Raw genomic sequence first — 144,179 nt, 5'->3', positions numbered from 1 at the left:
TCTACTCACAACTTGTTTTCTTTTCTCTCTGTAGGTGACATCATTAGCTGAAAGGCTATGAAAGAAAAGAGGGAAATTATTATGCGCCTACACACTAGATACAAGGTAAACAACTACATCAACCAAATCCACTGTTTAATGAACTCTTTGTGCAGACGCCGCGTAGTTCAGGTTATAAATCTTCACTGGCTACCCCTTTCGATTCTCGCGCGAGGTCTGCGTTTTACCGCGGTCTGGATTGATCTGAAATGCATGCACAGTCTTCTGCACTGTCAAGGATACTCTGAGCTAATGGAAACAATGTGTGTGTCTGGAGAATAGGAGATCCACAATTATAAAACCAAAATCTAAGTGCAGGGTTCAAACTCCTCACCATGTGGTGTGTGTCTTGTTGTTTGGCTTAGGTGTATAGCAACAGCCCATATCCGCACATATCTCTTTCAAATGCAGAATATAGACGTGGATAAAAGGCTTGACGTTCCTTGCTCTTTCATGTCTTTTATGGGAAACGAATGTACCAAAACGCTATGTCCGTATTTACTCACGCCTCCAAACTAAAAAAGAAAGACAGTGCCCTCAGAAAACTTTTTTCATGTTTTGTAATACAACAAAAAATATGTTTAAACCATCATGCTGTCTATATTTAATATATTTCACATTTGACAAACCAAATAAATTATAAAGTCAGTATACATAAATAATCATACACACCAGTTGTGACCTACCCATAATAAATACAAATATTTTTTCACTTTACAGCTTTCTTTCACTTACCCTGTCCTTGGAAACACTTATTTTGGTATTATTTATGTATTAGTATAAATGTTCATTAATATTATCGGGTCGTCATGAAACCTGCAACAGCAGCAAAAAGGTACAGGTTCTCGAATCTCTCATCCCAGATCAATGGCATCTCTGGTGATTTGTTCTACACGGAGGGTCAACATTTAGACTGGTTCACGCGTGTCCTAACAACCCCTCAGGGTTTCTCACTGGACGCTCGGCGACAAGCTCCACCCACACTCCTTGTGTATGCTTAATTTTAGAATGGCCCTGCAACATTTTACGAAGAAGCGTGGTTGTGGAAAAGTGAACGCCTGGTTCAAGCACCGCCTATATTTTTGGTTTGGTTTGAAGAAATTAGGACTAATTTAAATTAGCCTCAGCAAGACTGCTCTTACTGCATGGAGTTGGTTCAGGCTATTTTATAAGTCGCTGACAGACTCACCATGACTTTCCCACATGATCCTCTGAGAAGCTACAGCAGTCCAGACAGGGGACCCTATCACTGTGGAAAAAGAGGTACAGAAGAGATTTACTGTGTGAATGTTATATATTTATGGTTGTATTCAAGAACGGGGGTTGTATGTTAATTCGTACTACCCAAAGTCTAAGTAGCTAATCTATTCCTTATAGCAGGGGCATCAGTCACAACAAAGCCTGTTTCTGTTCATCCTATCTCAAATCCCATCTTTTTATAGAACACCACTAAAGCTCAGTGTTAACTTCAAGACTCCCAAATGAGACCTCATTATGGCTGGGTATCGTCTCGGTAACTCTTCTGATCTAGTTAATAAAACACTGTCCAGACTCTGACTAGCAACAATCGCTTGAAGCAGTAGACCTGTGGATTGGCTGGTTATCAGCCAAACTGTGAGGAATATTTTTTGCTTAGCAACTGACAGAGCTTACTTGTTTCTGTGGTTGCCTCGTGTTGTTCCTTTGCGCAGCGATAGCTGATTGTGGTAGCCGCACTGTTGAGATCAGCACACGCTATCAGTGATCGCTGTGATTCAGTGATCTGGCCGCAGGTTTCATCCCTTTCGATGCTGCAGATTAGGCCCTTATACAACTTTTTCAAAGTTCGTAAGCTTTTGTTGAGTTAAGCGGATTGGAGGTTCTAGAGGGAAGTTTTTCCAGAACCGAAATGCAATAAATAAAGTGAGCATTGTCCTGTCTAGTCCTCATAGATCCAAACTGACTGACAGAAACAGGACCCTTTAGCATAAACTGTAATATAATCCATTGAATGCTGCGTTTTCGTTAGGAAAGATCGTAAGTGTTTTGGGGTACAGGAAGTGAAAAGGCATTTTTATAAGAAGTATTAAAGTCATGTTTCAGTAACCTTGCAATAGAAGTCAAAAAGGGAGAAGGCAGTCTCAGAGGGTTTAAAGAATTGAGAATTGAGCAGGTTGTGTGTGTGTGTAAAGAAAGAGTTATACATATCATTTAGTCCACAAATGAAACTGTTTGTTATGATTTAGCTGTTGGGACTGCTGTTTTAGATACTGTAAATTATCTTAAGTCTTCAGAAAACCTTAAACTAGTCCTACCAGTTTGCAAGCCCTGTTTATAGTACGCTCTTTTATGTTCTGTGGTTAAAGAATAGTGACCCTCCTGAGCTCTTGGTTTATTGTTTAGGATATTAGTCCCCTACGGAGGAAAGTCAGAAATGAATGCTCCCGCTATGTCGAACACAGTTAGCCAAGGCTCTTTCTAATGATTCTGGGGTTAGAGGTCAATCTGAAGCGCTGTTACAGCAAACGGCTTGGGAGGAGGTAAACAATCCCATGTCGCTACTTCTTGGCTATCCAGGAAAAGGATAACAGGCTCAGTGCTTGTCTTAAGTCCTGTGATAGATGTTCACCCATGTGACGGAGCTTTCACTTAGGTTTGAGGACGTGACTTATGCTTTCTTTAAAATGTCCTTCATCTGTCCCTATGCGTAAGTCACAGGTAGATGAATCTCATGAGGTATTTTTTTAGCATTCACTGGACTCTTCCTGGTGTGATAGATGGAGGGGTTCAGGTGGACCTCGTGATCAGAGCATAAGCCTCTTTGATTTCTCATTTGCAGGCAGCTTCCAGCTGTGATGCTCTATGTAACCGCAGAAAGGGCTGCATGACTCATCAGTCTTAACCTCTACAAGGTGCCAATTTCTCCAAATCTACAGTAGAACAGTGCTGAGGGCTGGTTTTCTCAAGGCCGAATATGTAATCAAACGGCTTGAATTTAGGGGTGATATATACTTATTCCCAATTTGCTAAGGTAGTCAATAGAATATTGCTATACAAGTGAACTATATCTCAGGCGTGCTTCTTTTCAGATTCACTGTCATTTATATTATTTAGTTAGTCGACTGGTGTTTTACTCTTACCTTTTCATTTAATTCAGTTGACTTTTTAAGTATATACATTTTTAGTTTCAATACAAACAAAGGCAAGTATTTGAGAACATACACAATTTAATATAACACAAAAGCACTAATCAATTCTTTGACAGCATTAGTTTTAAACCTGTTACTATCCTGATTCTAAGTATATTTAGCTGAATTAATTTATTTATTATTTGGTTATTATGGACAATTGCAGTGCAAATAAACAATACTAATTCTTTCAACACTAAAATCACAATGCAACATAAATTATCTCGTTTTTATTTATGGACGCAAGATACAGAGATATGCTCCAAAACATGTCGATTATGCATAAGATTTTGTTTTGATTTTTACAGCAGCTTTCGCTTATAATATGTCATGTTACAATTACGCAAACCCAGTCCTGTTAGTCTCAGCTGAAACTTGTTTGGTAATTACTCACACTGCCTCAAATGTCAAGCAGTATAAAAAAACTGTTCCTGGGGCCAGATAAGCTTTCTAAAGCCTGTGTCTGTCAAGCTTTGATGAAGTATTGTGACGTTACACTTTCTGGCGCTAGCACTGGATCAACATGAATCCCACAAGTATGAATGGGGGTCAGCCAGATCTCATATGCAGGTAGTAATACTCATACAGTAGAGAAGTCTCCAGTTCAGAGATGATCATGTTATGCATCTAATGCAGAATAGGCATTGGAAACTGAAGAAAGTCACCTCTGACTGCTTATGAAAAGTAAATTCACATCAGAAGAGTTCATATCTGTAAACTACAGTGAACTAGAAGGTTTACTGCAAAGCTTTAGTGACTCACTTGTAATAATAGTTTGTAACTCTCAATGCGCTCTCTGATCTCATTCTCACAGCGTTTGGGAAGTCCATTTCAGAGTCATTTGAAACCTTTCTGCATTGAGTGAATCACCAAGCAGCAAATGTCAAGTATGGAAATTGAAGTAATGTAGTTGTTTTTCAGAAAACAAAAACAATGACTGAGATCGTATATTCTGGTCTGTTTTGTGTGCAGGTAGATCCGTCACTGCAGATAGAACATAGATCCAAACATCGTCACAAGTGGCCCATCCAGGCTTCCAAACCCAACAACCCTGGTGGTAAACTCAAGGGATGAACGTTTCAGATCAGGTACAAACGGAGCCTCTCTGTTAAGCTCTGTAATCACAGAGGACAAGCACCACAGACACAGACTCTTGTGTAAGTGCTGCTTCAGCAGAAATCCACAAAAAGAGTACTTATTCTGAAAATTATTATATTTACACAAAAGTGGTAAAACTGTATCATTTAAGATACAAAACAACAAAAATATAGTTACATTTATCATGAAAATGAACTTGTTTTAACCACTTTATGTAACTTCATAATTACTTAAGCATTTGTTGTATGATAAAACTACAATATATAAATGCATCTACCGAATTTTTTATGCGATTTAAACTATGTTGTATTTGTATTGAAATGTATTTAAATATATTAGTAATGTAAAAGTCATATTATATAATTGTGTAAAGAAGGGCATTTTAAGACACAGTTTGCCTTCTTTAACCATTAATATTATATTGTGTTATATTATAAGTATGCATGTGCAATATCTCAGTACAATAAAGTGATATTTTGAAATGTGTGAATCGCAGTAAATCGATGAATGAATCGCCAACACACACTAACGTTAAGGAAAGCATATGTAAATTTTGAGATAAGATATTATTACTGTGTTATTCCTATCATATAGACATTTGGGATTTGAAAATGCTCATTCTTCTGATGCCCACACTATATATCCTCACAGATCCTTCAGGCAGAGCTGCCACATAGCAGCCTTTGGCAAAAGTATAAAGAGAGAAAGATGCCGTATGCTCTCTCAAGAGATTCGCTCTGTTTTAGTGCAAGTAATCTTCAGCAGCAGCATGCACTCTAGGTAAAACACACACACACACACTTAGATTTTATGGAGCCTTTCACAGCAGAAATGTTTGGAAGCATTTTTTCTTTATATTTTTCATCTCTCCAGCTGATGACAGCAGTTGACAATGTGCGTTTCAGTCCCTGACATGGATCAAGATGTTTTGGATCTTCTGAGCCCTTAGAGAACAAATGTTTAGGCTTTCTGAATAAAAGTCACATTATTGACAAGAGAATAGCCCTGTCCGCCAGTTCAGTAGACCACCTTCCTCCCACACGCCTGCATATGGAGATGTTTAACAAAGTTCCAGCTTCACTGACCTACTGGCTGCAGAGATTTTAGCTCTAGCTCATCACAATAAACGTCAGCTATCACCAAACGGATCGCTTAGAGATTGACAACATCTTGTTTTTTCGCGCCTCATGTGACTGATTTTTCATGTTAACTGATTCCCTTGGAGGAAGACTTCCACACAATGGGACGCTTGTTGACAGTCACGTGTATATTTTCCCAACATTTCATGACAACAGCTTCAGTGATCATTTCTGATTTTAAGAGAAAATACTTAGAGTTCATATTGAAATCCCTGACTCTAATAGCAAACCTTGGTGTTATATTACAATTTTGAGCACAGTTTGAAAAACATTATTTATTAAACTCGATAGGAAACGTGAGATTACTGTTGTAAAACCACAAACCTCCATTGCCTTCTACATTTAATCGTATTGTTGTCTTGAAGAAAAACTGATACGTGAAATCATATTTCAATAATACAACTCTCAAAATTGATTTCAGCTGCATTTTTATTGATAGAAAAAAGAAGTTTACAGATCCTAGGTGCTGCTAGCATGAACAGTGCTCTTCTGCTGTATTATATTCAGATTAGGGCTTTCTTTAATAATCAGGCTTAGTCTATCAAAATTGTAATAGTCGCAAAAAGAAGATTCAGCACGTGCAAACGCTCGTGTCATTCATCGTATCACACAATGTGGCTTATCATCTGGAACTTGTAAGCAGTAAGCCACACTGCCCTTATTCAGATTTACAGGTATTTAAAATACAACTCTATGCTGAGGAAGGCTAGAAGAAAGTAGGATGCAAATAAATATGGTTGCATATATAGAAAAGTAGAGAGATTGATTGGCTATTCTGAAGAGTTTTATGATCAAGCCTTTCCATTCTTATTGGTTATTTAGTGTAATAATTGGGATTGGATCTTGTTATAACAATGAGACTATCTTTGGGCTTATTAGCTGGTTGTTTTATGTCTGGTGATTTCTTTGTATTACCTTGCATCTTATGTTTGAAAACTCTCATCTTCTCTCCTCGTGTTTGTGTAACGTCTTGCCTTTGTCCATCAATTTGGATTACATTATTGTCTCTCCCTGTTAGTTCAGCATTACGAGTCTCTGATTCTGGTGTCCTGATGACCTCTCTGTCCTTCTTCGGTCAGAATGATGAAGTCAGCAAAGGTCAGCGAGATTAAAGGTGGTTCATGGGTGGGGTCAGATCAGCATAACGGCCCATTCAGGTCACCCCCGTGGGAATTGGTCATGGTCCGCTAATTCTTTGTGCCCTGGATGCAGTAATGCACACTCACACATAAAGTGCCTAAGCTGTCTGATTGCCCCAACGGAGATGATCTGATAAATCCATCTGGCCTGTCAGATACCCCCTCTTCCCTACGCCCCATCCTCTCTCCCATTCTTGACACACCACATAAAGAAATAGTTCAACCAAAAATGAAAAAGATAGCATTATTTACATTTTGATTGCAGATTAAGCTATGCAAGTCTTCTGAACAGCTCAGTGAGAACAAATCAAATCAAATTCAAGGCAAGCACTGCCAGAAAATGCTATAAATGCTTGAAATCTTAATCTTCAGTTCTACCCCATTACAAATAGTATTTTCACCTGCCTATAATCAAACATTTCCTCTCGCAATCAGTCATGTAACATGCAAGAACCAGTGGAGTTTGGTATCGCTGACATCAAACCCTCGCAAACCTAGCTTTATTACAGTGTGACTGATTTGATTTAGCTTCATCTGGATCTGACTCGCTTGAAAAAACAGCTGTCTGACCCACTTTCCTGGCCGTTTTTGATGTTGTTGTGTCATCTTATACTGTTGCGCATTCATTATCCTGTTAGCTCCTGGTCTGCTCCGTCCCTGTGAGAGATCATGCGCCGTGTTTGTCCCTCTGGACGAGACCCTCAGACTCTTTTCTGGTGGAGTGACTGATAGAGGAGCTTTAGACGCAATTATTATTTCAGTTTTAAAGGTCAGGTCTTCTAGTAAAGCAGTTGTTAAGAGCACAGTCTTTCTTCGTTCTGTCTTCTTGACGCAACTTACTCATTCCCAGTTCATTTCTGCCTCATCCTTTTCCTCCTAGTCAGTTCTCAATTTCTCTCAAATCACTTCTCTTTCTCCCACGACTCTATTTCATGCCTATTGTCTCTGTCTCTTTCTTTCTATCTTGCTCTTTCTGCATCTGTGTCAAGGTTATCTCTTAAAGTGCCTGGAGGACATGAAGTGAGAATAGAATTACAATAATGAGCCTAGTTTTATATGTTAGGTTCTTCCACGAGCTGCCCATAAATTATTAGACATGCAGACATTGCATTAGCAGTTGTTTTAAGATGTTCATTAAGATGCATTTTTGATCGAAAATAACAATATTGGAAAACTATTTGCCAATTGTGTTTTCTATTTAATATATTTGACTACTCCATCATCAGCCGTTTCAGTTTCAAAATGTAAGTGTCCACTGAAACTAATGCTAAGCTTTCGGGATTTATTCAGGTACAAGACTGTTTTGCATTACTAATAACAGGTATCAGTGCACCCTTGAGTGTGAGTAGACTCTTCCTCTTCACAAGAATGCTGTTTTGAAGAGATACATTAGCTAATGCCTTTCACATTTAATGCATGACTGTTTGTTGCTCAGTGTCTGTCTCCCAATTTACTGGGACACGCCCATAGTACTCAATCCTGTGGGTGATTAATTGCATAATTAATGTTAAACGAATCTGCTACCACCTACGGGCTTCTTGTCAGTCAATCTCTCTCTTTTGTCTTTACGCCATTCATTTGTCCTTTCTTTCTCGATTGAATTTCATGCCAACGTCATGCTTTTTGATGGTGAAAATATTCAAAACTTTGGAAAATAACTTCTGGAGTAAGGTTGTGCGATTTAATGCGATTGGATGTTGTTGTTTTGTATTTTATTTTGTGAACGTTTTAAACATTTATTATGCCTGTATTCACAATATATATAGTATGATAGTATGACACTGAATTATTAAATTTCATAGTGTGTAGCTCATGTTAAGTTTGGCACCTAAGAGTGCGTGACTTGTTGACAATAAGACTTGGCCTGGCGGACACTGAAGTCACAAGTTAAGGTAATTAAATAGTAAATTAAAACTGCTCACATTAGTGGTAATGCAGTCTAATGATTATTACAAGCTATTTTTCTAATAGAGTTCTTTTCTAATTTTTGTTACACTTTTAAATCTCTGCAGAAGATGCTCAGCGTGATGAAATAGTACAGATGGTTTAGCTATATGACATATTTTATTCATTAATTGGTGGGACATCTGTTATTTTGGCATTACGTTTATGATGTATTTATAATAGGGGAAATGATGTAGTCATGTGTGTTACCATAAACTACAGGTCTCATGATGCTTTGTTTCTAACCATGAGCATTGGCGCTTCATATGTATTTTTCCAGCTTAACTTCGGCCGCTTTCATCAAAGTTATATTAGCCTGGACTGAGAACAAACGCTTTTTGCTTTCTTCCATAACAATCATATATTAGACCTCATGAAGTTTACGATGGATGTTTTATTTATTTTATTGCATTTTACGCAACAATAGTTACAAAAAGTATGTTTAAAGCTTTAAAAGACTGAAAAGATTTTACTTATTTGACATCGAGATAGTTAATGTATTCACTTGAGGAGAACTGGCTTCATCCATCCACTACCAGCTGATTAAGAGATGCTGGGCAAGAATTCTGCCTAAAGAGAAAATTTGACATTTTCCTTGACTTTGTAGGTCATTGCATAGTATTTTAATATCATATCTTTATTTCTGGAAGAGGAAGAAAGGCAGATTTTTTAGATGGGTTAGATCAAGGGTTATAACTAGAGCGGGTATGTAATGCATTGATTGTTTGAGGTCTTGCGCCATAAAGTAATCAGCTTCTTGACACGTTATCCAACTCAAGTGAGTCTCCAATGTAAAAGTCTTTTCATATTCTCATATCAGTTATAATGTGAGAGGTTCAGAGATCTGCATAATCTAGATTCAAAACAAACTGTAAAAGATATTAAGAGTTTTACCAGAACAGTATGTCCAAAAATTTTATTTGACTTTGGCTCTAAGTAACATCCTATCAACTACATTCTTGACTTCATTCGATAATTAATCAATGACAAAATGATTCAATGACAAAAGACAAAGGTCCAGGATGGCTTCCATTTCAAATACTTTCTCAAGTTTCAGTAGATCTCTGTTTTATAAATTTGTTTCTCAAATCACTAACGCTAACATTGTGCTGTTTTTTTTAAATGACACAGAGTTGATATTGAAGTAAAACTGTCCCACCTCACCATCAGCCTCTTGTTCTGCCCTCCCAGACACCTCCTCTGCATCGGAAGACGGGCGTTCGCTGCGCCGCAGGGACGGATCGCCTCGCCTCCCACCAGGCACATCCTAGCGTAGAGCACTGGTTCAACAGAGTCATCCAGGGCTCCTCCACCTCATCGTCCGTGCATCCTCCACCTCCTCCCACCCCGGAGGAAGACCCCATCACGCCACAAACACTCACTCTCTGCTTCGGCGGCCACCGCACTGGCCGACCTCATGGCTCTGAAGCACACACAGCTAGGTCAGGCACTCGCCGCCAGCAGCCATCCTCAGAACAGACCTTCAGCCTCTCCGTTTTAGACACACAAAGAGATGTTTAGCAGATTGTTCAGCATAGCTCTTTTCCATACAATGAAAGTGAATAGAGATTGAGCCTCCAAACTCCAAATTATGAAAGATTTAGATCCATATTTAATGGATATTTATTAGAATGCTTTCTAAAGAATTATGTGACTATGAAGACTGGAGAAGTGATGCTTTAAATTCAGCATTGCATCACAACAATAAATCAAATATTAAAATATATTCATCTAGATAACACTTTACATTGACATTAACATTTATTATAATATATTAATTGCATCCAAAATAAATGCTTTTGTGTACATGATATATGTGTGAGTACTGTGCATATTTATCATGTATATATAAATATAAAAAATTAGTTTATATATTGTACATTAAATATGTTTATATAATAATTTTCTAAATATATACTGTCAATGTCTTTATATATACATACATATATATAGAAATATGGCACAGTACACACACATATTATATATATATATATATATATATATATATATATATATATATATATATATATAAACATTTATTTTTTGATGCGATTAATTGCGTATTAATTAACAGTTTTACCGTATATTTTGATCAAATAAATGCAGCCTGGGTGAGCATGATATACTTTAAAAACATAAAAACTCTTGCTGACTCCAAACTTCTAAACACAGTAGTGGACTTGACAGGTAGTTCACACTATCTGTGTGTTGATCCGGCTAGCTAAACTAGCGCTAATAAACCAAAAACTGAGCTCATGCTGGTTCCTTATAGCTGTGTACTGATCTCTGATTCTGATAACCCTGTCTTACTCCTAAGTGCAAAAATCTTCAGCGGGCTTGTGAAGGTTTCTGTTACAGCTCAGTGAGTTAAAAACAAAGTATAGATCTTATGGCTCATCTCTATAGTTGCCCATTTGTGCATGTTTATAGCACAGGGAGCACTTTGTTGCTCTGTGCCGCTGGCCACGGGCGATGATAAAAATCTATGGTTTCTTAATGTCCTGGCTGCATGCTTGCATGTGCACGGGTTGGTTTTTAACTTTTTTTTTTTCACTGTACTGGCATATCTTTAGGTCCTGAAGCCAATCTGTGCAGATAAAGCCATATTGGCCTTGTTAGTTTGACAGGCAAACAAAAGATCTGTGCAGGTTCCAGTTCTGCTGTAAAGAATCATTTTTTGGCAACCTTCGCTGTTAATCGAGTCCTGTTAAAGGAATATCTCACACAGTACTTCACCGTCATATTGTTCCAAGCTCATGATATTTCCTGTAAAGTGAAAAAAAAACGATTTGAAAGTAAATGGAGATCAAGCTGCAAATATGGCAAAAAAGCACCATGAAAGTATCATAAAAGTAGTTCAATGTATATGTTTATATTTTACCTTAACACAGGGCTGTATTTCAAAATGTCAAAATGCCACAAACATGCCAGTTTGTTAATTGTACATTCTGTCACTCTATACAGTGAAACACTGTACATTCACTGGGACATACTGTATAATTTTAAAGCATAAAATACTGATATATTTTTGAAATCATTTCTCTATTTGTATGACATTGTGCAACTTGTATATTAATATCTTCTTCAGATTTAGGAGACTTACCTCGTTTATGAGCTTTGATTTAAGTCGCCTTTTAGCATTTTAAAGTCCAGTGCCAGTATATGTAAAAAAATATTATTTACAAAAATCATTTTTGTTATTTACGTGTATTGCCATTAGTTAAGTTAATTAAATATTAAACCCTTATTAAAAATTAAACTCCTTTTTTAGCATAAATGTAAAGCTTAAATACATTTTTTTACATCAAAGGTTTGACGACAGCAGCTGCCTTCCTTTTTAGGCTTTAAATGTTTTCTGAAATCATCCAGTTTGTTAGGCCTGTTTATAAACTTTTTGAAAAGTTTTAAACAGCCCTCACCGCTGTGTGATTTCAGTGTATGAACTGGAACAGAATAACATTTTTGAACACATTCACTTTACTCAGCTGCTCCGCTTCTTACAGAGTTCTGCTTAGAAACATTTGCATTCCCTTATCTCTCGCTCTCCTCCTTTCTTTTCACCCTGAGCCGGCCCTGGGCGCCACTGTAAATAACCTCAGATTTCACACAGTGTCAGAGCGGCTCTGTGGGTCCACTGTTCTAAAGCAGCCTGCCAGACAAACCCAGCTGTAAGAGGGAAGATTAAATGCAAAACAGCTGTGCGCTGGTTAATAGTGTGGAAATCACTTGTATGTGAAAGACTATAAAGCTTCTTGGGCGTAAGAATGAGACGGACAGTAACCATCACGTGGAAAAGAAAAAGACGCGAACTGTCTGAAATAGATGTTACGTGAATGTAAAGCAACAAACATTTAGCTAATCAGAACATACTTGACGTTTAATTTCCATGTCTGTTTGTTTTTTGCCATTTGTCATTTGAATTTTGGACCAGTGAGATTTTATGGCAGGCCCTTAAATCCTTTTAAGTTATCGTTTGATCATTTTCTCGTGGGTTTGATCTCGGTCCACCATGCATTGTTATACTTTTTGTCCTCCACTCACCTTTTGACCTTTGGCACCTCATGACAGACAACCACAGTGCACCCCCGGATGTGACAGGCCTGTCGGAGCGCTGCGCATGCGGAGCGCCCCCGGCAGGTGGCATCAGTGCGTAGGGCTTCCACGCTGGATACACACACACCAGCGTGATGGAGACCGCCATGGTGAGTCCCCAAAGCTTCAGCCTGCTGGCACCGCGACCTGTCTCACGCCGCTTTCTCCTGTGAGAAAGAGGGAATATCATGTCATCTCTCCACAGATGTGTTTAGCGCTTGAGGCTCGGTTAAAAACACTTTATAAACGTGAAAGTCATTCAGGATCTTTTCGCGTTCGCATCCAGTGAAAAAGAGTGGATGTTTTACCGCTTTTTTCGTAGATATGTTCCTGCTTGTTGAAGCCACATAGCGCCATGTCATCAGCATGCTGGTTTTTTAAGCTCACTAATAAGGAAAAGTCCGTCATCGCCTGCTCACCCGCATGTCACTGTAAATGCAGTCTCCCTATTGTTGATCATTCAAAAATGATTTGCAGTTTCTTTCTTCTGTAGTGTTGTGTAGCAAAACTGATTAGCAGTTCTTGTATGCATTGTGAACATGCCAGGATTAAACACGTGGAAGCACAACGGACCCTTTTTTGAGCGACATTAGGTATATAGATCATGACTCATCAGTTTTCATTTTTTAGGTGTACTGTCCCTTTAAGACATAGAGCGCACATCACAACTATACATCAGGTTCATGATTAACCTGCTTTTCTTTCCTATGGTGCATATGTGTTTAATTATGATCAAACGCAAGAAAACTAAAAGCGACACATTTTTATTTACATTTTTTCGACGGAAAGATGATGTCTGTCATTCTCAATTTGAGTCACCTCAGCCCTGTAGAAGAAGCAGCATGCTGTCATGAACGCGTGTTTTTATTCACCTTTTCTTCTTCAGGCACTGACAGGGAGATGGGGAGGCCACGGATGGTATTTATACACGTTTATTTCAATCTGCCCCTCCTCCTGGTGTCTCTGTGCATCTGTGTCTCAGCTGTGACCTCTGTGTTAAACGCCGCCTGCTTAACTTGTCCACTATGTCATTTTTGGAAATTAATATCATAAGAAAAGTATTTCCTCTTAATGTGTCTCTTTGTCTTTAATGTTGAAGTATTCTTTCAAGGTCTTTTCACAGCAAGTATAATTGGCTTTGTTTTGATACAGCACTATTGTCTAGAAATATCTGGCACTAAGTTTTAGGTGTGTTTTTGTTGATCTTTTGTGAAAAAAGTGCATTTTTGCATACTTAATTACATGTTAATTACAGTTAAATAAAAGATGTTATAGTCTAAATTCATATTAAAAGCGCTTAAGTATATCTAAAGTACACCTGACAAGCATTTATTGTACACTTATACTTAAAAGTAATCATTTATTTAAATATATTCATAATTACACATTTTAATTAAGTTAAAATGTAGTACTTTTTCAAAAATGTATTAATCTTGAATCTAAGATATAATACTACACACACTACAGTAAAAATTACAATCAGTTACTTTACTTGAGCTTTAGTATGTTAAAAATAAGCGCACTTCAAAGCCTGACAGAAGATAAAGCAGAAACGATTTAAATCATAAAACATGCATTACACTTTTTTTTATATCTGATATTATCAGTACAGTACAGTTGTTGTTTATTATATGATTTGGGGCTGAAATAGAACATTCTCTACAGCTAAGTGCACTTCTTTTCACAAGGGAAAGTTAATATTTAAGTAAAAGTGTGAAGAGATAATTAGACAGATGGTCCTTGCTTTTAACAATTAGGTTATGCTATGCTCCATGATTTTATTGTTTTTAATGATGTGCACTTTTACATAAATACATTAGTTAAATGTGAATTTGAATCATTATGATATTGTAATATCGCTTGTACTTTGCATGGTATTGCAAAAAATACTGTAGAGCTGCAACAGTAAAGAAAACATGGTATTATAATATCACCATGTTCATAAGTGGTATATTTTTGTTCATTTTGTTGGCGAATACAGCTTGGCTGCACGTTAGCCACAAAGCGCTAGTGATAGTGCGTGATCATTATGTTTAATAAGGTTAATATGGCTTATGAGGCAGGACAACAGTAGTTATGTTTGTGGTTATCCTCACGCGCGAGGTAATAGGCTTCCTCGGTCCTGCAGTGAATTCTGGGTACTTTGAGCACGTGTGAGATGCAGACAGAGACGAGGGCAGACAGACAGTGTCTCCTGACGATAGGGATGTCAGAGAGCATCTCAGTCATGCATATATACACCCACACAGGCCAAAGTATAGATTCATCATGTGAAGATGATCGTTGTGTCTTGATGTTTGGTTCTGTTCTCTCCTAACTGTCACGCACTTTGAAGCATTTCATGGGTGATTCTACGTTAACTGTTATAAACCAGCTGAGAAATGTTCCTCAGACATTTTGTTTTTGGTAATGTAACATAATTATTACACTATAAATTACAAAGCTATTTTCTTTTTTTTTCATTGTGCATGGGTCATTTTGTGGTGTTTCTGTATGCTAAATTCTAGCATTTTATAAAAAGAACAGTTTATACTGCAATGGAAATTTGCAAAATATGTTCTCCTAAAATACATTATTTTACATTCAATTTTAAGTGTATTATTTTTGTTATTACTTAGTTTGTCTACATTTTAAAATACTTTTTCTTCAGATTATGTAAAATAAATAACTATTTATACGTATTATTCATGGGGAATTGCTCAGACATGTTTGCAACGCTTTGTAGAATGACCCTGGTGCTCTTGTGATATTGTTTAACATGTATTAACTTATTCATTGAATCTTTTGTCCCTGTGTTTCATGTGAATGGAGTTTTAATCTATTTAAACTATAGTAATCCTAAAGCCCTCTGTAAAGCATATAGAGCACGATCAGACGGACTCTTTCAGAAGAAAGCTCATGAATGGTTGATGAGATGGGTGGCTGGGTAGCGTGCTTGTTGCTAGGCAGCATGAGTCCAGCTGCCTCAATCAGAGTCAAGGAGTCTTTGATGCTCTGGGTCAGGTGTTCTCTACTGAGCACGCTCAGTACCATCTTAACCAACCCCATGGGCATACGGCCTTACATTGACTGACAGACTGTTGTGTGAAACTGTCCCCACCATCCTTCACAGTGACCTTTCCCCTGCTTTTTTTTATATCTCATCCTCTCCATCTTTCTCTCTCTCTCTCTCTATGTCCTATCTTCTCCTGACACTATCTCTGTCTAAAGGCTGCTCCAGTCAACAGTCGAGTGTCCTCTAAGATTCAGCAGCTCCTAAACACTTAAAAAGGCCAAAGAGACCCCTTTACGAGTTCTTTGTTGATGATTTTGAGGAACTTTTGGACGGTAGGTTACATCTAGAAATCTAATTCACGTGGTGTTTGCTCAGCTAATGATCTTGCTTGTTCAACATTTAAATAGTTTGGTTAAGTGTTCAATGTAAGCTGGTCCTGCAGCATGTTCTTCTGAAACCTCTACCTCCCAGCTCCACCTGTCTAGGAATGTGTCTCCTTTCACTTTTAGATACAAACTCACTTACCTTGGGGGAATTCACACCACCATTTTGATCAAGTCAGGTGGTGGGCAAAGAAAGTTGGCACTGACATACCTCACTTCGAGTCTTTGTATGTGCTCCATGTACCACAACGCAAACACCGACTGTGACACAATCCATTTATTATGTCGGTATTTTACCTATTCGTAATTTTATTTTCTTTCCAAGAGCTCAAGCATATCCATAGAATGGTGCATCAAGCTAATTGATGAAGAAAAAAAAGGCAAACATATCAGATGTGCCCTTGCAGATTACAAGTGATCGAGGGCCTCGAACGTTTCAGTTCAACCCAGAATGCATCCTTTATCTGCTATAGGGTTTTATAATTATGAAATTGAAATTATGTGGCTAACTGAGGAGAGCTGTACCAATACACTTGGCAGGCAAAAGTTGGCAAAAAAAAAAAAGATTTACTGGCATTAAACTAGGAACCTCAGTCAAATGCTAAATAGTTTAGACTTGAAATTGAGTTCTTTTGTAATGAAATGTCACATCATGGTAGCGAGGACAAACACCAATCACATTTCCTTCAGAGAACATCTCACACTTAATATACTGTATATATATATATATATATATATATATATATATATATATATATATATATATATATATATATATATATATATATACTTTAATCTCACAAAAGGGTTTTACAAAAACATGAAGAGTTAGATTGAATATCTTTATTTGTAACATTTTGCTATTTAGTCAAAAACTGCTTCTGATCCAGGAGACAGGACAATAACATAACAACATATTTGTGAATTGTTTCTACCTGATGTGTGTCATGTCACTGTAAAGGGCTGAAACGGTTCTTTTTTAGCAAAGACAGGTTAGGTTACTGATGTATATAAATCAGCATATGAAAACTATTTCTCAAAGATCATGTGACGGCACTGAAGACTGGAGCAATGACCACTGAAAATTGTCGCAGGAATAAATTCAAACATATATTAAATATATTCATTTTAAGTCATAATAATATTTTTGCAGTTGCAACCTTGGAAAGCAGAGCACACATTTTTCAAAAACATAAACAAAACTAAACAAAAAAAATGGTATGAATGGTATTGCATTAAAAAAAAGTCTTGTTCAAGGTTCTTTATTTGTCACATACGTATTACATACATATTGAGAAAGTGGACCTGTTTACTGAGAGTGTGCAGTTACCTGCTCCTGTTTCTGTGGTAACAGTGACTTCTCTGATTGGTCAATCTCAAGTCAGGATTTTATTCAGCAGTTAAATTGCTGAAATGTTTACAAATTATTGCTCAAGTCAGTTTCTCAGAAAATGAATGGCATGTTTTAACATATACCTTGATTCATATATAATTTGTTTGATTTATATTATTTTAATATTGTGATTATTATTTAATATAGTTGTTATATGCAGTACGGTACAGTGATCCACACATTTGCAGGTTATTAAAGTTATTAAAATGTTTGAGAAACCCTGTGAATCTATCTCTTTTTGTTTAGCTAGCCATTCCTTACATCTCTTGAAAATATGCTGTGAAATATTCTTTTAATATTCTCTTAGCAGCAGCATCTTTACTTTATATTCTTCTTCTCTATCTCTCTCTCTCTCTCTCTCTCTCTCTCTCTCTCTCTCTCTCTCTCTCTCTCTCTCTCTCTCTCTCTCTCTCTCTCTCTCTCTGCTTTTCTTTGTCTTTCTGTTCCAGACACACAAAATCAATCAAATCTATTTTAAGCCGTGTCACATCTCATCCTCGGGATGCATAAGTCACCCTGAGATGCTTAGTGACATTTAAAATAACTCTCACATAAACTCTGCTCCAAAACCCAGCATCTATCATCAAGCCACAGAAATGATATTAAACACTCTATATAGGCAGGAGACTCAACTCATCGTAGTGATTTCAATAAGCCAAAACAATAATGCATTTCATAGGTGGCAAATAATAGATTTTTAATTACACTGACTGAATGTCTTAGTATCTGAAAGTTTGTTTATATATAATCCGCCTAAAATCTGCATAATGTTTATTTGCATAAAGCAAACCGCACGGGTAAGTTAGTAGAATATAATGGTTGGTGAATATAAGCTTTGTTGTATACTGATGCTTTAATATTTCATGCCTGTCTCTGAGATGATTTCTATCATCTGCAGTCCAGCATCCAGATCCAAACCAGCCAAGTCTTAGGAGGGGGTGAGATGAGACCCTGAATGGGGAGCCTCTGGGGGTGGTCACTAACTGGCCTCCGTCATTACTGGCCTCTTACAGCGCTGGGGCACCACGCAACCCAAGAGCCCCTGCCTCACCGCACTGGACAATGCCGAAAACCCGCTCTATACATTAACATACGGTACAGCAGAACCTCCCATTGAATCGAATGCAGCGATAATGTACTGCTTATATCTTCTTCTTATATTATGCATTTTGCTTTTTATTTATGTGTAGTGCTAGTGTACTCATGAACTCTCATTCCTAAGGGAACAGTGTAGGTTTGATTGTGTGTTTTGTAAATATGTTTCCGTGAGGGAAGTTGTGGACGCGGAGTCAGAAACTTGCCTATACGCTGCTGAACAAACTGAGCACCAGGAATGAACCACTGCTGCGGCCTGAGACAGAGTGAGTGTCCTTTCATGCACTTTCACATCCTTTTACACCTTGCATTAACTGTCCATTCTGTCATGCAAGATCCTGCTCCTCGCAGGATCCTGTCTTCTTTCATCACTGATCAAAGACATAGCAGGTTACCATAAAGTCATGTTCAAACAAACTAGTAGACTAAGTAGGCTTAGTAAATGTAAGTAAGTCCCAATTTCAATTCTCATACACTTTTCTAAGCTATTTTGTGATATCAAAAAGAAAAAAAAATCCAATAAGAAACTGTGTTAAAATAACAGAATTAACCAAAACCATTTAGTTTGACCATGTTTAGCTAAATTTTAATACAATTTAAATGACATGACCAACTTAGTTGAAATTGAAACTTAGTTTTATTATTAACTAAAATTATTTAAAACATTGTTTTGTTAAGAGAAATATTAGATTTAAAACCTAGATTAAATCTTACATGACAATTAGAAATGTTTTAGTTTTATTTATATAAATGTGTGTGCGTTTGCACAGAATACAAGTAACACAAAAACAGTAGCAGTGAATAACCTTAAAGGGACAGTTCACCCAAAAATGAACATTCTGTCATCATTTACTCACCCTGAAGTTACAAATCTGTATGATTTTCTTTGTTCTGCCTAACACAAAGGAAGATATTTTAAAGAAAGGAAGCAGGGCTATTTTGGGTCACCATTGACTTCCATGCTAGGGAAAAATTACTATAGGAATCAATGGTGACCCAAAACAGACTTACAGACTTTCTTTTTCTTTTGGGTGAACTATTCCTTTAATGCAAGAGGTTCACATAAATCCTTTGTGTATATCTCCGCAGGTTGCACTTGTGTTTCCCAACAATGATCCTGTGATGTTTATGGTGGCTTTTATGGATGCCTTCTGGCGGAGCTGGTGCCTGTGCCCATAGAGGTGCCACTCACTAGAAAGGTATTAATCAGCATTACACCAGCACACAGACAACAAACACCATCAAAGATTTCAACCACGATAGAGCCCCCTGCAGGAAAACACACTATATGACATCCTCACATCACAGCATTATCCTTGAAAAAAAGCTTTTATTTTTTTTCAAAACTCAAACTACTGTATGGTATGAGCACGAATAGTATACTGCTAATCAAAAGATAAGTACTGTTTTCTAAGCATTGGTATGTGAGCATACGTGAATAACCAGTCACACGGTCCTTGGGATTTTCTCTTCTGTAAATGACCTGAATGTCTTCTATCTAAAGGTATTGTGAGCTGTCATGAGCTGAAGGCATCAAAGCGCATTAGGTTTGATTAATAGAGCTAATGTTCCTGATGGAGACGACTAATCCTTTAAAATGAAGGACAAGATACCACACACGATGCCTTAATGCCGTGCTAGTGATGAAAGGCGGAGGGGGAGTGAGTGGACTGCAGATGGGTGTTGTATTGATGACTGTGTGTGTCTCTCTCATCAGGATGCAGGCAGTCAGCAGGTGGGGTTTCTGTTGGGCAGCTGTGGGGTCACTCTGGCCCTGACCACTGATGCCTGTCAGAAGGGTCTGCCCAAAGCACAGACCGGAGAAGTTGTCACTTTTAAGGGTGGGTGATCCGTACAAGCCAGCCACTTCATCTCTGTTTAATGCTGCTGTTTCTTCTCCTCGGGTATAAAGCGTGTGTATGTTTTTACAGGCTGGCCACGGCTGCTGTGGTTCGTCACTGACGGAAAGCATGTGGTAAAGCCTCCTAAAGACTGGCATCCTCCATTAAGAGACGCTAGCAACGAGATTGCATACATAGAGGTCAGAAACATTCTTTCTTTCTTTCTGCTTGTCTATCTGTCCATCCATCCATCATCTATCTATCTATCTATCTATCTATCTATCTGCCCATCCATTGATCATTTTATCCCTTTCCTTTTACTTTTTATCTAATCTGTCTGTCTCTGTCATCCATCCATCCGTCGGTTTATCTGATCATCTATCCATCCGTCTCTCTAACTGTGTGTCTGTCTTTCTGAACGCAGTATAAGACCAGTAAGGAGGGCAGCACTATGGGCATCACGGTGTCTCACTCTGCTATGCTGGCTCACTGTCATGCTCTCACACAGGCTCATGGATACACAGAGGGTGAGTGTGTGTGTGTGTGTGTGTGTGTGACTTCCACGCAAACACACAGGCTCTTCTGAGACCGGCCACTGCAGGTCTAGAGTGTCCTACTTCCACTCTCTAAATAACCAGACACAGCAGCTCCTGCAGTGAACACACTCTTACCCTCTTCTTCCACCTCTGTATAAACCTTTAAAACTGGTTTGCACATGTAATTGTTATCCAGGGGGAACTAAGATTAAAAAAAGAAGGTTTTAATATAATGGTTTATTTGCTGCTGTCACATACATCACACCATTTATTACTGGATTATACACCACAAAATATTTACTGTGATTTTACTCACTGTAGGTGAAATTATAACAAATGTTTTGGACTTCAAGCGAGATGCTGGTCTGTGGCACGGGGTCCTCACGGTAAGTCAGACACATGTTCGATATGTTCGCATACACTCACACTGATACAGAGTTAGATCCCTTCGCGCTCATCCAGCTGTCTTTTGCTTTCTTAACCTGTGTCCTTGGCAACGGCTGTCATGGTGATGTTCAGAGTGTGATGAACCGAATGCACGTGATCAGCATCCCGTACTCACTGATGAAGGTCAACCTCTCTCCTGGATCCAGAAAGTCCACACCTATAAAGGTGAGCCTGTGTGTCATGATCTTTACCACAGAACTATGACCACTTATGTGTGGATAAATCAAATGAATTAAATAAGATGTAGTTGCTGTTTATTTAAAATTGAAATGTATTTTCTTCAGATTAGGGGCTTTTTATTGGCTCAGTTCCAAGAGTTTATTCCAAACTTCTTTTATTCCACTGATCTCAAACCTCCGAACAGCAGAGTACTCTATACTCCACGTTTCTTCAGATCATATGTATTATGAAGATTCATTCATAATATTGAAAAAGACACTTTTGCACCTACAGGTGGAATGATGTAACTACAGAAAGAGGAGTTTGTGAACTTTTTATACAAAATACATTCTGCTGGATTAAAATTGTTCAAAAATGTTGTGTATTATGCAAACAGAGCATTTTAAGAAAACCTGCAGATTTTGCAGTGACACGTAATTTTAAGTTTAATACTGCTTCTCTGTGCAGACGGTAAGAAACGTTTCACATCATAGCTGTTACTACACTGATTACTTGCTGTATGACTGTCTGCATGTTTCCATGTCCTGTTTTTCAAACAGCGCGTGTAGCAGTGGTGAAATCCAGGGACATGCACTGGTCACTTTTAGCGCAGCGGGATCAGAGAGACATCAGTCTCAGTTCTCTCCGCATGCTCATCGTTGCTGATGGAGCAAACCCATGTGAGTAAACACTTAATTCCAAATCGAATGGAACTCATCCTTGACTCTCACTAGAACATTAAGCATGCTGTGTATATTGAAATGCAGGGTCTATTTCGTCCTGCGATGCCTTCCTCAACGTCTTTCAGGCCCGTGGTCTTCGGCCAGAGGTGATCTGCCCATGTGCAAGTTCTTCCGAGGCCATGACTGTCGCCATCCGCAGGTACACCGGTGACATTACAGCAGCTTACTACTGTGAAACCACCACTGTGCTTGTACATGCAGGACTCCGCTTATTATTTCATATAGCGTCTCAGAAAGGACAATGGCATTTTGCATTTCGCTTTGCATATGGCAGTGTCATTTTCCAGAGCCCAAATGCATGTCGACTGACTGTGTCTGTGTGTGTTCAGGCCTCCAGAGATGGGTGTTCCTCCTCCGGGTAAGGCAGTGCTGTCCATGAGCGGTCTGAGTTATGGGGTGATTCGAGTAGACACAGAGGAGAAGCTCTCCGTGCTCACTGTCCAGGATGTAGGACAGGTCATGCCTGGAGGTGAGACCTGCTTTACTGAAAAACAGCTTTGACTGGATGAAAAGTGTGATTTAAAATGATATGTTTTTATGGCAATCCATGTTTAACATTCTATTATTCCGAATTTTTGATTTCTCTTGTGAACTAATGTACTGTCTCTGTGTGTGTGTGTGTGTGTGTGTGTGTGTGTGTGTGTGTGTGTGTGCGCTGCGCTGTGTGTGTGATCCGGGTGGAGGGCACGCCATACCTGTGTCGAACGGATGAGGTTGGAGAAATCTGTGTGAGCTCCAGCAGTACAGGAATCTCCTACTATGGTCTGCCAGGCATGACCAAGAATGTTTTTGAGGTATACAGAAGGTCCGATGATTTGTATAGATTTAGAGTTGTTCAATTAATATTAGATTTTGGTTTTATTTTGATTAAATGCGCAACCTTAGTTAGTTAGTTAAATATTTCTGTCAAAGATTCACTGAGCCATTCTGTAGGCATTTTGTTATTACACTTTACAGAAATGTCTGAGCTTATGATTCAAGCAGTCGTCTCTAGAAAGGCTTGAGCATTTTCCCTACGACAATATAGATAACGAAAACCACTCACCATTGCAAAGAGCTATAAGCTATATGTTATAATCCTGTTAAAAAGTTAGTGATGCAGCGAAATAAAGACTGTTGTTTTGCTTTCAGACCATTCCCGTGACGTCATCAGGAGCTCCAATCAGTGACAGACCCTATACACGCACATCTCTCCTGGGCTTCATCGGGCCGGTGGGTTCACATGTCTTAAACCATTGCTTTTGAAACAGAACCGTCTTTTAAATCAACACATCTTTTCTGGATTGTTTCTCGTATTACAGGATAATCTGGTGTTTGTGGTGGGAAAGATGGATGGCTTGATGGTGGTGAGCGGCCGGAGACATAACGCAGATGACGTGGTGGCCACAGCGCTGGCCGTGGAGCCCATGAAGTTTGTGTACAGAGGAAGGTAGCTCAAGCGTCATTTACTCTCGACTTGAGATGAGCATGAATCTCTGCTCAGACTGAGGGCTGCATCTCTGTTCTCTGTCAGGATTGCGGTTTTCTCTGTATCGGTGCTGCATGACGAACGCATTGTTGTGGTGGCAGAACAGAGACCAGACGCCTCGGAGGAGGATAGCTTCCAGTGGATGAGTCGTGTGCTGCAGGTCAACACACTCACATTTACACACACTGCATAGACTTCTATTGTCTTTTTAACACAGCTAGTTAAAAACATATTTTAAAAGCTGCAGTCAGTTAGTTTTGCCTCTTTTTCGCTATCTATGTTTATAAAATCTGGAACTGGAATTATATCCCATGCCGTGAATTAAGCTCCGGCAAGGACGAATCTAATGTTTTGAGGTGAATGTGTAGCCTTCAGCCACTGCTGTACTTAATAATCACAGATTCTCGTCTACATCTTGAAATGTGACCCAAATAATAATATATTTTTATTAAGTAAGTGAAAAGTTATCACTATTAGTGAAGCATTACAATCGCATTTCAAACCAGTGATTAAATCCAAAGATCCATTAGCTCATATTACATCAAACCTCAAATTATTATCATTAATATACTTTATTCTCACATTTTAAAGAACATCAGCATTACGTCACTGTGTAAAGTGTGTATTAGCGCATAGATTTCAATTTACGTGACAATCTCATTTCCGATTGACACATCATTCAGTTTTCATGGTTTTGTCTTTGAAATACACATCTTGTGTAATCCAAGCCATCTGTAATCATGAGCACATTTAAAACTGGAATATAATCGAATTTCATTCACATTCATTCATATAATCCTTTCTGGTTAACGCTGCTTTAGACATGAAGCAATGACGCAGTGCCATGCTCGAATTACATGCAAAAACCCATAACCCATAACACTCAAAAACTCTATTATAAAACATTATTGTAAGTTAAGAGTGAGAATCTGGCTAAAGTAAGGCGATAGTTTTGAAAACTCACTGGTTATGTACGTTCTCAAATATTGATTTTGGATCATTTTTAATCAAAAAAAGTTACAGACTGCAGCTTTAAGCCTAAGCCTAACGGAAAACCGTATGCATTTTTGCAATTTAAAAAAACAAGTGAGTGTGAAGTCTTTACTCACACACATACATATTTTTTTACCAGGCTATCGACAGCATCCATCAGGTGGGAGTGTACTGCCTGGCTCTGGTGCCGGCTAACACACTACCCAAAGCTCCTCTGGGCGGCATCCACATCTCAGAGACCAAACAGCGCTTCCTGGAGGGAGCCCTGCACCCCTGCAACGTCCTCATGTGCCCCCATACCTGCGTCACCAACCTTCCCAAACCTAGACAGAAGCAGCCGGGTACAGGTGAGGCCTGTGTGAGTCCTGGGTGGTTGTTTTTCATTTTATCCATACTTTGCACCTCATCACATGACCTGTTGTTTCAGAGGTGGGTCCTGCTTCCATGATTGTTGGAAACCTAGTGGCTGGAAAGAGGATTGCACAGGCCTGTGGGAGAGATGTTTCACAGCTGGAGGACAATGATCAGGTAGAGATCAACGCCATTTCATGAAGTCAGTGAAGATACTTCTGAAAAAAAGAGTATTCATTATGGAAATACTTTGTTTTAAAGAGTGTGCTTAAATGCAAACTTAATGTAATGTTTTCAAACACTTAACTCTGTGTTAATTGGATTTTTATGAATATGTATTATACAAAGATTTTATTAAATGCAATTTGATGAAATTTAGAATGCTTTTTTGACCTGCATAAGTAAAGACTTAAAGGGATTGCTCACCCAAAAATGAAAATGTTGTCATTATTTACTCACCCTCGTGTATTTTCTGTAAGACCTTTTATTAAGAAATCTGAGAGCTCTTTGACCTAGACAGCAAGGATCCTAACACATTTTACAAAGCTACAAGAATACTTTTTGTGTGCAAAGCAACCGAAAATAAGAAATGAGTTTCTCTTTGGTAATCTTGTCAGTTTGTCCATCCTTTGAGTGTGTGTAGGGTCGGCCGATCTGATTCCTTCTGTTAAAGTTACCTTTTTTAATAACAATGGCTGTCCCGGACAGCGGGCGATCTTACATGCTGGTAAAATCTAGATAGTAGTAGGTACTTCTCCAGATATTAATACGGTAGCTAGCATTAGTTAAGCGGTCAGTGGGAGTGCCTCCATCTAAGCTCCGCCCACAGAAACATTACTAAAAGTCTATAGTATTTACTATAAATTGCTATAGTATTTTTTCATAAGAGGATTTTAATTAAATTAATATTATATTATCTGCAAATACAAGTTGCATCTGAATTTTAAAGTAAACTGCAGGTGCGCTTTTAATACAACAAGTGCACTTAATCACAGGGTGTGCTGTTGTCTGAATGTATCTCTCTCCTCTTGTAGTTCCTGTACATGCAGGATGTTCTTCAGTGGAGAGCTCAGGCCACACCAGATCACCCCCTGTTTCTGCTGCTCAACGCCAAGGTACAAGCTCATCATACCCCTTGGCCCAGGAAACCGTGAATACACAGTCTGACTCGGAGCACTATCATCTCACTTGGTGTGTTTTTATTTTTTCAGGGTACCGTGGCCAACACAGCCTCCTGTGTACAGCTGCACAAGCGGGCAGAGCGCGTGGCCGTAGCGCTGATGGAAAGGGGTCGGCTTAACACTGGAGATCACGTAGCACTTGTTTATCCTCCTGGTAAGAGAGAAAGAGACTTATATTACTGCGGTGTAATAAAGGGTTTCAGGTTCTGTGGGCTCAATAGCTCTCTGTCCTCCTGCTTTGCAGGGATTGATCTGATCGCCACTTTCTATGGCTGTCTGTACGCCGGCTGTGTTCCGGTCACCGTCAGGCCTCCACACCCGCAGAACCTAACCACAACCCTGCCAACCGTTAAAATGATTGTTGAGGTAACTTCAGTGCAGCGCGTGCTGTTTATCATGGCCATGCTTCCCAAGACAATAAACAGAAAACTAGCGCCCCCTTGAGACCAGACGTTATTATTGTATTAGAATTTTATAGGTAACATTTCAGCAATAATGTTAATTTTGTTAATTATTAACTATTAACTAACTAACTTTTGCTGTATATTTATGAATGAACATTAACAGATTAATAAATGCTGTAAAAACTGTTACTCGTTATTAGGTTATGAGGGTGATGTTACTCATAAGGGGTTGTTTTATTTTATTTTACTAATTAACAAATTAAGTGTCATTGCAAACAAATAATTCTAAAGCTTTTCTCATTCGAGTAAGCTGTAGTCAAACTTATATCAAAATAGCATATATTTTTGGGACTAATTCTATTAGATAATATATGTAGACTGTATTTTGTGTGTGTGTTTTAAGAATGAATATATTAACTAGTGTTATTTTAGCCAGTAACTGATTGATTAAAAACAATTTTTTTATTCCCTGCTGTAACGTTTCTACCCTGTTTCATATGTTTTCGACAGGTCAGTAAGTCTGTATGTATTCTGACGACTCAAGCAATAATGAAACTACTGAAATCCAAAGAGGCGGCAGCTGCTGTAGATATTAAAACGTGGCCATTGATACTGGACACAGGTAAAGACATCATTTACAGTTTTTTTTTACTACCGTATGATTGCATTGCCTTGTTAAAAGAAACAATAAACCTTGTTAATTCGTTCCATTCAGATGATCTCCCAAGAAAGAGAATCCCCCAGATCTACAAACCTCCCACCCCAGAGATGCTCGCCTACCTGGACTTCAGTGTTTCTACCACAGGAATCCTTGCTGGGGTCAAGGTGCAGTCTAACCTGCCGTGCCGTAGCCAGTGACACGTTCATTTCATGTGGGTTTGACGTTTCTAACGCTGTGTGTTTCTCACAGATGTCCCATGCTGCCACCAGTGCCTTGTGTCGCTCTATCAAGCTGCAGTGTGAGCTGTACCCCTCTCGACAGATCGCCATCTGTCTGGACCCTTACTGTGGCCTGGGCTTTGCCCTCTGGTGTCTCTGCAGGTGAGAGACAGTTCACGCCTCGGATACTCTAATATTATACTATTTACGTGAACGCTCAGTAATGTAAATCGTGCGCGTGTTTGCAGTGTGTACTCCGGCCATCAGTCTATTTTGGTTCCTCCCCTGGAGCTGGAGAGCAATCCGTCTCTGTGGCTTTCTGCTGTCAGTCAGTATAAAGTACGAGTGACGCTTCTGTTCGTGATTCGTGATGGAGATGTGTACCAAAGGCCTGGGCTCCCAGACCGAAGCTCTGCGGGTCAGTAATATACAGTAGTCACGCACCCTTAGTAAACCTAATCAAGGGCATGAGCTGTATTTGATTTGAGTTTAACCTGCCTCTGTGCACCTGTAGTTGAGGAATGTGAATCTGTCGTGGTGTACGGACCTGTATGGTGGTGGCTGAAGAACGTCCCTCGCATCACACTCACACAGTCTTTCTCCAAGATCTTCAAAGATCTGGGGCTCTCCTCGCGGGCCGTCAGCACCACCTTCGGCTGCAGGGTCAATGTGGCCATTTGTCTTCAGGTGAGTTGTAGAACTTAAACGTGTCCTTCTTAAAGACCCGTTCACATTAAGTGCAAAGCGTCCACGATTTTTATCATGACAAGTATAATGCACTATAAATCTCGTATATCGTTTTGTTATTGCAATAGGATTGATATAGCGTTTTCTCCAAGGTTATCGAAATTTAATATCGCACTTGGTTTGAAATATTTTGTTGTATTTTTTGTTGCATCGCTCTTTGTGTGAATGGGCCTTTATCTGCCGTAACTGTTTAAAAATCATTTTCTGTACCCTTATGTTCTGTTCACTGGCCTGGATGCCCGTCTGTAACTGTATGTATATGTATCTGTTTGTGTATTAAATGTACGCCTGTGTTTGTCTGCTGCTCCCTGCCCTCTCGTCAGCCCAACAGGCTGGGCAAGTTGGCTGAGCAGGTACTGTGACCCAGATGGGGACCACAGGGGTGCTAGCAGGGGGCTTCCAGGACGCTTGTAAAGGCTTTGCTTTTCATATGCCTCTGTTTGTGTGTGCGTGTGTGTGAAATGCTCATGTGCATGACATAAAGAATGCTTCGCTTCCAGTCTCTACGTATGTAATAGTTTTCATTATATTGTAATATGTGTGCCAGCACTGTTACACACAGTACCATATATTATTTCATAAGACGAAATGAGATGATCCATATACACTGCTTTTTTAGCTTAGATTTTTTTTGTTTTGTTTCCAGCCAAAAAATCGAGAAATTCTTAAATCGTGATTTTCTCAATATTGTCTTGTTTTCAGAAAAAAACAAGTCAAAATTAAGCGGCTTTTTGCTTAGAACAATCAAAATAATCTACCAGCGGGTTAAGATAATTAATGTTATTTCAAATTGGCAGATTATTGTAAAAACTCTTTCTTTCTGAAAACAAGAAAATATTTTCTATAAAATCTTTGATTTAAAAAAAGAAATCTAGGCTAGAAAAGTGTTTTTGCAGTGTACTAATGTGTACTAATCTCATCTATCTGTCTGTCTGTCTATATATATATCTATCCGTCTATCTAAGTAGTCAAAAAATGGCAAGCGTCTGTTAATGAAAAGCGACTTTAATGTCTATATGCTTGATTTTCATTTATTCTGACAGAATGTATTCATATGCCTGCTCTGCTCTTCACAGCTTTTGTGCTTGGCCATGCACTTACTATATATTCACTCTAGGCTGTGCCCAAGCAACGCTTGTAGCTGTGCATATACAGTAGTGTAAACTCACTTATATACGAGCTGTGTTTGCAATACAGAGGTTACATTCGTGAGCGGGTCATCGTAACTGTTGTATGCCTCATTCCATCCAATAATGCTTTACAATAAACCGCAACGAGAGTAAGATGTTTTACGAGAACTAAGAGAAAAACAGTTTTACAGTGACTAAGTTGATAGTTCACCCCAAAGTTCGGTTCCCATTGACTTTCATTATATGTTTACAGTGGAGGTCAATAGGAAGCAAAACCCAAAACAGTTTACTAACCTTTACACAAAAACATTTCGATTTTGGACCGAACTATCCCTTTAAAGGAAACGTATGACAAATTCTCTGCTACTTCCGTCTGTGGAGGTAAAGCATGTCGTGCTGGGAATGCATTTACTGTTTACGATCTGTCATTTGTTTCACAAGCGGAAACAGAATTGTTTGATACGATGTTTCTGTGTCAGACCGGTCGAACAAACAAAAGATCTGCCTTGATAGCACCGCTGAGCTTATAGTTCAACGTGCAGGTGGCTTGTAGTTGTCACTGCCTATTAAAAGAAATTATAGCAAAACAAATGACGCACTTTGCCTTTAAGAATCCATGTTCAGCGTATTATCCTTTCGAGAAGGTCCTATGTGTCATCACGTATAATATCAGCGCTGGTTCAGGGTAACGGAGTACATGTGTTAGTGCCTGAAGGTGGATCAGCAGAATGAACACAGAATCTGTGGTGGCAGATATATCACGGAGCTCTCTCTTTGTTTGCAGGGCACCGCTGGGCCGGATCCTACCACAGTATATCTAGACATGAGGGCTCTGCGACATGACAGGTGCTATAACAAACCCTTAAGATCGCCAGTCTATATTCTGTTGTTTATCTACCAATATGTATGTAATTTAAGTGTTTTAATTAAAAACGTTCAGTTGTATATGATCTCTTTTTTCGAATCATTCAGGGTTCGATTAGTTGAGAGAGGATCGCCGCACAGTTTGCCACTGATGGAATCTGGGAAGGTGAGATATTTTCTGAATAACAAATACGCTGCAATGTAAAAGTTCGGAGGAATTCAAATTTTTTATGTTTGTGCAACAATGGTCTCTTATTCTAGCCAAAGCTGCATTTATTTGATGTAGCATACAGTTTGCAGTATAAAACACTAATATTGTGAAATATAATTGCATGGAAAATAACTGACATGCAAAGCCAATCATTTTTAGAAATCATTTTAATGCGGTAATTTGTTATATATTTTTACTGGTGCTCAATTATTAAAAATGTAATCCAAGGTTTAAAAGTTTTTCCTGCTACATTCACTTTTTATTATTTTATAAATCTTTGAAATTCAATTCTTTTGTAACATTATGAAGGTCTTTGCTGTCACTTTTGATCAATTTAATACATTCTAAATAAAGTTTTTTTTTGTTTTTTATCTTGAATGGTAGTGTCAAGGTTTAAAAACACATTAAGCAGTTTTTAACACTGATGATAGCAAAGTTTCTGGAGCAGTAAATCTGATTTCTGAAGGATCGTGTAACACAGAAGAATGATGCTGAAAATGTATTTTTGTATCACAAGAATAAATTAATTTTATAAATATATTAAAACAAAAATATTTCACAATATTACTGTTCAATCAAATAAATGAAACCTTGGTGAGCATAAGAGATTTCTTTCAAAAACATAAAAACGTAATTAATCTTAAACTTTATTTTTATTTAATGAAACTAAATATTTATTTGAAATGTATTATATTTCTCAACACACAGATTCTGCCTGGGGTGAAAGTTATAATTGCCAACACGGAGACCAAAGGACCTTTAGGAGATTCTCATCTGGGAGAAGTGAGTGTGAAATGTGAACGCGAGTGTTATTAACCACAGAGAACCACATCTGAGCTCCCAAATAAGTAGTGTTACCTGCAGAGTCTGTTATATTGTATCATGTGTGGTGAGCTGATGGCACTGTATTTAAAAACAGATCTGGGTGAGCAGCCCCCATAATGCCACAGGATACTATACGGTTTATGGTGAAGAGGCGCTGCACGCTGACCACTTCAGCACCAGACTGAGCTTCGGTGACACGCAGACGGTTTGGGCTCGCACTGGATATCTCGGCTTCCTGCGGCGCACAGAACTCACAGATGCCAGCGGAGGTACCGTACGCATGGGATGAAAACCAAACACATTCCAGATATTTCTGAAGTGACTTTCCAGTTTAAATTCATGTTCAGTAAACGTTCAGCACACACCCTGACAAGCTAATAAATTAACTTAGTGTTCGCGCATTGTTTTTGGGATATACTCAGACAAAAATCTGTTGCACTGTCTAATAAATAGTTTCTGCACATTATTCCAGAGCGGCATGATGCCTTGTACGTGGTGGGTTCTCTAGATGAGACTCTGGAGCTGCGAGGAATGCGCTACCATCCCATTGATATTGAAACATCTGTCATAAGGTCCCATAAGAGCATCGCGGAGTGGTAAGCAATGGTTTTTAAAATCATTTCAACCTTTTACTTAAATCTTTACTTAACCACTCATGATTAAACACTGTTAACACAACTTTTTTACTTAATTCCTTGGCGTTAAAGGAAGTTTAATACAAGAAGGAGTTAAAGGTGTTGAGTATAAGATACAATCTGTGGCATGCTGTCAGCTAACTTACTTCCTGAAACACAAGTTGATGTATTTTTGTTATGCGAAAGTTCTAAGACCACTAAATAATTATTGCTGGCAGGTCAAACACACTAATTGATATTCTAATATTCTCTAACATTGTTAAATCTAATATTGGTAACTACACAGACACCATTCCTAAACATACTTTAAAGAAGCAGCCTATACTTGTGCCTATTATTCATATTGTTCTTGGAATATGGTTAAAGTGTACTGCTGAATGTACTGACAAACATTTACGGTAAACTAAAATATACTTTAATGTCATTCGTATTGAAACTTAAATGTCACGTATTTAAATATATTAATTGCACATCCAATTTAGTATATTATTTAATATGTATTAATATGTAATACTGAATAACACACTAGTGTTAAAACTACAGTTAAGTACTTTGTATGCACATCATTTAGTTGCTTGACATTATTACAAAGTGCACTTTTTAAATGTGTACTTTTTCGTGAAACGTACTTTACGTACACTCCTCTTCATTACTATTATAATATCTGCATGTAGTTTTTTAAATAATATTTCAAGATTTGAAGCATGCTACAAGTGCACATTCAATATGATTAAGTGCACGTCTTTATCAAGGAAAGGACAAACAGGAGAAGTCACATTTCTGAGATACTCGACTGCATGAATGCTGTTGATAAAGTTTAATTTAACTGGAAGCATTCCTTTAAGACAGTGGTTCTCAACTGGTTTGGCCTTGGGATATATATATATATATATATATATATATATATATATATATATATATATATATATATATATATATATATATATATATATATATAATATATTTATTCTAAGAATATGACTAATACTGATTAAATACCCTAGCAGTGGTTTAAACATACAATATGACACAAAGTGAAAATAATATGATATATGGGTATAATATATGGGAATAATATGGGTTATGGAAACAACCATTACAATGCAATAATATAAGTATCGCAAATGTCATTTTCTTTGAGAAACACTGCTTTAAGAGTTCCTGAAGACTGTTTTTTCCCCGTATTAATATCTTGCTGTATGAAATGTTTTAATTTCATTACCCTTTAATGGGTAATATTAACAAAATTAGCCATGTTTTGATACTGTTTTTCACACTTACAGGAATAGTTCACTCAAAAATTAAAATTCTGTCATCATTTACTCAACCTGAAGTAGTTCCAAACATGTATGCATTTCTTTGTTCTGAAAAGAATGTATATTTTTAGAAAGTTTGTCACCATTGGCTTCCATAGTAGGAAAAAGAAAATACAATGGAAATCAGTGGTGACCCAAAACAGCCTGGTTACAAACTTTCTTCAAAATACCTTCCTTTGTGTTCAGTCAGAACAAAGAAATCCATACAGATCTGGAACTACTCGAGGAGACTAAATGATTACAGAATTGTCATTTTGGGTGAACTATTCCTTTAAATGCACCTTTCTTCTCCTCACTCTTTTTCTCTCCTCTCTTCAGTGCTGTGTTCACGTGGACAAATCTCCTGGTGGTGGTGGTGGAGCTTGAGGGGTCAGAACAGGAAGCTCTGGATCTTGTTGCTCTGGTGACCAACGTTGTTCTGGAAGAGCACTATCTCATAGTGGGGGTGGTTGTGGTGGTGGACCCTGAGTCATTCCTATCAACTCCAGAGGAGAGAAGCAGCGCATGCACTTGCGAGACGGCTTCCTCGCGGACCAGCTGGACCCTATATATGTGGCCTACAACATGTGAGAATGTGTAACACGGAGAAGAAACCAGATGCCAGGAATATCTGCATATGCAAATTTACAAAGGAAGCGCCAGGGGAAGTTCAGACATGCTTGCCTCTTCCTCCACAGACATGAAGAGTCCTTGATGGAGCTATGCAGTTTATTTTTTATATCAAACTGTCAGAATGCCTTGCAAATAAAACTCTGATTCAGTGGTCAGGGCAAATGACTTGATTTCATCTCCTGTTTTACTTGTGTGACACAAAGTTCATTTTTTATTCAAGCACACTTGTCCTGCACATGACACATGCGTGCTGAATGTTCCCCTGTGTGTGAGGAGGACCGGCCCAAAAGGGGCAATGGAGTGCCTGATGTCAAAACAAGATACAGACTGCAGGACTACGCCTTTGTAATTTCAAGGGCATGTGAAAATGTGTAACGCACTTCATTTCAATGCATTACTACACCTTCATAGAAGCTGTAGCTGTAAAAATGCACAAACCAGTTTTTGTTTGGTTTGTTCTCTTTTCACACCAACGCCGATTTTTGGTAAATGTTTAATCTGGAGACCAAATGGCAATAAGGATGGATGTGAGATGGAGAAATGGAAGTCTTTGCAAGAAAGCAGTCCTGAAGGTGTGCTGTGGATATGCTGCTCCATAAATTCACAAGCTTATGCATTCCCTGCCTTAAATGTTTCCCCCAATTCTTTGTTAAATATTTCATTCATTCATTAGACTGTGCAGGACAGGAATCAGGGTAATAACGGTGAATAGATGAAGAGTCTTATTCAGGTAACCAAGTCCCAATCTGAAAAATATTTCTGCTCAAATTTACATTATTATCAGCATTTCAAGTTTGAACTATTTTTTAGAGTATGGCATCACCGTTCATGGCTAGATTATCTTATATTCCTGCAGATGAATGTATAGGTGACATTTTAGTCTCCTGCATATTACAGATTGAAAAGAAATTAGCCTTTTCCATTAATTCATTAAAAAATGCCAAACAGATGGGATCGCTATTTCAGGAAAAAATGACCACTGCAGGTGAGGGCTTTTATTCTTCTGTTCATTACTGTTGTAAAGTGTGATATGTGCTTGTATTTTTCAGACGCACTGTACACTGCATTGGCCAGCACTGTAAAAACCACTTTTAACAATGCTTGCTCTTTTATTGTGTTTTCATTATGTAAATGACAGGCAGTATGCCTGCTGTAATTATGTACAGAATTTGTGTAATAAGTTATTACTGGGACACCAGAAAACTACAACTACTTTTGGCATGGTTTTGCAGTGGCATGGAGGAAACCAGATGCTGCTCAAATCGAAGCTTAATTTCACAAACAGTAAGGGGAACAACATGAGACACTATTCATGTAATATTTTATATTGCAAGAAGTGGTTTTGCTGCGAGGATTGTAAAGCACATACAGCATCTGTATTGCAGGATGGTCGTGTGACTGTTAGTGTTCTTTTTTTTTGCAGTTCTGTCATTTAGTAAATATTTGGTTGAAACAGCTTTTGACTTATGTTAATATTTCTTAATAAACCCATGCTTTTAAATTATGGACATTGATTTTAATTATAATGTCATTTTTAATGCACATTTTGCAGACAGTTTTACCCAAAGAAACTGACATGGCATTTAAGATAAACATTTTATTTCATTTAGTCTCTGGAAACTGAATTCAATTAAACTGACATTGCTATTGCTAAAGCTATGCTCTACTGTTTGCTACAAGAATGCCTAATGAAATAAACATATAATAGTAAGCAAAAATATAATCAGGATGAAAATGATCAAAACATGGTTACAAATATTTAAAATTTTCCATTAAGCATGTTAACGGTGCTAAATAAATGTAAAAAAAAATATTTGATTGCCAAGATTATAAGATTATAAGCTTTGTTGCAATATCCAATGCTCTCATGGTCATTATTAATAAAAGATTGTTAGGAATGTGAGGAAATTGGTGTTAACAGTTTTAACAGTTCTAAACATACAAAAACAAGAACAAAAATATCCTAATTATTTCCTCTATCGAACAGTATAAAATCTCAATAGATGTATTCTTCTATTTTTTCCAAAAGCTTTGTTGCAATATCCAGTGCCCTTATGGCATTATTAATGCCAAATTGCTTGTTTGGAATGTGAGGAAATTGGTGATAGTTTGGATACTGTGTTTTTTTGCCATCAACACCGAGGTCAGTCAGTAGCCTCACAGTGTTTGGTAAAGAAGCCAGCTGTGAGCTGAGATGGGACACCTGTAGAGCCAGGCTAGTTATTGAGCAGTTGTTGGGTTGTTGTCCACTTCCCCTGTACATCGCTGCTGTCAGTGCTTTTTCCACAGCCTGATGCACTTTAAACAGACACCACTCTGAACTATCTCCTCCAGTGTCATTATGAGCTGCTTTGATGTCACATCGAGCCTGTTCATACCAGCGTTTTGCCTCCTGTTTGTTAGGCCTTGGAGTTTCTCTGTGGTATGACCAAAAGTTATAGTGCCTTCTAGAAAAGTTCTGATAGAACCTCTCACGTCCCCTCCTGTGACTTCGTGCCTCTGTGTTCCACATGTCATAGAAATCTCGATAGTCTCTCCAGTTTGAGGGTGTGCTATGTGCAGATGCAGTTGTTGTAGTTGTAGGTGAAGGTGTTGTTGTAGTTCTTCTCTGCAGTTCCTCAATTTTCTTTTGCAGATACCTGAATGCCTCTGTAGCAAGTGCTTCATTGCCTGGGTTCTTGTCTGGATGCCAGCGGAGGTAGAGACGTTTAAGAGCTTTTTGTTTGTCCTCATCTGACATTTTCCAGATTTCGTTCAAGCTTTGGTCAATTTCTTTTTTAATCTCTTCCAATGTCTCAGGAAAGACTGTTTTGGGTGGAGATGTTGGGCTAGATGTCAAAAGACGTTCTATATCTGTGCAAGTGGATGATTTTGATACAGTTGACTTCTTTTCTCTTTTAAACTGGTAGAGGTCAAGAGAGCTTACTTCAGTGAAGGCATTGCTGTCAACCTGAATTTTATATCTGGCAGGAAATTGTCTGTCTTGTCCCAGTGGATCGTTCACTCGCTCAATAACAATGGCGTAGAAATATTCACCAGAATTGTCCTTGCTGAAGCCAACATACTCTCCACTTTCAAAGTTGTTGAGGAAGTTCATATCAAGACAGTCATGCCATTCTTCAGGTATACAACCTCCAGGTTTTGGTAAGGAACTTTGTCCTTCTGCCTTGTAGCCACTGTTATGAATGCCATATTTTTCTAAGGCTTTCTCCACATCCTTCATGTTGTCACAATGCAGTAGTCGTCCTAGGACTAGAAGGCTTGAGGTAGTTAGACGGTTATTTAGAAGAGCATTGATTTCTCTCGTAAGACACATATTAACTTCATTTACTACTTTGGGTGCCATGTCATCATTGTGTTTCAAGTAGAAACTGCATCCATCTTGCTGTTTTTTCACATAAACATTTGTTTCAGCCTTACTACCCTCAAGTGCCTCAAGGTTCAACAGAAGCTCAGTTTGAAGAGTTTTACAACAGATAATTTCAATCTTAGAAAATATTTCCTCACACTTTTCTGCAGCTTCAGAATGTGAAATCCCACCTTTGCTGTCTCGGATGAGACAGACTAGTCCATGAAGAAATGCAGCCGAAGATAAATGTTTGTCAAACCAGCCACCAAATTCACACCCTTCATAATCACAATATTGCACATTTGATGCCTCCAGGTTTTCAGAAATTACATCTGAAAGAAATTTTGGGCGAACTTGCTCAGGAAGGATCTGCAATAATATCTGATGTTCATAGTGATCATTTCCAAGATGACAGCAGTTTAATTTTTCCAGCAATTTCAGTTTGGTTTCCAAAGGACCTCCAAGTCTTGTAGCCTGAAAGACAGTGTCATTAAAAAACAAAGTGCTGGATTTATATAGTCTTCCATCTGTTGAAGGAAGATAAAGTTGGTTGTTTGGGAAAAAATGGGTTTTGTTCTGTTCCTCTTTCAGCAGGCAAAACAGCTGTTGTACAGCACGTTTCACAGTTTTCTGCTGATTTGCTTGAAGACTGTCTTTGCCAGAACTATCAGAATATATTTCTTGAAGAATAGTGCTATATTGAGCAATAGTGGGCCTTTCCTCTACTCCAATTTTCTTGAAGAAGTCTTCAAATTTCATATAGATTGAAGGAATGTTGTACAAGTAAGGCCTAAACTCTAGAGCATCAGACAGTACAAGTACTGCCTGGCAAGCTTTCACAAGGGTTGTGCCATTTTCCACAAGGATAATGGGGAGGTCTGAGAATAGAGAGGCATCAAAGTCTATTGACTGTAGGTAGGCATATGATTTACAAAATATTTTTTTTCTTGTCTCCAACAATCCGTCTGTGTGGCACTTAGTCATACAGATGTTTTTCAGATTAGCAGCTATTTTTTCAGGGGGTGGTGTCTCCAAGGCTCCAGCATCCTTCATTTTCTTTATTATATGTGGTGAGCAGAGTTCATAGGGTAGGACTGGCATAGATGTCCATATGAGAAAATTGTGATTGTCGTCTATGTCAATCAATGATCCACTGACTTCAACAACCTCCCTCTCTTGTGCGAAGGCTTTGTGATAATCACAAAGTTTTTGATTGATTTGCACTGGGACGATGAATTTAATGTTAGCTACTCTGTTCAGTAAATCAGACTTTTTGTCATTACTTTTTAATAAAACAGTCTTAAACAGGAGTTGTGATCTTTTTTTAAGAACATCTAAAGGAGTATTGTCTTTAATTTCAGATTCAATTTGCTTTGCAAACTGAATGATTTCCTCATCAGACACTTGATGTTTCAATCCAATTTCCTTCAAGAAATGATGAATATATTTACCTTTAAAATTTTCCAAAAATGTTTTAGGCACAAATCTCTCTTTTGGAAGCATTACCTGGTAAAGGTGAACACTGTCATCATAGAAGTACGAAGCCATCTGAAGAGATCCGTGGATGTCTCGAATAAATCTGACCTCTCTCAGTGCAGAGACAATCCTGTTATCCACTGTTCCAAGTTCCACTAACAACCGCATGAAATCAAGAAGTTTGGCCTCTTTCATTGTGTGCACAGAAGGAAGAATAAACTGTACACAGAACTCCAAATCATCTAGAACCTGAATGCTCAGAATTTGTGACAATTCCAAGTTTACCAAACTGTGTTTGAGGAAGATACTGTCACATCCATCGACAAAGAACAAATTTGGAAAGTCTTTCTGATGCTTGGAATTCAGAAGGAATACTCTTCTGTGTAAATCAATCCTTTCCCGTTTTCCAGATATTGACTCAAACAGGGTCAAGGACTTGAGCATCAACACATGTTGACTCTTGTTACTGGAACCTCTGATCCCACACTGTAAGAAGCTCTGAAGTTCTTGACATTCATCTTTAGACAACTCCTCAAACTGTGATTGTGCTACATGGTACACCTGTTCCAAGACAGCACTGCTGTCTCCTATTTGCAGGAGCTCTGGATGTATATGCTTGTAATGCTTGAGATCATTGAAAAAGCTTGTGTCCAAGTTCATGAACCCCAGTTTTATGAGAATGGAAGGAATTTTTTCATCTCGACTCAGAATCACTTTTGATACATTCTTTATTGTCTGTAAGAATTGGGTATTATTTTGACTGAGGCATATTACTGGTAAAATAGGACTATCTTTAAAGTGCTTTTTTATCTCAGTGAAGACATTTTCAGTTTTTCCCTCCTGATCCTCAAAAAATCTCCATAAAGTTTTCAGCCATGTGATTGTGTCTTTCTCTGCTTTGTAGAGCTTCCACCTTTCATCAGGCAATGATTGCCTGAGCAGTTGCTCAAGTTCTGTTTTTAAATATGTTGCTGCCATAGCAATTGTTAAGCTCCTAATAAACATTCCCTTATGTAGAATTTGCATGTGCTTTCCATTGACAGCAATATCAGCAAACATCTCCTGATGTTCTTGGAAAAGACTGCTAAATCTTGAGAACAATTTTGGCATGTAGAGTCAAAGACTCTTAACATCTGATCTTTTGTAAGGAGAAGAGGCAACCCATTCAGAACATGGATATTTTTTTCACTGACATTTGTCAAGCAAAAGTTTAAAAGTATTGAGCATCTTGTTTTGTTTTTGATCAAAGTCTGGTTGATAGGCAAAGGCAAACTACAAGTTGTCTGAGAAGGATCATTCAGTGATCTTTGCTTCAAGAAGTCCATCACCATCAAAGCACTGATTTCTGTCACGTTCACACCAGCTGTCTTAAAATGTTCTTTTATTTCATCCATTTTCAAAGAGCATGGAACTAATTTCATGCCAGTGTCATCCAAAATTTGTAAAAATCCTTCAGGGTACTCGGTTGTAAAATATGGACAATTTTCTAAATGTGGTTCAGACACACTTGACCAGGTAACTGTGTATTTCTGTTGTGAAAGATGTGATGACTCAAGAGGAACAGCGTGTACTATGGGTATGACAGGAAGGTCACGTTTATTAATTGATCTATAGACCTCATGAATCATCTCATGCCAGACTTGGTCTACTTTTGGTGAAATACATGGAAAGTAGTTAAGGCAAGAATTCTCTAGCTGTGCCTTGAGGAATGCAAGAGTTGTAGGTGTTTCATTTTTTATGTTTGAACAGAGATGTACAAGCAGATCAGCATAGAGTGGTGAAATTATGTTTACTTTCAGCGACTGGTTCCACTCAGTCTTCAGACTATCACCATCCTCTTTCCAAAAGTCCCTTCTAGAAGAATCCACTTCAAAATTTGCATTCACATGAACTGGTAAACCAGTTTTTCCAGGTAAGGGCAAAGAACAAAACGCCCTACCAGTAAATGTGCGGGTTAATGGGCTGCTCTGACATGCAGCCAGAGCAGCTTGGGGAACTTTGAAATAATGCTTCTTGTTTTTTCTCTCATGGATTTGATTTGAGAAGCCAAAGTACTCTGCAATGACCCACTGACTTTGTTTTTTTCCAGATGAGATTTGCATGTCATATATGGTTTTGCAGGGTTCTGCTGTTCCTGACATGAGGGATTCTGTAATTTGTCTATGAAAGCTTTCCTTGTTTACTATGCCCTTCTCTGTGTATTTCTTTTCGATAAAGAAAGAACACTGTGTATGTTTTCCATCTTCACTGATCTCCAAAAACTGTATTTTTGTGATGTGTTTCAAGAAGAGAATTAGTTCCTCGGGTTCTTCAGTCAAGGCACAGTAAAGTTCATTCATGTCACGATCTGTGACTGTACATCTAGATATCTCAGATTTTTCTGCCATTTTCTCTGTCCTAAGAGGGAGCCTGAACATGGTTCCAGAATTGAGATCAAACATTTCTGGAAGAAAAGTATTAAAAACATCCTCAAAAGACTTTTTAAGTTCATCCTGAATTAAAAACATGCGGCCTGGGACCTGATTTGTTACACCTTCCATGTATTGTAGATTTGGATCAGAAATGCAGAGCCATTTGTCACCAGTCAGGATAGATGGACAATCTGTGAGATGATACACTGAATTGAAGCCAAGTCCATATTTCCCAGTTCTCCCTAAACGTCCATGTTTTCCTCCTTCTCCTAGCTGCTGAATACCCCGCAAATCAGCATCAGAGAATATTGCGTTGTTGTACACACAAAGGGCTGGACCTTGAACCAGTTCCCATTTCTCTCCAAATATCTTTTTTGTCTCATGTTTTCTTTTGTCCCACACAAACTGAATTTCTGTAGCCTCTGCATCATCAGCATTTTGAATCAGCTCTTTCAGAATATCCTTTTTAGATGGATATGCATCAATTATATTTTTTAACCTGACAGTTAGTTTTTCAGATTGTCCAAATTCTTTAGCATAAAGGGGAAATCCACTGACAAAGTGATTTTTCAGAGTATGATGTCTTGTTGTCATTACACCAAAATGACAGGCCACTGGCCGAGGTATCAGCTCATGGGAGAGCTTGACACCAGCTGAGATAGGCATCCATGGGCTGTCATTAAATCTCAGTTCTTTAGAAAATGTCAACACACCACTTTCATCAGGTATGAGACAGTATGTAATAATTTCTTCTGTGATTTTGTACAGCCCATTCACAAGTATTACAACACAGTTATGGAGGTCTGTAGTGGAAAGAGGGGAAGACCCATATATGGCCTTCATTTCCTCAAGTGCTGCAACAAATTGCTCTTTTGTGAATTGTTTTTTGACACCAATACAGTCCCAGAGCTTCTCAAATTTTGAAAAAATAACTGGAATCACACAGAGATATGGTTTTACCTCAAATGTATCACTCCTGACCACTGCCCTTACATTTACAAAGCGATCCTCAATGAAAATGAATGGGTATAAATTTGCATGACCAATAATTGGATTGGGATCTTTTTGTTCCAATAAGTAAGTATTGAGATATTCATAGCAAGACTGAGCAATGTTGAAAAGAACAGACTTTTCAAATGCATTGCAGTATTGGTGTGCTTTTAACAGCTGCTGAAGAACTGTCTCAACTGGTGGATTTTTCCTTACTCTCAGCTTTTGGAAAACTGGATCATAACTGTGTATTTGTAGGTTAAAATGATCAACTGTGAATTCTGTCATGCTTACTAAATTGCAAAAGCGAGCACTGCAAACTTCAGAGGGTTTTTTAAGAATGATAGGGTTCTTGTTTTGTTGAACTAAAGGAGCTAAGGCAGGAAGAAATGTTATCTGAGACAATTTGTGCCAGAGCAGAGAATTCACATCTTCTGGACAATCTTTCATTGACTCTATGAGACACTGAAGACATTTATAAAATTTTGATTTATCCTGTTGCCAAACACTGGATAACTTCCCTGCTCTTTCTATAATGTCATCTAAAGGGAGGCAATCACTCAGCATTCCCAAATTTGAAAGCCTTTGAATCCTTTTTGGTGAGAGAAAGTCATCTGCAGTTCCTTCAAGAATGCGTCCCTCCTCAAGTTCATATAAACAAGCAACTTTGCCAGAAGGATTCACAAGTCGCTTGATCAATTGAAAGTTCAGAAATTTCTGTGTTGGAATGCAAGGGTAACTTTTTAGCAGGTCATCAACAGCAGGATCATTCAAGTCGATGGCATTCAGAACAAGAGAATGTATGTTGAATTTGTCCACAGAAATCAGGTTCTTAAACACAATGTTGTAAAACTCAGGCCAATTAATTGTCTTCTGTTTGAGCATTTCCTCAAAGCCACAATCATTTAAACTGTCTCTTACCCATTCTGGGAGAGATACAACACAGGAGTATGGAGGTCCCAAGTTTAAGAACACTTTCGTAGCAATGTCTCCAACTGCTTGGCTCTTTTCAATTATAGGATTCAAAAATCTCACCTTCTCTATAGAACACCAATTGTTTCCATTGCTAAAAATATCCAGAGATTGACCATTGCCATTCTCCACAACTATTGAGTAGAAAGACTCAACCAGGGGTAAAAATGATTTGTTTACTTTCCTAGTATTAGGCCAGAATGCATAGAAGCAATAGTTTTGGATGTGTCCATTTTGGGCCATTTTCTTCAGCTCAAGCAGTGTTATGATGTAAGCAGAGGTTACTGCATCTTTAAGTAAAGCTTTGTTCCACTCAGACTTCACTCCTTTTTCCCATAGACCTTTCCTATTTGATGTAACTGCAAAAGTCCCATTTATATGGACTGGAAGACCTGTCTCAATTGAAAGAGGAAGAAAACAAAAAGCCTGACCAAAAAGGTTGTCATCTGGGTACCATGTGTTAGTTTTTGTCTCTCTATGCAAAGGTACGGCTATACCTCCAATTGGAAATGAAAACACATATTCTTGATCATTTCTTTTCTGGAACATTTGCATTGAATCATGCATCCCAAAACATGAGTACAAAAGCCAGTATTGGGTGAAGGATTTCTCTGAGTGCTCTTGAACTATTTTAACAATGTGTGCACTTTTGACATCAATAATGTTGTTATCGTGGTATAATGTTGTAATATCATTATTGCTGGAGGTCCTCTTGATCTCTTGGAGAATTGTGTCATTTGATACAGTAAATGAAGTCATGTCTTCTCTGGATATTTTTAGGGGAGTGTGAATCTGATCATCCTGTGGGGGAGTTGATGCATTTTCAGGGACAATTTGAAGGGACAAATATTTAATTCTCCTCAGAAATATTAGGTGCATTTCTGATTTATCTGTCAAATTGTTTTTAAAACTCCAAATGCGTTCTTCATCATATACCTTTGAACTGATCTCTGACTTTTTTGCCTCCTCTAGAGTGCGAAATGGCAATTTTATCAAGGTGCCATTGTAAGCTTTCTTGATGTTTTGGGCTGAAAGATCACAATCAAAAATGGCTTCATGAGATTTAAACTGTCCAGGAAACCTTTTGTACAGACGTTCCTGGAATGGGTTAAGTTTAATTCCTGGGTTCCCTTTGCTGAGTATGTGTTTTTCCAAATGGGTGACATTTGGATCAAGTATGAGAAGGGTATTTCTACTCAAAATTGAGGGAATATCACTCACATGGTAAACAGAATTAAATCCGAGCCCAAACTTTCCAATCATCTCAACTTTGTTTTGTTTTGATGCTGATCCCAATCTGACAATGTTGTCCCAGTCTTCTTGTGAAAAGAGCTCATTGTTGAAGATCCAAAGGCACGGTCCATTGCAGAGGGCCATTCCATCATCAATGAGGGTTTCGGGGGGGTCCCTGTGTTTTCGGAAGTCAAGAAGGAATTTACATGTGCTTGCTCCAGCATCCTCAGCATTTTGTAGAAGTTCTTTGAAAATGTCACTTTCTTCATCATACTCTTTAAGAATGTTCTTAATTCTCTGAGTAATTGGTTCAGATTGCCCACATTGTTCTATACCAAAGGAGGCTTGCTCTGCTTGTATGAACTGTGGTTTTAAAATGCGAGTACTCAAAAATGGGACTTTCAACCATCTTGCAGTGATGGGTAGAATTTCTTCATGAATGACATAGAATTCTTCATTGTCCTCTTTCAGGTCTTCTAGTCCTTCAGCACTGATGTCACAAAAGACTGTTTTAGACAAGAATTGCAGATTAAAGTTTTGGTTTTCTGCCATGACAGGCACAGGTATGCTGTCTTTTAAATGCTTCTCATTCCTTCGCATCCAGTCAAGAATGGCAATGGACACTTTAAGTTCTGTTGATTCTCCATGAGGAGGACGCCTGCTGTCAATTCTATGTTTTATGTCATGTAGTATATCTTCAATTTCCTCATCAGACAATGTTTTCCTCACACCAAATTGTGTTAGCAGGCTTTCATACTGTAAAAACTCTTCAGGCACTTTCTTTACGTAAGGGCTTAGATCTAGTTCAGGTGGATAGGTTAAAACTATATCTTCTGGACAGACAAACTCACTTTTATTCCAGATCCAGGGAATGCTTTTTGTGTTCAGTATATCTCTGAAATTTCTTAAATTGTCCTGCATGAATTTATAGATACTGTGTACCTCGGCTTTAAATTGAAAATGTAAATTTGGGTTGACCATTGATCTCAGTGCAGAGAGGTTCTCTAAGACTTTTTTAGCAGGAGGGGGGTCATAAAGTCCAAGATAGTTGCAGATAATTCCTGATAGCTCAGAGGTAAGGGGCATTACATATCCAACAATTGCAGAATACTTTGAATCCCTAACTTCAGATGGCTTATAGAAACCTGTAGAAATCTCTCTTCTATTCAAGAACTTTGGATATTCACAGGGCACCCACTGCCTTTTCATCAGCTCTTGTATCTGCACCTTGGTGAATTTTGAAAGAAAATCATTCTCATTCAGTACTTGAACAATGGCATTTGCTTTTTTGAATGCTCTATTTGGTGAGTGAACGCAAAGCATTTCAATATGATTTATGACTTGGAGTATATTTGTTGTTGATATTTCTTTTTGGTTCGTCTTTAAGCCAAGGCATTGCAAACTCTGAAGCATTTCCTGGGTCTTTGTATAAATAGGTGGGGGAAAGAAATCTGTTTCAAAAAGGTCCTGGAATGTCCTGTTTCTTGGATCAAAAACATCTGAGGCCTGTTTGCGTTCTCCCTGTGTTGCCTCGATAAAATTGAGACTTTTTGTTTTTGTGAGCAGCTGTTTACTTTGTGAGAATAGAATGCTACCATTATTCAGTATCCAAGTCATTATAGACTGTTCCTCAGCATTTTGAAAAAAGCCTGTTTTAATGCAGTCAACCAAATAAACAGCCACGTTAGCTGCATCCAAGAGTTCAATTTTTAGAAGAGTCAAAAGTCTGCGATCAGCTTCATTTGCACACTGTACCATGGTGTCAGGCATTGGCAGATCATTTGGAATGGCTGGATTGGTGGTTGAAACAACAGCTTGTCTTGAGTTAACTGCAACATGTTTCCCAGACATCATTCTGAAGATAGGTAACATGGAAAGTAGGTCTTGTTCAGCAGTTGAGAGAGAATCCAAAGAAGAGAGGTAGACTTTTAAATCTTCTCTTTCATGTGATGAAGCAGAGGCAATGCCTTTGATGACCTGGTCTCTGTTTGAGTTTACAAAGACTTGAAGAACATTTCTTGGTGAAGCTGGAAGAACATAACTTTCAATGTAATGATGTCTGAGACACTCATCTCTTTTAATGACTGTACATCCTACCTTTTTTAACACTTTTTGAACATTATCTGACAAGTTGGACCCTGTGCTACTCTGAAAGATCAAAGTTGTTTTACTTTGCAACCTTGCTAACAATACAGAATTGCTTGAACTCTGCAGTGGCTCCAGTGGTATTAAAGGCATGTCAATAAAGCTGCTTAAGTCATTCCATTCAGTGCTTAGAAATTTCCAGAACTCAACCAGCCAGCTCTTTGGTGGATGATGATTTTCTGCTGTTTTCCATGTCACATGACCTTGGATCACTTTCCAGTCCATGGGTAAGTGTTTCTTCATGAGTGCAACAATATGTTGTGCATCCAAATTGATTATGTTGTATATGCCTGAAACACATTCACAAAAAAATAATTTCACTTTATTACTCACATTCCTAAAAGATTTTATATAAAACATTTTTCTTACCCTTTGTTGCTAGTTTCCTTAGTTGCAAAGTGCAAGGATGGCTCAGATCACTGTGTAAAAACCTTTGTTTACAAAATGGCAGCAATGTTCTAAATAAAGAACAAAAAAATAGAATATAACTTATTTTATGGCACAGTAAAAACAAACTAAAGAGTTAAAATAGAAAAGAATTAAACCTTACCTCGGAAACCTCTCATTGTCAATCAAAACAGTGTTCTGCTCTTCATTGTCAAAGGAAGTAAAGGTTCCATCACTGAGAGGCAGAAGCTTAAGTCCTTGTAGCTCTGTGTACTTTTCATCTCTGAGAACAAATTCAAGAATAGTGTATTTGTCATCTTTACTGAGATTTTCAGCCTCACTTTTGTGAAGGACATGTCTAACATAAGATGGAGTCACCCATGTCATGGTATCGCTTTCAGGGAGGATCTCTTGAATAGCTTTAAAAACATGTTCTGGGACTGTGATCAAGTTCTCTCCTTTAGAAATCAATAATCTTGACACCACAGACATTGTGTCCCTACATATACTGTTTTCGGGAAAAACTGCATTTGAGGCAGACACCCAGATTTTCTTATCATCAGCGAGGTGAAAGATCTTGTAGTCAAATAGCCTTTTCAGGGTATCTGTTGCAACTTCATGCCAACTCTCTTTATGTACAGTCTTCGACAAGTCAGGCCAAAGATTGTACACAGTGGGAGAAGGCAGGGCTGAGTTTTCAGATAAGTGAATGGCATTTAGGATCATCATGAGATATACATAAGGAAGGATCACTTTTGTGAGCAGCTCATTCCACATCGCAGACTCATCATTCTTCTGATCTTCTTCTTGCCACTTGATGAACCTTCGATTGTCTGTCAGGCCAAAACAAGCATTGATGTGAATGGGAAGCCCAGTTTTGTTTGGTTCATTATTTGGAAGTGGCAGAAAGCAACTTAGTCGTCCATTGCAAAGTGATCTATCTTTATCTAATTGAAATGCTGTGTCAACTTGAGGGTAGAAGCTCAGCTTATTAGCTAGAGAGTCAATCTCTGGTATATATCCCTGTTTCAGATGGCAAGTTGTAACAAGCCACTTGGACTTTGTTTCTTTCGTTTGCTGGGAAATCTGTGATACTGTTTTAAAACATGTTTTTCTGTCAAGCAATTCCTGCTTGATATTAGAAAGGTCAGTAATGATGTGATTTGACACTGAAACCTTCAGCCTGTTGTTGCAGAAGCCATTAGTGTCAATATGCAGCAAAGTGATAGATGACACATTTCTCAGGAAAAGAAGGCTGATGTCTGCATCAGCAATGAAACTGTCAAATAGCTGGTTAACTTTTGTGGAGTCGTATAGGTTATCTGAGATCTCGGAAGCCTCATTACGAAGAGGGAAGCGGAAGAGCGCTCCGTTGAAATAATGCTCCTCACTGATAACCTTCTCCCAGGTACAACTGTTGACTTGACTGACAATATTTTGAAAGGGCTGAAACTGATCTTTTAAGTTCAGAAGGCTCTCTCTGTCCTCTTCGTCAGTCAAAGACCATCGATACCCTTCTTCATCCTCTCCAAACATCCTCTTTTGTGGATCAAAAATGGCTAGGTGTTCAGAACTGAAGACACATGGCAAGTCTGTAAAAAACAATAATATTTTTAATAGCATAGTGCTGTGCTAAATCCCCTGTCAGAAATTACTCTGCTAGTTGGATCAGTGTATTATCCCTATTGGCGTTGGCTGGAGTTTGTTTTAACCTGAATGAACATGCTTAATTGGCGTTTGTTCAGTCATGGAATGTCTGAGCAGTGTGAAAGGGTTTTCCAACAAACTTTTGTCCACAAACCATTGCCATTATTATGTGGAAGTTTCAGTTAAATCATGCTTCACCCACGACCTCTTTTGTTTTATTCTCATTCTTTTCTGTCAATGAATGTTTCACAAAAACATTACTAACAGTAAAATTTAGATTGTGGCTGCAGCATTATCCCAGTCAAACTTAAACCATCTACACCAGACACAGGCACAGTGTAACGTGAATAAATACAACAGAGGTTCTATTGGTTATAATCAATGACACTGTCTACAATGGATGTGGTGCGATTTGACAAATTTTGTGTCCGATGTAGAAACTGTGTTATTTGACACATAGTTTGTTGGTGTTTGTTGGGGCAGTGTTAACCTGACATTTATTTTTTATAAAATTCTAAATCCAATAGCCAACTTGAGACAACTTGTTTGTTGGCCTTTGTCTGTGCAGTGTGAATTGACCTTAATGTTGCAGCCAATTAGGCTATTGCAATAACTGAGATCTCATCCACAAGGAGACACATTTAACTGTAAACATAAACGTATTGTATTGTATCGGCAAAGAAAAGAGTAAAAAGTGTTTATTATGTTTGAAATATAGATATTTGTCTTAAAAAAACATTGAATTTGCTATAGGACGCCTTTATTTACCCCACCTGCAGCTGTGTAAGGGGTGTTTGATTATGGATCCATGTACTTTATTTAATGTCTTTCAAAGTGTATAAAGCAAACACCCTTTTATCCCAATGGAAAAGCTTGGAGGGAACTAACCCTTTAATTGACATGTTGCAATGTTGACACTACGTTAATCAATAACCAATTTTGGAGGATTTCACACCAACAGGCACTAGAATACCCAAAACGTTGTATGAGATTATCTGGTAATACAGTGTTTCTCAACCCTGGTCATAGACATACAAAATGTGCAGTGTTGGGGGGAGCCCAGAATCAGGGTTGAGAAACACCATAGTAATGTAACGTATTTTACTCTACCTGTAATATGATAAACAGAGTTGAAACCAATCCCAAATCGCCCAACTTTCGATGGGTCATCCTGCTTGATGCTTCTGCCAACTCTCTGAATACCCTCCCAGTCTTCCTCTGTAAAGGCTGCATCATTGAAAGCATAGAGAGCAGGTCCTGCCAGATCAAAGTTACAAATGGCTAATTATACAAAAACGTTTTATCTTTTTGCATAATATAGTAAAGAATGTCAGCACTACTCCTAGCAGATAAAAATAATCACGTCTCTCATATTTTGCTGTGTGCGCATTTGCTGGCTGTTTAATTTTAGGATAAAACTGTGATTTTGACTTGGTTTTGAATATCATCGTTTTAAAAGATACAACTGTGTTGACTGGTGTTTTGCCAAAAGCAAATTACCAAGCATATTACTAGAATTTTGACTCTTTATTAGTACTTACAAAGCACATATTAATGCATTATTCTGCCCAAAATTCTGCAATATTGAGCCCTTCACCTGACCCATACTTAAACTACTATAACAACTATCTTAGTATCAATAAGCAGCAAAATTATTGAGAGAAGTCCCTTAATAGTGATGTGTTCCCTTTGTTACTGTGTAAAAAAATACTTTCAGAACTCAAAACTTTTTCCTATTTATAAAACATAAGAAAATACGCAAAACACCTAAATGGCTTGTGGCACACCTAAATGTTTTTATGACAAAAATACCTTGATATTTTCCAAGCTCTTCAGTCCACAGGCTGTGAGCGTCATAACGTCTCTCGTCATGAATAAACACCACAGTTGAAGCTCCTGCATCATCTGCGTTCTGTATCAGCTCCTAATATATTATAGAATAATTAGTATTATTTGATATATTGATATATAAAATGCTTACCATTTTGACCATTAATAATGTATATGCAATATGTCTTTTTTTTACTTACCTTTAATATTTGTCCCCCATCTGGGTACCTTCTCAAAATTTCCTTCAAGTAATCAATGAATGGTGGCGATGTAGCACCAAATTTATTTCTATGTTGAACAAAGTAAAGTTTATCTCAAACTGTGCAAAAAAAAATCTAATTTAAGATTCACTGTGTAAGATAAAGCCCTCCTGAATGAAACTGCCCACTGCAGTTTAGGAAAAAAAATACTTTGCACATAAGCATATAAAAAACACTAAACAGACATGTACATTTTTATCTCAAAAATGTGATTTTGACCATAGACGCCCTGTATTTTTTAATTCTTTTTCACAAAAAAATCCTAAATAGTAGTGTGGTCGCGTGTCCACCAAAGCTGGAAAAGCTCAACTGTGAGCGCCTAAGTGTGCAGTGTTTTTTCCATCCTGTGGTTATTAATATATACAGAATATCCACTAGACTAATTAAATAAATAGTCAGAGACAAGCAATATTAACTTCTTCATTGTTGTTCAGCCATAATTTTGGGGTGGGGTAATCCTTTAAATACAGTGGACCATGTGAGCGCAGAAAGTACAAGAGAAGCAAACAAATGTAAAAGGCTTATACAAATCAGAATGCAAATATGATGCAAAATGTCATGGATATTCTAATTAGTGTATGGTTTGAGCAGACTTAAGCTATTTTCCATTCAAAGAAGTTGGCAACAGATTTTTTCATCTGTTGCTTAAAGTCACTGGCAATGAAAATGTTGCATTAACCAATCAGATTATCATTTTTATCACTTTATGTATTGAATTCTGATGTTATTTGCAAGATAAAAAGCCATACGCAGTGTGGCTGTTCCAATCTGTTAACATAGTCACGGAAAAGAAAATCAACACACAGCAATTTAATTGATTATTTGCCAATATTTTAACCATATTCAAAATGCTCTTGTTTTGCTCTGGCCACGCCATGTTTGTGCAGCACACTGTCATGTTTTCACATGATGTGTCTTTTTAGATCAAAATACAAATCCTTACTTACTGACATTGTATCACCAAATTCCTCTTCATGTTCAACATTGTTATCTAGTTTTTTGACAGGAATTGTGTGGGCAACTAATCCTTTAAATGAGATGTGCCGCACTGTGATTGAATATTGGTGGAGGAATTAAACAAATGTTAACAAACATCAAATAAGATGCCAAGACAACTACCAGACCTCTAGCAGGACATGAAGGGAGACCTTCCACATCCATGACCACCTAAGAGAGGACTTCTCATTGGACTACAGGTTCATTCTAGCCACCAATCCTAATCCTAAAGTATAGGAAAGGATTGTCATTAAAAAGAAAGGATATCTGCATGCAGCTGCAGTGTTCACCAATCCAGAATCTATCCAAATATATTCACACCTCTGTTGGGAGACCTTAAAGACATGGTAAGCAATTTCGTAAAGGCAATAGCAACATAGATTTGAAAGCTAGATTCCCACCCTCAATGCATAATAATTTTGCAAAGCCACGCTTCCTCCAAAACACATTTACATACAGTACAAAGCACACATTGCAATAGGTGTGCCTTTCTTTTTTACTGAATGTGCTGATGGCATATCATGTCTGCCTAAACAGGTTGTGCAGAGGTACGCAAATACACATTTTGAAAGGCAGGCAAAACAGCCTATTGTACTGTTCAGACTGAACATTTTGATTGGATTTGATTGTACAGTATGGGTTTGCGTCGAGTTTATCTGAGTTTTCAAAGCATTGCCGCTTTGACCGAGACTGCTAACTTAGTGCATTATCTGCACTAACGTGTGTGTGTGTCGAAACGTTCACACGATTGCTGTCGTTGTGTACTGCTGTTAGACTTTTCTTTGTTGGATTTCGAGATCGCAGGATTTTTTTATTTTATTCCTCCGGATAGCGCACCCAGCTACTGGAAACGTTGGTTGTTCCTCCGGCATCGGACCAGGAATATTCAGGGATCGTGATCCGCTAACGGGAAGAAGGGGTACTGTGTGTTTGTTTGTTCGTTTGCTCCCTCGAGTGAAGCGGCCAGTTTAAGTTTTCAAGGCCTCAACGCACACCAGCCACGAAACAGGCCTGCAGCGGGGTCCTGTGTGCGTGTGTGATTTCGTGGGCCCACTGTTGTTGCAGTCCCTTAAAAATTTCTACTCCAGAAAGAGAGGGGGTGCTACAATCTTATGGCCCCTATACCACAGACAATAAATATACTTTATAAATAAATTTAGACCACTTAATTAGAGATTTCTATTAGGATGTGAAGAGACTTTCAACCAGAATAATAGTTCCTCCTTATTTCCTTAAAAAAAATTGGGGCATTGTTATGTGTCATGGTGTGGTTGGGGGAGAATATGAACAATGGAACCAGAGTGACGATGGAGCCTGGCGGCGCTGGTGGACTGATGGGCCATATTGGAGAGGAGGGAGCCAGGAGCCATGGGGGAGTCTACTGGCCAAGGTAAAGTCTGGGACTCAGAGGTTGGATGTCGAGTTTAAGGATCCTCCAGTCACAACATTGATGGTGTGCTGAGGGTGAGCATAGGGGCTGCCAGGAGACATTGACGTAGACTGGAATGGGTGGGAGGGAGGAATTTCTTAGCCTCTTCCGGAACAAATTCTTTTGGCGTGATCACTGAAAGGGGCGTTGGCGACGCGATCACTGGAGGGCGCCCTTGGGGAACGGGCTCAGGACGGCTGGACGTAACCAGCAGGGATACAGGGAAGGGTTACAGTCCATCTCCAGGTCCCAGTCATCTAGCACCTCCTTTAGATCCAGCAGCCCTTAGATTGATAATAAGCTTACCCTCAGCCTTGGTGCAGTGGGCGGGTCTCCACTCCACGGTCTAGCGTTGCCAGGTTTTCTCCACCGTGGCATGCTCTCTTGCTGGCTCACGCACCTGGTCTGACGTTATCAGCTCGGGTCTCGTGGCAATCCTCGGCTCTGTCGCTCTCTCTGGCGACTGCTCAATGTTTGCTGCTGACTTCGATCCTCTGTCATCTGTGGGCTCTGGCTGTAGGTCCACACCGTGGTGCATTGGTGGGCTGGGCCCTGGATCCTGAGTGGCACTCACCCACTCGATGTAAGCGCCAATGCCCTCTCGAGGACCATCCTCAGACAGCTTCACTTGAGTGGAGGTATTCAGTCCTCGGAAATTAACTGTGCTCTGGAAGCTGTCTGGGAAACTTGTGTTGTTAACGAGGAGTACGAAATCTCTTGTGTGGTCCTCGAGAGAATGATCCCCCCTGCTTCAGCAGGAGGATGAGGAAATTGGGATGATGCATATGGGCTAACAAACATGGGGAAAAAAACTGATCAGACACGAAAAACAAAAAACGGGTAAAGCAAACTGTATAGGTCTGTCATGGTGTGGTTGCGGGAGAAGCACATGACAAGGAATATATTCTTTTAAACAGTTTTTAATGATCCACAATGGAAGGAAGGCAGGCAAACAGGAACCACACGCATACATAGACACAACCGGACAATCTGACAAAGCACAAAAAAGAACTTGTATAGGACACAGGAATTACTTAATTAACAAGACACATCTGAACACAATGATGCAATTAACTGAGGACAGAAAGTAGGGCACACACAGAGCATATGGGGATGGAAATCAACAACAAGACAGTCCAAACACCTGAAATTATGCAAGTCATAGACACAGTGATGTAGACGTGGAGGTGTGTTTAAATGAGGCGTGTTAGGAAGCCATTGTTGAGTCTTAAAAGTGCATAGAATTGAAAACTGTATTTACTGCAGCATAGTTAATAATAAGAGTTCTTTACATGGAAATGCCCTGCCATGAGCTTCAAACACCATTGTTTTCTCCTCTTTATGGACGCGTGATCAACCCTAAACCCTAACCCTAAACCCTAACCCTAACCCTAAACCTAAAACCTAAACCTAACCCTAACCCTAACCCTATCCCTATCCCTAGCCCTAAGTGAAAGTAAAAAGCGATCATGCATTCGAAAGCAGTTTCAGTGTCCAGCATATTAATAGTGGTATGCTGATGCCTGCATTTTATTTACAGAATAATTATTAGACAACATAACTGCAAGAGAAAGTGATTAAATATTTATTTTCCTCCCTGTGTTTCTTTCCTACAGTGTGTGCTACCTAAATGAGCCACTGTAATGCCTAGCCAGCAGAGGGAGCCCTCACCTGAGTATGAGCTGTGCTTGCTTCCTCTGCTTCTTCTCCTGTCATTTCCCGTTTAATGATCATTGTCTTTTGGATTACCCCTAAACTTATTAACCTTGCTGACTGCCTTTGTGTTGCTGACTCTCTGCCTGCCTTCCCGTTTATGATTGCTGCCTTGGTGTTCATTAAATATCTGCACATGGATTCTACTCCTGCCTCTGCCTCCTCATTACAGAATACTTCACCTCCCCAGAATCCAGCGGAAACATTAAATCTACAAGCAGCATTGGTTACTAAAAGGCAAGGCAAGGCAAGGCAAGTTTATTTATATAGCACATTTCATACACAATGGTAATTCAAAGTGCTTTACATGAGAGGAAATAAAATAATCACAAGATTTAAATAACAATAAAAGAAATTAAAATAAAATAAAAACACTGATTTAAGATAAATTAAATTTAAAGCAAAAAGAGATTGATTTAAAACAGTTTAAAATAAAAGAAGCAAACAGTTCGGACGCAGCACAGTGCTCATTCTGTAAATGCACAACTAAACAGATGAGTTTTGAGTCTGGATTTAAAAGTGACTAATGTTTCAGCACATCTGATCTCTTCAGGAAGCTGGTTCCAGATGCAAACAGCATAATAACTAAAAGCAGATTCTCCTTGTTTGGTGTGAACCTTTGGTATTTCTAACTGACTTGATCCTAGTGATCTGAGTGGTCTGTTAGGTGTATAAATAGTGATCATATCTGCAATGTATTTAGGTCCTAGTGCATTGAGTGATTTATACATGAGTAAAAGTGCTTTAAAATCAATTCTAAATGTCACTGGAAGCCAGTGTAAGGACCTGAGGACTGGTGTGATGTGCTCTAATTTTCTGGTTCGAGTCAGAATCCTGGCAGCAGTGTTCTGGATGAGCTGCAGCTGTCTGATGGTCTTTTTGGGAAGGCCAGTGAGGAGACCATTACAATCCACCCTGCTGGTGATGAAGGCATGGACTAGTTTCTCCAGGTCTTGCCTGGGCACAAAACATCTGATTCTTGCAATATTTTTTAGGTGATAGCACACTGATTTAGTCACTGCTTTAACATGACAGCTGAAACTAAGGTCGGTCTCTCTTTTGGTTGTTTGACCCCTTGACTCAAGGTATGCATTCACCTTGTGAACTTCATCTTTATTTCCAAACGCAATGACCTCAGTTTTCTCCTTGTTTAACTGAAGAAAATTTTGGCACATCCAACTGTTGATTTCATCAATGCATTGGCAGAGTGAGTCAATGGGGCTCTAGTCATTTGGTGATAAGGCTAGGTAAATCTGCGTGTCGTCAGCATAGCTATGATAGGCAAAAGGGAAACTCGCTAAGCTGAAACTGACTCAAGAAGCAGACCTTGCCTTTTGCTCACTGAAAGAACGATTCACCTCAGCCCCCATTCTAAAGAATTCATACCCTGACCAGCCATTCATTGTTGAGGTAGATGCATCAGATAGAGGGATAGGAACTATTTTGTCCCAAAGATGAGCCCAGACTGGCAAGCTCCATCCTTGTGCCTTTTTCTTACAAAAACTCACTTCTGCAGTAAGGAACTATGATGTCGGCAACAAGGAATTCTAATCAATGAAAGTAGATATCGAAGAGTGGCGACAATGGTTAGAGGGGACCATCCATCCATTTCAAGTTATCACTTGATCGTAAGAACCTTGAGTATATAAAGAGTGCCAAGCATCTAAATCCTGGACAAGCTAGCTGGTCATTGTTTTTCACACATGTTACGACATCCCCGTTGAGAATACAGACCCTGAAACAATTCTTCCAATATCTGTGATCTTAGCCCCGGTCTCATGGAGGAAAGAGCCCAACTACAAGAACCATCACTGGCTCAATGTTCCCTGAATAAGCAATATGTCCCCTTCAATCTACGACAGTGAATCATGTAGTGTGTCCACGCATCTCTCAACACTGGACATCCAGGAATCTCACAAACCACCTGTCTCATGCAGAACACGTTTTGGTGGCCCAAAATGACTAAGGACATTGCTCAGTACGTAAAGTCTTGCCCAATTTGTGCTCAATCTAAAACTTCTAGAGGGGAGGGTTCTGTAACGCCTAGTCAGCAGAGGAAGCCCTCGCCCGAGTAATAGCGGGACTCACTCCCTCTGCTTCTTCTCCCGTCATTTCCTGTTTGAGGGCTTTATAACCAGGGTGCCTTATTAGACTCTTTGCGAAGTATTGCCAGTTCATCTGCCTTACCAAGCGTTCTACTCATTGACTGTGTTTGCCTGCCACGTGTATGATCTCTGCCTGTTTCCTCATCGACAGATCCAAGAAGTACTTGACCTTCTGCTTTGTTTGCCTGATTGGACTCATGACCTGGTATAGACGACCATTGTTTTTTGGATTACCCCTAAACCTGTTAACCTCGCTAAATGTGTTGCCGACTCTGTGCCTGCCTTACCGTTTATGATTGCTACCTTGGTGTTCATTAAATATCCACACATGGATTCTACTCCCTCCTCTGCCTCCTCATTACAGCCACACTGTGAAATAGCCAATCAGAAGAGCTTAGCTATTTCACTTACCTATGTACCTATGCACAAACAACTTAACTCTACAAAAAAAGGGAAAACTTGAAATCACATCATATGACCCCTTTAAAAATAAAGTTTGTCTACTCTTTCCTAATGTTGGGATTAGAAAGGAGGCAATCCACATCTTGGCACTGCACAGCCTCGTCTTGTATTCAGAGCCATCTTTATCATTTGGTTTCTGCATTCACCCTTTTCATTATTTATACTACATGTGTAAATTGGTGGGCAAGGCTAAATAAATAGTGATGTAGAAGCAGGCATTGATCTTCTTTTGTGTTTAGCTACATTATTACACTATAGAGTCTTAAATTCCACAAGCTGTCATTTTGACAGACTAGCTTAAAATTTGTTTTTAGACAAACAAGAATGAGTTCTGAACCTTACAGGATGTTTTTACAGTATAGTGACCTCATGTCAAAATATTAAGGGAATTCTGATTTCCCAGTTCATAACCCCTTTAACAGGATTTTAGCCATTATTTTGTATTCATCCCACTGTTTGACAACAGAAACATATGGTTTTTTTTTTTGTTGTTTTTTTTTATATGGCTGTACTTAAAGGCATACAACACCACAAAAAAATGTTGTCATTAATCACTTTCCCCCATGTTGTTCCAAACCCATAAAACCTTTGTTTGTCTTCAAAACACAATTTAAGATAAGATGAAAACCCAGAGGCTTGTGACTGAATCATGGATGGCAGATGGAATATTTGGACAATATTTTTCATATACTTTACTGGATCATTGACAGTGTCTTGGAAGTCAATTGGACAGTCATAGCCTACTTTCATTTCACTTTCAACGACACAATTTTCATTTTGGGGTGGGGAAATCCTTCAAATACAGTGGACCATGAGAGCACAGAAAGTAGAAGAGAAGCAAACAAATGTAAAAGGCTTATACAAATCAGAATGCAAATATGATGCAAAATGTCATGGATATTCTAATTACTGTATGGTTTGAGATGGTTTAAGCTATTTTCCATTGAAAAAGTTGGTAACAGATTTTGGCCCGCTGCAGTTTTAAGAAAAAAATAAAAATACAAAAAAAGCATATAAAAACACCAGACAGAAATATAAATTTTTATCTTAAAAATGTGATTTTGACCATAGGGGCCCTGTAATTTTTATTAATTCTTTTTCACAGAAAGAGTTCTCCTAAATAGTAGTGTGGGCACATATTTCTTTTGTCAGCTGAAAGTCGCTCTGCTGGAAAAGTTGAACTGTGAGCGCCTGAGTGTGCAGTGTTTTTTCCATGTTGTGAGGTGTTGTGGTTGTTATGATACGGAATATCCACAGAACTAATCAAATAAATACTTGGAGACAAGCAATATTAACTACTCCATTGTTGTTCAGCCATAGTACGGTGTCGGTATTCCTGCTCACATTTGAAGCAACTGCATGTGATTTGATCCACTGAAGCTCCTTATCGCCTGTGCCATTTCTGTGCTCATTTGACTAGTTGGAAAGTTAGAAAGCTCATCTGAAAAGTCTCTCATTTGATGTGGTTCTAAAGATGTTCCGTATCTAAATAAACTCAATTCTTGTCAATAGAAATGTGAAGAATGATAGAGAACTTATATCGTATAAGGTACATGAATACCATTATGATTTTGTTTGCACCTCTAAACATTGTGCATCTGCTATCTGGGAGAGCTGAATTACAGTCCTGCTGTACAGCACCACACTGGTCATACTGCATTATCACTGCATTAATGTCCTTGCATCATATGAGCCAAAATCTTTTTTTTTTTTTTTTTTTTTTTTTTTTTTATTGTTGATAATGTTCACTAATCATTTCATCCATGCTCACAACAAAATCACATATTAGTATGGGCTTAAATATAAAACCTAATCAGTACAACAACTTACTTCTTTTTCTTCTTTTGCCTTGATGCTGAACTCATTTTCAGCTTGTTTTACAATAATCTGTAAGGTTAAAAAAGTAAGAAAGAAAGATTAACTTTCAAAGAGGAATTCCTTCGTTCTTATTCTGTGGTCATTGTTATATTTTGCATTACTTTTGTCTGCTGTAACTTCAATTTTGAAAATGTAAGACCAAGCATAAAAAGTGTATTTTTCTAAATGATTTTTAATTAATTCTTAATACTGGGTCTTGTTTGAAATTAAACACTAAGCCTACTTACAATCAGCATTACTATTACTACTACTACTACCACTACTACGGGATTTTCTAAGAATTTGCTTCAGACACCAGCCCTTTGTTTGAATTGTGTGTACTATATAGCTAAAAGTTCACAATAGGATTCTTAAGTTGACCTCATGGGAAAAGTGTTGTGAAAGGAAAGGCAGCTTTTTTCCAAAGTGTAGTTCAGCTTATGTTGTTTTTTTTTTTTTAATTTGGACTAGTCATTTTGGGCTAACAAAATCATGAAGAATGCCTGTCCAAAGGGCTACTGGGAATTAAGAAATTTGGTGAGCCTTGCAGAGAAATATTGCAACTTACTCTGTAGCTCACATGAGGAGTGGATGTACTTGTTAGTTAAGTTCTTAAATGTAAAATCTAAATGTAATTTCAGGCCTGCACAAAGAACTAGGTGCAAACCCTGCCAGAAAGTTACGCTTATAAAGGTGCAAGTCCTATGTGACATGTTATTACTCTTTTTCTTTATTCTACTTAATCTGAACAACTTTGCCTAAGTAAGGTTTTTCGCTCAACCTTTGCAACCAGTGGTATTCTAGGTTAATAATTGCTTAACTTCTAAGGAGCAAATGAGTTATAGGTCAAGGACAGGTTAATGGATAGCATTTACCCACAGGAAGATACGTGCTGAAAGATATTGCTTAAAGTGGTCTTTTTTTCTCATAATAGTGCTTACATGCCAAATAATATATTATGCAAAATTGACACAGCGTACTTGTGGGCTATATGTAAACATATATTGTGTTACCAGGTAAGACCCAAGTAACAAAACAAACAAAAAAATTAATTAATTTAGGCTATGCATTTTGCTGAACTGCAAGTCAAAAATGTCAAAAACTTGGTGACTAGGTATTAAGAATAATAGGTTCAGCAAATAAACTTAGCATAAATGTAAAAATGTATTAAAGTTATTTAAACTATGAACTATTAAATTAAAAGATACATGCATAATTATAATTTTTGTTATACTACATAAAACACAATTAATAATAATAATAATAATAATAATAATAATAATAATAATAATAGCTACATTTGTAAGTAAAACAATGTTTACTGAGTGAAAAGTTTTTACATCTTTTCTTTAATGAGATTTTCTCTTACCTTGTTTTTATTTCATGTGGTCATGATGATGCTTCCCATCGTATCGTAAAACGATGGTGTTTGATAAACAAAAAAAACAGGAAAAACTAACAAAAACAATACGAGCACTTGAGAGCGAAGCACCAAGGCTGCCATTCGCGGCGCCAGCTTGTTCATCGTGCTTGAGTAGCGAAAATGAAACTTATCCTTTCCTTTCACTCTCAGGTTTAGTGACACAGAATGACTAAAACTAATTTTATTTTCACTTAAAGTAGGCTAACTACACATTTACCTATATCAGATGCCTAAATACACAATTTTCAAATATGAATACTTTGTAAAAAAAATTATGCATCTTTAATTAACTTTGCACTTTAATTCAATTTCAGTTAAATATTTAACCTGAGCAGCAAAAAGGGAGAAGGAGGGCAAGGGTGGATACGGGTGGTAATTGGCCTCCAACTTTATCATTCTGAAAGCCTTTTCCTTGTTTTTAACCCAAGCATATGTATTCCTGTAACACATACTCCTGAAACAATAATTAGCAATGAAGACTAAAAAATGTGGAAAAACAAAACTACAGAGTTATTTAAATGGAAATTATGACATTCGTCTGTTGTCTGTAGTCATGCAAGAAGACGTAAAAAGAGAACACAAATATTGCATTAACATTTTATAAATACACACGTAGCTTATATGCAGAGTGCTTCTTCTATGGTTTCCTATTTTTTCTGTTCACTCCCCTTTTTTACCTTGTTTTGGGAGCACAGAACGAAAAGCCCAAACATGGGTCACCTGAAGTGAGGCCCTAATTGTACGATGGGCAAATAAAGGCACAGTTAGCCTGGAATCAGTGAGACCCAGGCCATGAGACAGTCATCTGATAAAAATAGTCCTGATCACTGTTACTGGTACAGGTTGGTTAAGGGACATGCATGCCTGCATCATGGTTTATTCCTATGCCAATAGTAGATTTTCAAATGAATATTTGAAAGTTGAAAATGAATTTTAAATTCAGGTGTGCAAAAATCTATAAAATAAATGTCAAAATTCAGTTCTGATGTTATTTCATAAACATAAATACATCTAGTAAATGTGTATGCATAGCACATGCATTACAGAAAATATAATACAAAATATAATGTATTCACCTTGGTATGTACTGTACATATATGTAAATAATAGCGAATCCTGCATATTTGTGATGTATCTAATGTTACAAAAGATCTAGTACAAAATACGTTACATAATACTCAACTGCAGTACATAAAATCCTGCAATGACTATTAATGTAAGAATAAATCCATAGTTCATACTATAAATTATGACTATAACCATTCGTACAACTGAAAGATACATGTAAACATTATAATAGTACAGGTCTAGCTTGTCTTTGTAAAAGTGTGTGTGAGTGTGGAGCTCTGCATATTGTTGTGTATCTCTCTGCTGTAATGTAATGCGTTTTTCTTTGTATTTTCACATTTGTAATTGTGGCAGCATCCTCAAATTCAGATTTCAGATCTCAGTAATTGTTTTCCATATCACAAACGCAATTTAGTTCTTGCAGTCTCTAATAACGAGCTGATTTAAAACAGGTGCAGGACGGGGTGCCTCCAGGACAGGTTTGAAAACCACTGGTCTAGACAATAAACAGAAACACTATCGCCCCCTTGCGACAAGTCTTTATTATTGTATTTTATATAATGCATTTTATTGTGAGCCGCCTGCCACATGATCTGCCTTGTTGTTTCTTCATCGAGGCTTCCACCGTGACGCCTGATGAACTCCACCAGGTTTTCACAGGGAGAGGGACATTCCAGGACCAGGATGAAGTGGTCAGGGTGGTCCGTCCACTCCAAGAGCCTGATTATCTCTGGCACTATGTGACCTTTGTCGGCCAGGATGGTGAGAGTGATCTCCTTCAGAAGGGGTTAGATGGTGGTGATTTCCCAAATAGGGACTTGATTTAATGGTAATATGAAAAGTTTATGTAGTGTAACATACTTACAATCAGTCCATGTGCTGGGTCTTTGTGACATATTTCATTGCCACCTGATGAACTAAGCAAAAAATCAACTTAATGAACAAAGAGGGTTAAGAGTAAAGTATGAGACTAAGACAAGACAAACATTTACAGTCTTGATAATGCATTATTTAACTGAGCTTACTTTAAGATCATCATCTATATGTCTCTCTTCACACACCACGCTGAATCCACTCAGCTAATCACCAATGGTGTAGCAGCTGAAGATGTAGTTTATTAAGAGATAAACTTGAAAATTCAAACTTTAAGAAAAGTGTAAGTAAAAGAAAAGATTATTTGAAATTATGAAAACAATGTTTTCAAAACCACTTTTAACAATGCTTGCTCTTTTATTGTGTTCATTACGTAAATGACAGGCAGTATGCCTGCTGTAATTATATACAGAATTTGTGCGATAAGTTATTACTGGGACACCAGAAAACTACAACTACTTTTGGCATGGTTTTGCAGTGGCATGGAGGAAACCAGATGCTGCTCAAATCGAAGCTTAATTTCACAAACAGTAAGGGGAACAACATGAGACACTATTCATGTAATATTTTATATTGCAAGAAGCAAGAAGTGGTTTTGCTGCGAGGATTGTAAAGCACATACAGCATCTGTATTGCAGGATGGTTGTGTGACTGTTAGTGTTCTTTTTTTTTTTTTTTTTTTTTTTTTTGCAGTTCTGTCATTTAGTAAATATTTGGTTGAAACAGCTTTTGACTTATGTTAATATTTCTTAATAAAACCCATGCTTTTAAATTATGGACATTGATTTTAATTATAATGTCATTTTTAATGCACATTTTGCAGACAGTTTTACCCAAAGAAACTGACATGGCATTTAAGATAAACATTTTATTTCATTTAGTCTCTGGAAACTGAATTCAATTAAACTGACATTGCTATTGCTAAAGCTATGCTCTACTGTTTGCTACAAGAATGCCTAATGAAATAAACATTGCATATAATAGTAAGCAAAAATATAATCAGGATGAAAATGATCAAAACATGGTTACAAATATTTAAAATTTTCCATTAAGCATGTTAACGGTGCTAAATATGTAAAAAAAAAATATTTGATTGCCAAGATTATAAGATTATAAGCTTTGTTGCAATATCCAATGCTCTCATGGTCATTATTAATAAAAGATTGTTAGGAATGTGAGGAAATTGGTGTTAACAGTTTTAACAGTTCTAAACATACAAAAACAAGAACAAAAATATCCTAATTATTTCCTCTATCGAACAGTATAAAATCTCAATAGATGTATTCTTCTATTTTTTCCAAAAGCTTTGTTGCAATATCCAGTGCCCTTATGGCATTATTAATGCCAAATTGCTTGTTTGGAATGTGAGGAAATTGGTGATAGTTTGGATACTGTGTTTTTTTGCCATCAACACCGAGGTCAGTCAGTAGCCTCACAGTGTTTGGTAAAGAAGCCAGCTGTGAGCTGAGATGGGACACCTGTAGAGCCAGGCTAGTTATTGAGCAGTTGTTGGGTTGTTGTCCACTTCCCCTGTACATCGCTGCTGTCAGTGCTTTTTCCACAGCCTGATGCACTTTAAACAGACACCACTCTGAACTATCTCCTCCAGTGTCATTATGAGCTGCTTTGATGTCACATCGAGCCTGTTCATACCAGCGTTTTGCCTCCTGTTTGTTAGGCCTTGGAGTTTCTCTGTGGTATGACCAAAAGTTATAGTGCCTTCTAGAAAAGTTCTGATAGAACCTCTCACGTCCCCTCCTGTGACTTCGTGCCTCTGTGTTCCACATGTCATAGAAATCTCGAAAGTCTCTCCAGTTTGAGGGTGTGCTATGTGCAGTTTTACCACTTTCTAGTTCCGCAATTCTGTTTTTCAGGTATTTAAATGCCTCTGTGGCAAGGACTTCGTGGCCTGGGTTCTTGTCTGGATGCCAGTGGAGGTAGAGACGTTTAAGAGCTTTTTGTTTGTCCTCATCTGACATTTTCCAGATTTTGTTTAAACTTTGGTCAATTTCTTTTTTAATCTCTTCCAATGTCTCAGGAAAGACTGTTTTGGGTGGAGAAGTTGGCCTAGATGTCAAAAGACGTTCTATATCTGTGCAAGTGGATGATTTTGATAAAGTTGCCTTCTTTTCTCTTTTAAACTGGTAGAGGTCAAGAGAGCTTACTTCAGCGAAGGCATTGCTGTCAACCTGAATTTTATATCTGGCAGGAAATTGTCTGTCTAGTCCCAGTGGATCGTTCACTCGCTCAATAACAATGGCGTAGAAATATTCACCAGAATTGTCCTTGCTGAAGCCAACATACTCTCCACTTTCAAAGTTGTTGAGGAAGTTCATATCAAGACAGTCATGCCATTCTTCAGGTATACAACATCCAGGTTTTGGTAAGGAACCTTGTCCTTCTGCCTTGTAGCTATTATGAATGCCATGATTTGCCAATGTTTTCTCAACATCCTCCATGTTATCACACAATAAAAGTTGTCCAAGGACTAGAAGGCTTGAAGTGGTCAGACAGTTCTTTAGAAGAGCATTGATTTCTCTCGATAGACACATATTAACTTCATTTACTACTTTGGGTGCCATGTCATCATTGTGTTTCAAGTAGAAACTACATCCACCTTGCTGTTTTTTCACATAAACATTTGTTTCAGCCTTACTACCCTCAAGTGCCACAAGGTTCAACAGGAGCTCAGTTTGAAGAGTTTTACAACAAATAATTTGAATCTTAGAAAAGATTTCCTCACACTTTTCTGCAGCCTCACAATGTGAAACACTGCCATTGCTCTCTTCTCTGATGAGACAGACTAATCCATGAAGAAATGAGGCCGAAGACAAGTGTTTGTCAAACCAGCCACCAAATTCACACTCCCCTTCATAATTGCAATACTGGACACTTGTTCCATCCAGGTTTTCAGAAATTACATCCGAAAGAAATTTGGGCCGAACATGCTCGGGAAGGAACTGCAACAATGTTTGATGTTCATAGTGATCATTTCCAAGATGACAGTAGTTGAATTTTTCTAGCAGTTTCAACTTGGTTTCCAAAGGACCCTCAAGTCTTGCAGCCTGGAAGACAGTGTCATTAAAAAACAAAGTGCTGGATTCATAGACTTTTCCATCTGTTGAAGGAAGATAAAGTGGGTTATTTTGAAAAAGAGGTTTCTGTTGTTCCTCTTTGAGGAGGCAAAATAGCTGTTGTACAGCACGTTTCACAGTTTTCTTCTGATTTGCTTGAAGATTGTCTTTATCAGAGCTCTCAGAATAGATATCTTGAAGAACACTGCTATATTGCTTGATGGTGGGCCTTTCCTCTACTCCGATCTTCTTGAAGAAGTCTTCAAATTTCATATAAATTGAAGGAATGTTGTACAAGTAAGGCCTAAACTCTAGAGCATCAGACAGTACAAGTACTGTCTGGCAAGCTTTCACAAGGGTTGTGCCATTTTCCACAAGGATAACGGGAAGGTCTGAGAATAGAGAGGCATCAAAGTTTATTGACTGCAGGTGTGCGTATGATTTTATAAACACCATAGTTTTCGTTTTTAGCAGATCGTCTTTGTGGCACTGAGATTTACAGATGTTTTTCAGATTAGAAGCTATTTTTTCAGGGGGTGGAGTTTCCAATGCCCCAGCATCTTTGATTTTCTTTATTTGTTGTGGAGAGCAGTATTCTAAAGGCAGGATTGGCATAGATGTCCATATAAGGTATTGGTGATCACTGTCTCTGCTACCAAGTGATCCACTGATTGCAACAACCTCCCTCTCTTGAGCAAATGCCTTGTGATAATCGCAAAGTGTTTGATGAATTTGCACTGGGAAGATGAATTTAATGTTAGCAACTCTGTTCAGTAAATCAGACTTTTTGTCATAACTACTTAAAACGGTCCTAAACAGGTGTTGTGATTTTGTTTTAAGAACATCTAAAGGAGTGTTGCCTCTAGTTTCAGATTCAATTTGTTTTGCAAACTGAATGATTTCCTCATCAGACACTTGATGTTTCAATCCAATTTCCTTCAAGAAACGATGTGCTTCATTATATTTATCTTTAAAATTTTCCCAAAATGTTTTAGGCACAAATCTCTCTTTTGGAAGCATTACCTGGTAAAGGTAAACACTGTCATCATAGAAGTACGAAGCCATCTGAAGAGATCCGTGGATGTCTCGAATAAATCTGACCTCTCTCAGTGCAGAGACAATCCTGTGATCCACTGTTCCAAGTTCCACTAACAACCGCATGAAATCAAGAAGTTTGGCCTCTTTCATTGTGTGCACAGAAGGAAGAATAAACTGTACACAGAACTCCAAATCATCTAGAACCTGAATGCTCAGAATTTGTGACAATTCCAAGTTTACCAAACTGTGTTTGAGGAAGATACTGTCACATCCATCGACACAGAACAAATTTGGAAAGTCTTTCTGATGCTTGGAATTTAGAAGGAATACTCTTCTGTGTAAATCAATCCTTTCCCGTTTTCCAAATATTGACTCAAACAGGGTCAAGGACTTGAGCATCAACACATGTTGACTCTTGTTACTGGAACCTCTGATCCCACGCTGTAAGAAGCTCTGAAGTTCTTGACATTCATCTTTAGACAGCTCCTCAAATTGTGATTGTGCTACATGGTACACCTGCTCCAAGACAGCACTGCTGTCTCCTGTTTGCAGGAGCTCTGTATTCATATGCTTGTGACGGAATTCAAAACTGAAATCAGTGAAAAAGACTAAGTCTATTTTCATGAATCCCAGGTTTATGAGAATGGACGCTATTTTTTCATTTTCATTCTGAACCACTTTTAATATGTTCTTCATTGTTTGTAAGAAACGTGTGTTATTTTGCCTGGGACAGATTACTGGTAAAATAGGACTGTTGTCAAAGTGCTTTTTTATTTCACTGAAGACATTTACATTCCCATTTTGGAAGCATTTGTCTTGATCTTCGAAGAAGGCCCACAGTGTTTTCAGCCATTTGATTTTCTCTGTATCTGCGTTGTAGAGCTGATACCTTTGATCAGGTACTGACTCTCTGAACAGTAATTTGATTTCTGGTTTCAAATACGTTGCGGCTATGTCAATTGTTAAATCCTTAATAAACTTTCCCTCAAACAGAATTTTTACAAGATTTCTGTTGACATCCAAATCTACAAACATTTCCTGATGTCCTTGGAAAATGCTGCTAAATCTTGAGAACAACTTAGGGCATCTAGAGTCAAAGACTCTTAACATCTGATCTTCCATGAGAAGAAGAGGCAACCCATTGAGGTCAAGGATATTTTTCTCATTTTTTTTCTCACTTGTCAAGCAGAAGTTCAAAAGTTTTGAGCATCTTGATTTGTTTTTGATCAAGGTCTGGTTGATAGGTAAAGGCAAACTACCAGTTGTCTGAGAAGGATCATTCAGTGATCTTTGCTTCAAGAAGTTCATCACTGTTAAAGCAGTGATTTCCATCATATTCACACCAGCTGCTTTAAAATTCTCTTTTATTTCATGCATTTTCCAAGAGTGAGGCACTAATTTCATCCCGGTGCTATCTAGAATTTCAAGAATTCCATCATGGGCCTCATTTGTAAAATATGGACAATTTTCTGAATGTGTTTCAGATGTACTGCACCAGGTAACTGTGTATTTTTGTATTTTTATATCTTGTGAAAGATGTGATGACTCAACAGGAACAACATGTACTGTGGGTATGACAGGAAGGTCACGTTGGTTAATTGATCTGTAGACCTCATGAATCATCTCATGCCAGACGTGGTCTACTTTTGGTGAAATACATGGGAAGTAGTTAAGGCAAGAACTCTCTAGCTGTGGCTTGAGGAATACAAGAGCTGTAGGTGTATCTGTCTTCATGACTGAACAAAGACGCACCAGGAGGTCAGCATAGAGTGGTGAAATGATGTTTACTTTCAGCGACTGGTTCCACTCAGTCTTCAGACTATCACCATCCTCTTTCCACAAGTCCCTTCTAGAAGAATCTACTTCAAAATTTGCATTCACATGAACTGGTAAACCAGTTTGTCCAGGTAAAGGCAAAGAACAAAATGCCCTACCAGTAAATATGTGGTTGAATGGGCTGCCCCAGCATGCAGCCAGAGCAGCTTGGGGAACTTTGAAAAGATCTTGCTTGTTTTTTTGCTTATAGTTTGGTTTTGAAAAGCCAAAGCCCTCTGCGATGACCCACTGACTTGACTGTTTTTTTCCAGATGAGATTTGCATGCCATAGATGGTTTTGCAGGGTTCTGCTGTTCTTGAAATAAGGGATTCTTGAACATGTCTGTTAAAGTTTTTCTTGCTTAACATGCTCTTCTCTGTGTATTTCTTTTCAATAATGAAAGAACAATTAGTTTTTTTCCCATCTTTACTGATCTCTGAAAACTGTATTTTTGTGATGTGTTTCAAGAAAATAATCAGTCCTTCAGGATCTTCAGTCAAGGCACAGTAAAGTTCATTCATGTCACGATCTGTGACTGTATGTCTAGAAATTTCCGATTTTTCTGCCATTTTCTCTGTCCTGAGAGGGAGCCTGAACATTGTTCCAGAAGTCAGTGCAAACATTTCTGGAAGAAAAGTATGATAAACATCCTCAAAAGACTTTTTAAATTCATCTTGCACTAAAAACATGCAGCCTGGGGATTGTTTTGTTATACCTTCCATGTATTTTAGATTTGGATCAGAAATACAGAGCCATTTGTCACCAGTCAGGATAGATGGACAATCTGTGAGATGATACACTGAATTGAAGCCAAGTCCGTATTTCCCAGTTCTCCCTAAACTTCCATGTTTTCCTCCTTCTCCCAGCTGCTGAATACCCTGCAAATCAGCATCAGAGAATGTTTTGTTGTTGTACACACAAAGGGCTGGGCCTTGAACCAGTTCCCATTTCTTTCCAAATGTCTTTCTTGTCTCATGATTTCTTTTGTCCCACACAAAGTGAATTTCTGTAGCCTCTGCATCATCAGCATTTTGAATGAGCTCTTTCAAAATATCTTTTTTAGATGGATATGCATCAATTATATTTTTTAACCTGACAGTTAGTTTCTCAGTTTGTCCAAACTCTTTGGCCTGAAGGGAAAACGCACTGACAAAATGATTCTTCAAAGTATGGTGTCTTGTTGTCATTACACCAAAATGACAGGCCACAGTTCGAGATATCAGCTCATGGGAGAGCATGACACCTGCAGAGATAGGCATCCATGGGCTGTCATTAAATCTCAGCTCTTTAGAACATGTCAGCACCCTTCTTTCATCGGGTATGAGACAGTTTGTAAGTTTCTCATTGATTTTGTACAGCCCATTTACAAGTATAGCAACACAGTTATGGAGGTCTTTAATGGAAAGAGGGGAAGACCCATATAAAGCCTTCATTTCCTCAAGTGCTGCAACAAATTGCTCTTTTGTGAATTGTTTTTTGACATCAATGCAGTCCCACAGCCTCTCAAATTTGGAAAAGATGACTGGAAGCACATAGAGATATGGTTTCTTTTCAAATTCTTCACTCTTGGCCACTGCCTTCACATTTACAAAACGATCCTCAATGAAAATGAATGGAAATGATTTTGCATGACCAATAATTAGAGTTGAATCTTTCTGTTCCAACAAGTAATTGTTGAGATATTCATAGCAAGACTGAGCAATATTGAAGAGAACAGACTTTTCAAATACACTGCAGTATTGGTGTGCTTTTAACAGCTGCTGAAGAACTGTCTCAACTGGTGGATTTGTCTGTACTTTCAATTTTTGGAGGACCAAATCATGTACTTGAAGGTTTAAATGGTCAACTGTGAATTCTTTCATGCTTACTAAATTGCGACAGCCATCCCTGTACACTTCAGAGGGTTTTTGAAGAATGATCTTGTTCTTGTTTTGCTGATCTAAAGGAGCTAAGGCAGGAAGGAATGGTATCTGAGACAGTGTGTGCCAGTGCAGGGAATTCACATCTGAGGCGTCTTTCACTGAGTCCATGAGACACTGAAGACGTTTATAAAATTTTGATTTATCCTGTTGCCAAACACTGGATATCTTCTCTGCTCTTTCTATGATGTCTTCTAAAGGGAGGTGGTCACTCAGCATTCCCAAATCTAAAAGTCTCTGAATCCTTTTTGGTGAGAGGAAGTCATTTGCAAATCCTTCAAGAAAGCGTCCCTCTTCAAGTTCATACAAACATGCAACTTTGCCAGAAGGATTTACAAGTCGCTTGATCAATTGAAGCTTCTGACATTTCTGTGTTGGAATGCAAGGGTAACTTTTTAGTAGGTCATCAACAGCAGAATCATTCAGGTCGATGGCATTCAGAACAAGCAAATTTCTGTCATGTGTGGCCACAGCACTCAAGTTCTTAAACATAATGCTGTAAAACTCAGGCCAGTCGATTGTTTTCTGTTTTATCATCTCCTTGAAGCCACAATAATTGAAATTGTCTCTTACCCATGTTGGGAGAGAAACAACACAGGAATACGAAATTCCCAATCTCAAGAACACTTTCATGGCAATGGGCCCAACTAAATGATTCTTCTTAATTTTTGGATTTAGAAATCTTGCCTTGTCCATAGAACACCAATTATGTCCATTGCTTAAAAGATCCAGAGATTTACCACTGGCATTTTGTGCAACTGCTGAGTAGAAAGACTCAACCAGGGGTAGAAATGCTTTGCTTACTCTCTCTGCGTTAGGCCAGAATGAATAGAAGCAGTAGTTTTGGATATGTCCATTTTGGGCCATTTTCTTCAGCTCAAACAGTGTTGTGATGTAAGCAGAGGTTACTGCATCTTTAAGTAAAGCTTTGTTCCACTCAGACTTCACTCCTTTTTCCCACAGACCTTTCCTATTTGATGTGACTGCAAAAGTCCCATTTACATGGAATGGAAGACCTGTCTCAATTGAGAGAGGAAGAAAACAAAATGCCTGACCAAAAAGGCTGTCATCTGGGTACCATGTGTTAGTTTTTGCCTCTCTTTGCAAAGGTACAGCTATACCACCGATTGGATATGAAAAGACATGATCCTGATCATTTCTTTTCTGGAAAATCTGCAAAGAATCTTGTGATCCAAAACATGAGTACAAAAGCCAGTATTGGGTGATGGATCTCTCTGAGTGCTCTTGAACTATTTTGACTATGTATGCACTGTTGACATCAGTAATGTTGTGGTGTATAATATCATTATTGATGGAGGTCCTCTTGATCTCTTGAGGAAATGTGTCATTCAAGACAGTAAATGAAGCCATGATTTCTCTGGATATATTGAGAGGAGTTTGAATCTGATCATTCTTTGGGGGAGTTGATGCATTTTCAGGTATAATTTGAAGGGACATAGATGTAACCCCTTTAAGAAATAGTAGGTAAGTTTGTGAGTTGTCAGTCAAATGATTTTTAAAACTCCTAATGTGTTTTTCATCATATACCTTTGAACTTATCTCTGACTTTTTTGCCTCCTCCAGAGAGCGAAATGGTAATTTAATCAAGGTGCCATTATAGGATTTCTTGCTGTTTTGCACAGACAAATCACAATCAAAAATTCCTTCATAGGATTTAAACTGTCCAGGAAACCTTTTGTACAAACGTTCCTGGAATGGGTCAAGTTTAATTCCTGGGTTTCCTTTGCTGAGTATGTGTTTTTCCAAATGGGTGACATTTGGATCAAGTATGAGAAGGGTGTTTCCACTCAAAATTGAGGGAATATCACTCACATGGTAAACAGCATTAAAACCGAGCCCAAACTTTCCAATCATTTTAGCTTTGTTTTCCTTTGATGCTGATCCCACTTTGACAATGTTTTCCCAGTCTTCTTGTGAAAAAAGTTCATTGTTGAAGATCCAAAGACACGGTCCATTGCAGAGGGCCATTCCATCATCAATGAGGGTTTCAGGGGGGTCTCTGTGTTTTCGGAAGTCAAGAAGGAATTTACATGTGCTTGCCCCAGCATCCTCAGCATTTTGTAGAAGTTCTTTGAAAATGTCACTTTCTTCATCATACTCTTTAAGAATGTTCTTAATTCTTTGAGTAATTGGTTCAGATTGCCCACATTGTTCTATACCAAAGGAGGCTTGCTCTGCTTGTATAAGCTGTGGTTTTAAGATGCGAGTACTCAAGAATGGGACTTTCAACCATCTTGCAGTGATGGGTAGAACTTCTACATGAATGACATAGAATTCTTCATTGTCCTGTTTCAGGTCTTCTAGTCCTTCAGCACTGATGTCACAGAAGACTGTTTTAGATAAGGAATGCAGATTAAAGTTTTGGTTTTCTGCCATGACAGGCACAGGTGTGCTGTATTTTAAATGTTTCTCATTCCTTCGCATCCAATCAAGAATGGCAATGGACACTTTAAGTTCTGTTGAGTCTCCATGAGGAGGACGCCTGTAGTCAATTCTATGTTTTATGTCATGAAGTATATCTTCAATTTCCTCATCAGACATTGTTTTCCTTACACCAAATTGTGTTAGCAGGCTTTCATACTGCAAAAACTCTTCAGGCACTTTCTTTACGTAAGGGCTTAGATCCAGTTCAGGTGGATAGGTTAAAACTATATCTTCTGGACAGACAAACTCACTTTTATTCCAGATCCAGGGAATGCCATTTGTGCCCAATAAATCTCTGAAGTTTGTCTTGTTGTCCTGCATGAATTTATAGATACTGTGCAGCTTGGTTTTAAACTGAAAATCAGAATTTGGGTTGACCATTGATCTCAGTGCAGAGAGGTTCTCCAAGACTTTTTCAGCAGGAGGGGGGTCATAAAGTCCAAGATGGTTGCAGACATGTTTTGTTAGCTCAGAGGTAAGTGGCATTACATATCCAACAATTAAAGCATACACTGAATCTCTTACTTCAGATGGCTTATAGAAACTTCGCTGTTGATTTCTACAATTTTTTCCATTTAAGAACTCTGGATTTTCACTCTCCTATCTGCACCTTGGTGAATTTTGAAAGGAAATCATTTTCATTTAGTACTCGAACAAGAGTATTTGCTTTTCGGACTGCCTTGTCCGATGAGTAGACACAAAGCTTTTCAATATGATTTATGACTTGGAGTATATTTGTTGTTGATATTTCCTTTTGGTTCGTCTTTAAGCCAAGGCATTGCAAACTCTGCAGCATTTCCTGGGTCTTTGTATAAATAGGTGGGGGAAAGAAATCTGTTTCAAAAAGGTCCTGGAATGTCCTGTTTCTTGGATCAAAAACATCTGAGGCCTGTTTGCGTTCTCCCTGTGTTGCCTCGATAAAATTGAGACTTTTCATTTTTATGAGCAGCTGTTTACTTTGTGAGAATAGAATGCTACCATTATTCAGTATCCAAGTCATTATAGACTGTTCCTCAGCATTTTGAAAAAAGCCTGTTTTAATGCAGTCAACCAAATAAACAGCCACGTTAGCTGCATCCAAGAGTTCAATTTTTAGAAGAGTCAAAAGTCTGCGATCAGCTTCATTTGCACACTGTACAATGGTGTCAGGCATTGGCAGATCATTTGGAATGGCTGGATTGGTGGTTGAAACAACAGCTTGTCTTGATTTAACTGCAACATGTTTCCCAGACATCATTCTGAAGATAGGTAACATGGAAAGTAGGTCTTGTTCAGCAGTTGAGAGAGAATCCAAAGAAGAGAGGTAGACTTTTAAATCTTCTCTTTCATGTGATGAAGCAGAGGCAATGCCTTTGATGACCTGGTCTCTGTTTGAGTTTACAAAGACTTGAAGAACATTTCTTGGTGAAGCTGGAAGAACATAACTTTCAATGTAATGATGTCTGAGACACTCATCTCTTTTAATGACTGTACATCCTACCATTTTTAACACTTTTTGAACATTATCTGACAAGTTGGACCCTGTGCTACTCTGAAAGATCAAAGTTGTTTTACTTTGCAACCTTGCTAACAATACAGAATTGCTTGAACTCTGCAGTGGCTCCAGGGGTATTAAAGGCATGTCAATAAAGCTGCTTAAGTCATTCCATTCAGTGCTTAGAAATTTCCAGAACTCAACCAGCCAGCTCTTTGGTGGATGATGATCTTCTGCTGTTTTCCATGTCACATGACCTTCAGTAAGTTTCCAGTCCATGGGTAAGTGTTTCTTCATGAGTGTAACAACATGCTGTGCATCCAAACTGATTATGTTGTATATGTCTGAAACACACACACACACACACACACACACACACACACACACACACACACACACACACACACATTAATTACAAATTTCTATTTCATATTATTATAAGCACTCCTGATATACAAAACAATTTTCTTACTCTTTGTTGCTAGTTTCCTTAACTGCAAAGTGCAAAAATGGCTCAGGTCGTTTGGTAAAAACCTTTCTTTGCAAAATGGCAGCAATGTTCTAAACAAATAAGAAAAAAATAAAGATTATTACTACTATTACTACTATTACTACTTGGCAACGCAATATAAAGACACTCAATTCAAGTAGGAAAGAGTTTGTCAAACCTTACCTTGGAAACTTCTCATTGTCAATCAAAACAGTGTTCTGCACTCCATTGCCAAAGGAAGTAAAGGTTCCATCACTGAGAGGCAGAAGCTTAAGTCCTTGTAGCTCTGTGTACTTTTCATCTCTGAGAGTAAATTCAAGAAGAGTGTATTTGTCATCTTTACTAAGATTTTCAGCCTCGCTTTTGTGAAGGACATGTCTAACATAAGATGGAGTCACCCATGTCATGGTATCGCTTTCAGGAAAGATCTTTGTAACAGCTTTCAAAACATGTTCTGGGACTGTGACCAGGTTCTCTCCTTTAGAAATCAATAATCTTGACACTGCAGACATTGTGTCACTACATATATTGTTTTCTGGAAAAACTGCATTTGAGGCAGACACCCAGATTTTCTTATCATCAGCGAGGTGAAAGATCTTGTAGTCAAATAGCCTTTTCAGAGTATCTGTTGCAACTTCATGCCATCTCTCTTTATGTACAGTCTTCGACAAGTCAGGCCAAAGATTGTACACAGTGGGAGAAGGCAGGGCTGATTTTTCCGATAACTGAATGGCATCTAGGGTCATCATGAGATATACATGAGGAAGGATCACTTTTGTGAGCAGCTCATTCCACATCGCAGACTCATCATTCTTCTGATCTTCTTCTTGCCACTTGATGAACCTTCGATTGTCCGTCAGGCCAAAACAAGCATTGATGTGAATGGGAAGCCCAGTTTTGTTTGGTTCATTATTTGAAGTGGCAGAAAGCAACTTAGTCGTCCATTGCAAAGTGATCTATCTTTATCTAATTGAAATGCTGTGTCAACTTGAGGGTAGAAGCTCAGCTTATTAGCTAGAGAGTCAATCTCTGGTATATATCCCTGTTTCAGATGGCAAGTTGTCACAAGCCACTGGGACTTTGTTTCTTTTGTTTGCTGGGAAATCTGTGATACTGTTTTAAAACATGTTTTTCTGTCAAGCAATTCCTGCTTGATATGAGAAAGGTCAGTAATGATGTGATTTGACACTGAAACCTTCAGCCTGTTGTTGCAGAAGCCATTGGTGTCAATATGCAGTAAAGTGATAGATGACACATTTCTCAGGAAAAGAAGGCTGATGTCTGCATCAGCAATGAAACTGTCAAATAGCTGGTTAACTTTTGTGGAGTCGTATAGGTTATCTGAGATCTCGGAAGCCTCATTACGAAGAGGGAAGCGGAAGAGCGTTCCGTTGAAGTAATGCTCCTCACTGATAACCTTCTCCCAGGTACAACTGTTGACTTGACTGACAATATTTTGAAAGGGCTGAAACTGATCTTTTAAGTTCAGAAGGCTCTCTCTGTCCTCTTCGTCTGTCAAAGACCATCGATACCCTTCTTCATCCTCTCCAAACATCATCTTTTGTGGATCAAAAATGGCTAGGTGTTCAGAACTGAAGACACATGGCAAGTCTGTAAAAATAATAATAATAAAATAAGTAAAAGTAAAATAACTAGTGTTGGGCTAAATCCTGTGTCTGACACTAAAAGTAGGGCATGATATATTGCTTCAGCATTGATATCATGATGTACACATCTGCAATAGTTATATGCAATGTTTAGTAGGTATATATCCATCATTATATTTACACTGAGTGTTTTCTTTGCTCTCACACAGACAGAACTCTACAACGCGACATCTGTACAGAGATAACAATTAAAAAAAAATGTAGGCCCTACGGTTACATCTATCGTTTACACTAATCCAGTGTTCTCAAGGTCGAAAAGGGAGACTTTGGAAAATTCCCTGTTTTAGTTTGAAAACTCTGGGATAGTATTTCATTGAAAATGGAACAAAACGAAGACTACAAAAAATGTATATATTATATATATAAACACTGTTCTTAATAAATTGTTTACCTTCAGAAAGTTATTTACCTTCAGACTGCAAAAAGTTTTAAAAAAAGTTCAAAGCAAATGTGTCATATAACACATTCATCTGATCTGATATCTGATCTTATGGCTGTTTGAGAAAACCATAGTATTGTTATTATCATTACTTAAGTGGTATTAGTCCACTTTAAGAAATGTAAGTAAAATGGGAAGATATGAGAAATATCCATTGTAAACTGTTGGATTGAGTATATTGTTTTATAAACCATTATACTCTTAAAAGCTAGAATCACAAATAGATAAATATTATAACACATTAAAACAGTTCTTATGAATATTCATGAGATGATACAAAATATTCTACAGGAATTTATAATGCATTATGTATTCATTATAATGCCTTAAGAATAACCTTATAATGCATACAGGCTTACAGAAATTTCTGATTATCCTCCATAACGAATAAACATCTGTGTTACCATGGCAATGACCGACGCATTTGAATTGCATTCCAAAGAGATCATTATAAGCCCGGCAGTGGAAAACAAAACCATAACTGTACCAGTCGACTCAGATAGGCGTGGAATGCGTGGATTATGCACAGAGAACCATTCATCTTAATGGTGAAAAAGCGGCTATTATTTGTGTTGTTGAAACTATCAACAAGCTATTTTTTTATGATTTCGAATAAACAGTGTAATACTCAAATATGTACCAGCCAGTTTGTTAATGTAGCATATTTTACCTGTAATATGATAAACAGAGTTGAAACCGATCCCAAATCTCCCAACTTTCGTTGGGTCATCCTGCTTGATGCTTCTGCCAACTCTTTGAATCCCCTCCCAGTCTTCCTCCGTAAAGGCTGCATCATTGAAAGCATAGAGAGCAGGTCCTGCCAGATCAAAGTTACAAATGGCAGATTATACAAAATTTATCAACCAAAAAACCCAAAATGTGACCTTTTGCATTCATAGAAGAGTAATGGATTGCAGTAAAACTCCTAGCAGATAAAAAAATAAAACATGTCTCCCATACTTATGAGTACTTCTTCACAGCCTTTTACAAAACAGAGGATAAGTTTTCATAGTTATAAATTTCATAGTTGTGACATATGAACAAAAAAGGATGGGTATGTCCGTAGTGACAACCTGTTGAATCTGCTCCCAATGTTTGCGACAAAAATACCTTGATATTTTCCAAGCTCTTCAGTCCACAGGCTGTGAGCGCCATAACGTCTCTCGTCATGAATAAACACCACAGTTGAAGCTCCTGCGTCATCTGCGTTCTGTATCAGCTCCTGATATTTTATGGAATAATTATTATTGACTGATGCAATATAAGAATCGTCCCTTCGCAAAAACCTGCCCTTCTTAGTTACTGTTGCTATGCCCCTAAAAGGCCATGTCGCCCTTACACTGTGAGGAAGTACTGGTATTGCCGGCTTTTGTGTGGCACTCACATTTTGTCATTGTTTTTTTTAATTCAAACAATAAATTCTGTTATATGCCTCTTTAATGTCTCGTGACAGATTGCTAGTGTCTCAGTTCAAGCAGCACACGAATATGAATCTTTTCACATGTATATAAAGCACAAAATACTTTATTTTACATATTATATTCAATCCGCAGATGTCAATAGTAGATGCCTACCTTCAATATTTGTCCCCCATCTGGGTACCTTCTCAAAATCTCCTTCAAGTAATCGATGAATGGTGGCGACGTAGCACCAAATTTATTTCTACATTGAACAAAGTAAAGTTCATCACAAAATGCTCAAAACAATTTTTAGTATGCTTGGGATTATTTGTAAAAAGATTAATGGTAAAACAAAAGCTACTAACAGTTATTAAAATGTACTAAACATAAAACATTCAGTGAAAACCACTTACTTCTTTTTCTTCTTTTTGCCTCGACGATGAACTCATTGTATTTCTTTTGCAATCTCCTGTGTGATTTAAAAAAATCTGTTTAATAAAAACAATTACATTCCAAAGCATAATTTGATGGAACATTTTAATAGCTACAGAACGGTTCACGGGTTTACGTGCACCTTGCAGAATATTATGTTTTAGACTGCACTTTATCTTTAGATTCCCAGCTGCGCGAAATAAAAAAAAAATATTATTTAATATTATTTGTATTTTTATTTTTAAACAGATTATTTTTATTGCACAAAACATATAGTCCAAAGACAAAATACTGAGTTCATATCGCAGTTCAAATGTTTTCTTTTTTTTTTTTTTTTTTTTTTTTTTTTTTTTTTTTATTTTATTTTTATAAAACATTTTTTACAACAAATAATTAGACGATACAAAACAAGACATCAAGAATAGAAAAGCAAATCAAACAGAAAAGAAAACATTGGAGGGGTTACATTGTTTCACTTTTTGAACAATCAGTAATTGTTTATATTACAGTATTCGGTCCATTTCTTCCAATATCTTAAAAATAAGTCCTTTTTAAGTCTCAAATTGAAAGTCAATTCTTCCATATCACATATTTCCTTAACAATTATTATCCATTCATCGATAGAGGGGGTGACCTGTTTATACCAGTGCCTGGTAATGCTCTTCTTACATGCTACATTTAATACATTTACAAGATATACATCTTCTTTTAACACGACATCTTCAAAATTACCAAGGTAAATTATAACAAAATCTCTTGGGATTTCATATCCCAAGATCCTTTCAAACTCCAACAAAACTTTGTTCCAAAAAGGTAATATATTTGCACAGCTCCAGAAAATATGAAAATGGTCAACATCGACCTGGCCACACATTCGCCAGCATATTTGTGGTGTGGATATTTGTTTACTTTTAATTTTGGGGGTAATGAAAAAACGCACCAAATTCTTCCATGCAAATTCTTTCCACCTCCGTGAACGAGTAATTGTATGTTGCACCTTACAGGCCGAGTACCATTTTTCACTTCGGATTTCTTCTCCTAATTCCCTTTCCCATTTCTGCTTAATATAGTGGGATGTATCCCTTCCATTCTCCCTCAAGGCCTGGTAAAACTTAGAAATTATTTTGAGATTATTGTTTGTATAGGAATCAATGATCAATTTCACTATTTTATTCAATTCAGTGCGACTCATTCTTTTATATTGCCTTTCAAAATAGTCCCGTATTTGTAAATATCGATAAAAATCCTTATTATCCAAGTTATAATTCTTTTTTAACTCTGAAAAACTTTTGAATTGTTCTTGTGCAACGAAAGTACACAGTCACGTTAACCCTTGATTCGCCCATCTCTTGAAGCTGGCATCAAGAAGCCCTGGTTTGAAATTATGATCTAATGCCACCCATTTTAACAAAATAATCTGACTTTGAAGGTTATACTGTTCAACTAATTTAAACCATACCTCAAGTGTGGTGAGCATTATTGCATTTAAGTTTTTTTTGGAAGTCAAGAATTTTTCTTTATCTCCTAAAAGGCACTGTATAGGCAAACTTTGATTTATACATTCTATGTTTTTCCATTTAGATATATAACTTGGGTTACACCAACAAACACATGGCCTAATTTGAGCTGCATAAAAATATTCCTGTAGATTTGGCAGTGCTAGCCCTCCTTTGTCTTTTCCTAGCTGCAATGTTGTATATTTTATTCGAGGCTTTTTACCTTCCCAGATAAATCTCGAAATTGTCTTGTCCCAAGCCCTAAATTGATTTTTAGGAATCATTACTGGAAGAGCCTGGAAAAGATACAGTAATCTCGGGACAATGTTCATTTTTACAATCTCTATTCTTGAACTAAATTCCATTGGCAGCGTTGACCATCTCTCGATGTCTCTTTGAATGTTTTTATTAATGATATTATAGTTTTTACAGTAAAGTTCTGAATATTCTTTGGTCAGAATTACCCCTAGATATCTAATAAATTTTGCATCCCATTTTACGTTGTAGTTTTGTCTGATTATTTGTGAAGGGGAGAAATTAAATGTTAATATCTGGGTTTTTGATACATTTATTTTATACCCAGACAATTCACCATATTCTAACAGTAGGTTCATAAGTATATGGAGGGCAGTCTCAGGTTCCCTAAGATATATAATTACATCATCAGCAAATAACCCAATTACATGATTTTCTTCTCCAATTGTAATCCCATTTAAGTCTTCGCTTTGCCTAACTGCTTGGGCTAAGGGCTCGATGTAGAGAGCAAAAAGAGTAGGGCTCAAACAACAGCCCTGTCTCGCACTCCTATATAGATTAAAGGTGGCTGTTAAATTTCCGTTCACTTTAATTCTAGCTCTTGGATTTAAATAGATTGTTCTGATACACTGTAATGAATTTTCACTGAAACCAAATCGTTCAAGTACCTGGTAAAGAAAGGCCCAATTGACACTATCAAACGCCTTTTCTGCATCAAGGCTCAGGATAGCTGCACATTCACGTTTCTGCATAATTTTTTCCATGACATGTAATGTTCTCCTAATGTTATCATGTGTCTGCCTGCCTTTGATAAAACCAGTCTGGTCCTCCTCAATTAGATCGGGTAAAAATATTTCGATCCTTTTACAGATAATTGAAGTGAATATTTTATAATCAACATTTAGAATCGAGATGGGTCTGTATGAGCCACATAATTCTTTATTTTTACCCTCCTTTGGTATCACTGTTATGATAGCTTCCCTCCATGAGGGGGGAAGCTTGCCTTCTTTAAGAGTTTCGTTAAATGATTTTAATAGAATCTGTTTTAAGTCCTCCCCAAAAATCTTATACCATTCAGATGGAAGGCCGTCGCTACCTGGCGATTTATTGTTTTTTAATCCAGTTATTGTTTTATCTAATTCTTCCATTGTGATTGGTGCAGTGAGTAGTTCATTTTGAATTGTGCCAATTGTAGGTAGGTCTAGGGAATCTAGAAATGTTTTTATCCTTTCTCTATTTACAGCTGGGGGTTGAGAGTATAATGATTTATAGTAATTCTCAAAAATCGTTTCTATCTTTTCTGGTTCGTATATTAATTGTTTTGTTTTAGGGTCCTGAATTTTGTAGTATTTAATGCCTGCTGTTTTTTTAATCGTCTAGCTAATATCCGTGTGCTTTTCGGTCCAGACTCATAAAAAGTTTGCTTTGTGTATCTCAGTTTCTTCTCTAACTCACTCTTCAAAATGTCATTTATTTTTAGCTTTATTTCTTTCATTTGTCTATGTATGTCTAGATCTTGTTTAGTCTTATGTCTATTCTCTAAAGCTTGTAATTCTTTAACCAGGTTATCATATGTTATTGATCTAGCTTTTTTGCAAGCTGCAGTCAGTGCTAATATCTTACCTCGTATAACTGCCTTAGCAGCGTCCCATACCATTATAGGACTAACATCCCCCGTGTCATTTTCCTCTATATATAGTTTGATATAATTTTTTATTTGTTGGACCATTTCTTTATTATTTAATATTCCTAAGTTGAGTCTCCACAATGTGTTCTTTTTTTTTTGGTGTTCATGTCTATTTTTAATTTAATTATATTATGGTCTGACAAGTCAGCTACCCCAATTTCACATTCTTTAACTTTATGTTGATCGTTTTTACTAACCAAGAAATAATCAATTCGTGAGTGCACTTTATGTGGTACTGAATAGTGAGTATAGTTTCTGGAAAATGGATGACTCTCTCTCCAAGCGTCAATTAGTCCAAGATCTTCCATAAGGGTCCTAACACATTTCGAAATTTTTCTTTTTCTGTTACAGTGGCTTGTAGTATCCAATCTCGAGTTTAATACCACATTAAGATCCCCTGCTAGAATTAAAACTCCCTCTGTCTCTTGAGCCACCAAATCAAACAGGGACTTGAAAAACCTTTTATCACTTTCAGGGGGGGCATAAACACTAATCAATGTAACCAATGTATTCTCAATTTTGCCCTTTACTAAAATATATCTTCCCTCCTTGTCACTTATTTCCTTAATGAATTCAAAGCAGACAAAATTAGGGATTAGGACTGCCACTCCTCTTCTATGTCCCTTCTCAAAGGAGCTATAAAAACTATTCCTGTACCCTAGTTTTTTAAATTTTTCATGTTCTTGTTATGAAAGGTGTGTTTCCTGCAGAAACACCACTTGTGCCCTTTCTTTTTTAATTTTTGCCAGGACTTTTCCCCTCTTAATTGGATTACATAATCCATTTATATTTTGTGATATGATCTTCATTAAATTTTAGATTGACTCGAAAAACGTAAACAACACAATACCCTCCAGAACTCTGCAAAACTTCCGAACACAATAAAAAAGTCATTTCTCGAACGAACTTCTAAACAGTGCGAATTGAAGTAGAATAATACTATAGCCTACGAATATTAACTTAGGCCTATAAGTAGAATAAAAAAAAAAAAACAAAAAACAAAAAAAAACCACAAACTTAAATGAGTGTGCTTGTGCACCTCGTAAGTCCCGTTGGCGGTATGCGGGAATAGCCGTGAGAAGGGGGGCCCGCCCTAGTTGCGTGTAGTAACTTATGTTACTTACCACAGATTCTAGGTAAAGTCCAACGAAATTAAATAAGAAGAATTAAATAAAATGTTGATTTTCTCCCAGACAGTCAAAAGTACTGTTTCAATGTACAGGTGAAGTCCTATATCTTGTTAAGTATTAAAGATCTCACCAACAGGTGCCCAGCTTTTTACCTCTTGTCTGTTATACCGGTGGCATGCGTTGGTATTCTTGAAGTTTCTGTCGGACTCGCAGGTTCCTCTCGGATTCTTTGCTGCCGACGTTTCGCCAGGCCATGCAGTGTTGCAGCCGCTCCTCCATAGGATCGGTATTGGGACCCGTTGCGCTTCCACCGTCTTTATCCATCTCGGATCTCTTAATGATCCCGCGGTCCATCATATCTTTCTCCGCCTCGTCGGGAGTGTTGTAGGTCCGTGTCCCGTTAGCCCAATGGATGCGTATTTTCGTAAAGGGTGTCTGGAACCGGATTTTCTCTTCTTTTAATATTTTCTTTATCCCATTGTATCTTTTTCGTTTTTGCATTATTTCTGTTGCATAGTCGTGGTCGAACGAGATGGGACGGCCCTGCATTTCTATCCGCTTTTGCCAAGCCAGCTTCAAGACAGATTCTTTCACCGTGAACTGAAGGAAATTGACAATGATAGATCGTGGTGGCGAAGTAGGATTTGGTTTTGAAAGTAGTGCTCTATGTGCTCGTTGGATTTGGAAATCAATGTCAAGTCCTAGTTCTTTTTTGAGGAACGTATCCACAAACTGAGTGACTGAATTTCCACCTTCTGCACCCTCCGGTATTCCGTAGATTCGGACGTTGTTTCTACGTGATCTTGACTCAATGTCGGTCAGTTTCTCTTGCATTTCTCGGTTCCTTTGGAGCGTTTTTATCAGAGCCGCGTTCGCCTCTGTGGACCAGGTCTCCAGCTGTTCGATGCGTTTTTCTACCTCTGTAAACCTGCCTTGATGTTTCTGAATCTCGCTAGCATTCGATGTCAGTTTTTCGTTTATTTCTTGTTTAAACTGAGCGAATTCCTTTTTCATGCTGTTCTTGAATTCTTCCGTGAATGATCGTAATTCTGACTTCATTTCTGTTTTCAAATCATTAATTTGCTTGCTTAAAGTTTCAAGTCCAACGTGTGCATTAGCCTGATCGTCCTCGTGTGTTAGCTTAGCTTCCCCCATCTTACCAGAAGTACCTGCGTCGTCGATCATGTTTTGCTCGTTCACCTTTGTTTGGTTATTAGGAATTTTACGCGTCTTTGTTTTGGTACCCCCACTCATTCTGAGTCCTAATGCGAGTTAAGAATTTGAATTTTAGGGGTTATGTTAGTCTTACTGTCGGGAGCTATAAACTTTGCTGCCGTTTACGCCGCCATATCAACCGGAAGTCCAGTTCAAATGTTTTCATATAAACGTTTAATATTGCATCTCTGATCCATTACTGTTAAATGTTACATAATGGTTGTTTGTTAAACCTTTGATTGCGTTACTGCCCTAGCTGTGTTACCATTGACTATCTTTATAGTCAGTCACATGAGAAAAAGAGTATACTGTGCTTTCAGAAAAGTGAAACTGCTCAAGTAATAATTTGCTTTAAAACAATACTGCCCGACAGTAGTGTCAAATGTTTCTTTCTTTGTCTTGTGCTCGTGTTGACCTCTTGGCATGCTTCCTTGTTTCCTGCTACCATGCCCTTCTAGTTTAATCCTCACTGGTCTGATTGTCTGCTCCCTATTTATTGTGCTCCTTCTCTTACCGTTTTAACTTACAGTATTATTGTTCTAGTTGTGTATTTGATGCTGTTGTAGTTCTAGTATATCTTTTTTTCTTCCTTTAGCCTTCCAGTTAGCTAATTGACCTTAAATCAATTTCCTGATTTTCCATCTCTAGTTCTCAGTTCGGTTTGATAACAAACACAGATATACGTTCCGGCTACATGTCTTAACTAAAGTGTATAGAAAGAATAAACCAGTCTGCATGCACGGTAAACTACTTAAAATCATTTACATCACAGAAATTGCAAGTGTGACGTCACCCTGGAAACTAACAAGGAGCACCTGGCCACACCCCTCACTCCCCGGCTGCAGGCCATCAAGACTGGGCTTTAAAAGCAGCACGAGGAGGTCTGCACTTGATTTGAGAATAATGCTTATCTCTAGTTTCCCTTCTAAGACAGCAGCGTGTGACCGATCAGCCTCACTCCCCACGGCACGGGCCCACTGCGGCACTCGGGAAGAGAAAGCACCCCAGCACCACACACTTTATCCGGACACTTATTCACGTATCTCTCATTTTCTGTTAATCAATCCGCCCTCCGGGGTCATTTTTCTGAGCTCTCCTTGTCGTGTGGTTCCTCACCCCGTCACACAGGTTATTTAACATCAGTAAGTGTTCAGCGTATCCCTCGCGGTAGTCGTTGGCCAACAATTGGTTGAACCGGTTCAGTTGCTTAGCTGCGTGTCTTTCTTCACGGAACTAGAGTTCAATTAATTTGTTCCCTTCCTTGTATTTTAAAACCTCTAATAAAAGGTTATATTTTTCGAACTCATTTAACTGGTTAACTTTCCTGAGAAACAGAATTTTTTCTCTCATATCAGACCAGATATAACTATCCCTTTATTTTTTGTAATTTGCTTTAATCTTACATTTACATTCCTGGCGTCAGTTTTCATTTGTTTTGTTTCTGTAGCACCTTTTGTTAGATTTATTATTTTCTCTGCCATGCCATGCCGTGCCATGCCTTGTTACCTTGCGTCTTGTTCATTGTGCTTTATTCCTGGAAGCCCTGCGTCCTGAGGTTTCCTGCACTGACTCACTGTCTGTTAAGTGTTTAATCCCTGGCTCCACATAGAAGCAAGCTCCCTCTTCCTCATTATTATCCTGCTTGGTGCTCAGTTGTCACACTCCCTTACCAGTCCTTGTGTCATTCACTCTGTGTGTGTGTGTGTATAGTATATAGTATAATAAAATAAAATAAAAAGAAACTCAAGCCATCTATGATTGTATAAATGGAACGCATCACTAACGGAAGTATAAACGGAGCATGCTGTAATTGTTTGCCTTGCATCAGCCCAAAGTTTAATAAAGTGATTCAAACGATGCGATATAAAATAACTCTCAATATGTTATTGCGATAGATTTAATACTATTACAACACTAAATATTATAACATTGCAAAAATTATTATAATAAATAATTTCAAAAAGTCATGCAACATTTCTACTTGAGGTTATATCTCCTACCTGTAACGGTCGTTATGTGGTTATGATGATGCTTCAGCTGGCTGCAGCGGAATGAGCGCAAACCGGTCTGAATGAGACAGATAAAGCCTCTCAGTGCGCCCTGATGCTCTGGGTTTCTGTTCCGCGGAAAGAGTCTGTTTTGCGAAAATGAAACCTAGCCATTCACTGCACGCTCAGTGAATCACTCAGGCGGAAAAAAAATCTGTTATTTACTCAAATTAACTGCTGCGAACCAAAAAGCGGGAATAGCCAACTTGAAAATAAAAATCCTGCGCGCTTTTATATTGTTAATCAGTGTGAAAGTTCAGCTCCTTTTATGAAGTCCTTGCATTTATAAATAAATAAATAAAAATAATTTTATGTAATAGGCTAATGATAAAAAAAAAAAGCATGTTGATTTTAAGTTAATTGTAAACCTGAGCAGCACAATATGACGAAGGAGGGTGATAATAATATCAATAATATTAATAGAGAGGTTAATAATAATAATAATAATAATAATAATAATAATAATAATAATAATAATAACAATAATACAGAACATGCCAACTATAGGCTTTATACCTGGTACTAGATAGGCCAATATGTAAAAAAAAAACACACACACACACACACACGGATGAAACCCTTTTGATTATTCCATTTTAATTTATTTACTTCAATAAACCATTTCCCCCCTGAAAACCGTGTTTTGCCCATTTTAAGGCGTTTACGACCGCATAAGCAAATATAACTGTAAGTAACGTTCTTGCCTTTACACAACTTTTATTTTGATAGCATGGCAGGCAGCTTAGGCTACTCTATGGCTTCCACGAACGCCAGAAACTGATTTCCCTTTGTTTACAGCATCAGCGGCACCGTCGCTGTCAGTTCGAGTGGTTTTCGCATAAACGTGCACGCGCTTCTCGCGTGACCACAAGTCTCCGTTCGGTATCAAACGCGCTCATCCGTGGGGGGTTTATACCCGGAGCGAGTCGATCGCGGGGGACGATGTTAACGGTTCTGGCGGTGAGTTCGCACGTTTGCTGATGTTGCGCGGTCACGATCGGCGTGAACGCAGGGGACGGATCCGTTTCCCCTGTTTAATTCATCCCTGCGTCATTCTGCTCGCCTCTCGCGAAGCACGCGACGTTGAACACGACTACACCACGCCCAGTCAGATATCCGCGAGAAAACCCGCGGCTGTGATTGTTTGCTTTCGTTTCGGCATAATTTGGAGAGTGGCATCAGCCCTCGAGACGACTTTCCAGGAAGGAGATGTGCAAAATATAAATCAGACCCGCTGCTCTCAACGATATACAGTTATAGAGTGTTTAGTGAGATGTCGACGTGAGATTATATTAAGTGCATGTTTGCGTTCATCTCTTTTGCTGGATGAACGCGGACATGCACGTAATATACCGTTACGTATAATTAACGCGAGTGATTTTACTGTAGACGACACAAATATGAAATAAATAAGACTGGCCAAGCATTTGCATTACTGGAAAATATAAAGTTCTTTAACACAACCTATATCTATAAGGTAGCCTGTATACAAAAAATATTAAATAAAATTAGTGTTTCATCATTTCTGGATGTTAAGCCATTATCAGTAAAACACACTTTTAAGGGAGCTGTGACATTAAATGCCAGGAAGCATATGACAGGCGTTATGATAATATGATTGCAATTTAAATATTGCTCTTAAAATAACTGATTAGAGGGCAACCTCAGTTATATTATTGCACCCTTTCCATTATTATGCACTGTATGTATCCGAGAGGCGTGCATTAGCAAATAATTATTCCATTGTTTTTATATTTATTTACACATAAAGCTCCTCGGATGGATGCCCATGCTGTAATGACCAATAGGTGTAATAAATGTTGAAATTATGTATTGTTTTATTTTATTTAGAGATTGAATTAATTTCATGAGCAAGTAACACTGACTTAAAACACGAAATTTGAAAGCGGAAGGACTAAAATAGATTTACTTGATGTAAAGCAAAATACGGTAACACTTTAAGAGGTAACTCAACATTAACATGAACTAAACGAACAATACTTTTGCAGCATTTATTAATCTCGGTTGTTCATTTCAGCATCTACTGAAGCATTATTAAAATCGCAATGTGTTCGTAAACATTAGTTAATGCACTGCGAGCCAACACGAATGAATTTTTATTAGCCAACGTTAACATTAAAAAGTGTAATAATTGCTTTGCTCGTGTTTATTCGTGTTCGTCGTGATCTTAACAAACACTGAAAAGCCTTTTTTTTTTGCCATTAGGTTTGAGGGTGCGCGTTCATCTCCGAGTCGCCCGACATGTCTCACTCCTCCAAGCCCCGATCCCACCCCTGCGGCCTTTGCGACAAGTCGTTTCCCCAGATCTCCATGCTCGCCAAGCACCAGCAGGTCCACGCCGAAGACAAGCCCTACAAATGTCCCTACTGCGACAAGTCTTTCACTCTGTCTTCTCGTCTGGTCCTGCACAAACGCACCCACGCTGGGGAGAAGCCTCACACCTGCCGGCTGTGCTCCAAGACCTTCATCTCTTCGTCCCACCTGTCCCTGCACCTGCGCTCGCACACCGGCGAGAGGAAGTACAAATGCAGCGTGTGTTCCAAAATGTTCATGCAGTCGTCGCAGCTGATGCGCCACAAGACCATCCACACCGGAGAGAAACCCTTCAAATGCCCGGATTGCAATAAATGCTTCGGGCGCGCCTCGCACCTGAAAACCCACCGAAGGCTCCACACCGGCGAAAAACCCTTTAAGTGCACGCAGTGCGACAGGGCGTTCACGCAAAAGGCCGGACTCATTATACACTTGCGCTTGCACACCGGTGAGCGCCCTTTTAAGTGTGACAAATGCGGCAAGGCCTTCCGTACCTCAGCCCATCTGCTCAACCATCAGGCTCTGGAGCTGGGAGAGGGCAGGTACGTCTGCGCCGCGTGCAACAAGGGCTTCCGGTCGGTGTCCATGCTGAAACAACACGAGAAGAGCCACCAGGGCGGCGGGATGCTGTGCTGCAGCGTGTGCTCGGGGCCCTTCGCCCCTTCCTCCTACCTGCAGCTCCAGGTGCACTTGCGAAACGGAGAGCAGCTCTTCCACTGCAAGGTGTGCAACAAGATCTTCGCGAAGATGTCCACTTTCGAGAAACACTGCAAAAGGCACCAGGCGGAGGCGGACGGAGGCGAGGACGAGGAAGCGAAGGAGGAGGATACCCGCGACCCCCCGTTCGAGCTGCATGCCGCCGCGTCTCCATCGGCGTCCACGTCCGAAGTCAACACGCGCTCCAAAACGAGAGCCAAAATTAGGAGCACGATGGAAAGCTCGTGAGAATTCGTGTTCGCTTTGTGTCTTTTTGTGTGTGATATAAACGATGCTTTCATATGCTCTTAGCTGACCACGAGCGCTTGCTTTTGCACATGTTTTCACAATTTCTTTTATTATTCTTTTGTCAAAAAAAAAAATGGTACGGTATCTTATCAGCTTTGAAGATGCTGGCAGTGCATAGTTAGTTTAAATTCCACTTTGTGTGGGGAGGAACCGATTCTTTACTTCGTTTTGCACAATCCCATGAAAAATACTAAAACGTAGTACTGTACATACTGTATGTAAAAATCTAAGAGAATCAGGAGGAACAAAGTGTCCGTTCTGCTAAGAATGTAATAGCTATTCAGCAGAAATCAGCACAGAACATGTTGAAACACGTTCAGATGGGGCCAGACCATTTCGTAATGCACAATTGCTGAACTTTATGTTTATGTAATACGGTGTAATACTGGTGTGCAATCGGCTGCTTGCAACCGACGAATACAGAGGATGTATAAACGCTAGAAGCTTTGTCAGTTTATGCAGGATTATCATAATCCACAGTGTATTATGCAGCGAGCAATGATCGATTATTCTGCTAATGCAACATTTATTTAAAATAAAAACGTGAAATATTGTAAAAATAAATTTCTGCAGTCGTTTCCGTTTTATCGCAAAATTTATATTGTGTATGCCGCGGCTGACGTCCGCCTGGGGGTCAGCGTATCTAAACAATGAATATTCAGCTATGTGCATTTTATGTGCACACGTAGAAGTTTATTGTCGTTTTTTTAACTGATTGAATGCATCCTTGTTGATTGTTAGTTTCTTTCAAAAAACCCTAACTGACCTCAAACATATGAACTGTGACATGTTTCATTTTCAAAGGCACACATATGCTGTCCAACCTTAGGGCGGGAGCGTATAACGCATGACATTTATTTAGTTATTTTGTATAAGTTTTGGAAAACAAAACAAAATGGGGATGATTTTGCCCTCTTACTTCCAGTGAGTCAAAATAACTTGCTATGTTCATCCAGCTTTATATGAAATACAATAAAATGTTAACAAATGAGTTTATTTCAAGGGCCTCGCCTGATTCTTTAACTGAGTAACTGTATCTTATAGGCTGTAATAATGTAATTGCTTGATATCAATACTAGATGGCGCTGAGTGATGGGTGATGAACAGAACTGAAGGGTGTTAGACAACTATTTGGGGCTCTTGGGGCAAAAATGGCCTCTTTAATACAAGAGAACAGGACATCATCATGATTCGGGTCACACTACCGACAAATGCACACAATACAAAATGAATCACTCTTTTGAGTTGATTCTTTCCAGTTAATACAACATAGTTACAAACAGTTTAAATTGTTTGAAAATGATTTAAATTCACTCATTTATTCAATGCTTTGAAGTTTCTCAGCATACAGCAGTAACAGTAAAGCCAGGGTAGATGATTTAGTACAAACACTTCAACTCATTATCATTAGGAGACTCCAAAACCCCAAAGAGCAGGCCACTTTTCACCACTAGAGAGAGATATTTATCCATACCTTCATACACACAAGATGTAAGACTTAAATAGAATTAGAAATAGTCTTAAATAGAACTGTGTGAAAATAAGGTTAATAACGGCTAATAATATAGTGTCTCTGCACAGAGTTCCTTTTTCAACAAAATATATAAGTATTATATAATTAATTTAGCAAAAATATATATGTGTATTTGAGAAATGTGTTTGTGGCTATAATAGCTAATAACATGCGGATGACGCACATAGGACATATGAATGCAAATAGATATTGAAACATTATTTGGGTAGTGATAAGTAATAGGCTTTAACAAAAAATAAAATATTATAAAATAAATAGGATTTATCTAGGCCTATGAGAAAAAAAGTGATTAATTCCATTCTTTCGTTTATTAATTGATTTAATTTCAACAAAAGTGTTAATTTATGATATTATTATATAAAATACACTACGCTACCTGGTACTATATATATATATATATATATATATATATATATATATATATATATATATATATATATACATTAATGTTATTACTATTATTTATTCTGTGAAATTAATGTGCTATGTTTTTGCTTGACAATGTTGTTGTGCTGTAATTATAATCAATGTATTGTCTATTGTCCATTTTTGAGCATAGCTCTTCTTCACTTTAACTGTAGTAATATTGAATGCTTTGGAACACAAACTTTTGTTTCTTGTTCTTTTAAATTAGATTATTGCTTGCGTATAAGGTTAAAACTTAAGTGTATTGATATGAAAATGACCAAAAATACTGTTTTCAAATTATGAAATATATTTTTAAAAACACATTTTACGCTTAAAACATCTGAGTAAGATGGGTTCCAAACGTGAAGCTATATTTTGAATGTGGACTGCAATAACTATTTCAACCACGTGGTGTCAATCCTACATACAGCGCCTTTAAAAATTACAGTTTTCTTTTTTGTATCACAACCCATAAAATATTTTTTTCTGTACAGAGTAACCATAATTATAAAAAGTGACAGCATGCTGGCTTTATAAAGCATATGCATTTTAGTGGCTTCACTCATGTATTTTTTTATTTATTTTATTTTTTATTTTTGGCGAAGAAAGCGATTTCATCTGTGCCTTCCTCGTGAGATCAGCCCAACATACTTGAGCAAAAAAACCACAACCACAGAAATGCAATTGTTAAGCAGATCTGCTCACAACATCTTGACTTCCTGTCTATCATGGAAATGTCTAAACAGCATGTGTGGTGATCTGACTCAGTGACCGCATTTGCTATTGAACTGCCTGTGAGCAACTGAAAAAAGTGAAATAAATGTCATAAATTTGTCTGCATACAATTGAAAATATACAGAATCATCTTAACTATAACTTCATTTGTTTAGAGCCATGTATACAGCACAACTTCAAATGTGAACTATAATAATATGCAATTCCAACTGCAAAAAACCAAAAGAAAAATATGTTATAGTTTTGTTCTGATAGGACAATGGACAGCAGGGTGAAAACAACCTTATATCAATATATAAACAAAAACAACTAATTTTTTTTTTTTTTTCGCTTAAATTAACATTAGGCAGGTTGCATGACATTTTCATCCCCTAAAAACCCAAGAACAAAACTAAGCGAGATAAAATGCAACTTATAGGAGGCATGAAACATGTTGAGTATGAATCCTAACTCAAACTTCAAAGACGAGCTCATTAAATCTGTCATGGTCATAAAAACGGACATGCTTGTTTAGTTTGGTAAGATTTTGCGTTTGGTCACCACTTGATATCAAGGCCTAATAGAAACCAGCTTAGAACCACTGGTTTAAATACTGTACTTATCTAGCCTCTTATAATAAATATAGTTAAAGCAATACAAATCAAATGACAGTCTGGTCAGAATTATCCTTAAATTTAGGGGTAAGTTAACTTTGTTAAATAAGCTAGATATGTGTACCGACAGACTAGGAGCAATCCTCTTCCACCTCAAGCATGGGACTGAGGGGGTTATTTTCAGCCCATAGACAGTCTTTCTTCTTCTTTAGTTCAGAATTCCTCTTTTGATCCCTTTTCAACAACAATACTATGACCAATACAAGAAAGCAAATCAGAGGAATAGTAACCCACAGTGCCGGCACCAACGGGTCTGTTGTTTTTTCAGAAAGACCTGAGAAGACAAATTAAATGTTAGATAGAAGCTGAAAAATATTCATTTGTATATACACAAGTGTCATTCACAACTGAAGTGCAGTTCTAAAAATATGTATGTAGTTCTGGGGATCTTGTGTTTGCCAAGAAACTAGCATTGAGTTGAAAGAGAATGTTAACAGATATAAGTCTCTAGTTATAAGACCTACTTCGAGCTTACTGAGTCAGAAATAAGTGCCCTGAAGACCCTAACTCTGACATTAGTCTTAAACCTTGACCTAAAATCTGACTGGTCTGATTAAACAGAATAATTTGATGACTAAAGCCCAGTGGTAATTATCAAATTGCTTACAGCAGGGGTTCTCTAAAAACATTCCACATTCTGGATATTTACCTTCAGTCTGAACATAGATGGAGAGCTCTCCAGATCTATCAGAACCTAATTTCATCCAGGTGTTATCAGTTAGAAGCCACTCCTCAACCTGACAGTAGTATTTCCCCATATCAGAGGGGCTGATCTGTGGCACAGTCAGGTTATATTGTGTGGCTAGTGGTCGTCTAAACAGAAGATTTTTTTCACTAATTGCAGTGTGTAAAGTCCCATCATGCTTGGCGGTGAACATGGTGACTGGTCCTTTTTTCTCCTGAACTTTGAACCAGGTGACCTCAAAGAAAGACTTATCACTGGTTTGTGAGTCAATGACACAGTCAATGGTGAACTCAGCCTGATGTTTGGTAATGTTGAGTATTCGGTTCTCCTTCTGAACATGCAGTTTACTTTCTGTTTAAATTTAACACAAATTCAAAGATTAAACAACAAGAACAAAACATACTGACAACCTTGAGGAATATTCTATTTTGATAGTCTTAAGCAATATGACAGCATTTAAAAAAAAAGTTATTGGTTTGACTGCAAAAAGAGATTAAACATGGACAAAATATAAATGATAGTAATAACAATGCTGTGAACGGTGACTATAGTTGAGTCTGATTGGTCTTCTGCCAGTTGTTTCCACTGGCCTTCACAATCAAGCTGGTACTGCTCAACTCTACACTCGTAGCTTCTGCAGAACCTGATTCTGCTGAGTTCTGTATGTTCCTGGATCAACATCTTTGTTGACCTTGGAACAACATTGTGATGAACCGATTTTATAAAAAAAGGTAAATAGTTTTTGCACTATAGATGACTGTTATGAGAGTAGGACAATAATGGTATCTCACTAGTTGACTCTGGTCTATTAAATACCCATCTGAGACTATTTATCAGTAGGGTCCTCTTTTCCTACATGCAGAGAGCACTCAAGATCAAACTGCTCTCCTTCTTTGATGACAAGATCCTTTGCGTTCCTGACCATGGTAAAGCTTGCCTTTTCTCAGTGTCTACACAAACAGATATCTAAAAACCTGAACCCAAACCCTTGCCACAACCTACCTCTAAATTCAGAGGGAAGTTAAGCTGATGATGTATTAAACAAGTGGCTGACGTACGGACAGCCCTAAAGAATATTCTATGTTGATAGTCTTAAGCAATATGAAAGGGTTTTAAAAAACTTTAATAGTTTGACTGCACTAAAAGATTAAACATAGACAAGATGTAAATGATTGTATTACTGATGCTGTGAACTGTGACTATATTTGAGCCCGATTGTTTTCTGTCATTTTTTTCCACTGGCATTCACAATCAAGAAAAAAGAGACCAGTATGGAGAAAACCATATCCCCACATTGGTCTTAAACCTTACCCTAAAATCTGACTGGTTGGTCTGATTAGACAGAATAATTTGGTAACTAAACCCCACTGAAAATTTGCTAATTGCTTACAGCAGGGGTTCTCTAAAAACATACCACATTCTGGATATTTACCTTCAGTCTGAACATAGATGGAGAGCTCTCCAGATTTATCAGAACCCAATTTCATCCAGGTGTTATCAGTTAGAAGAAGCCACTCCTCAACCTGACAGTAGTATTTCCCCATATCAGTGGGGCTGATCTGTGGTACAGTCAGTTTATAGTGTGTGGCTAGTGGTCGTCCAAACAGAAGATTTTTTCACTAATTGCAGTGTGTAAAGTCCCATCATGCTTGGCAGTGAACATGGTGACTGGTTCTTCTTTCTCCTGAACTTTGAACCAGGTGACCTCAAAGAAAGACTTGTCACTGGTTTGTGAGTCAATGACACAGTCAATGGTGAACTCAGCCTGATGTTTGGTAATGTTAAGTATTCGGTTCTCCTTCTGAACATGCAGTTTACTTTCTGTTTAAATACAAATTCAAAGATCAAACAACAAGAACAAAACATACATGTTGATAGTCTTAAGCAATATGACAAGGTTTTGAAAGTCAATAATTAGACTGCATTTAAGAGATTAAACATGGACAAGATGTAAATAGCTGTATTACCGATATTGCGAACTGTGACTATAGTTGAGCCTGATTTGTCTTCTGCCATTTGTTTCCACTGGCCTTCACAATCAAGCTGGTACTGCACAACTCTACACTGGTAGCTTCCACTATCAGCTATATTAGAGTTTAATCTTTCCAGACGGAAAGTACCAGAAGAAGGTCTAGAGAAGCGTAACCTGTCCTGGTACTCTGTATTGTACTGTAGGCGACCGTCATGAGAGTAGGACAATAATGGTATCCCGCTAGTTGACTCTGGTCTATTAAATACCCATCTGAGACTGTATTGATAAGTAGGGTTCTCATTTTCTACATCCAGAGAGCACTCAAGATCAAACTGCTCTCCTTCTTTGATGACAAGATCCTTGGCATTCTTGACCATGGCAAAACTGCCATTTTTTTCCCTTCCTCAGTTTCCACCTGGACAGATAAAACCCCAGACTTGTCTTCACCTAACCTTCTCCACTTGTTTGCAGCTGTCTGAATCCATTCAACAACCTGACAGTGGTACAGGCCAGTATCAGTGGGGTTGACGTTTGGCACTGTCAGCTTATAGTGCATGGCTTTTGGGTGTCCAAACACCAGATCTTTATCATTGATTGTACTTTGTAAGGTACCATCACGGCTGGCATTGAAAATGATGACAGGTGGTTCACCTCTCTGAGCCTTGGACCAAGTCACCTCAAACAAAGATGCATCACTGGACCGTGATTCAATGACACAGTCAATGGTAAACCCCGCATGAAGAATGGCTTTCAGGCTTTTTTCTTCCTTGTGAACAAGCAGTTTGCTCTCTAATTTTATAGAAAAAAACTGCATTAATGATTTTCTCAATTTTCATAATTAATTAGTAATCATCTACAGTATACTCACCTGTAAGCTGAACAGTAACACTGGTAAAACCTGACTTGTCACTTGCCTTAAGTGACCATTTGCCTTTACAATCCAGCTGGTACTGTTGAACTTGGCAGTAGTAGCGCCCCGTGTCTTCCTCTATAGCTCTATGGATATTCAAGTAAAAGATTCCTAATTCTGGGGTGAAGAAGTGGAGTCGTCTCTCAAGCTCTGAATCATAACTGTTGTAGTTCAGACGGCCATCATGGCTATATGTCAGAAGTGGCACACTGGAGGACTGATATCGGTCAAACACCCAGTTAAGGGAGTAACGAAAGGTGGAATCAGACACAATACCATCCACTGAGCATTTCAATTTTAGCTGCTTTCCTCTTCAACCGTCAGCTGAGTGCTAGCTTTATTCATTTTGAAATCACTGGCTAAAACCAAAAAGACAACAAGTACAGCATCAGTAAATTGATCCTTATGTTGTTGTTGTTTTTTATTTCAAAAATACACAGAAATCCATACATGCAATTATTTATTTCATTTTAATATTTTAGTGCTGTCTGTCCTGAATTCAACCAATTTTCAAGTCAAAAGTGTACGTTTTCATACAATATGCTGATGCCCCACTGATGGCTAGGTGTACAGATGTCGTTAGGAGTGGACTTTCATCCTTTTTATTTCTAAAACTTAAATGTTTCCATACAAATTAAATTGTACATCTGCACAAAATTACCACCTTGTAAAACGTATGCTTTCTTGTGATGGCGAATCTCAATTTGGTCGTAAATAAAATATATAATTAAAAAATCTTCTTTATTGTTATTTCTTAGAAAACTGCAGTGAAGATGTTAAAATACTTGAAACACTATTAAAATCATAAAGTACTTTTCTAGGAACTTGACATATTTTTTAGACTAGACTCTCAATCAACCTCTAACTATATATTTTCAGTAAATTAAACGTTTTACCTTCCTGTTTGACAACCAGCTCTGTGGAAACAGACATTTTCTTCAGGGAATACCAGTCACCAACAGGATCCTGAAGCCACTCTTCCACCTCACAATCATATTTCCCACTGTCAGATGTTCTGGTCTGTTGTATATTCAGCTGGAAGCTCTGTTTCTCTCTTATGTCCATACGGATCCTCTGGTCCATCTCTAGGCCAGCTGCAGGGCCAAACTTGACAACAGCATCTAAGTCCATAGTTAAGAGCATCTGGGACCCAAAATCCATGTTATTGTGAAACGAGAGGTATTTGTGGTTGTCTTCGTGACTGAACATTCAAGCTTTGCATCAGTGTTGACAGTGGTTTCCAGATGAGGGGTGGGTGGGTTCAGTCTCATCTTGCTGACTGATGTTAAACATTACAAAGTAAGGAGAAAAGAGAGATCACATGCTGAATTTACAATCATCTAAATGCTTTACACAGTTCACAGTAAAAAATTCAGAAAGAATATTCTTCTACAGTTTAACATAATAGTAAACATATAGCACAAATATATCGAAATTAAGTAATGTTAAGCAATTCACAATTATATAATATATCTTATACATACAGTATATCTCAATATGTTATATATTTTTTGTACAAGATTTGTACATGCCACGTACTAAATACCACAGGGAAATAGATTAGTTATGCAACACACAAATGTTTCAGGTTAAGGATGTTCTCATAGAAAGCCATGATGCTTAATGTGCAATTTTTTTGTGTTGTCTTCATATTTTAAGCTCATCTATACTGAATTTAAACAGTTTTTATCTCATGTGCTTTAGAACGTCTCTTCTTTTGTTGTGTCTAAAAACTGACTGGTGCTATATATGGGTCACGAGAGCCGTATGTAATGATAACAAGCCTATGCTGCAGTTCTGTGGATGTTTTGCCCTTCAGGTCCCTTCATACCAATCAAATGGCTTAATATGGGTAAAATATTGTTAATTAATATTATACAATACATATTTGTCTAATTGCACTGTAACATTTCAAATTAAATATGACCAGAATGGGATATGAGTAGGATTAGGTTAAAATTCTGATTATATGTGTAATTTTATGCAGTTACAGTGTAAAAGCTTGGAGGTGCAATTTTTATGTAATGTGAGTCCAAACTCTTTTATATCTTAGCTTCTTCAGAGTCTAACTCTGGAAATGTATGCAACCAGTTTCAGAAAGTGCATCCTGGGATTCTTTTAAGCTGTGTTGAAGGAAGTATGCTGCAGTTTTATGCTGTAACTTGAACATATAAAATTACATGAGAGTATGTCCAAATGTTTGATGCAGATTGAACCTTATATACATTTTGTTTAATAAATAGCTGTATTTACCTGGTTTTTGTACAGTCACAGCTAACGAGTTGGAGATTTTCTCTGCTTTCTGAACCTCATTTTGATAGACATCAACTTGACACTGGTACTGTCCTTCTTGTTTCTTGCTGACTCTTGGAATCATGAGAATAAAACGAGTCTCTGTCGGCTGAGCTTGAATAGACAGCTGATAGTTTCTCTGATCTGCTGTCCAGGTCATTTCTCCAGTGTGGCGTATGGATAAAACGTTTGTTTGAACAGTTGAATTGTGAGGCTGAAACATCCAGCGTATAGCCAAAGACGCCTTAGGCCCTCTGATTGTGCATAGCAGCTCTACTGGAGAATCTATTGGCACATTTGTTGTACGACTTTTTAAGCTCATCCTCATTAGAGATTCTGAAAAGAAACATATTCAGTGATTATTTAAATTCAGTATCAGTAACAAGTAATTTGAGCAAAGTAATGGCAAAAACATCTTGGTTGAACGTCTTGACAGTTTTCTCTGATAATGAGAATAATTTGTGATTATATTGTAATCTTACCAACAGAATTCACTGGAATGGCTTTTTCCTGAGATTGAGTGTTGGCTTTCTTCATCTCTCCATTGCTCTGTACTGTCCATTCAGACACAATGCACTTATATTCGCCGCTGTCAGATGTTGCAGCTGCACCAATCTCCAGAGTAAAGTTTCCAGCTGGAGAATGAAGTGTTTGGATATTTCTTCTCTGATATCTTGCCCCAACATCTTTCATCACTCCCTCATGGGTCAGACTAATGACATCACTGAAGGAAACCCCGGAGTCTTTCTTGTGTTGCCATGACACTGATAAAGGACCTTTGAACCCCGTCACTGAGCAGGTGACCCGTAGTGCATCTCCCTCAGTCACCATGTCATTCATCACCATCAACACCGCCAGATCACTCTCTGACAGGAAAAGACAGAAAAAACTGGCAATGTCTGTGTCTCAATGCAAGCATTTTTGTTATGAAAACTATGATTAGATATTTACAGCAAAGAATGCAAACCAATGGCTATTATTTCAAGGCAATGATCACTGTTATTGTCACTCATAATTAAGTTTAGCAATATTGTAACTCTGTTATCTTCTCCATACATAACTTTAAAGCACAATGATAGCATTGGAGCAACTGTATCCCTAACTGTATCCCTAATTACCTTTAGCTGTGATGCTCACAGTCTCTGGACTGGACATTTTTTTTTGTATTTTTGTGAAGATGCCATCTTCATTCATGTTTTCCCTGCCATACTTCACACTGGTATTGTCCCTGGTCCTCAGTCCGAGCCGAACGGATGGTCAGCAGATAGTCCATCTGGCTGGTTTTCACTGCTTTCATCTCTGCTGCATTCTCTCTCTCTTTGTAACTGTCAGAGACCGTGAGCACCCCAGAAGATCCAATCTGGGCCACTTTCTGCTGGTTCTTCAGCCAAGTCACAGAGAAGAAATGACCAGGAAGGTTTTGTGCATTCACACTGCAACGGATGTCTAGTGTATCTCCCTCCTTTAATGGCCCCTTTGAAACCTTCAGATTTACACTGAACGAGCCCACATCAGGGGCCACTTATGAGACACAAGAACAAAAAATTAGAAATGTTAACACGGTTAGTCTGTGTGGCTTTCATACCCCACAAAAATTTGTACATACTATAGAAAATATGACCCAGAGTGCATTTAATATAGGTGCAAGGATGGCAGATAGCATGATATTTAGAAAAATGTAGAGATAAATTAATATAAATATCAATGTTTGCTTCTAAGTGCTTTTTTGTACACTGAACTGTGTTGAGTCATCAAGTGTAAAATCTAAAAATCAGTTAAGACCCTCTTGTTTAAAATAACAGACTATAAGTCTCACCAAGTAATTTGATCTCCACGTCGCATGCTGGGGTGGTTTTGTAGGCAATCTGTGTCCAGGAGCGGTCTGGGTCTTGGATCCACTCAATGGCTTTGCAGAAGAACTTGCCTTGGTCTGACTGCTGTACTTGAGACATCTTCAGTCTGTAGGTTGTGTCTTCCACCTTATCCATGCTGATAAGATCAGAACCATAGCGATCCTCAAATCCAGCTCCTGGCTTTACAGTCAGATCTTTGTCCAGAGTAATGACTGGCTGGGGGTTTTCATCTTCTTCACCATGGAGAAACCAGGTGACCGACAGATGAGTATGTTGAAAAGTCTGGCTGAAGACCTGACACTCAAGCTGAAGAGGATCACCTTCAGACAAGCTCTGAGAAGGAGAGCCAGAGTATGATGCCTCCAGGGTGTCTGCAATCACTGTGGATAAAACAGTCTTTAGTTCTTTTGTCATTGAAAACAGTAACAACTAATGGTTGATAAAAATGCATTTTGGCAGTACCAACATTCAAACAACACTGTGACTGATGGTTGAAAAAATTGTGTATATATATATATATATATATATATATATATATATATATATATATATATATATATATATATATATATATATATATATATACATAGTTTATTAGCAGAGTCATAGCACAGTTTTGCATGAAAGTGAAGTTGAACATCTCCCTGGCCTGCACTGTCCCCAGATCTAAATATTATTGAGCCACTTTGGGGTGTTTTGGAGGAGCGAGTCAGGAAACATTTTCCGCCTCCAGCATCATGTAGTAATCTGGCCACTATTCTGCAAGAAGAATGACTCAAAATCCTTCTGGTCACTGTGCAGGACCTGTATCTGCCATTCCCAAGATGAACTGATGCTGTATTGGCTACAAAGGGAGGCCCTACACCATACTAAAGAATTATTGTGGTTTCAGCGTTTCAGTTTCATTGTCCAACCCCTGTATATATGTATTATATATGTCTAAATAAATTTCTTTCAAAATGCTGTGATTAATTATGAAAACACTCAGGTAAATATATCTTACCATTAAGCTTTGTTTCGGCAGCATAACTTCCAAAGTAACTGCCATCTGTGTTTGGCGTCTCACAAAACAAATCCCCGGCATCCTCCTCCATCAAATCATTGATCCTCAAGAGAACTGAAGATCCTGACAACCTTTGAATCTCAATATCTTTATTTGTTACCCTATCAGAGTACATTCTGTAGGGAAAGTCTGTGTCAAAAGTGCTGATCATATTTATATCGATATTTCCTTTCTTAAGAATGAATTGAAAATCCTGCAGTGGTGAGCCTTTAAACCCACTAACATTACAGGATATGAAGATGGGATATCCTTTTACTCTATACAGAGGACCTTCCTGGATCTGGACCAGACGCTGACCGCTGCACAGGTCTGTGTGGACAGAGAGAAATTAGACAGGAAAAACATACTGTCATCATTTACTCACCCTAAAGTACAAAACATATATAACTTAACTTTTTTTTTTAAGTTACACTTCTTTTTTTCAATACAACAAAGTGAATGAGAACTGGAGAGATCAACCACAAAAACATATAAAAAAATTGAAATACGACTCCTGCACTATATGTGCTATATTCCAAGTCTTGTGAATCCAAATTATATTTGCGTGACAGTATCAGTTCCCTCTTACCATGTCATGACAGAGCAAGGTTTAATATGTGGAAATGCAAATAAGATTTAAGTGCATTTTTAAGTGTCACAAAGCTTCAAAAGCTATATTTCACTAGCTATATAAACCACTTGTATGTTGTATGTTTTACTTTGCAACTTATGAAGCCTAAACAAAGTAATCACCATCCACATTCATGGTATGGAAAAGTTCTGCTTGAAAATTTCCAAGCCTTTTGCCTTTCACATTGCATTTGAGTCAACATGAGGTTGATAAAAATCAGCAGTGTCCAAGAACTTATATCTCTTAAAAGAAAATACCTCAAGGTTTATATTTGTGAATCAGTTCAGTCTTACCCCACTGCAGGAGTCCAATGAGACAAAACAATAGTAGAAGGTTCCACTTTTGGCACCATAAGTCTACCATCCTTAAACAGATCAATCCTTTTGCTTTCCTTCTCATCTCTAAGTTAACACAGGTTTCACTGAGAGTGCCTAAACCTGATACAGTTGCTCTGAAGCAAGCGACTGTGACACATCAGTGGAAAAAGAGGAAACAAGTGTCACGAATATGGTTTCCTGTCGTCTCGCACCACACAGATCTTCACACTTGCTTTGCTTCCCTCAAATTGTCATCACCGTTTATGTTAACAGAACATTATAAGAAACCAGCGTTTTTCATGCAGCCCGGGTGAAACGTGTTGGCACACGTGACGGATCCATGTTACAGTGAAAGACAATGTAACAAATGTAACATGCGCCAATCCTCACACCATGTCATCAGAGAACATATGTTATTGCAAACACTTCAAACACAAAGGCACTTAAAAAAGTTATGTGCAATGATGAATAATTTACAGTAAATACAACAATCTGTAAAATAATAAGAAATGTCCATTTTGATTTTAAGGTGCCCTTATAAAATGATTGTAAAAAAGTTGTATTAAAACTAAATTAACATATATGCAATATAACCACCTAATATATTATTACATTTAAACTATGACAATGTAAATGAAAGCATTTTTGTGAATTTCATTCATTCATTCATTTGTAATTAATATAAATTATTGCAGGGCAAGCTAAACACCTAAAGTCAAAGTGGAATATGTCAAATACCAATCTAAGAGCTCCATGGCAGAGAGGTTCACAGGTACAGAAAGTGAAAAAAGCAGTAGTGAAATGCATTTGTTAAAAAGATTGACTGATTTTAGATGAGACAATAGACAAAGCTGATATTTCATTCACTAAAAGATATGGCACAGCGTCTTCTTGTCTGTGGTTATTTTAAATTTTAACATACCGTAATTTAAAAATACTGCAAAGAAAGCAATTCATGCATACAAAACTCTTACAAATGGCAGGAAAACATGTCGCCTCAGCCATTTTAAGCAGAGACCACAAAGGACTGAAAAGCTCTCCACTGCACACTAAGACACAGGAAAGACTTCAAAACTTTAACATTTAAAAATGTATGCTGTGTTCTTGAAGAATCCAAAACTATTCTAAATTATATGGTTATACTTTGACATGAGGATAAAGGAAATGATCATATCTTTAACAAAACTAACATTCTATCTCTGTTGGCAGATTTGAGAAAGAGAAACTGCTGTGGCTTGAGCTACAGAGAAAGAGCATACTTTTGTGAGGCCCAAGCCCTCTGTTTGACCACAATGTAAATGTGAATACAGCAAAAAAGGAAATGCTGATAAGAAATTACACAGCAGTGTAAATCCACACTGTGCTTACCTCAGTCATTAAACTAATGTTTTCCAAATTAGCCCTACTATTATTTTCTGTTTCATAATTACACATGAGATGGGCACTAAATGAGTAATTGAAGGAATCATTTTCTCTTGTGTGTTATTTTTAGTATGCCCTCTTGTGGCACAAACCAGTTTAAGAACAGTACTAAGCTGATTACAGATAAATTCTTTGATTTCTCTGCTATTTTAATGTATTTTTTAAGTGGATTTTAAATACAGATATTGAATGGGTCGCAGTCACAGGGTCAAGTTTTCCACACATCTTGCCGTAGCATAAATCTCTCATAATACGACTGATTTATTTAAATTGTTTTCAATTTTTTTGCTTACATATACTTTGTTACTGTGATGAAGCAGGCTTTAGCTTTTAGACATTTATGCTTTACTTACATAATAAACATTTTATGTTAACTTTTCATAACATTTTTAAAAAGAAAATGTACTTTTACAATAATAGATTTTCCTAATAGCAGACGCATTATGACATTACCAATGATGTTTTGGACATTCCAGAGCAGCCTACCATAAATATCATAATAATCATGCTTTATGTAACATGATACATTACCATCTGATAATGTGTCCTACCATCACTGCGCTTTGGTACTGGCACAAAACTTTTCTGAGGGTTAATAAACAAAATTCAGTGGGCACAACACGATCCCTTTCAATGTAAAGCTTCCTGACATAAATTTGATTTACGCTTCTCTTTCCTGACAATGACTGTTTATATTGCTGTTGTTGCCCTGCCGAGAATGCAGTGTTATCAACCAATAACACAACAGCCCCATTTGCTCTCTCAAATCTAATGCTGGTTTGCCAGAAGCGTTCTGTGATAGATCAGTGAATATTACCTAGCCATCAGTGTATATATGGTCTGGGTTGAAATTAAACTAAAATACACAAAAATGTACAAGACAAGAAATGAGCCTACTCAGCCTGTCCAGTGTGTGTTAGGGTACAGCGCCACTGGTTCACATTAAGGACAGTGACTAATGCCTAGGCACGCAAATTAGAAAATGACACTGAGACATGCCCTGATACAGATATGGTTAAAAAGAGATCTATAGAGCTATTTCCCAGGTAAGTACAGTAAACAAAGCACCTCACTTTGAAACTCACAGCATTCATATTTAATCAATTAAACCATAGACCTTTGAAGTGTAAGCTACAATATCTTAATTTAAGAGATGGTTATGTCCAAAGAATAAAGTCTATCAAGGCTGTCTGACATTAAGCCTCTTAGCCAACCAAATATACATAAAATTTTGGTGGCCAGCCCAAACAACGAATGGCTGGGTGGCTTCCTCTAACCAATCGTACCACTCGCCTAAAGTCAGCTGGATAGCCAAAATCCTGTTGCTCAGCGGAGGGACCCTCCAGCTGCATAGGTTCAGGATCAGGTGATGCTATGGTGGCAGGAGGGACAACGGCTGGAGACCTCCCAAATTCAGGCAGAGAGGTGTGGGTACAGCGATGCAGCTTGAAGCGTTTGTCAAGGCAAAAAGCTAGCTCAACAAGATTATCTGGGCGCGTAGGTGGATCCTGAGATAGGGTCTCCTTTTTGATGTCTCCAGAAAGACCCTCCAGAAAGCGAGTGATAAGGGCCTACTCGTTCTTCTGACAAGTGGCCGCTAAGGTGCAGAACCTGGCCGAAGTGACATCAGAAGGCAGGGCCTCATGCCCATAGACTCAGCGGTTCTTCTTGAACCTCGAGAAACTTTCATAGCGGCTTGCCTCCCCACAAGGCTGCTCGCCAGTCACGCGCGTGCCCGCTAAGAAGAGGAAGCACAAAATCAACCCTGGAGCGGTCTTCAGCAACATTCTGCAATGCATATATGGCAGCCAAAAGGACAGGATGAGGTTTAGCAGAAAGGCGAATAGATCATCAAGCAGAGGTTTAGGCAGACTGACATCTAACATAATAATCTGGAAATATTGATGGTGTTTTATGGTGTTAAATCTCCTACACCTTCTACCTTAATTTGTTTATTCTCAGGTTAGGTAAAGTAAATCTGTTCTATCTCATATGAATATGAATTTTCATACTTACAAAATAGATCAGAGAAGACTTATCTGCGGTCTGTTCTGCTCTACTTATAATAATGTATAGTTTTATTATATATATAGTTTAAATACATTACAAATAAAATGCTAATATAAAACGAAGATATATAGTCTGCAAGCTCTCTTGTTCAGAGGCATCAATTGCAAGATCTCCGGCACCACAGAAGCTGTCACTCAGAACCAGCATTTGATTTACTTCAGCATGGAACACACCCAAATCCAAGCCTTTATTCTGCGATCTTCATCTCTATCTGGAGCAGTGAGACTAGTGACCGTAAACAGTGAAGCCCAAGTTTAACTGATGCATTCATTACAAACTCAAATGTTGGCGCTTCAAACAACAGGTTTTATGGCAGTAAACTCAAATGCTCATCGGCTCTCACCTACATTCGTCACAGATTGCGACATGCCATGTTTCTGGTTAGGTGTATCTGAATGATGTGCGCAAGTCTGCATAAATTCATGGTGAGAGGATCGACCAATTTCAGAAGGTGCATCCTAAGATTATTTGAAGAGGTATTAAAGGTATAAAACCAAGTATATCCAAACGTTTGATGCAGATTGAACCTTACAAACATTTTTTTAATAAATAGCTGTATTTACCTGTTTTTTAGTACAGTCACAACTAACAAGTTAGAGATTTTCTCTGCTTTCTGAACATCTTTTTGATAGGCATCAACTTGACACTGGTACTGTCCTTCTTGTTTCTTGCTGACTCTTGGAATCATGAGAATAAAACGAGTCTCTGTCGGTTGAGCTCGAATAGACAGCTGGTAGTTTCTCTGATCTGCTGTCCAGGTCATTTCCCCAGTGTGGCGTATGGATAAAATGTTTGTTTGAACAGTTGAATTGCGAGGCTGAAACATCCAGCGTACAGCCAAAGTCACTTTAGGCCCTCTGATTGTGCATAGCAGCTCTACTGGAGAATCTATTGGCACATTTGTTGTACGACTTTTTAAGCTCATCCTCATTAGAGATTCTGAAAAGAAACATATTCAGTGATTATTTAAATTCAGTATCAGTAACAGCAGCAATTTGAGCAAAGTAATGGCAAAAACATCTTGGCTGAACGTCTTGACGTTTTCTCTGATATTGAGAATAATTTGTGATTATATTGTAATCTTACCAACAGAATTCACTGGAATGGCTTTTTGCTGAGATTGAGAGTTGGCTTTCTTCATCTCTCCATTGCTCTGTACTGTCCATTCAGACACAATACGTAATACGTAATACGACACAATGTGATCATTCAAGCATGAATTCAAGTGCACATGCTTAAAAATGCTATAATTTATGATTTTGTAGGATTTTTGTAATGGTAGGGTTAGGTGTAGTCATTAGTATGAATTACATCCAGTACAATGTTTTAATTATAGTGAGATGGGTGTAAAAGTCCACACACTGCATTTAAACAAATGACACATTTTTTATTGGTAATGACATTCATACGTCATTTCATGATGACAGACGCAACACGACACTGTCTTTATTTTTTTGCCTGCTAGAGGGCGCTTAACTGTAATGTTATGTAAATAGAGGTCATATATGGTACTTGCACAAATTACCTATAGGGTTGTTTTTTGTTGGAGGACAGGCTGGAAAATGTATTAACAATATGACAATCAGTGATTGAACAATATACATTTTCAATGGCAATACTAGCATCTAGTTAACCAGTGACTAATGGCTGATAGTTGTGTTTCGTATAATTATAGTTTATTATTGATTACCTTCTTTTGGAATACATGGTGATGTGAATGAACAGCCTGATCTCATGGCAATTTGTATATATATTTCACTAGGTGGCTAATTCATATGACCTCACTCATACAAATTCTTACGATTTGTGCTTAATCGTACATATTTTTAAGAGTTGCCAGTTTAAAAATACATATATGAATTGGTCAGGAGATAACATTGGAATAGATGTTAACAGATGGATTTCTCTTTCAATAATCTCAAATTGCCAAATCATCTCATTAATCACCAAAACACCATCTAATTACTACCAACAAAATACCTTACCATTAAGCTCCTCCTCCATCAAATCATTGATCCTCAAGAGAACTGAAGATCCTGACAACCTTTGAATCTCATTATCTTTATTTGTTACCCTATCAGAGAACATTCTGTAGGGGAAGTTTGGGTCATATTTATATCAGTATTTGCTTTCTTGAGAATGAATTGAAAATCCTGCAGTGGTGAGCCTTTAAACCCACTAACATTAGAGTATATAGAGATGGGATATCCTTTTACTCTATACAGAGGACCTTCCTGGATCTGGACCAGACGCTGACCGCTGCACAGGTCTGTGTGGAGAGAAAAAAGACAGGAAAATCACAAAGAGATGTTTAACACACAAAAAACATACTGTCATCATTTTCTCACCCTAAAGTACAAAACATATATAACTTAACTTATATTTTTTTAATTTACACTTCTTTGTGAATGACAACTGGAGACATCAACCAAAAAATAAATAAATATGGCTCCTGCACTAAGGTTGAATGTCCGTTAATGGAGTTCATTGGCACTCCAGCAGATGAAAAATCATCAGTGTCCAAAAACGTATATCTCTTAAGAGAAAATACCTCAAGGTTTATATTTGTGAATCAGTTCAATCTTACCCAAATGCAGGAGTCCAATGAGACAAAAAAAATAGTAGAAAGTTCCACTTTTGGCACCATAAGTCTACCATCCTTAAACAGATCAATCCTTTTGCTTTCCTTCTCATTTCTAAGTTATCACAGGTTTTACTGAGAGTGCCTAAACCTTATATATGTTCTCTGAAGCAAGTGACTTGACAAATCAAATAAAGAGGAAACAGGATAAATATGGTTTCATGATGTCTCATGTTTTTTTGTAATATATCTTAACAAGTATATAACCATAATTGAAACCTCAGACTGAAAATGTAACCTACCTATTTACTTACTTGCTTACTATTTTTGCCTTGTTTGAATATTGCATTTACAGCTGAATTCTTGATTTACAGCTATACCATTCATTTGAAAAAGATTACAATTTGATTACATTTTAGATTAGCCCTAAAGCCAGTCAAAGCACCTGCTAATGCCATGATACAGATGTAACATCTCAGTTCCCCCCTCCCGACTCTTTGTCCACAGCCTTGTCTCTACCTATGCTAATGAACGCCTTCGCACTAGATCTGCCCCAGTCTCCAGCCACATCAGGAACCAAATTCTAGCAGGTGAAGATATTGATTTTTATTCACTCCTTGCTTCTGTTTCTCTACCATCAGCAGATCGCCAAATTGATTGTGGTGAATTTGCAGTTACCCTAAAAAGAAAAAAAACCCACCTCACAATCATTTACGCATCTTATTATTTTTCCAAATTTACTATTGCCTTTATCCGTTACTCAGAAATCATCTGTTCAGTCTTCTCACACAGAAGATGTGAGCTCAGTGATTATCTTGCAATTATCATGCTCGCATACTCATGTGGATGCTCTCATTTCTACACATACCACAAGCTGTTCTCAGCTAAATGCACCATCTGAGTGGCCCAGTGGAATCAGCGGGACACTTTGGACACCAAACTGCACAACCGTATTTTTAGGTTGCTGCAACATTTCATGTGCCATCTGCTGCTCCATCACCCATTCCACTATAACATGTCCTTTCGCAACCCATCGATTCCTCCCTTCCCCGAAACATCCCAACCCAAATCCAGCACCTACAACCCACACTTTCCCAGCACCTCAACCAACTCTTCTCTACCAGTTCTGACTGACATCTGCCTCTCATTTTTCTCTTGCAGCCAGGTCTGCACCAATTTAAACCCAGGAAGATGCTCAAGACAACGCTGCTGCTTCATGCATATTTGCAATTCTTGTGGCAGCGCTCGCACACATCTGATCTGCCCAAAAATGTTTCAAAAATCTGCCAATAAAAATGATAAACAGTATTTGTTGACTCCTGTAACTGTTTCTCGCTTGTCTGCTGAAGTGCTACATTATCCCGACCCAATTTTTTCAGAATATCTACTGTAGGGTCTCTTACATGGCTTTCATCCCGGTGTTAAAAATCTCTTCTCTGAAAGCTTTATTTCCTCATCTCCAATCTGCTCTAATGTAGCCTGAAATAGAATACATTTTAATTTTAAATTTCAGAATCGGGCCATTTTCTCTGCCTCCATTTAACATTTTCTGTGTTAGACCCATAGCTACCAGAAAATTGTCTAGTAAAAAACGCCTCATAATTAATCTCTGGAACGCAAAAACTCACAGTTACCGAGCAGTTAACAGCCTCATCACGTTCGTATGCAGAAGCAGCCCTAAAATTTTCAACATATTGTCAGAAGCCATCTGCTAGATCTTCTCCAACAATTACGCCAGACACTACCTAGTCCTTCTTTCAGATGATTTTTTTATCATCTCGCCTCAACTCCATCCCAGCCAGAACACATTTTTACTACACAAAAAGTCTTCACAGAGCTCGAGATTCACCTTGCTCAAGACAAAACCTCAGGCCCAAACACTTCTATTGAATTTTTAGAAATTAACCTAGATTCTCTACCCAAAGAAAAAACCTGACAGAACGATTTTGGTAGCTTCCACCCTATTAACCAACCCAAGCTGCTCCAAATGCAAACTACTTACTGTTCTAGGCCATTTAAATTTCCAAGGCCACCTTTTTTTATCTCACCTCCTCTCTCTGTGTCCTCTACTGACCTAGTGTACCAAATATTTATAAGCAGCTCATGTCACAACGAGTTCAGGTTGTGGATATACTTCCTTAATCAGTGGAACGGCTTATTTTTCTTTTACAGTGACCTGATCTCTTTCCAGTTGATATCCAATTATTTACAGATGCTGCACCCTCCAACAGTTTTGGAGGATTTTATCAAAACCACTGGTTCACATGGCCCTCCCAGATGTTACAGTTACCTCAGACACTAACACCAGCAATGTTTTTCGAGCTATACCCTATAGTCGTGGGGCCTTCTTGTGGGAAAAGAATGATTCGCCACAGGTATCATTATACACTGTGACAACAAGGTTACCATGCACTGCATTAATAAGGGCTGTTCTTATTCCTTGCTTCATTGACTCATATGAAGCTTAACTTTGATCTCGACTTGTTTAGTTTATCATGACTGCAAACATATTCCCAGGTCAAAAACAAAAATAGCTGACTCTCTTTCTCATTTTAACAGATCCACTTCCAACCCTAATTCTCCTTACTCAGAGCTGATATTCCCTTAAATCATCCTCTGAGACCCCTATTCAAAGTCCCCTTCCCCCCAAGCAGTTTCCCCAGAACCCTGCAATCCTATCTAAGAGCATGGAAAAACTTCAAAGCATTCCATTCGGCCTGCTGTTCCCAGATTTTTCCCAGCTCTCTATCACCTTAATGCATATCTCATCTATCTCAACATTAACAAAAACCTCCAAGTCTGCACCATCAAAAGCTACCTAAGTCGTATCCAGTTTTTTCACAACCTCATATTTGGTTCACCTCACCTCAAATACCCAATTCACAGAACGCCCTTCTAATCAAAGGTATACAAAGAGCCCATCCCACCCATCTAGACACCAGGCAACCCATAACCTCAAAAATCCTAACCAAATGCATTTACACACTCCGCAGAGGTTACCATTCTAGCTTTTTCCACGTTCATAGATCCTCTAAGATCACTATAACTTCCAGCTTCAATCCAAACATCCATCCTGCTTATTTCAGACCTAGCGGTTCTGGATAACGGCTATGTCATTTTTCATAAAGCAAAGCAAGACAGATCAGACAAAGGCCAATCCATTTACATCTTCAATCACCTATACTCCCATACCAAGCTCTTCTGGCCTTCCTTGAACTCATCAAGTCAAAGTCCAAATCCCCTTCTGACCTTCTTTTCATAGATGACTCTAACCTCCCAGTCACTTGTTTTTGGTTCCAAAAGCATATCAAGTCAGTTCTCCTTCTTTCTGGTATCCCAGCAAATAACCTTTGCAGCAAATTCAGCAAAACGTCAAACACGAGCTTGGACCCCTAAAATATCATTACATTTAATCAACGGAAATTTTTTGTAATTATTTTTGTGTGAATATCATTCATTCATTAATTTCCAATGTAATGTAAAGTATTCTAAAATACCAATGTGGTACGTCAAATACCAATCTAAGAGCTCTACAGCAAAGAGGTTCTCAGGTACAGAAAGTGAAAAAAAAAGATGTAAAGGTGTAATTTGTCGCCTTGGAGTTCTAAGGTTCTATCTGACATTTTTGTCAAAATAGAGTTATTCACATATTCTTATACTGAGACATCTCATTTACATTATGCAGTGTTTCTTTTGTGTACATTTTAGGCTTTTTTAAAAAACAAAGAGGGTTCTATCTACACAAGTCTTTTGAAATGCAAAAAAAAATTTGAAGCTCAATATCGCAAAACTGCTCAGAATTCAGAAAGAGCCTTATACTCCTAAGGCGACATCTTAGGTCAGACACTAGACAAAGCTGATAGCCTATTTCATTCACTTAAACGTAAGGATGGAGTCTTCTTGTCTGTGGTTATCTGAAATTGTAAAATACTGAAATGAAAAATACTTACAGAAAGCAATTCATGCATATGTCTTACAAAAACAAAAACATGTGGTCTCAACCATTTTAGGCAGAGACCACAGAGGACTGAGCAGCTCTTCACCACACACTGAAAACAACAACTCAACACTAATGTTATCAATCATTTCAGCCCACACAGGAAAGAATTTAAAACTTTAGCATTTAGAATGTTATACTCTGTTGTTCAAATATTCAAAACTACTCTAAATTATATAGTTATACTTTGATATGGAGATGAAGGAAATGATCATATCTGTGAAATAATATAAATGAGGAATGGCTTTCTCTTGTGTGTTATTTTTAGATGCCTCTGTGGCTCAAACCAGTTTAAAAACAGTACTAAGCTGATTACTAAATTAATAAATGAATGAACATTCATAAATTGATAAATATATTCATAAATTCTTTGGTTTCTCTGCTGCCACTGTTGTTTTCAAATCCTTTGTCACATTTGAGATTTAAAGTCAAGCAAACCCAAGACAAGCAGGGGCGCCTCAAATCAAAACAAACATTTTATTGCTGTTTCTAAAGAGAACCCCACTCAGCAACACTTTATTTTAAGGTGTTTTTAATAAAAGTAATTACCTAGTAATTACTTAGTAGTAGCCGTGGTACTTACATAAAACAATATATACTTGCCATGTTATGGAACTGTTTGTACTTATAGTTTGTAATTATGTAGATGTAAAAGGAGGCTATTGTTACACATTTATTACAGATTGAGTACAATGGCTACTACTGAGTACCTAATTAGGTAATTATTGTATTATGACACCATAAAATAACTCTTCACATTATACATTTTACATAAAAACAAAAATGTAACATTTATGTAACATATTACCATCTAATACTGTATCTTATGTATTTTTGTACTTTTAGTGTAAAGCCGACTGGAGAGACATTGGATCTTCAGTTTTTTCCTGACTATGACTGTTTATAGATCCGCTTCAACGGTCAGCTATGTGCCTGGTCCAAGTGAACTTCTGGTCTGGCTAGCGTAATAAGCTGCCAAACGCAGCTAATAAAGAGTAATGGAGTTGGTCTCAGGTTATTGTGCTGTGGGATGCGCTTCCATACATTTTTATTTGGCGGCCTGCCATGATATCAAAACTGACAGAATTACCCAAAAGGCTGAGTTGAATAAACACATATAAAACGTTTTTATATCACTGAATTTCTGAAAGAAGACTGCCGTTTTATTTCAATCTTGCATGTAAGGAAGCGTTTGTAGGCTCAGTGCTGCTTTACAGAGATATCTGCAGCCGTTACCGGGGAAATCCAGTTTCTCATGCTTAAAGCACCTCCTGCTGGCAGAGAATGAATTCAATTTTTAAAATAATGTGTTATTAATTCCATTGAGATATCTACTGGAAGTTGGAGTTACGCCACAAAAGCATGCATGTACGCGAGTGCTACAGTAACGTTGTTTATGTTGCTGTCATTGAAACAGTCTATATTGCTGTTATTGCCATGGCAAGAATGCAGTGTTATCAACCAATAACTCATCAGCCCCTTTTGCTCTTCTCAAATCTAATTCTGGCTTGCCAAGCGTTTACTATGATAGTGTTTCTTACCTAGCCATCAGTGTATATATGGTCTGGGTTGAGGTCCAAACCAAATTTCACAAAGATGTACAAAGACAGGAAATAAGCCTTCTCAGACTAAAGCTTCTTGTTAAGGCCAGAAGCACTACTGGTTCACATAGAACTAGATAGTCAGGATTATAAGGAATCGCTAAAAATCTCTTTAATTCATCCAAGTGCAGGTCCTATCTCTTTGTCTTGGGAAACATAAAATTCTCCCAAACTATTAAAATCATTAGATTAAATTTCATATTTGAAATCACCAATGAAATCTGACAGCAATTGTGCAAAATTGATTTCTTTTTGCTGAAATAGCATTAGAAAAAGCTTGCCCATTTCTCCAGGCGAGATCAGCCGAATACAGCATACACAGTCCCTGAGTGGGCGTCTCCAAATGCTCACTCTTCCTGCGCAGCGGAACTTCTAGCAGCAGATGCAGTGACGTGCTTCAGCTTTGAATCAGCAATTGGCTGTTTTGGCTTTAGAAGGCGGAATGCTTGTGATTAATCACCCGCTTTCAACGATTGCATTTCCCCATTCAAAACTATACTTGTGACAGGTCACTTGTTATTCTATTATCTTTGGGATAGCGATGAATGCCTAGGCTATAATTAGAAGGTGACCATCACAGCAAAAACGGCTCGTGTCAAGGTCAAGCCTCCTCAAGGCCTTTTAGTTGTAGAAGACCTCGTAATTTGTTTAACAAATTCTGTGGCCCTAAAGAAAGCTAACTAATCACTTGTGCAGCTGTTAATATAGACTCCTATTCTGAAGCTTTCATATAGTGGTGGAGTCTTATTTTCTGTTCTTTGTGTTATGTGATGATTTGTTTCTATTTCTCTTTTGAGAAAAGCTGTCATCTCCAAAGCTGTTAATCAGCTTAAGGCCTCTGATTTATTAATTTATAAAGTTCTTAATATGGATGTGAACTTTGAATTTGACTGATCGATGTTGGTTTGAATAATCATTGTTTGTGTTGTGCATGCGATATCAGTGATGTTTGTTTTCAGCATGGCGTGTACAATAGCTACTCTCATCTTGTGCAAGTCTCTATGTGTGCATTCCTTATATTCTGGGTGTGTCCTTCTCTTCTTTGGCACCTTGTTCTCTTTAGCAACATGATCGAAAGGAAGAAGCCCTGTTATTCACTGTACTAGCTTCTCTGGAGAAATTTTATTGATGACTTTTATGTTTTATGTGTATATTTTGTTTACGTTCTGATTGTTGGATGTTAACTCAGTTTGATTTGTGTCATTCTTACTTTATAATAGTTGGCAGTCTGACTATGTTGACTATCTTATGCATTTTAACGATTGGCGCGCGTGGTGTCTTTCTTTTTGACTTTGCTGTTCATTGTTTACTAGTACCATGGCGTAACTTTGACTCGGCGCGGACAGAAGCATCTCTGGCACTATTGTTGCCTGTTATGATTAGTCAAGTGAAAAAGATCAGAAGTGGTTGAAGGATGTTCTGTTATGTTTATCCTTTGTTTTGTTAGCTATATCATGCTCACGATATATGTAATATGGTGTATGTGAGGACGAAAACTATCGTGCTGTTTGATATCTCGTTAACACCATGTGCGCTTTTTCGTTACGGTGATAATCGTTGTTCTGAATATAAAGCTGTGTTAGTCTATGATACTTAAATAGATATGTTAAGTAAGATGGTGCTGCGTATTTACTAAATATGATCTTCGTGGCGACGATATATTTGTGTATCATTAAACATCATTCTTAACAAACATCGATTGTTTTGTTTTCATTATGAAAACAAACTATTAGCGATATATCTGGATGTGTGTATATTGGCATTATCTGTTTTATTATGGGCAGCATTAATTGCGTTTATGAATAAGACATTTCTTATATGGATCATATGTTTGTTATGATTCGTGATTGAGTTAGTGATGGTGACTATTTAGTAATTTGTTGATGCAGTGGAATATGATTATGTTCTGAACGTGATGGTGGTAATAATTTCTTTTGCAGGTACCCACAGGCTTCTGATCCTGGTAACACAGGTAGCTGTATAGTGTGCGGACTGACATGTTTTCTTATGTTGTGTTCATTCACTTCTGGTGTCGCTGCAATGATCTGTGTGTGTATTTGTGCCCCAGCCTGTTATAGCCTAAGCACCACGACTGATTCATCTGTTCTGGTTTCTTATCTTCTGACATCTCTTACAGGCCGGGCAGAGAGTTTTGATGTGTTTGTGATGATCAGGCATGCGGGACTTGTGTGACGCGTTTAAAGAATCGATAATACAATGGTTCACTTTGCTGTTATATTGACGACAGGTTCTCACGACCACTCCAGATATTTATTGGTAACATGATATTATAATGTTGTAACTATATGTTTCTTGGTTTGTGTTGTTCTGCAAACTAATGATTCTTTAACAATTTCTGTTATTGTTGTATATATATATGGATATCGTAGGAAAGACATGAAAACATGATAGGCATTTGATGTGTATTATTAGAATACTGAATATCATGGTGTTGTTGTATTGTTTAAATATGGGCTTTGTCTCGTTCGATGTGATCTAATTTGTATGTTTATCAATCTGTCTGTTGTTGTAATATACTAATTGTAAAGCATGTTACTTTCGAAGTGTGTAATTGTTTGTATGTTGAGATGTACCATGAAAGGACTCCAGTTTTAGCTCTCCATTATCAATCTTTGTTCATGATTGATACGTGATATGATTCTTGTTTACTGTTTGGCTGACATGACTCATTTTCATATTTGAAGACACGATATCATTATATATGTTGTTGATACTGTAGCTCTGGATTGTATATTGAAATAATAGATGTTATGTTTCTTGAGCTCTGATATAGATTATATTTATATTTGAGGCTTTATGGGTTGATTCTGATTATGCGTTACACTATTTCTGCGCTTTTGCGTTGCTTTAATTGCTGTAAAAAATGATACCAGATATATGTTAATTTACTTTTAATCTTTGAACTTTCTTGTATAAATAATCTTGCTTTCGAGAAGCTTCTTTTTATTCTTGTTTTCTCTTTAACCCCACGTTCCTTCTTGTTTCTTATGATTCTGTTCTTGATTGTTTCAGTTGATATTCATGAACTAACACTTGTCATCAGTGTTGAAGGTGTATATCTGAAAACAAACTTATATTTTTGTTTGTGGTTTCTTAGTTCTTCTGTTCTTAATATATTTTATTGTTTGTGTGTTGTATGTTCTACTATTGTCTGTATCTGTCTTAAGTGTTTGTGTTGGGCGTTGTTAAATATTCACATGACTAGTCTTCTCATTTATTCTTCTTAAACATGAATAATGCCTGAATCTATGTGTAGGAAGCAGATATACTAGACTCTCTAGTTGATAATTCTATTATTTGTTTTATTCTGCTGATTCAGCAATGGACATTAGGACATGGAGTGTAAGCGTAATCTCTGAGTGTTGTGAGTTCTTTTGAGCACAATATAAATTATATTTATTTTATTTACTCAATGAGTGAAAGTTTTGTGTTGTTGCATGACGTCGTTCCTGCGTGTTCTACTAGGCACTGATGCTTTATACTTCTATTATATGTTTATATTTACAGTTCTGGTGTGACGTGTTGGTTTTCATTATACCATTTCTCGATTCTATATTTTGATATGTTGAAGGATACCTCTATTCTCTTATTGTTTTAGATAAACTTGATATGGGTATGTGTTTAGAAGTCTGATATGCAATATCAGAAGGCTCTCATGTGGACTACGGTTCATTCTTATGATATTGTTTTTCACTTCTCTGATTTCTGTAACGATGCGCTTTTGATTCATGAGTTTTGCGTTGGTACTGATGGTTGTTAAATCGCGGTGATGACAGGACTTGTTTTGGAAGTTTGACATTACTGTGACCATTTGGGTTACTGTGTTGTTGGCGTGTTTGGGCGGAAGGTGATCTCTAATACCATTTCTACTATTTTGTTGTTGAGTTGTGAATAAATTTGCCTTATTGTATTTCTCTATTATCTCTGGATGTTGTGATAGATATTTCTTTGTTCGTTAGTAACTATGACATATTATGTTTGAATGTGTCTTATCTGGCGATCTTTAGTGAAGCGATCATTATCGTATGTTGTTTTATTGGATGACGATGTTTATATGTTGTTGATGATATTATTCATCGTGTTAATGTAAATGTTCAATATTCTTTTATTTGTTCAGTGTTACTTCATGATCTCTTACTAATTGGTGATGTTAAGTATGATGGTTTGTGTTGTCTCTGACTTGTTTTGTTTTAAACAAATGTTATTATTATTCTATTCCATTGATTTTAATGGCGATCGTTGTACTTTACAGAAACCATGCGGAGATATTTCGCGGGCCTATACTAGCATCCCTCTGCATGTTACTGTTTAAAATTTCGGTGAATATGAGAAGACAAAATAACCACTTCAGACATGCTGATATCTGATCACGAACGGGCGGCTGTTGAGTCGCGGATCTGGTATGTGTTGACATCATATTCTTATGATCTGAGGTGACATGGTGATGAGCTGTGTGAGCTTTTGTTATGACACGCCACCAATTCTGTAGCGCTTTTCTGTTGTGTGACAGTGGACTCTATATTTTGTTATGTTGCATGACATGTGCTCCACAGTTATCTAATTGCATTGATATTATTACTATTTATTTGTGTATTTTGTTTTATAATATATTTATACTTTGGAAACATTACAATTTGTTATGTACAATTTTTCTTTTTGTGTATATATAGTAATCTATATTTGGTTTGTTGCTGTGATAACCTGTGTTATATAACTTTGTTTTGTTGTATTGGCATTTGTGGTATATATTATTGATGTATTGTTTTTGTTTTCGCATCTGTAATCTGTTTTTATTAGTTTGATGAATTATATTCTATTGGACATTCGTTATAATTCTGCTTCAAATTTACTGTTATTTAGTGTATTACCTTGACTTTTGTTGTTATTTTGTGCTTTTGACTGTATTTTTTTAGACATTGGCTGTATATGACTATTTTTAGTGTGTTGGATGAGATGTCTTCATTGTTTGTCATATTTTATTTGTTCAGATGGATAAAACTTGTTTATTGTTTATTTATCTATTTATTTGATGATCTTCTTTTTAACTCTAGTTGATATAATCTTTGTAACTCTGATAATCTGAATTGACATTGTATCATGCTCATGAGGAAGAAGGAAGAAGAAGGAAGTGTCTGTGCGCTTTGTCTTCTGTTATTTAGTGACATTGTTCCGTCATATTGTTTTCTAAATTATCGACTATGTTTGATTATTTCTACTAATGACTGTTAGCATTCTGTTTTATCATTGAAGTCAAAATAGCAATGATATGAGTTGAAACTGGCATCGTTATTTTTATAATGGGCATTCTTAAACTATTAGTTATTGTTTGTCTTCCTGATTGTTACAGTGTATGTTGAAGTATATTGTCTATGATGACGATGGTTTGTATCAATGCTGATGTTTGCGTGACATGATATTACGTTGATAACTCATTTGTGAAATAATTTTGTGTATGATAACTAACAGTTACTTTGTTATGTTTCTTTTTATGCGATTTTATATGGTTATGGATCGTGGCGACATGAGCGCTGTAGCGTAGCATCGTTGCTGAACGACGACTTTCCACGAAAGACGTAGTCTGCATGGTTGTGAAAATCTTTCATATAATGTTTAGTAATGAAAAGAGCCTCTCTGGACACATAATATTTATTTTGTTGTATCTTGTTTACATACAATATCTGACACTAAACATTATTTGCATTTCTTTTAGAAGGCATGTTTTATGTTGTACAATGTTGTATGATTATTCGAATAGTAAATCATTAAGACATTAAGTATTGAAAGTGAAGAATTTATGTTGTGATGTTGAATTTTCGAACTTGATATGAAGAGCAGTTTATGTTACGATATGATGACATTTCTATCTTTTTCTATTTTTATCGATATATCTTTTTTTGTTATATGATTGCATTCTTTAGTGTTTGTTTCTCAACGTTGTCTTCTTTATTTTATATTAATTAATTTTTAAACTGTATCTAATTTTCTTCTGAACATTAATAAAGAGAATGATGACGGTGTTGTTATTATTGATGATCATAAGTGATATTCTGTTTTGATGTTGTGTCTGATTGATGTTGTGTGATGTTCTTGTATGGCGAAGGCATTGTTTTGTTGTGATGTTATTATTGACTGTTGTCATTTTGTGTTTGTTGATGGCAAAGCCGGGCGCGTTTGCCAACGTCCCCGTAGGCTGATGACTGAGGTTTCTTAGTGACAGCTATGATCCACAACGCTTTGACTTCGCGGTTTCAGGGCATAAACCAGAAGCAGAACTATTGTCATGTTTGAGGCGTAATCTTGTTTTCTTTGGATGATATATTTGACTGGCGACGTGTATCACATATTATATTATCTTTGTGTTGGACGTTAGTGTCAATCATATTATGGCATGTATTTATCTGTGACTGATGAGTCAGACGTTTGCGATGTTATCAGTGTTATCTGCGTTGACTGATAATTTCCTGGGCGATGTAAATGGCGTGGATGCGAGATGATGTGATTCTGACTTGCTGTTTTGTAATATGCGGTCCACTAGTTGTTATGCTGACAGAAGGGCATCAACATATCTGACTTTTTCTCTTATTACTATTTCTTAATATTTTATTCTTTTAGTTAAGCATAAGGTATTAAGCTGTGTTATGGCGCTGTCCTTCCATATATTTACTGTTGTTCTTGTTTAAAACTCTGAAAATGCTCATAACTGAAGTATACAATGGCTTATTGAAGTAACTACTAAGCAACCATAGTGATTAGGAAGAAAAGACTTTGTCACTCCAGTACAGGATGTGAGTCAGGGGGTAAAAACAGGTGATAATCTCCAACTGGTTGAGATTAGTTTATAGGCTAATATCAACTGAGAATAACCACAGAAACACACCCACATGAACAACAACACACGCCTTTGAAGAAAATGAAGGCTGAAGGAAACAAACTGAATTTAGATACCTTAAGTTAAGTTAAGCGATTGATATTGCTGTTGAAAACATACCCAAGACAGCTACAAGAGTCAGACTGGTCTAAGGCAAAAAACTGAGCAGAACGAGACACTACATAACTGGTGAAAAAGCTAAGAGTGTTTTACAAAAAAACCTTTAAATAATTAAAATACCTAAGAAAGCACTTGTGGTTACTTCTGAGATTCTGTTCACATACATCAGATTGTGACATGAAATGGACTGGGAGATTGAAGTTCACTGGGGATGAATCTCTTATCAGTTAAGTGGAGCATAAAATATTTTAATATATTCCTCAAATTCTGCACATTTCTTCAATGTGTCAAAAAATAAATATATAGTGATCTTGAAAAGCATTAGGACATAAACCACAGTTAAAAAGGAATGAATACCAGTGGATTGAATAAAATCACCAAACTATTTAACGTAAAATAAGTTTGAAAAGATTTGAAATTGCAAAGGAGAAAAAACTTCCAATTAGCATTTATTTAAATGTTTAGAAATTAATTTATCTTAATCATTCTATAAACTATATTTATATATATATAAAAAATATAGACAGTAGACAAGCAGCACTTGCCAATTGTTTAGGTGGCGCTTCAGGATGGATCGATGCACTTCATTTGGACTGTGTCCCCGGCAACACATTGTTTTGCGTCTGAATGAATGGATATGTTGAACACTGGAGCTGCATGAGAAAGTTTTGAAGTCAACTTTATGTGAAAACTTAAAATTTTTAAATATTACAAAAATTTAATCAAACCTCAATAATTGGCAACAATGAACAATCTGAATTTGTTATTACTGAGAATTTCATTATATACTAGAAACAATTTAATATTTAGCACTTCTGGTTCCATTTTCCTGAAGTTGGGCTTTTAGTTAAAGCCTAAAATAAAGTCTGCAGTGAACACAAGTTCAAGATATTTTCATGCTTTATTCTACAATATTATACATCGATATGTATGAATTTTTTTAAAGCTTTTACTTGTTATGAAAAGATGGTTCCTAACAAGGGCTAAATGGCACATTACAGAGGTCAATTATTTTTAAATGTTAGAAGAGCTATAAGTATATAAGAAGTTATAGTGACAATGAAGGTAAAAGAATCATGGGACAGGTGCAGTTTGACTATAAGCCTTTTACTTCACTGACTAATTATTAAGGCTATAAAATTCATAAAACTACTCTCATTTGGGAAGATTATCATGAGGAACAAAGCATGTAGAATCAAACTTTTGCTGAATCCACAAAAGCTTACATTCATAATAAACCAAAAACTTTCGCTGTCCAACAAAACTGCAACACCTCTGCAGCACATTTTAATTGTTTTACATTTCATCTTAGTTTTATTTTTCCTATGCAGGATCACCTTTACTGTGAGGATACATTTTGAATTTGGTTTAGTTTTAGAACCAGAATTCTGCAGGCGTCTGCGATGTTTAAAATGCTGCCCTCTGTACAAAAGAGAGTGAGAGATAAAGAGGGAGTCTCTGTAGGCAGCAGGAATCTGCTGAGGAGACACTATAGAGAGTCCCGAGTCATCTAGATCAGACAGAAAAAGGAACTACAGAGCGTGTGAGGAGGGTAACATGACCTCAGCTGTAAACATACCCCACAGGCAATTCAGTATCATCCCTTCAGACTATTAAAGCTCGCTGAATATAGTGTAGTTAGCATGATAATACCTATTGTGTGCAAGTGATCTCCAATCTTGTTGGACTCCGCTGACAGCTTCAGTCCAGTCTTGGCTCTGATCCCGTGTCAGGCTGTGGCTTGTCACAATAGTAGAACCCGATCTGTGACTTGGGCCCCATACAAGCGGAGCGGTGCTCAGGCTACCCGGTCTTCTCCAGAACCGCTGTCGATGCGGCTCGGCTCGCTCCACCTCTAACTGCAAGACTGAGTCCTGGTTAAGTGACAACACTGGACTTTCCTCCCAGAGTCTCCTCCAGCGGATGAGCACAAGAGTAGCCGGGATTCTTCAGGCTCCTGACCAGTCACCAGACAGCTCATCTCAAATGTGGATCCTCCTGCCAGACTTCTCTCACACGATAGTGTACAACACCAAAAACTGGAACTAAAAAGATCACATGCATTGAACAAACTGAGGCTCAGAAATTGCCATCAAGAAATGCTTTGACTGTTCCTCAATTATATGTGCCAGATTTGACATTTTCCCCATATTTATCCCCTTTTCAGAAATAATAAGAACAATGCTCACCAGATTTAAAGAAGACGTAGGTTGCTCCCTTATGTGGCTGCTACCACATGTTCGCTTCATCAGCATCAGAAATTGTGTGTCAGAACACAGCCTAAGTGAAATGAAGAGTGCAAAGGAGAAGGTCCAGACCAAGACAGAACTAGCCATTGTAGAGTAAATCTGTCTTCCACATCATAACAATTAAATCCATTTACTCTAATCTCTTATTGAGGAGCTGAAAAATGAAACTATTGAAGACTTTTAAACATTAAAGCTTTTAGTGCAAGCTTTTTAAAACTATTACAGTTGCTGGGAGCACTTGACTCATATCAGATATATCAGAGAAGAGTGACGCGAATCCTAAAAACAGGCTGGGCAGTTAGTTACATTGTTACTAAGGCCGGAGAGCCTACAACTCTAAAGTTTAAAGAGAACAAACCAATTTTTGGCTATTCAAACTGTGCGGTCTGAATGCAATACAAAATACAAGTTGCATTTCTTTGATGAAGTGAGGAATGCTGGATGGAAATAAGGTGATTATAAATTATACAAATGCACAAGGAAACATTTAATTTAATAAACAAGGCGAATGTGATTAACTATTGGACCACTTTGTACATAACTTTTGGTAACTCTACAATAAGTAAATTCAATTCAATGACTAATTACTCATCAACAGTTATGCTATACAGTTACCACAAAACAAATTAATTTCAAAGAGAATGTTTCAAAATGCACACTTGTTTCTCTGAGGGGCTTAGGGTCTACAAGTACAAGTTTTGTTAGCATAAGTAGTAAACACAGTATACTGAATGAACATGAATATATGCATCCAAACATTTTGGAAATGTGTTAGCCAAGTACTTGCATACTTGCTTAAGAGCATAGAAATGTAAAATGTTCACAAATAGATTTTATGGCCAATTTATCAAATTATATTTTAACAGACTTAAAGAAAGCTACAAAAACAAAGACCTCAAATTTAAAGCTTACTTTTGGTGTCCACTGTTCAGTGACAGCGTGACTGGACCTCCTTTGCTTTTCCCATCCGCTCTGCTGACAGGCTTCCCATGCTGTGACCACACAGGAATAGGAGCCCATGTCGTCACGAGTCCCCAGAAGCATTACTTAGGGACAGAAGATGTGGAGCTCTCTCCTGGTCACTGCTATGTCCCCACTGTCCAGCCTCTGCTGGTACTGACTGCCTGCAATCAGTGCTCCTTGTTCATTCAGGGAGGCTACAGTGATTTTCTTCTGAGATACATCTCCAGGAGCGTTTGTAGAAGAGAGTAAGACCAGGTCACGCCCAGCCGACCATCTTGGAGGTGGAGGAGGTCGAACACCTTACAGCGCGCAGTTCAGTGGGCTGCGACATGCGACTGAGGTTTCAAGAAGAGGGTGTGTCAGGTTCACCTTGAATTGCAGCTCTGTGAGAGAGAAGAAGGCAAAGAAAGACCTCAGTCACAGACCGTGAAATATAAAGCAACTTCTGAAACGTTTGCCTGCATATTTTCATAGAGTTTCAATGTATTTTAACACAGAGGTCAGCCAAACAAAAACCACGTTCAACAATCAAGTAATGTTTTAATAACTTTTCGCATATTTTGGAAATCAACAAAAAAATCTAATAAATAATAATAATAAATATAATAATAATAATAATAATAGACTAATTTCACCATCCTGTCTTTATCACTCTAATTTTAACTTCAGTAAGCATATAAAGAATTGTATTCAATACTGACTCAATGATTTGCCTTACCACCAATGCATTATTGGTTTATTAGCAGTGCTTATCAAGTGGAAAAGTGCATTTAAAATATACTCATGTAAAAAACAATAGTAACACCTTGTTTTAACAATTTAGAAGTGCTAAAGTAAATCGCATGTCAACTACTGATTGTTAATTATTAGTAGACCATTAATACCAATACCTTCTTACACTTTATTTTGATAGACCCAGAACATATAGACTATCAGAAACTTTAGAGTATTTCAGCATTTTCTACTAAACCCAAATCTACCTAACAGTACTCTGAGTGGTAGACATATCAGTTGCATGATGAGAATTGGTTAGTATGTTTATCTAGTTAGTAGAATGGACTATTAAAATAAAGGGATGTTTCCATTTCTTATTATGAGCCTAAAATATGTAGTGGTGTGTGAAGCTAAAACAGTTTTACTATGGTGAGTGTAGTACATCTAAGTGAACATTTTTAACTCTTTCTTTCGCGTTGATTTGAAGTGATAAACTGTTAGATTACGTTCTCTCTTGTTTAAGAAGTGTTTCACGTTTTGTACATTTTGAAGATCTTGCTTTCAAATGACTTTTAGTTGAAATGTTTGCAATCTCTGAATAAAAATAATCAGTTGCCATTGGATCAAATACATCACAAAAGTATGAAAAACAATGTTTTAAATATAATCATGCGGTCATAGTGTCTGGAGGTGCAGTAGTCGACCTAGTTTTTGTCTCTGGATAGGAAGGGCAAGGGTGCACATTCTATCAATTTTCAGCTGTCATTGTTCAGCTATGGAAAACTCACACACACACACAGGTCTGTTTGTGTATCGACACCAGGCCAGCTCACGTACTGCCTCTGCAGTCATTATGCCCAGCTGTTGTGTACTTTGAGAGAAGACACCTGTTTCTTTGGTAAGAAAACACATTTTAGTTCCCTATTGCAAGTACCGTATTCCTACAGACATAGGACCTGAACTGATAAAATTGCACTCTCAGATGCTTAACCAGTTTCCTCTACTCACTTATCTTAAGCAGCCCATATCAAACCTCGAAAATGCATGCACTTCCTCCAGCACTGTGTGGTCAAAACATCTCACAAAACTGCTGTCGCCGGATTATGAAAGGAAAAAAACAAACTCTGAAGTCACAGACCTTGCACGTACATTTAGCAGTATTATGTAGCGTAACTGCTGAATAACCTGCTACAAGGGAAACTCCCGAGCTGAATTCAGCAATTGCAGTTAGAATATACAAAACACTGATTAACATTTAACGTTGAGGAGAAGACTTTAAAAATAAAGCAGCATGTTGCACAGAAATCCTTGACATGGTTCTATCACCAGCAGCAAAGCATGGGAAAAAAGACAGCTAGCAGTGTGTCTGAGCTCTTAGCTTACGCAATAAAGTATAAAAAAGCCCCAGACAGAGACAGAGCTCTACGATTAGCAGTTGCAATGTTTCTGACAAACCATTAGAATGAAAGACAGAGAGGAATGCCTCAAAAAATGAAGAGAGACTTGGAAGGAGGCTTTGCCGGCACTAGTGCTTTCATAACAAAGCCAAGGAATTACCTTCTTAAGTATGTTCTTTCCCCAGTTACTGCCCACTTAAACAAACATTATATCATGGAATAATGCTTTTCATGTCCTGTAACCAAGTATCCTGTGAGTGAGACTAACTAGCCTGAATGTACATTAATGCGTGCGTGCAGGGCGTAAATGTATTAATGCAGAGGTTTTTATGTTTTAACACAGTCTTGCTTGCCATCTTCGTAACTCTGCTATGTCTCGGCAAATTGGCTAGTGATAGGAATTTGTGTGATTTCATTCATATGTTTCATACCATTCCACAGCCATAACTCCTTATAAAGACTTCATCTCAGAAAATGGATTTACCACGTGAGACTTTGTTGTATGCTTTAAGTGATATCTGACTGTAATAATTAATTAGTCACAACGTGTAGTGACTTTTGCTGGGAATCCATTAAAATTTTGTTAATCAAGAGATGAAAATACACACACATACATATATACACACACACACAGCATTTTTAAAAATAAGGTCAAGCAAATTAAAGCTAAATTTACAAGAGAACTTTTCTGTACAAGCAGAATTAAGAGATTCTCTTTCTTAAGATGGATGACACACCTCTTTGCCAATCACTCATAATCTATAATCATATACAAGGACACTTGTAAGATGCATAATAACTTATATCTGCTTTCTAGCTTCGTATAGCTTATACTTCTAAAATACAAACTGCATACTTGCAGATGGCTCTTATGAAAAACAGTTTGTATTTTTCCTTATTTTTAAGCTGCTTTAGATAAATATAAGAACAAATGTAAATGCATAAAATGCCTTGAAACATTCTCAGTGTAGAAATGCAAAAGTATTTGAATAGCATTCAATTTTCATGACTTTTAATGTTGTACTTTTGTACTTCTTACAACACATTTAAAACAGTTCCTATAGTGTCAGAGTCTACTTTACATATACAAAAAGATTTCCTGCTATCATATGACACACGCAAAGCCTTAGGAAACTGAATCTGCGTCCATACATTGGTTCATCCCTGTAACTATCCGATACACCAGAAAAAAGAACAGTCAATCATTCACAGACAAACAACAGGTTAGAGATTATTCACCTCTGCTGAAACCGGACTGAACTGTGCGCAATTTAATTTTTAATTTACTTCAATACAGCAAGTGAAGAAAAGTAAAGAAAGCTGATTCATAAGTGACAGATATGTAGAGTCTTTAGAAAGCGTTTTTATCAAATATGACTTCACCAAGATGTGCTTTCCATTTGTGAAGGGTGAAATGCAATGCACTCAGATAGGGCAGCCAACGACTCTGTTTAGCCCAGTAAACTTGACATCCCTCATACATTGTACTGCAGTCTGGAGGCCGGTAAGAGGTCCAGAGATAACGCCAGGGGGCAACAGCAAGCACTGCCGTCCGTACCCCACCAAACACACGCTGTTAAAGCTTCGGCCGGTACTTTCTGTAGTACTTTTGACAGCAATCTTACATAGTTACAGGTGAAGTACGGAAGGACAAATTAGAGTGATATGCTGTGAGAAAATGTGTGTTGCACTTCTGGAAGTGTAGTAGGACTTTCTATTCCTGGGAAGTTTCTTGTCTTAGGTCAGAGATGGAAACTGATTACGAGATAGAAACTGGAAAAACTGATTATGAGCAAATGTCTTGAAACTGTTTCCATTCATGTTTGCTGTCAGTAAACTATAACTAACAAAATGATGTGATCACTACCAGAAACACATGTTATTTCTACAAAACAGAGGAGGACAGAGATTGGTCTGCAATAGAGTCAGGGAAAAAATAATATTTACAAACCAAAATCATCACATTCATCCAAATACCTCCATGTAACTAATTATCATTATTGGCAAATGCTTTATTAACATGGCTATCAATAACTTGCCTTGGCTGTTTGTGAAGTACCTAAACATAACTTGCATGACCATATTCTGCATCCATAAACCTAAACAAAAACTACTAACTATTAAAATATATACATGCATGTATGTGTATATGTGTGTATATATAACCTATTAATAGCTAGTTGTTTTTCAAGTTTAAACCTATGAATAGAACAGCAATCCTTGCGACTAATATATTTTATTTTTTATTGAGGCCAAAGAAGTTGCTTAGTTAATTGTAGCCCAGAGTTGGACCTTTAAATAGAAAGCAGTTGTATTTTGGATCTACATTTGGGCATCTTCCCAGATATTACGACTTTGAATAGAATCACGCATTGCCAATATCTGTAATCCCTCAGGGCTCTTTATAACTTCAAGTCATGAGATAAAATGAACTCACATTTACTAAAATGAAAGCCACATGAAAAGAACATCAACAGGCAGAGCGCTTTTAATAAAATACTATAAAAGGTCCACCTTCCACAGTCTTGAAATCACTCCAGTCTGCTGTCATTGTTCCTAAGGCTTCATAATATAACAGGGACTTAGAAAGCAGCATTGTCTCCTGTCTGGTGTCTACAGGCAATAATTTCTCTTACAAATCCCAGCATAAATTACAAAGAGATAAAGTAATGGTTTCTGCTTGAACAACCATACTAATCTCCAGACTCCAGGCAAACCAACAGTATATTTTCTAATGCATATTGGACACAAAATACAAATACCAGAGTAGACAGGTTTTAATGAGATTATTTAAAGCATTTAAATGTGATGTGTATTGGATTAGACAATGTGTTTTGATCACTGATTCCTCTTTTCATAAGATTTTGAGCCAAAACAATTCCCCACTGTAGTGACATTACGGCTATCATAGCGAGTCTTCATTTTGGTTGAAATTATTTTTAGTAAAAAGCTAAACTTGAACCTCATATACTGAATATGCCCAGTGGTAAGAAGCAGTGTGGCTGAAATTCACCTGAAATAAACAGCAACATCAACTCCGTCATTTGTATTGGGTCAAAACATGAATTATAACTTGCTTTACAAATTAAAGTATAAACATCTATTTAAATTTTTAAGTATTGTTTTAAAATTACTTGATAATTTACTCAACTGACTACAATAACAACTTTTTAAGTCAAAAGAAACCTCAAAAAATGCATTCCTGTTGGTTGCTTTTTTTTTAAATGGAAATTTTACAGCGTAAAAGGTTTGCTTTCTAGTCAATTAACTAATTTTGTCCTTAGAAACTGATTTAACAAATGCTTTCCAAGATAGTTTACTTCACCCTGAAGTTATTTACAAACAGTGATACTCCAGAGGCAAATTATCAGTGTCATTTTTGAATTTAATAAATAAAATGAACTTTAAATACCATCACTTCTGCTGGTTCACATTACCATAATCATAAGACAAATCAACCAATGGCAGAAAGTTGCTGTTGTCCTCCTACTTCATGAAATACTGCAAATAACGTAATATCCTAGACATTCTAAACTTTAAACTTATTGCTAAAGTTATTTATGTATTATTTATAGCATCAGCCTAAAAATGGATGAAAAATTAATCAAATGAAAAAGAAAAAGCAGATAAACTCGTTACTTTTCCGAATAGGGGACATCACTGTTGTGCTTTATTTTTATCTTTACTGGAAATGTCATTTACAACTTCTGATCTCGATCATCAAAAATGGAGAATAATCATATCTGTATGTACTGCATATTTTTTAATAGAAGGCTATAACACACCATAAAACCGCCTATTCTTTTTAAAACAATGTCTTCTCTCTGTCCATTGAGTCATCAGTGGCCCTATGTTTCGTGAATCCAAAACCCATAATTGTATTCCTTTGACAAACTTTGTACTTGAGAACTGAGAAAGAAGAGGCAGATGTGACTCACCTGTGGGTGTGACAACCACCTTCCCATTCTTCAGACTTCTCAGAATCTTGCGCCAGTTTTCCCCTTCTTCACCTGTCTAACCTCCTGGGCACATTACAAACATACTCCTTGGTCACAATGGCTTTGCTCTTTCAGACTTGATCCGCCAAAACCACCACCTCTGAAGGTCCAACTGAAGTCCCACCATCTGCGTGGCGCTGGGTGTAGCCGAGCCCTACTTTGATCTTATCATCCGGTCCGAGCGTCAGGAGCTTCCTCCAGGGGTTGCTCCTTTCCTGATGGACCAAGTGACGGAGAGGAAGGTGTGCTCCGTGGAAGCCAGTCGTGTTGCTGGAGTTCCACTGATTCTCCCTCCAGACACATGACTTGGGGATGGCTGGGCCAACCACCTTCAGACTGTCCCCAATCACTGAACGGTAAAAAAAATAACTCTTTAAACGAGCCAGTATAACTAATTTACATTTTATTTGTTGCCACTAGCGCTGCAGTTACACTTACGTTTTAACAAAATCATAACAGACCAAGCATTAATTGGATATAAGTGGGGATATTATGTTTTAGAAATTATTCTGTAAAGTGTGCATTAAATTGCTTAAGGGAAACTCTTGTTGTAGTTATTACTTGCTCATTCCTCACATGTTGTTACAGGAAAAGGAGTGTGGTTACTAGTACATCCACAACATCAGCTAAAACAACCACTAAGAACTGGTTGCATTTGACCCACTTAACTTTTCTCACACACCTGTGTCTGTCAGTGTCAGTAAATAAGTAAAAGCACTCTTTTGGCTAAGTTTAGGGAAATTCTAATAGTGGCACTGCTTCTTAAGGTCCTCTCTAAGGCCGGCATAAGCGGATACAGAGAAAAAAATCTAGGAAATCAAAGAAAAAGCTCACACAGATGCAGTCATTTATATCATTGACTGGCCCAGAGATCTACAAATAAAGCTGGATTGATCAGATATAATCTTATGCTGATCTGATGTAACAATTCAGTAATTATTATGATCTGTAACTGCAACCTCATATTTTATACTCCTGTGTTGTTGGTGCTGATTGTGCTGTTATTTTGTGGTTGTTAGTATGGAAATTCATCTCGTCCATCTCCAAAAAGTAGGTGGAGTGATAAAATCAGAATCACTATCTTACAAAAAAGCTTTAGGCTCACTCCATTTCGCTCTGGGCTTTGCTCTAGCTGACAGAGACAAAAGAATAAGTCTTTGTATTTTTGTGTTCAAGCCTTTTTCAGTGCATCATGTTCCATTTTAAACTTTCAGTACAACCTTGTTTACTTCATAAACCTACTATATCTTATCTGAAACAAGCTGTCCATCACTGTATTGCACTGCATTACATGTTGAGCATAAATCTAAGTAGTTAAATACCACCATCCCATTTTGGTAGGAGGGTAACAGATTGACAACCAATATTTAAAAGATCTCACTGGGTTAAATTACAAGCTGATTAAAATCAAAAGTTCTTCTTCATTTTGTTCTTCTAAATATCAGCAACTGCTTCCAAGTACAGAAACTTTTCCTCAGCGTGGGTCTGTAATTACAATTTAGGAAATTTGTTTTTATGAGTATGGTTATAAAACAGTGTATAACAATCATGCTTAACATTTAGACTATTTTTTTATACTTCCTTTTTAAATGATTTGCACTGTCAGGCTTTTGGGGTTAAGAAGTTGGAAGTGTAGAGTAGCCTGTCTTTTATTTTTAACTCAGCTTGATTGTGTTTTGTATTAGGCAGTTAAAACAGGCCTCTGCAATCTTATTTTCATTTCCATTAGATAAGTTAAAGGTTTCTTTGGAATTGAGATTTTGCTGTTCCAGTTGATGCGACCAGCAAGGATCGTAAGTGCAACACAATTTCACAGCACAGGGCAACACATAATAGACAGCCCAAGACAGCAATACAATAAACTTAGTGAAGCAACTCAACATTCCTTTGTTAATAGTTTCTAAAGTGATGATTTCAAATTAAGATCAGAGCTTGGATACTGGAAGGAAGGAAGAATTTAGAGCGGATTGAACAAAGAATGAGGTTTAAAGACACTTTTTATAATGCATTTATTGTGATACTGTATTTATACAACAGCTCAATGGCATTGAACTGTTGTATAACACAAATACCACAATAATACCTCATGAGTGATATTGCTCATTCAAAATACTTTAAAACAGGTATGGACAAACCCTTGTGATAAACAATGTTGCTCAATGTTGGAACTGTGATATCATGACCACTTCTGTTAATTAGCATAGTTCTTAAGCAATAATTTTTAAATGCCAAAATATCGCTTAATATATCAAAGTCCATCATTAACAATGTCATTTTGAACTCCACTGTTCCAATTTAAATACATACTAAATGGATGTTAAATGTGAATAAATACGCTTGTTTAGGGTGAACATTAGTACAAATGCGGTGCATCTCAGATTAGAATGTGGAAAAGTTCATTTATTTCAGTAATTCAAGTCAAATTGTGAAACTCATGTGTTAAATTCAATACACACAGACTGAAACAGGTTAATTCTTTCGTTCTTTTAATTGTGATGATTCTGTTCATTTAACAAAAACCCGCAATTCACAAATCTCAACAAATTACAATATTATTAATTACAATTTAAAAAAACATTTTTAGTATGTTTCTGAAAGTATGTTTAATTTACTGTACATGTACTCAATACTTGGTAGAGCTCATTTTGCTTTAATTACTGCCTCAATTCAGTGTTTCATGGAAATTGTTGATCAGTTTGTGGCACTGCTGAGGTGGTTTATGGAAATGGTTTCTTTGACCTGATGTTAGCTCATCACATCTTTGGTCTCTTGTTTCTCATTTTCCTCATGACAATAACCTATAGATTCTTTATGGGGTTCAGGTCTGGTGACTTGCTGACCAGTCAAGCACCAACACTATGGTCATTTAACCAGCTTTGGTGCTTTTGGCATTGTGGGCAGGTGCCGTCCTGCTGGAAAATGAAATCAGCATCATCAAAGCTGGTCAGCAGGAAAAGTGCTCTAAAATTTCTTGGTAAATGGGTGCATTCCTGCAAATCATCACAGATTGTGGAAACTTAACACTGGACTTCCAAGAAACTTGGGCTATAGGCTTCTCCATGATTCCTCCAGACTCTAGGTTTCCAAATAAATACAAAACTTGCTATCACCTGAAAGAGGCTTTTGGACCACTGGGCAACAACAGTTCTTCTTCTCCTTAGTGATGAACACCTCAGCAAAATATCTGTGTGGTTCAGTAGTATAGCCAGATTGCCAACACATCTGTGTGTGGTGACTCTTAATTGTGACGCGACCTCAGTCCATTCCTTGTGAAGTTTACTCAAATTCTTGAATCTATTTTGCTTTGTGATTCTCATAGGCTACAGTTCTCTCAGTTGGTTGTGCATCTTACTGCTTCCACACTTTTTCGCCCAATCAACTCTCTGTTAACATGGCAGATGCAGCACTCTGTGAACAACCACTTTCTTTGGCGACTGTTTGTGACACCACTCCCTGTGAAGGTGTCAGTGATTGTCTTCTGGACAGCTGTCAGATCAACGGTCTTTCTCCTTGATTGTAGCCTGGTAAGACAAACTGAGAGACAGTTTTGAAGCTCAGGAAACTTTTACGTGTCTTGAGTTAATTAACCCCAGAGTGGCATGTCTCTATATTCCTAATTAACTCCAAGACACGTCTGCTCTAACTGCTAAGCAGTCTCTCATTTGATTCTAATCATGAGAAAGACTGCTGATCTGACAGCTGACTCAGAACAATCACTGACTTTTCACCGAAGGTAAACCCTGATAAATGTTATCAAAAGAGAAATATTTTGTTCACACAGTGTAGTAATCAAGCATGTTAACAGAGTTGATTGGGGAGAGAAAAGTGTGGAAAAAGATGCTGTAACTGAGAAGAACATGAGGAATGCAAGAAGCAAACAGATTCAGGGCGAGTAGCTTTCACGAAGGCTAGATAAAGCTGCAGAAGCCACACACAGGTGTTGAGCTGTCTGCAACTATGCTGCTGAACCTGAACGATGACTCGAGGTAACACACAGGCTGAAGGGCTGTTGTTGCCAGTGATGCTTTGAGATTTTAACTAGGCCCGAGCCGCAGAGTCTGTGAGCCATGGCAAGTTTCTTGATCCGTGTTAGGCTCACAATCTGTGTTGCAGTGAAAATGCCGAGGTACGACGCTCGCTCTGCGCGACCGGCACTGCTGTTCATTTTCCGGCGGGTTGGCACCTGCAATGCCAAAGCACCGAGGAACGGTTAAACGACCGCGGTGACGGTATTGCGGCGGCGGCCGCAACGAACATGAAAATGCGCGGGTGACCGATAAGCAATGAAGAGCAAGAAGACAAGCGCAGATGACTGAGCACTTCTCAGAAACACGGGCTCTCGGCGTGCTGCAAACTGTTTCCATGAAAACGCTGAACCGAACGACAAAGCAGAAGAATGCTCGCAGCTGTGGAAACATGTTGACAAATTAACTCAGAACATGCTTTCCAAATATTTTTAAATGTGTTAACAGCTATTGTAATTTTGTTGAATTGTAATTGATGGGTTTTTATTGAAGTAATGAGCGAAGTCATCGCAGTAAAAAGAACGAAGAAGGTAACTTACCGGTATTTCGTGCTGTGTGTGTTAATTTAACATGAACTCTGTTGACGAATTGCTGAAACAAATAGACTTTCCACATTGTCTGAATGCGCTACGGTAATGTTCACCCCAAAACAAGCGTATTCTGCATTAGCCTCCATTTGTATAACTAGAGCCGGAACGATGATTCAAAACATTTGTTAATGATGAACTTTTGATATGATAGCGATATTTGGCATTTAAAGTTGACAGCAGCTATGCCAGTCAAGTGGCAAATATGCCTCGGATTTAACATTGATAAATATTGTTTATCTGAGGCTAATCATACTCTGTTTAAAGTATTTTTAAATGAGCAATATCATATAAGCGGTGACCATGTGATACTGTGTTTATACCTTGATTCAGTATTGTGCGGTAACTAATTGCTATATTACATTGTCACAATAAATGCGTGTAAAAGTATGCTTTTAAACACATTCTTTTGTTCGGTCTTCAATTCACTTTCGCTCATCAAGCTCTGATCTTTTAATTTGAATCATCACTTTAGGCTGTGAGAATGTTGGTATGATGGCAGCTCGTTATCTTGCTGTCTTAGCTGATACTGTGCTAATGTTCGCTATGCTATGAAAATCTGTGTTGGCACTGCGTCGCGACAGTGATCGGCTGGGCAACTGGGTATTCCCAAAGACATGGCTTATCTGTGAAATGAGAAATAGTGGAAACCTGTTTTAACTGCCTAATACAAACACCAGTCAACTGATTAAAATAAAAGACGACTACTCTACACTTCAGCTTCTTAACCCGCATGGCCTGACGTATTAAATCATTTAAAAAGAAGTATAAAAAAATGATCTGAAATGTTGCATGTTGTTATACGGCATTATTTTAACTTTCATATAAAACAAATCTCCCCCAAATTGTAATTACTACCTGAAAAGTTTCAACAACAGTGTGCTGATGTTTTACCAGCGAACAAATGAGAAAGAACGATTTTTAATCGGCTTACTAATTGCTCGATGAAGATCTTTAAATATTGATTTAATCTGTTACCTCTAATAAATGATGATATTACTTAATTTCTGACATGTAATGCAGTGCTGTACTGATGTGGCTGTTTCAGATAATTATGTAGTATGATTGAAACTGGGTTGCTGCTGAAAGTTTAAATAATTTATTTTTTTTAAACCTAATTTTTAAACTTTTATCCATCAAAGCAGCAAAGCTCTGCTTACATGGAACACTTTTATTTTATCACCCTCCTTTAAGCAGTAGGCAAGCTACTCTGCTATTTCAAATAACAATGCTTTTGCTAAAGCTGCATATTCTTGATGCTGATCATAATGTGCAGGTGTTACATCAGTTTACTCGTTAGCAATGCTCTTGACTGAGTAGTGTGTTTAGCAGCTCCTGCTCACTGTATCAGCTTTCACTTATTTAGCCTCCTAGGCTAGTTAATACTGCAGAGACACAAGCAGCCTGCGTCAAAACCACAAAACTGGCCAAGTCTTTTACTTTGTTTACTGTGTTTTGTTGACATAGTGTGAAGAAAAGACAGAATCAATCACAAACCGAACTGTAATTTGTTTTGCTTTGATGTTGTGATATACTAACTGTATTTCTTTGTGTGAAGAAAATAGTATTGTAACTCATAACAAGTTTCCCTTTTAACTGGTAATACTTACAGAGTATTTCTAACACCTCAGTAATGCTATGTTGTATTTTGTTTTTAATGTGTAACTTTTCTGCAGCGTGATATTGTGTAAATATGGTGCTATAACAAGAGGTATTTTTGTGTCGGTGATTGAGGAACGATCTGGTGGCTCGGCCGTCCCCCGAGAATCGGCGGTGCTCAGTCGATGAACTCCGGTGCCTTGCGTTTCGAGCTTTTCGCGAACACCTACTCAAATCATGATGCATCGGGAAAGGCACCTTATGATCTTGTTGTTCGTGAAACCGACTGCCAGCTGCGCCCAGTAGTGAACTCGGTGGAACGCTCAAACGGAAGGTATTTTGCTCAGACTTCGGTCAAAGAAAGAACACAGCTTGTCGAACAAGAAGGAAGCATGTTTTATGCCCGGCGAAAGTGGTGAAAGAAAGGAAAAAACTGGCGCCGTCTGGAGAAATCTCTGAAAGAAAATGGGAAAACCAATTGTCACACCCACGAAATGATCACATCTTCATTCTGTCTCAGTTCTGCACCCTTACAAGTTTGTCAGTTGACTGCAATTATGAGATGCGATTCACGGAGCCACTGATGTCCATTGACGAAGACATTGTTAAGAGCCGGCGATTTTATGAACGATATAACCTTCTGTTATGCGGTGTAGCTACTGTGATTATTCTCCATTTTTGACGACTTGAACTGTGGTAATGACGACAAAATAGCACGCGTGATAATCTGATAAAATGGCAATTTGTGCATTTGATTAATTTTCGTCCATTTTAGGCGATACTATAGTAAATACGCCAAATAACTTTGGCAATAAGTTTAAAGTTTAGAATCTGAAGATATTACGTTATTTATGGAAGCGAGGAAAGCGTGGCGACTGGCAGCTTCTGCTGCATTATTGATTTGTGCTTATGTATGGTAATGTAGTCAGCGAAATGTTTAAGTTCATTTGTTTATTAGAGACTAAAAATGACGCTAATATTGCCTTCTGAAAGGCTACTGTATATTGCTAAAGAAGGAGTGGTAAATTGACACAAGCTGAAACACTATTTATTAAAATTCATTTAAAAAAGAAACGGCTTAACTGAAATCATTTTGAGTTTCTTTTGACTTGGATTGTCGATGATATCGGTGAGAAGTAAATTATCGAAACCTTTTAAACAACATAAAAATTCTGATAATACTTTTAATTTTAAAGCAAGTTATAATTCATGTTTTGACCTAACACAAATGACGTGGAGTTGATGTTGCTGTTATTTCAGGTAATTCCCCAGCCACAATGCTTACCACTGGGCATATTCAGTATATGAGGTTCAAGTTTAGTTTTTTACTAAAAATAATTTCTCAAATCAAATGAAGACTACGCTTATGATAGCCGTAATGTCACTACAGTGGGGAATTGTTTTGCCTCAAAATCTTTGCTGAAAGAGGAATCAGTGATCAAAACACATTATCTAACTAACATAATATCACATTTAAATGCTTTAAATAATTCATTAAAACCTGTTCACTCTAGTATTTGTATTTTTGTGTCCAATATGCATTAGAAAATATACTGTTAGTTTGCCTGGAGTCTGAGATTAGCATGGTTGTCTGGGTTACAGAAACCATTACTTTATCTCTTGTAATTTATGCTAGGATTTGTAAGAGAAATTATTGCCTGTAGACACCAGACAGGAGACAATGCTGCTTTCTAAGTCCCTGTTATTATGAAGCCTTAGGAACAATGATGGCAGACTGAAGGATTTCAAGACTGTAGCTGTGACCTTTTTATAGTATTTTATTAAAAGCGCTTCTGCCTGTTGATGTTCTTTCATGTGGCTCTCTCATTTTTAGTAAATGTGTTCATTTTATCTCAGCGTGACTTGAAGTTATAAAGAGGCCCTGAGGGATTACAGATATTGGCAATGCGTGATTCTATTCAAAGTCGTAATATCTAAAGATGCCCAATGTAGATCCAAAATACAGTCTCAGTTTATTTAAAGGTCCAACTCTGGCTATTAATTAACTACAACTTTTGCCTCAATAAAAAAATACATTAAATGCGTGACCATGTTCTACATCCATAGGCCTAAACTTGAAAACAACTAGCTATTAATAGGCTATATATACTCACATATACACATATGCATGTATATATTTTAATAGTTAGTAGTTTTTAAGTTGAAGCTTATGGATGTAGAAATAATCATGCAAGTTATGTTTAGGTACTAATAAACAGCCAAAGGCGTTATTATGTAGCCATGTTAATAAGCATTTAAGTAATAATGATAATTAGTTACATGATATTTGATGAATGTGATGATTTTGGTTTGTAAATATTATTTTTCCCTGATTTATTGCACCTCTGTCCTCCCCTGTTTTGTAGAAATAACATGTCTTTCTGGTGTGCGGATCACATCATTTTGCTAGATATAGTTTACTGACAGCAAACATGAATGGAAAACAGTTTCAAGACATTTGCTCGTAATCAGTTTTTCCAGTTTCTATCTCGTAATCAGTTTCCATCTCTGACTCAAGACAAGAAACCCCCACAGGGAATAGAAAGTCCCACACACTTCCAGAAGTGCAAACATACATTTTCCCACAGCATACTCTACCTTGTCCTTCCGTACTTCACCTGTAACTATGTAAGATTGCTGTCAAAAGTACCACAGAAAGTACCGGCCGAAGCTTTAACAGCGGTGTGCTTGTGGGTAATGGAGCCAGTAGTGTTTGCTGTTGCCCCCGATGTTATCTCTGACCCTCTTACCGGCCTCCAGACTGCAGTGTTACAATGTATGAGGGATGTTTGAAGTTTACCAAGCAAACAGAGTCGCTGGCTGCCCTATCTGAGTGCATTGCATTTCACCCTTCACAAATGGAAAGCACATCTTGGTGAAGTCATATTTGATAAAAAAACGTTTTCTAAAGACTCCTACATATCTGTCACTTATGAATCAGCTTTACTTTTCTTCACTCTGTTGTATTGAAGTAAATTAAAATTGTGTCTGTGCATAGTTCAGTCCGGTTTCAGCAGAGGTGAATAATCTCTAACCTGTTGTTTGTCTGTGAATGATTGATCAAGTTCTTTTCCTGGTGTATCGGACAGTTACAGTGGATGAACTAATGTAAGGGACGAAGATTCAGTTTCTAAGGCTTTGCGGTGTCATATGATAGCAGGAAAACGTTTTGCATATGTAAAGTAGACCTGGACACTATAGGAACTGTTTTAAATGTGTTGTAAGAAGTACAAAAGTACAACACAAAGTCATGAAAAATTGAATGCTATTCAAATACTTTTGCATTTCACACTGGAGAATGTTTCAAGGCTATTTTATGCATTTACATTTTGTTCTTGTTACTTTATCTAAAGCAGCTTAAAAATAAGGAAAAATACAAACTGTTTTTCATAAGAGCCATCTGCAAGTATGCAGTTTGTATTTTAGAAGTATAAGCTAGCACGTAAGCTAGAAAGCAGATATAAGTTAATGTGCATCTTTGAAGTAAGTGTCCTTGTATATGATTATAGATTAGATGAGTGATTGCGAAAGAGTGTGTCATCCATCTTAAGAAAGAGAACTCCTGCATTCTGCTTCTGTACAGAAAAGTTCTTCTTTAAATTTAGCTTTTTTCATTTGCTTGGACCTTTATTTTTAAAAATGCTGTGTGTGTGTGTGTGTATATATGTATGTGTGTGTATTTTCATCTCTTGATTAACAAAATTTTAATGGATTCCCAGCAAAAAGTCACTACACAAGTCAGGACTAATTAATTATTAATAGTCAGATATCACTTAAAGCATACAACAAAGTCTCACGGGTAAATCCATTTTCTGAGATGAAGTCTTTATATGAGTTATGGCTGTGAATGGTATGAAAACATATGAATGAAATCACACAAATTCCTATCAATTAGCCAATTTGCCGAGACATAGCAGAGTTACGGCTAGCGATAAGACTGTGTTAAAACATAAAAACCCTGCATTGTTACATTTACGCCCTGCACGACGCATTAATGTACATTCAGGCTGTTAGTCTCACCACAGGATAATTATTACAGTGACATGAAAAGCATTATTCCATGATATAATGTTTTGTTTAAGTGGGCAGTAACTGGGGAAAGAACATATTTAAGAAGGTTAATTTCTTGGCTTTGTTATGAAAGAATATAGTGCCGGTAGCAAAGCCCTCCCTTCAAGTCTCCTCTCATTTTTTGAGGCATTCCTCTCTGTCTTTCATTCTAATGGCTCATTGTGAAACATTGCAACTGCTAATCGTAGAGCTCTGTCTCTGTTCAGTTTTTTTTTATACTCTTTATTGCGTGCTTGCAGAGCTCAGACACACTGCTAGCTGTCTTTTTTTCTCCATGTTTGCCGCTGGTGATAGAACCATGTCAAGGATTTCTGTGCAACATGCTGCTTTATTTTTGAAGTCTTCTCCCTCAACGTTAAATGTTAATCAGTGTTTTGCATATTCTAACTGCACTATGAATTCAGCTCGGGAGTTTCCTTGTAGCAGGTTATTCAAAGCTACGCTACATAATACTGCTAAATGTAATGTGCACAAGGCTCAGACTTCAGAGCTTCATTTTTTTTTCCTTTCATAATCCGATGATAGCAGTTTTGTGAGATGTTTTTGACCACACAGTGCTGGAGGAAGTGCATGCATTTTCGATAGTTTGATATGGGTCAGTTTAAGATAAGGAGTAGAGGAACTGGTTAAGCATCTGGAGAGGCTAATTTTTATCAGTTCAGGTCCTATGTCTGTAGGAGTACGGTACTTGCAATAGGGAACTAAAAATGTGTTTTCTTACCAAAGAAACAGGTGTCTTCTCTCAAAGTACACAACAGCTGGGCATAATGTGTGACTGCAGAGGCAGTACGTGAGCTGGCCTGGTGTCAGATACACAAAGCCAGACCTGTGTGTGTGTGTGTGAGTTTTCCATAGCTTGAACAATGACAGCTGAAAATTGATAGAATGTGCACCCTTGCCCTTCCCTTCCTATCCAGAGACAAAAAACTAGGTCGACTACTGCACCTCTCCAGACACTATGACCGGGCGATTATATTTAAAACATTGTTTTTCATACTTTTGTGATGTATTTGATCTGGAATGGCAACTGATTATTTTTATTCAGAGATTGCAAACATTTCAACCAAAAAGTCATTTGAAAGCAAGACTTCAAAAGTTTCATGCAAAACGTAAAACACTTTAAACAAGAGAGAACGCAATCTAACAGTTTATTCACTAAATCAACGCAAAGAAAGAGTTAAAAATGTTCACTTAGATGTACACTCAAATTCATAGTAAACTGTTTTAGCTTCACACACTACCATATATTTTAGGCTCAGTAATATTGTCGGTTACCCTTTATTTTAATAGTCCATTCTACTAACTAGAAGTAAACATACTTCAACTAATTCTCATCAGTGCAACTACATGTCTACCAACACTCAGAGTAGACTGTTAGGGTAGATTTGGGTTTAGTAGAAAATGCTGAAATACTTGTAAGTTTCTGATAGTCGGTATGTTCTGGGTCTATCAAAATAAAGTGTAAGAAGGTATTAGTATTAACAGTCTACTAATACTCGAATAACTGCTAGTTGACATGCGATTTACTTTTAGCAGAATTTCTAAATTGTTAAAATAAGGTGTTACCATATTGTTTTTACATGAGTATATTTTAAAATGTAATTTTCCACTCTGATAAGCACTAATGCAACCAATAATGCATTGGTGGTACAAGTAAATCATTGAGTCAGTATTGAATACAATTTTTATATGCTTACTGAAGTTAAAATTAGAGTGGAGTTGCAAGACAGGATGGTGAAATTAGTCTATTATTATTATTATTATTATTATTATTATTTATTATTTTTTTTTGTTGATTTCCCCAAAAATATGCTGTAGTGCTATTAAAACATTACTTGGATTGTTGAACGGTGGTTTTGTTTGGCTGACCTCTGTGTTGGGAAATACATTGGAAATCTCATGAAAATATGCAGGCAAACGTTCTTCGTAAGTTGCTTATGTTTCACGGTCTGTGACTGAGATCTTTCTTTTGCCTTCTTCTCTCACAGAGCTGCAATTCAAGGTGAACCTGACACAATCTCTGAACCCTCAGTCGACAAGCGAGCCCACTGAACTGCGCTGTAAGGTGTTCGACCTCCTCCACCTCCAAGATGGCCGCCTGGGCGTGACCTGGTCTTACTCTACAAACGCTCCTGGAGATGTATCTCAGAAGAAAATCACTGTAGCCTCCCTGAATGAACAAGGAGCACTGATTGCAGGCAGTCAGTACCAGCAGAGGCTGGACAGTGGGGACATAGCAGTGACCAGGAGAGAGTCTAACATCTTCATTCTGCGAATGCTTCAGACTCGAGACGCAGACATGGGTTCTTATTCCTGTGTGGTCACAGCATGGAAGCCTGCTCAGCAGAGCGGATGGGAAAAAGCAAAGGAGGTCCAGTCAGCGCCTGTCACTGTTCAGTGGACACCAAAAAGTAAGCTTTAAATTTGAGGTCTTTGTTTTTGTGAAGCTTTCTTTTGGGTCTGTTAAAATATAATTTGATAAATTGGCCATAAAATCATTTAACATTTTAAACATTCTTATGCTCTTTAAGCAAGTATGCAAGTACTTGGCTAACACATTTCCAAAATGTTTGGAGCTGTTTAACATATTCATGTTCATTCAGTATACTGTGTTACTGCTCTTTATGCTAACAAAACTTGTACTTGTAGACCCTAAGCCTCAGAGAAACAAGTGTGCATTTTTAAAACATTCTCTTTGAAATTAATTCTGTTTTTGTGGTAACTGTATAGCATAACTGTTGATGAGTAATTAGCTGTTGAATTGAATTTACTTATTGTAGAGTTACCAAAAGTTATGTACAAAGTGGTCCACTAGTTAATCAAGTTATCTCGTCTTGTTTATTGGGTAAATTAAATGTTTCCTTGTGCATTTGTATAATTTACACTCATCTTTGCATTTCCATCCAGCATTCCTCACTTCATCAAAGTTAGAAATGCAACTTGTATTTTGTATTGCATTCAGACCGCACAGTTTGAATAGCCAAAAATTGGTTTGTTCTCTTAAACTTTAGAGTTGTAGGTTTCCGGCCTTTAGTAACAATGTAACTA

The 144,179-nt window shown here is 37.6% G+C and overlaps 6 protein-coding genes and 1 pseudogene across 6 annotated transcripts in view; 3 read left to right on the top strand and 4 right to left on the bottom strand.

The window, feature by feature from the left end:
• The first annotated feature begins 15,568 nt into the window (after nt 1–15,568).
• Nucleotides 15,569–33,851, top strand: LOC122351465 (annotated as a pseudogene).
• Nucleotides 33,852–35,620: 1,769 nt separating this feature from the next.
• LOC122351516 (sacsin-like) lies at nt 35,621–60,591 on the bottom strand. The gene is given in 9 exon segments (XM_043248611.1): nt 35,621–39,763; nt 39,766–46,692; nt 46,772–46,860; nt 46,953–48,381; nt 49,547–49,693; nt 50,249–50,360; nt 50,467–50,554; nt 59,062–59,118; nt 60,458–60,591. Coding segments are annotated over 8 exon segments (12,768 nt in total). The 5' UTR covers nt 59,097–59,118; nt 60,458–60,591; the 3' UTR covers nt 35,621–35,822.
• A 999-nt stretch (nt 60,592–61,590) lies between these two features.
• Nucleotides 61,591–63,168, bottom strand: LOC122351517 (serine/threonine-protein kinase pim-2-like). The gene is made up of 3 exons (XM_043248613.1): nt 62,605–63,168; nt 62,445–62,496; nt 61,591–62,355 (listed from the first exon to the last, which is right to left on the bottom strand). Exons 1-3 carry the CDS (start codon nt 62,616–62,618, stop codon nt 62,023–62,025), a joined length of 399 nt encoding a protein of 132 aa, XP_043104548.1. The 5' UTR covers nt 62,619–63,168; the 3' UTR covers nt 61,591–62,022.
• A 137-nt stretch (nt 63,169–63,305) lies between these two features.
• LOC122351464 (sacsin-like) lies at nt 63,306–82,054 on the bottom strand. The gene is given in 10 exon segments (XM_043248542.1): nt 63,306–73,339; nt 73,341–74,562; nt 74,691–74,779; nt 74,892–75,624; nt 75,627–76,319; nt 77,485–77,631; nt 77,925–78,036; nt 78,389–78,476; nt 78,628–78,658; nt 82,021–82,054. Coding segments are annotated over 10 exon segments (12,765 nt in total). The 3' UTR covers nt 63,306–63,723.
• Nucleotides 82,055–87,064: 5,010 nt separating this feature from the next.
• On the top strand, nt 87,065–90,807 carry LOC122351270 (zinc finger protein 239). The gene is made up of 2 exons (XM_043248234.1): nt 87,065–87,437; nt 88,704–90,807. Exon 2 carries the CDS (start codon nt 88,740–88,742, stop codon nt 89,754–89,756), a length of 1,017 nt encoding a protein of 338 aa, XP_043104169.1. The 5' UTR covers nt 87,065–87,437; nt 88,704–88,739; the 3' UTR covers nt 89,757–90,807.
• A 2,012-nt stretch (nt 90,808–92,819) lies between these two features.
• On the bottom strand, nt 92,820–103,059 carry LOC122351907 (immunoglobulin superfamily member 2-like). Its single transcript, XM_043249313.1, is given in 15 exon segments — nt 92,820–93,420; nt 93,796–94,182; nt 95,799–96,203; nt 96,206–96,592; nt 96,672–97,025; nt 97,028–97,072; nt 97,610–97,867; nt 97,870–97,992; nt 98,967–99,341; nt 99,488–99,871; nt 100,124–100,205; nt 100,207–100,526; nt 100,822–101,238; nt 101,862–102,230; nt 102,825–103,059. Coding segments are annotated over 15 exon segments (4,215 nt in total). The 5' UTR covers nt 102,931–103,059; the 3' UTR covers nt 92,820–93,217.
• Nucleotides 103,060–134,806: 31,747 nt separating this feature from the next.
• LOC122351463 (prostaglandin F2 receptor negative regulator-like) overlaps nt 134,807–144,179 on the top strand; it is an 18,282-nt gene continuing 8,909 nt past the window's right edge. Inside the window, 3 exon segments of the mRNA XM_043248541.1 lie at nt 134,807–134,835; nt 134,963–135,078; nt 143,063–143,542. Coding sequence (XP_043104476.1) covers nt 134,807–134,835; nt 134,963–135,078; nt 143,063–143,542 — 625 coding nt within the window.

Source organism: Puntigrus tetrazona, chromosome 9 (genome assembly GCF_018831695.1).
Source record: "Puntigrus tetrazona isolate hp1 chromosome 9, ASM1883169v1, whole genome shotgun sequence".
Classification (NCBI taxonomy): Eukaryota; Metazoa; Chordata; class Actinopteri; order Cypriniformes; family Cyprinidae; genus Puntigrus; species Puntigrus tetrazona.
This window is presented reverse-complemented; position numbering and strand designations above follow the sequence as displayed.

Coding starts and splice junctions, on each gene's coding strand:
- LOC122351517 (XM_043248613.1), bottom strand. Junction 62,356..62,444: donor ACCCAGCACATGGACTGATT/GTAAGTATGTTA, acceptor CCCCTTCTGAAG/GAGATCACTCTCACCATCCT.
- LOC122351270 (XM_043248234.1), top strand. CDS start 88,740: ATGTCTCACTCCTCCAAGCCCCGATCCCACCCCTGCGGCCTTTGCGAC.